Source organism: Eumetopias jubatus, unplaced genomic scaffold, assembly GCF_037043125.1.
Source record: "Eumetopias jubatus isolate StellerSeaLion01/CBP00866 unplaced genomic scaffold, mEumJub1_p1.0 scaffold_15, whole genome shotgun sequence".
In the NCBI taxonomy this organism is placed as follows: Eukaryota; Metazoa; Chordata; class Mammalia; order Carnivora; family Otariidae; genus Eumetopias; species Eumetopias jubatus.
Genome location: NW_028274821.1, coordinates 88242853 through 88381387, shown reverse-complemented (window position 1 = coordinate 88381387; position 138535 = coordinate 88242853). Strand labels below are relative to the sequence as shown.

Below are 138535 nucleotides of genomic sequence, written 5' to 3'. Positions count from 1 at the left end.
AAGTGACCTGACCGGGAGTGGGTGTTGGCGCCCCTAGGTGACGGGCACCCGTGTTCATTATACTCTTCTCTCTGTTTCTGGTAAGTGCTTGGAAAGTTCCATCATGAGAAGGTGCAAGTTCCCACCATTAAGGGGCACCTGGGTGGCTCAGTTTGTTAAGCCTCTGCCTTCGGCTCAGGTCATGATCTGAGTCCTGGGATCAAGCCCCGCATCGGGCTCCCTGCTCAGCGCGGAGTCTGCTTCTTCCTCTCCCTCTGCCCCTCCCCCTTCTTGTGCTCTGTCTCTCTCTTTCTCAAATAAATAAATAAAATCTTTTAAAAAATAAAAATAAATGTAGAAAGGTTTTTTTTTTTTTTCCCTGCCTTTTTTATGGTGGTAAAACACACATCACATAACATTGGCCACCCTGACCATTCGTGATCAATGGCACGAAGGACATTCACTCCGTCCGTCTCCAGAACTCTTTTCTGCTTGCAAAACTGCAATTCTGTCCCCGTTAACGCCCGGCGACTGCCCTTCTGCCTCCGACCTCTAAGAATAGGATTGGTTCTTTCGTGACGGGCTTACCTCGCTTAGCATCACGTCCTCAGGGCTCGTCTCAAGGAGGCAGCGAGAGTCAGAATCACCTCCCTTTTGAAGGCTGACTAATATTCCGTTGTACGGCTAGACCTACCACATTGCACTTGTCCGTTTGTCCACCGGGGGACTGTTTCCACATTTTGTGGACTGTTTCCACATTTTGTGGGCTGTTTCCACATTTTGTGGGCTGTTTCCACATTTTGTGGACTGTTTCCTCATCTTGACTCTTAAGAGACATGCTGCAGCGAACCTGGCAGACCAGGCATCAGTTTTGTCTATGTTTGTCTGAGATCACTGCGGCGGCTGTCCTTTCCAAATCAGAAGTGGGAGCTCAGGACCCACTGTTCCGGCCACATTCAAAATAAAATATATCGAGCCCTCAAGGTCAGGCGCCGTGCTGGACACACGGGTACCACACTGAGCCAGATGGACGTCCTTGGCCGTAGTGGCCTTCGGGGCTGGGGGACAGGGCCAGCGCAGCCTGCGCTTTCTGGGGCTCTGGCAGGAAGGGGAGCTGGTGGGGACAGGGCTCATCAAAGGGTATCAAGTTCGCCAGCCAAGCAGAGGGCAAGGGCAGAACCATCGGGGGTCACCTCTGCTTTAACAGAAGCTAAGCCCACAAGCAAACTTCTGGGGTGAGCTGGGGTGTCTCCCTCTCCTCGTTGTTCTACTCAGTGCCCAGGAAACGTGGTGGTTCTTGAAGTGGTGAGGGCTTCTCTTCAGAACCCAAGAAAGCTCGGGCAGCGCCTTCCCCACACTCACCATGAGCCCCCATGCACCAAGACCCGCGTTTCAGATTTCTGCTCTCAGGGGGCTCGCGGGGAAGAGCCAGACACAGAGGGCAGTGCAACAAAGAGAGCCACAGTGAGTGAGTGCGGGCCCAGAAAGGGCCCCAATCTCCACTGAAAGGGGGGACCTGGGCGTCCAGGGACTCAGAGGGGGGGTTGGCCCCGGTTCAGTGTGAGTCTGAGGCCCCAGAAGAGAGGCTGGGGCGGGGGGCAGGGCCAGAGAAGGAAGAGCCTGTCAGCAAAGGAGAAGAGTCTGGATTTCACCCAGGGGCAACAGTGAGCCATTGAAGACTGTTCAGCAAGAGACAGCTGCCTGAGCAGATAATTCCCTCAAAGGTTCCATCACTCTGGCTGCTAGGGTGAAGACGGAAGATGGGAGAGGGCAGGCTGGGGGAGGGCAGAGGGGTCGGAGGGTCCCACAGCCATCAGGCAGTGTCTCCATCCCCGTCCTGGGAACCGCCTGCAGGGCTAGCCCCCACCCCACACACACCCCGGAAACTCCAGAATTCTCCAGGGCCTTGTCTTTGGCCTCCACCCCCACCTCCTGCCAAGGTGGTCAGGAGGACACGGCTGAAAACGCAGAGCCCCAGAAGAACCCACATGGGCCTGAGTGGTTAAGAACCTGGGACAGAAGTCAGAGAGACCTGCTGGCCCCTTAGTGTTTGCAAAGTCTCGAGAAGGTTGTCACCACTCTGGGCCTCAGTTCGCTCACCTGTTAAATGGAAATATGCACACTTTTCCCCTACAGGGAGGTGAAGAGAACCAATGAGAAATAAGCACCAAGTGCTAGCACAGTGCTTGCTGGACAAATGTTGGTGACTGATGATCAGTGGTAGCACTGAGTATTACCATCCCATATGGCCCAACAGTCCCTAAAAGCCCAACCTCTCCCCTCCCCACCCCCAGCAGCAGGGTTCAAGCATTCCTGGTCTTCTCTACCCGCCTTTTTCTGATTACTTCTGCTCTTATTCTCTAACCAGTGAAATCCTGCCTGTGCCTCAAAGCCCTGCACAAAAGTCACCTCCTCTAGAAAGCCTGCCAGGGCTCCCCCTCCCCACAACGCAGGAAATTCTCACACCCACAGCCCCCAGCACTCACCTCTGTGGCAGCTCCTGGCTTCCCATGCCATGAAAAGCTTGTGTCACCTTGTCACCTGTTCCTTCCAACTGGGAGGGCTGGTATGGAACAAGAGTTGAGCAAACATGGGATGGAAGGATGGAAGATGGACAGACAAATGGGTGAAACACGTTTTCTGCATCAGTTAGAGCTAGTTTCGGGAATAGAAACCCAACTCAAACTGCCAAAGCAGATTGGCAGGTTCAGGCAAGGCTGGATCCAGGTGTTCAAATGGTATCATCTCTTTTTCTCTCTCTTGGCCCTGCTCTCTACTGTGCTGGCTTCATCTTTGCCCAGGCTGTCCATGTGGTTGACCCTGGCCATCTTGGCCTTATATCCTAGGAGCCTAGACTGCCAGCAGAAAGAGAGCTTCACTTTCCCAGGACTGCCTTGCCCTGGCAGGCCTTGGGTCACGTGATGGCACCCACCAAGCCCTCCGGCCAGGAGGGTGGCCAGGCCAGGATCACATGCTCATCCCCAACAGAGGATGGGGGAAGCACGTGACCTAGAGAACTGAGGGGAGGGCGGGGTACTGGGCAGGTAAAAACAACAGCTCACCACCCCCCCCCCACCAACACACACACACATAATGTTCCCAGTCTCACCCCCCCGGGGGGGTAGATCTGCAGGCTCCTTTTGGGGAATGCGAAAGGTAGACAGGGGGCCCTCTTCAGAGAACTCAGCCCCAAAGAGGAAAGCAACAAGTAAACACATCACCAGGAGCCACACCTCCGTCAGAGCCAGAGCAGATGGCCCACAGAAGGCGTCCGCGGGGCAGGCTGGCCCCTCGGCCTGGGGGGTAGTCAGGGAGGGCTGTCCGGAAGAGGAGATGCCATGGCCTTGCCTCCCAGCCCTCCTCCCCGAGGAATACCTGCCCGCCCCCCCGGGCAGCACCCCAGATCCAGAGAGACGAGGCCTGATTCTGGAGGAGGGTTTCGGTGGGCGCACGAGGGAAGGACGCCACAGCCCACAGTGCGCGCTAGGGGCAGTAATAACTGGAGTCAGAGGCCACACAAACATTCCAAAGCAGTTCTCCCTTCTTCCTCCCTCCCAAGAACAAGGGCAGGAGAGTGAAAACAAGAACTGCCCCAGATTGGGCACGATGCAGGCCCCATGCAATGCTGGGACACGGCTGGTGTCATCACTATCTTACAGACAAGGACCCGAGGATCAGAGAAGGGGTGTCACCTGCACAGTGTCAAACACTAAGACTGAGCTGGGACTGGACCCCAGGTCTGGGTGTTCGCAGAGCTGTGTCCCCAACACTTTGCTGCTTCCTTCCACTCTAGAGCAACGGTCCCCACACTCGGATGCCTGGCACCTCTGCCTCGGGAGCTGCTGAAAATACCATATTCCTGGGCCCCTCCTCAGACCCTCTGCAGCAGGGTCTCAGGCCCGGGAATCTGCAGTAACCACGATCCCGGAGATTCCGACACAGCCAGACCTGCAGGCATCTGGGAACACCAGTTGGTTTCCAGAAGATCAGCCCAGAAATCCCACCAAAGGGGTGAGGATTCAGGTGCAGATAATTCCCATTCCTCGGAAGCCCAAGAGTCCCACTGGGGAAGGGACCCCTGAGGGACAAGTGCCACCCTGTCCTTCCCCACCCCTCCTCATGGCCCCACATACCCTAAGTTTTTAACTGAGATATACTGGGCCTTCCCCCTGTTCAAGCACAAATGTACAGTCCCCACCAGGACTGGGGCAGGGGGTGGGGGGGTCCTCCTGCCAACACTTCCTGTGTGTTCCAATCTCTTCATGAAGAAGAGGTCCCCAAGCCTCAAGAGAGATTTTTCCATGCCTTCTGAATTGCACTTGTGAAGGGGTAATTGATTTGCTTCCCCATTCTTTTTTAATCAAAGGCTAACCACAGCCAGCCAGGCCTCTGATCTAAGGAGTGGGGCCACACCGAGAGGGTGCCATCCTTACCCAGAGCATAGACACCCGCCACTTCTGATGGGGCATGGAGCCTTCATTCCTGCTCAGCTTCCTCAAGTGTCCAGAACGCTCCCCAAAGTCGAAGGGCCCAGCACACCAGGTAGGAAGCTGGGGTTCCTGGCAGGGAGGACAGATGAGTTGGCCAAGAACAATTTGCCAAGATTACCGTGGAAGCAAAGCCCAGGTGCTGTCAGCCTTAAGACCTGGGCTTCCTGCTTTTCCCTTAGATGTGACCACAGCCTGAGAGCATGTCCCCTGGAGTCTCCTGGCCACGGTACCAGAGCAGGGAAAACAAGGCCAGCAACCCAGTTAGAGCTCGATTTCATTAACAGAGCTGCCAACATGGCCGCCCCTACCCCCAGGCAACTCACGGGGCCTGAGGACCCCCAACATCTGGCCTGAATCCTTCCTACTTCTGCCACATCTGGGATTGGGGGTGGGGGTGGAAATGACCCAACCTGATTTCCCACGGCTGGCTCCTGAGAGTCGAAGAGACTGAGGAAGAAAAGGCTTTTCTTGGATCTCACACAGAGGCTCATTCAGCAGAAATTCGCCAAGAGCCTCTGTTTCCCTTCTAGGTAACAAGGATGCCAAACCTTCCCTCATTCCCCATCTCCCTGCCTGGCTCCCGGGACAGCCCAGGACAGCATGGGGCCTACTCCTGCTGCAACCCCGCCCTAGGATGCCCGCTGCCCCTAGGGACAAGCCAGTATCCAGAAATGGGAGGGGGTGGGGGGCTGAGTCCAGGCCCTGCCACTGAGCCCCAGTCAAGCTTGGGGAGCCATCCTGCCCAAGAAAGTCACACATTCATTGGAGATCAGACACTCCTCTCCACAGTTTCAGCTCCTTTAGATACCCACATGTGCCTCACCACCTCTTCCACTGGCCTCTTCCCCATTGTTCTCTGCCTTCCAGACCCCCCTCTCCTGCTTCTCCAAAAGCCCCAAGTCCCCTCCGAACCCAGGGCCTTCCCCCATGCTGTTCCCTCTGCCTGGAACACTCCTTCCTGCTCCTGACCTGCCCAACTCCTGTGATAGCCTTGCCCAGGTACGGACCCCTGTGCTGCCACCCGCCCCAACTCTGTTAGACTCAGCTGATGTGTTATTGATGGTTGAATGTCTCTGATTCTCCTCTCGCACCCACCCTGACCGTTAGCACTGTGTACCCAGAGGGCCAGACACACAATTGACAGTAAGTGCTTGGCCAACGGAGAATGGAAAGGTTTCCGCAAGATCACGGGTTTTAAAGCGGGGCCGGGGGGGGGGGGAGGGGGGAGGGGAGGTGGAAGGGGGAAGGTGGTGGGGCGGGGGGTCCGACGCCGCCGGGGGCTGACGGTACCAAGTGGAGAATGGGTGAGTCAAGGCTGGGGCAGGCGCCCGGCCCCGCCCCTTAAAGGGCCCTGGAGAACGCGACGGAGCCGTCCCGGGGTCCCTGGGGTCGTGAGGCTTAATCCAAAGGGCCCTCCACGGACCAGGACCCCGCACAGGAGGGGAACCTGCGCTCCTCGCCAACAGCGCGCCCGCTGCTACGCGCACGTCCGCGCCCGCGGTGGCGCGCCCCTGGCCGAGGGGCTGAACTACAACTCCCATGATGCTGCGCTCCGCGGCAGGCCCGGGCGGAGCGAGCCCCGAAGGCACCGCCCCTCGCGGCCTTCTGGGAGCTGTAGTTCTCCCTGGAGGGGCGCGGCCGGGGGACCGGGGCTACTAGGCTTTCTTTCCCGGGGCGGGGGCGGGGTGGGGAGCGGACTGCGGAGGCTACGCGTCCCGCGAGTAGGGAGAGGCTGAGGGCACTGGCTGCCTGCTGGCCCGGCTGGGGCTCCCTTCACCCCAGGAGCTGTCTCTCCCAGCATTGTTTCATAACAATAACAGCGACTCAATTTCGTGAGCGCCTACTATGTGCTGGGCCCAGTGCTAATCTCTTGGAGGACAGAGGAAGACAGACATGGTCCCCGTCTTTGCTGGCGCACAATCCAGGCAGGGAGACAGACGAGGGACATCTAATTGCACAAATACTTAATTACTTGTGCTGGGTCTAGAGTACAGCATGAGGCTGTAATAGCAGGAGCGACAGGGAGGGTGGTGGTAACTATTTTCCCAGCCAAAGACAGATGCAAAGAGTAGACAATGGACTGGAATCTTTGAAATTCAAAAGGTGAATTTGATGGGTAGGGTGAGAAAATCCAGACCCATCCCTGCCAACTTCTTCATTATCCCCAAGAAGAAATTGTCCCAAAGAGATGAGGGGACTTGCCTTCACACACATGCCTCTCACCCAGCAGTGGGTGTGAGGAAGAGTTCCAGGCGCAAAGACATCCAATGCCCAGAGTCCTCCCTCAATGTGGCAGAGCCCAGCCCTTACCCTGGCGAAGGTCTTTACCTCCCTGAGCCTGTTTCCCCATCAGTGAACCTCACTGGGTAATTCTAGCAGAAAAACCAAAGATGATGGATACGCAACCAGCATTTTACAAGCAGGAGAGGTGCCAGTGTGAGTCACTTTCCATTCTGTGCCCCAATGTGATGCCGTGGGACAGCCAGGAGCCATCTGTGGACCGCCGCCGGGTGCCAGCCAGGGGACAGGCTGCCAGGGCTGGAGGTTCGCAAAGGAGAGAGACCCTAGGGGCTGGAAGCCCTTCTCTGAGGAGTTGGGAGTTTAATCTGAGCCCTGAGGATGAGGATAAACCCGTCAAGTCTCCAAGGCAAGCATGGAATATATCTCCCCCGGTGACACGTTGCAGGTGCTTAGGTTAAACCGCAGAGCTTCAGTGCAAATCTGACCATGTCACCCCTCCTGTGAAGTCGTCCATGGCTCCCGGCAGCCATCCAGATGACATCCACAGCCCTTAGCCTGACCCTTGCCCACTCCTTGGCCTTCTGTTTCGGAATTCACCAATCCCTTCCCTCCAAGGGGCCTTGGCAGGCCTTTGGCCAAAGCTAAGGATTGGCAACCCAAAAGGCATTTTAATGCCTTCTCCCTTTCTTCCCTCTACTATAGAGACAAGAAAAATTTAAAAACTCCATTTTCTCAGCCTCTCTTGAAGTTCAAGGTAGCCATGTATCCTGGTTCCAGCCAATGAGATAGAACAGAAGCCCCTAGGGAGTGATCCCCTTTTTGAATAAAGAGATGGAGTCTGGCAGGCAAAGGCCCTTTGCTCTTTGGTGTCTTGCTCTTTCCCTTCTTTCTGCCTGGAACACAGACACAAGGCCGGGAGGTTTAGCAGCCATGTTATGGTTATGAGGTAACAATGTGAGACTTCCACACTGAGGTTAGTGAAAAGGAAGACAGAAAGAGCCAGGGTGGGTGCCTGGGTGGCTCAGTTGGTTAAGCGACTGCCTTCGGCTCAGGTCATGATCCTGGAGTCCCAGGATCGAGTCCCGCATCGGGCTCCCTGCTGAGCAGGGAGTCTGCTTCTCCTTCTGACCCTCCCCCCCTCATGCTCTATCTCATTCTCTCTCTCAAATAAATAAATAAAATATTTAAAAAAAAAAAAGAGCAAGGGTGCCTGGTGGCATCTGTAAGCCACTACATGCATCCCTTATGGCTCACCTCGGGCTAACTGCTGTCTAAGTCAAAATCCCTTGTCTGTTTAGGCTGCTGTAGTAGAATTTATCTGCAATGAACATGATGCTGATGATACACAGCATTGCCTGAGTGACCCCTGCTTTGCATCTATCTTATTAGCCTCCTTGAAGCTTATTGCACTCCAGTCTGTATGCTGACCTCTTTTGGTTCTTTGACCAGGCTGAACTCATTCCTGCCTCAGGATCTTTGCACTGCCCCCATCTACTTGAGGCTGGCTCCTTCCATCACTGAGGGCTAACTGGAGTGCCACCTTCAAAAGGCCCTCCCTGCCCACTGCACAATCTGAGGGAGTCTCCCCAGACACCTCTATCGCGGGACCCTGCCTATTTTTACCACCATTCCTCATTGCTAGCTGATACTCTCTGGTCATATTCATTTCTTCATTTGCTTATTATACAGAATGTGAGCTTCATGGGAGGGGGTCGGGATTTCTGCCTGTATTGCTTGCCCCTGTATCTCAGGGGCCTGGTGCCTAGTAGGCATTCACTAAAGTTTTGTTGGATTCATTAATTTGTCAATGCTGAGGTCTCTGCCTGATGCGCTGTCTGTCCCTCTTTGCTTGGGAGCTCCACTCCTTCCTTAGAGCCGCCTCCTCCCAGGAAAGCCTTGCTGGTACTCCCGGACGTGGACCGGGTCAGGGCTGGTTCCCGTGCCCGTGACTTTCACTGTCTCTCCTCCTCTGCCGTTTCACTCATGATTGCAGGGTAGTGACAACTTCATCTGTTAGATGTCATCTCCTGCTCCAGGATGTGAGGTCCAAGAGGGCACAAACTGTCTTCTTCCCTGTTCTGTGGCCAATGCCTGGCACAGGTGGATGTGTTTGTCGAATGAATGAATGACAGGAGTTGCTTGCTGACTGTGTGCCAAGCACAGGGGAAGGGGCTACTTCGGGGACTTGGTTCGCCATCCCAGCCTCCAAGATCTTGGTCTTGAGAGCGGGGATCACTTAAGTCCCATCCACCCCCACCCCGCACCCCCCGCTACAGGTAAAACTAAATCAAAGCAGCGTTGCCTGGTTCAGATCTGCCTTGTTCTGAACAAAGGGGCAGCTGGTACTTCTGCCCAGACAGGCGCCTGCATCAGCAACGCTAAGCAGAGCCAGGCTGGCTGCACAGCCCAAGGGGCTTCGGGACTGTTCCTCAACAAGATTTTTGCCCCTTCCCTCCACCCCGTCCTCCTTCCTCACCCTCGCCCCCAAATAGCAGCACAAACCCTCAGCCCTCGCGTGGAATTTTTCGTCTTCAAAGCACTTTTATAAACATGAGCTCATTAGTGTCTTCTGAGTCATAGCGCGAGAGTTTACCGACAAAAACAAGTTTTTCCCATAGAGCGAATGCGGCGCCACAGCCAAGATCACTGTGTCTCAGAAGAAAAAGGAAGAAGTAAGGAGAGACGCGCTGCCTCCGGCTAGAACCAGCCCAGCCGAGCGCTGGGCCCCAGTGTCAGCGTCAAGAACCAGCAGAGTTCAGGGCGCATGCCCCCCACCCCCCCAACCCCCCCACCCCCGCCTAAAGCCCGAGCCCCCACCCGGGCCCCGCCCCAGGAGGAGTAGATGAGGGTGCGTGCCCCCAACATCCCGACACTTCTTCCCGCATCTCCCTCCTGCCGGACATCTGCCTTCCCGCCTCCCACCCCATGCCCTCCCCACGCACACAGCCCCAGGCCAGCGAGCAGGTGACCACTGCCTCCCAATAAAGGAGCGGTGGCATCAGCCATCTGGTCCGCGGGCGGCTGCTTTGGGAGTGACGGACCAGGGTTCGAATCCCAGATCTTCCACTCACACACTCAGGGACCCTGGGTGAGCCACTGAGGCTTCGTTTCCCCCTGGGAAGAACGGGGCCGTGTTGGCCTCCCCTCTCTCAGGGTGGGTTGTGAGAGGTCTGCAAGATGGTGTGGAACACGCACCTGTTCTCAGTAGCGGGTGCAGTTTCCAACCTGTCTGGCTCTAGGGCTCACAGAGGGGCTTCCGAGGCAAAGCCTGCCACGTCGAAGCCTACCACAGAAGTGGGGGCTGTCGCCTGCTCCCTGAGAGAGGGCCTGGTCTTGGCCCCCGCTGCCTCCACACTCCATACCAGCTCATTTATGGGGGAGGCATTTGGATGAAGGCCCCGAAAACAACACATAAACCACCACCAAAGCTAGACTGGCTCATGGGGAAAGTCCTGGGAATACAACAGTCTAGACACTCCTCCTCTTTGTCCTAGCATATGCTGGTGAGTCCTACTGTGCGCCAGGGCACCGCCTCCAAGGCTGGTAAGAGCGCTGAGGGCCTCTGCAGAACACACACCAGCTGCTTCCTGCTTCGTACTACAGCGGAAGGTCGGGATGGATGTGGCCCTCAAATGTGGGCTCCTTGAGAACAGAGACCCTATTTTCCGACCGGGTGTCCGGTTCACCCTCTTCTGCCCTCCTAACAGAAACTTGCTTCTCAAGTAGGCAAATACACTCAGATAAAATATTCACCTCCCAGCGTCCTTTGTAGGAATGAGGAGTCTCCTGCTGGGAACGTGCTGGGAATGTCCAGGAAATCAGTTGTTTTTCTGCTAAAAAAGAGAAAATCGTCTGGCAGGGGCCTTTTGTTCTTTGCCCTTCACTTTTCTCGATCTTCATCCTAGTTTTCCTGCCTGGAATGCTGTCATGATTCCTGGAGGTGAAGCAGCCATTTTGTGCCATAAGGATGAAAGCCCCATGCTAGGGATGGTGGAGCAGGAAGCCGGAAGAACATCTCGAGAGGCTGCCCCAGGTCTAAGTGCATCCCGCAAGACTATCTGGGTTCTGTGCTTAAGCCATCACAGTCGGGTTTCTGTGCCATGCAGCTAACAGCAAATCCTGACTCATCACCAGGCCACCCAGGAGACTCATGGTGCTCCACAGACGGGCCAGCGCAGGGTAGCTGCTTAATAAACATGGGTGAGTGCCAGAGCGATGGATGGATGGGGCCGACCAGACCTCGAGGTGCCCTGCGCCTGACACAGCAGCACCTAACTGCAAAGACAAAAGGCGGGGACTGTTGGACAATCCCATTGGATCGAGGAGGCCTGGGTTCCCGGCCAGCCTCCCTTGGCGCCACACTGTGTGATCCCAGGCAAGTTCCTACCCTTCTCTGGGCCTCAGTTTTTCTATCTGAAAAATTAATGTGTGGGACTTTGGATGGGTCTGCAAAGACAATGGTCCCCATGGTTCTTTCCTTTCGTTGTGGAGAGGGAGGAAGGGGGCTCCTCTTACCTTCGAATCCAAATTCCACAGAGGGGACAATAAAGAAGCTGCCAGGTTGGTTACTATCTGGGAAGGGCTGGCCTTGACAGAGCTTGCCCCTTGTGCCAGATGCCATGCATCGTCCTACCGAATCTTCACACCACCCTGTGAACCAGATGCTCTTAGTACCCCGATTTAGCAAATGAGGACACTGAGACTCGGGGGTTAACTAGCTTGACCTACTCTGCCAGGTGAGCCTGTGGCAGGGCCAGGACCGGCAAGCTGGAGGGATGAGGCGGGACAGAACCCTCATCCCCAGTTACGGGAGCAGAAGGAAGGAGACCCACAAGACATGAAGTCATTTTTCCCAAGGTCCCGGGGTAGGGTGCGGGGAGTCAGCAGGCAGTCCGGGAACTGGACCTCAGTCTTTCTGCCTCCAGAGCAGGTGTTCCTGATCACCGAATCACCCTCCCTGGAAGGGCTGGTCATGGAGGGCGGAAGGACACAAGATTACACGGACACCAGCGTGACACCAGCGTGACACCAGCGTGAACCAGACGCGCAGTGTTTGCGCCGCAGAGATGCTCAGAGCCGTGAGGAAGAAGAGAAGTGAAGGGTACTGATGGGGACAGTTTGAAGGGGTGGAGCCGGGACAGGCTTGTCCTCCTGGCAGGAGCGCTGGGCACTAGCTCCGCTGTGTTCTCTGCAGGTGGGGGGTCCTGTTTCCCCCATCAGACCATGAGCTCCTCTAGAGTCTTCCTCAGACTTAGTGCAGGCCAGGGCCCAGGGGAGGGACAAAGGCTGAATGAGAGCCAGCAGGGTCCCCAAGCACCTCAGGGTGAGTGGGTGGGGGGGGGAATGATGGCAGGCGTTCTCACAGGGTCCTAGTGTGCCTTCCTCCCTGGTTGACTCTCACCTTTTCCCACCTCTCCCACGACTGCCACCCAGGCATTTTCTGCCTTTCCTCCCCTATCCCGCAGCCCGCCTGCTCCCCCAGAGGCGGGAAGTGCTGGCTGGCAGGGGAGGCCAGAGAGGGGTCTGGGCAGGGTTAGACTTTCCTTAGAGTCCGTGTGACCTTACCCTCCCTCCCAAGATTCTGCATAATTAACAAGCCCTTGGGTGGTTCCAAGGCGCATCCAGGTTTGAAAACCTCTGACTTAACCTGCGCAGGTCTCAGTTTCCTTATCAGAAAAACGGGCGAATGAAAGGCCCCCCCACCCCACCTCCTCCACCCTTCCACCCCCATAGCATTGCTGTGCAAACGGTGAGATGGCGCATGGGAGCGCTTAGCATAGGAGAAGAGCCCTACCCAAAAAATGATGGTGATTGCTATTCCCCACATTTGACCAGTAAGCAGCCACAACAATGAGGCCGTGGCCCTGACCTCTATGGGGCCCAGGAAACAGCCCAGAGACTGTGCAAGAAGCAGAGGATCATTTTATTTGTGACAAGCTCACTGTGACCAAATAGTCGTTCAGTGTCTCCCAGATCATTTTTAAAATGCAAATTTGAACAACAAAGAGGAGAACCTAATGCAGGAATTAGCAGAGGGGAAAAGCTGGAAAATGGATAAACCAGAAAACCAAAAATCAGCCTCCTCCACCCACTCCCAAACATGCCCAGAGGAGTCAAATCTTAATTAACTGCTTCTTCCACCCGGACCCCCTGTTTGCAGGATCTGTTCGTGTTTGTTATAACAAACACTGCAGGAGCCAGTCAACAAAACCGTCTCTCCAGAGGAGCCCAAAGTTGCCAACAGAATGGACACCTGACTGGGCTGGTCCTTGGGGAGTTTTCTCTTAAAACAAATGCACCCAATTTTCAGTTATTTGTATGATTCTGAGGAGTGGAAAGGTGGTTACGTTTACCAGGATTGTACGTATTTGCAGGTATTCAGAGCTGTCCAAAATTTGCCCTCTTGAAAATAATAATCCCACAGAGCATTTAAATAATGATCGTGGTATTGGGGCACAAAAACATATTCAACAAATTCCAAAGTAAAACACATTCTCAACACAGTGAAATAAGTTTTTTAATTAATAGCTAGAGGGTACTTTTTTAAAAATCTAACTTGGTGGGAATTTGGAAACTGTATTCCAAAAAACTCTTGAGATAAAGAAGGAATTCAAAAAGACATTATATACTACTTAGATGTTTCATACTACTTGGACATAGATAAAATGAGAGCACTGAATGCTAAAAGAGGATGCAGCCAAAGCCATACTCAAAGGAAAATTCATATCTATAAATATACCTAAAAAGTTCCTAAGAAAGAGGTCGCTTTAAAAAAAAAAGTTGACTTATTCATCAAGCTGCCCTCAATAAGGGGAGAAACTTCTGCCTAGATTGTCTTGCCATGTTTCCTTAAAGCTCATAAAACAGAATGTTAATATGTAGTTTTCTCTCCAAAAATTCTCCATCTCCAGACTTGAGAATGGTGATGAAGTTCTAGGAGTAGCAGAGATGTGCACATATGTTCTGGGTTTACTATCTGTAGTAGACAGATAAAGAAAGCAAGCCATGGGCGCCTGGGTGGCTCAGTTGGTTAAGCGACTGCCTTCAGCTCAGGTCATGATCCTGGAGTCCCGGGATCGAGTCCCACATCGGGCTCCCTGCTCAGCGGGGAGTCTGCTTCTCCCTCTGACCCTCCCCCCTCTCATGTGCTCTCTTTCTCTCTCAAATAAATAAATAAAATCTTAAAAAAAAAGAAAAGAAAAGAAAGCAAGCCAGAGAAAGTCCGTGATGTCTACAGAGAACCCTCACCCACTTCTGTTCTCATTCATGGCTGCCTTTGCCTGAAGCTTCCAGATATGCACTGGATAAGGAGTATAAGGCCAAGATTCTAGGCCCTGGTGTTTCCATTCATTAGCTATGTGACTTTAATCAAGTCACTTAACATTTATGTAGTAGTCAGCTTTTGCCATAATGATGCCATATAACAAACAACCACAAGCTCTCCAAGGCTTCTTATGCACGCACTTATTCTCACACGCATTGGTCTGTAGGTTGACTGCAATTTGGCTGCTCTAGGCTGGGCTCTACCAGGTAGTTTTTTTTTTTTTTTTTTTAAGATTTTATTTGTTTATCTGACAGAGAAAGCCCACGCACAAGCAGGGAGAGCAGCAGAGGGAGAGGGAGAAGCCGGCTCTCTGCTGAGGGCTCGATCCCTGGCTCGATCCCAGGACCCTAGGATCACGACCTGAGCCAAAGGCAGATGCTTAACCAACTGAGCCACCCAGGTGTCCCTCCACCAGGTAGTTCTGTTTCATGCTATGGGTCAGTTGAACTTGGTCCCAGGCTGTGGGTTGGGTTCAAGTCTGTTTCATCTGTCCATTGTTCTTTTTGGATGAGAAGCTAAATGGGACATATTTTGTCATAAGGTATCACAAAGATGCAAGATGGATGGCAAAGACAAGCAGTATCTCCCGAGGTCTCTGCTTAAGCATGCAGTCTCTGCTCCCCACAGCCCATCGGCCAAAGCAGGTCATATGGCCAAGGTCAAAGTCAGTGGAGCAGGGAAATCTATTCTGCCTCAAAGAGAAAGGGACTGAATAATTGCTGAACAATAACTCAATCTATCCTACTTTCTTAGCCTCAGTTTTCTTATCTATAAAATGAGGTTGATGAAAATTCCTACCTCATAGGGACAAAAGTCCTGAGCTCTGTTCTAAGCTAACCGTACCTGAATCCTGCACTGGTTGGCACTTGACTTGGGTTATGTCCCACTGCTGCCCAGTGGGGGGTTGGGGCTGTGAATCCTGAAGCTGGGACTGGAGCCAAGGCCACCCAAACCACGGGGTTGTTCCTTGATGGAGCAGAGCTGGAACCTGAATAGGGAGGTTCACCACAGAGCCCACTACCAGTGCCACACATGTTCTTGTTAACCATCAAATCCCGTTACTGCATTTCCCAAATTGCTTGAGTCTCACTAACATGCTCACTACAGGGACCCCCTCCCATTATCAGGCCCCTTCTGGTGCTCCATGCAAGACTGGCAGTACTAATTCTCCCAGCTGCCTTTTTGGCTTCAACGGTGTCTGAGTCCCTCTGGCCTGAGACTAGCCTGGTGGGCGTCCTCATCCAGAACCCTGGAGAGGGAGAGACTCATACAGACTCTCTTCACGATTGGGTCTCAGGATGATTTCCCCAGTCAGTCCAGCCTCATCCTCAAAATCATGAGGAAGCCAAAGGCAGGAGAATAGAGTCGTGAAACATTTGGATTCTGGGAAGAAAAAACTCGGGTACAAACCCTACTTTGCCACTATCTGACTAAATTTAAGCAAAGCAGGTAAGCTCTGTGCAGCTCAGCTCCCTCATCTGGGAAATAGGGCTCATGACTACATCACATGGGTGTCTGCACAGGATGATGGAAGGATGATTCAGAACATGGGCTCTGGAATGGGACGGCATGGGGTTGGAACTCCAGTTCTTCTGATGAGGAATTCTAGAAAAGCTTTAGTCTTTTTGTCTGTAAAAGGGGGACGATACAACAAGACGCCTGATGGGGTGCATGAGATCCCATGTTGTTGTCAACCACTGAGGGCAGTGCCTAGTCCATATTCAGTTCTCAACAAAAATGGTTCCCCTCCCTCCTCGTGACCCCCAAAATATCAAACTATCTGCCTTAATCAACATGGGACAGAACTAGTCCCATTTCACTAAATGTGAAATGATGGGATATATCATATGATGTGCTTTATGTTAACTAGTCCAGTGAGTAAAATATCCAGATTTCAGAAGTGTAAGGTACAGGGTAGAGCGTGTCTTAGAAAAGATTAATTCAGTGTTTGATATTACAGGTGAGAAATCAACTTGTGGTTTCATGGAATAATGTTGTCTGATTTCATGACCTTGGGGTAGCCTTGTCTCCCTGAGAATATGCATACCATTGGAGAACACACTGTCCTTTCCCCTTCTCTTATGTCCTGTAAAGGGTTTGGCACATAGTAGATACTCAACAAATATCTGTTGAGGGCGCCTGGGTGGCTCAGTTGGTTAAGCGACTGCCTTCGGCTCAGGTCATGATCCCGGAGTTCCGGGATCGAGTCCCGCATCAGGCTCCCAGCTCAGCAAGGAGCCTGCTTCTCCCTCTGACCCAACCCCCTCTCAGATACTCTCTCTCTTTCTCGCTCTCTCAAATAAATAAATAAATCTTTAAAAAAAAACAAATATCTGTTGAAAGAGTGAATCAATCTATCCCTCCATTCATCACAGAACCAATGAATGAATCAGTTCTTGATTTAAGAACTCTGTTCACCACTAGGGGAAGGATAAGACGGGTTAAAACCTTTTTCTTTTCAAGAGGGACTTCCCTGCTACACTGATATTTAAATGTTCTTTTGTACACAGCTGATACATGTGAAGCTAAAACTCCTGTTCATCAGGATCGTTTCACACAGGCGATGTTTGTTCATTGAACAAACACTAACTGGACATGTTATTTGCTGGATACTAAGCTGCTAAGCACAGAAACTTATGTCCCTGCCCTCAGTTTAGTCTAGAGGAGGAGACAGACACACATGTAAAAATAAATAAATAAATAAATAAATAAATAAATAAATAAATAAATAAATAAATAAATATTTGCTTGGTAGCTGTGGGATGCGTGATCCATGAATTGGTCAAAGCTCCCCTTTCTCTTTCATCAAGGACTTCGTGTCAGTGACAAAGCTGTTCATTCCCTGAACCTAATTGCCGGCTGAGCGCAACTGAGGACTACATTTCCCAGCCTCCCTTGCAGCTAGGTGGTGTCACGTGACTCCATTCTGACCAATGGGAGTGAGGAATGACGATTCAGGCTTTGCTATAAAACATCGTGCGGCGTCCTCCTACACAGCCAGCAAAAAAAAAAAAAAAAACTCTTGCCTGGTGGAACCACGTAATGGGAGGAGCCTGGAGGCTGGAGGAAAGCTGTGTGGCCCACACTGGATTGCAACGTGAGTAAGAAAGAAACTTGTATTGGGTCTAGCCTCTTAAGATTTCGGGAATGACTTCTTCCTGTAGCGGAGCATAGCCCAACCCCGAACACTGAAAACCAGTAAAATCAAGCTGAAAATATGAACCAAAACAGCATGGAAGTTTCACGGGTCCACACGGATGATCACAAGCCACAGCTCTCAAAGTCCTGGCGGCCACCTTCTTCTTCCTGCCAGGTGCCTCCCCAGGTGTTGGGTTAAAAGAGCCGACCCTGGAGGCAAACGAGGCTAGATTCCAGTCGCTTAACCTCTCTGTGCCCCAGCCTCCTCATCTCTAAAATGGGCATGGTACTAAAAGTACCTCAGTCATAGATTCTATCATGAGGATTCAACAAGAAGATGCGTGTAAAGAACTTAGTGGCTAGTACACAGTAAGTGCTCAATAAATAGGCTAAGAAGAGCCCCTGGGAGCCACCACCAAGGACACAAAGCAGAGACCCACTTTGCTGCACCCGCTGGGGTCAGTCTCGGAGAAAGGCTCTGCCCCCAGCACAGACCACAGGGCTCCACTCTCCTACCTGGGAGCCTCTCCCCTTCCTGTCCCTCTCAGCCAAATTAATCCAGCTCCTTTGAGGTTACAAGCAGGACTCCTGCTCACATTTCCACCCCACCTGAAGCCAGAGCTGTGTGTGTGTGTGTGTGTGTGTGTGTGTGTGTGTGTGTGTGTGTGTGTGTCTCGGAGGGGGCGGGGGAAGGCAGGTGGAGGGGAGGAAAGAGCTGGGTTTTAGAAGACCAAATGTGCATCCTGCCCTCTACTCCTCCTCTCATTAGGAGGACCCTGCTCAGAAACTTCTTGTCCCTGTGCCTTGGTGTCCTCAATTGTATGACAAAGGTGATGATAGCACCTGGGTCCCCAAGGAGCTGGATGGGTTCACTGACAACGTGGATGTCGGGGGTCCTGAGGGGTGCCCTTTCACCAGCACAGGTCCAAAACTGAAATTCTATTTACCCCCTTGTTTTAAAAAATTAAAAAAATAAAAAGGAGCTCGGGAGATGAATTAAGGACAGATGATCGGTGCTCACTGGGCTGTCTCTCCCTCCCACACTCTTCACACTCACACACACACTTGAGAAATGATTTTTTTTTTTTTGAGAAATGCTCTCAAAACAAAAACAAAAACTCTGCTTTGTTCCGTGTAAGCAGCATTAAAAATTCACCAGTTGTGGCGAGCAAGAGGGACGGGAGTGCAGCCTGAGCTCGGCACAGATTGCTGGAGAGTTTGGACCAGTGATGCAGGGACTTGGGCTCTGGGGAGACCGCCAGAGAGAGGGTTGGGGTCTTGGGGACCCTCCGCCCAGGGGACCTGTGAGGCTGGCCACTTTGCCCTCCCTCTAGTCCCTATCACAAAGCCCTGTTTACTTCCTTTATCATCCTCATTGCAATCTTGTTTATTTATCTGCTTGTTTATTTCTTGTTTGCTTCCCATCTGGTCTGGAATGTAAGTGAGGTCCATGACAGCGGGGACTGCCGGGGTTCTAGGAGCTGATGCAGAGCCTGGCACACGGTAGGCACCTAATATTTGTGAAAGAACAGAAGGGTAAGTCCATAAATGAGCAAATGGAGGAATGGACAAGAGAGCAAGGGTGAGGCACAGTAGGTCAAGATGGATGAAGACAGCCTTTCCCGAGCTTGGACCAGGGCCGGTACCCACGCAGCACCCTGGGAATGTGTGGCCCCGGAACAATTCTCTGGGCCTCAGTTTCCTCAGCTGTAAAATGGGGATGATAGTAATCCCTACCTCATTTGATTGTTCAGAGGATTAATGAAAAAAAAAAATCCATGTTAAACATAATTCTGTGTCTGGCACCAAGTGGTGAGGTGGAGGAGGCAGGGAGCACACACACTGGCTCCCACCACTCAAATGAAAAAGAGTTCGAAGATTCAGTTCCTGAGATCCAAGGAGCTTCTCACTCCTTAGAAACTCCCAGCTGAGCCCAGTGAGGGGACAAAGGTCTGTACTAAGTGAGTTATAAAAACAACTCCTAGCCAGGAACCGCTGAGCTGCCCCCCCACCCACACACCCACACACCCGCCCAGGGCCGGTCCAGGATTAACTCTGGCCTGCCCAGCATGCTCAGCTTCTGGCAGGATTTTGAGAAAAGGAAAAGAGGGAAGGGGGAAGTCTCCCGTTTCAATTCAATACTAATCCCTTCCACTCTTCAAAGCACTTTGGAGTCACTTGCTGCTCACAGGACCTCCTGAAGGAAGGTGACAAGTGAGGAGACTGAGCCCCAAGAGAAGTGATACAGGCCAGTCTGGAGCTAGCACCCATATCTCCTGAGCCCCCAGCCCCCACTCTGCCAGCGAGTCCACCCCAGATGTCCAAAGCCCTGAACGCACACACTCCAACCTCATCCCAAGAGCAGCTACCCAGCAGGTCTGCCATAAAGGCTCCCAGCTGAGCCCTTGGCAGACATCACTAATCAATTGGGGCACATGCCAAATCCCTTCCGACCCAGAGCTCCAGGCAGACACTACCAATCAATTGGAATTGGCCTGGGAGATTAAGAGGATCCTCAGCTCCGCTCTAGGCTATGCGAGCTGCCTGGTGTTTTCCCCAGGGCTTAGCACAGTGCCTGCACGTTGGCCAGCATTTAGTCCATGGTTATTGAGTGAGTGAGTGAGTGAGTGAATGAATGAATGAATGAATGAACAAATAGACATCCAGCCCATCCCAGGTGCTTGGGCAGAGACCCTAGCTGAGAGATCACATCTGCCCTCTCTACGCATTCCATCAATAAGTATAGCATTTGTTCGAAAGGCCAGTAAATCCAAAAGGAATAGGAAAGGATTTCCTTTCCAAAAGGAAATCCAAAAGGGGGTCTCCACTCCTCTCCTGCTACTCTGCTCATGGTACTCCCACTTCCCCAGAGCCCCGGGATTGGAGTCCCTTCTTTCTGGTATGTGACCCCAGGCAAGTCATCAAGTTCTCTGTGCCTCAGTGGCTCCATCCATAAAATGGGGATTATACCCAAACCTGCCTCAGAGGCTGGTGTGGGGACTCAAGGATATCACCATGAAAAGCACTGGGCCCAGTGCCTGGCACAAAGCAAGAGCTCTGAAAAGCCAAGTTTTCATCCGTCTTTCTCATCACACTTAAGGACCTCGAACCCGGGGACTACCATGTCTTTCTGCGCACCGAGCCTGATGCCCAGGACCATGCCGGGCAAACACTGACATTGGTGGGTTATTAGCATCCACCAGGAATGGTGACAGGGTACAGGTTCTGCAGGGCAGGAGGTGGGGGCTGTCTGGGCTCCAGGACCCTAGCCGAGCTCCCCAGTACCCACCAACCACAGAACAGCTTTCTTGAGATGAGTACAGGGCTCCCACCTCCAAGTGCCACTAGTCCCTGGGCCTTGGAGAGGACTCAACGGTGATCCCTGAGGTCGGCAGCACCCCACCGCCTTCTCTGCCACTGCCTGCAGTCCCCAGTCTCAATCCCCATGGAGCAACGCTCCAAGTCTCAGAGACAGTGAACTGTGGCAGCCAGGCACTGGACCAGGAGGTGGGACAGCTGGGTTCGAGTCCCAGCTCCAGGCCAACACTCAGTGCATCCCTCCTCCCCTTGGGTAATTTCCACACGGGTAAACTGGGTCCAGTTTACCCGTGTGGAAATTAGAAGTAGGGGTAGCCTGGTCTCTAGGGCCCTTCTAACCCTGATGGTATCTTCTACATACTTACGTTCATTGACTGATTTAGTCCACAAGCATTTATTGAGAGCCTACTGTGTACCAGGCCCTGAGCTGTTCTCTGCTGTAAGGCCCCTCCCCATCCTTGGCCTCCAAGGCTCAGCTTCCCACAGGAAGCCCTCCCAGACCAGCTTTGGGGGCCCTCCCTTGCCCTCCTGCAGCCCCGTCCCTCTTCCTATCATGCTGTTCATCTTGTGTGCTTCCCTCTGAATCATGGCCTCCTGAGGACAGAATCACGTCTTATCCCCTGACCCATTTGCAGGGATTCCGGAGGACAGTCCTGGAAATAACTCTTGGGCAAATGAACAATGAATGCATGAATTCTAAATCTCACCCCAACACAACACCTTTAATTAAGCTTTTTGCCTTTGCATCCCTTTTCCCTAAGCCAATCGCTAGGAACCCACCAGGCAGATCCCACTGCTGACTGGGAACCTTCCTTAGCCGTGCCTCCCTCCTGCCATCTGGGGTAACCAGAAAGAGCTCACAAGGCACACGTAGCACTTTCAAGGTGTTAACTGCTCCGACATGGGGCTGATGCCGCTGGGGGTTCGACAGGAGCCCGGGTCCCCCATGGGCTCTGTTCCCTGTTCCATGCTGTCCCAGCAGACCCTCGGTAAATATTTAGGCATTAATTAACTTCCTCCGGGGAGCGGTGACTCAGTGCCAGATGTAATCTCCCAGCTCCGAGTGGGGGAGGGGCGAGGGGGGGGGAAGGTGAGTGCCCGAACCTTTCTCAGGTGCCCAGACAAATAAGGCCAGCTCTCTACCCTAAGAAGCCTTGTCTAACTTGGACTTGCCCTCCTGCACAAGGTGCAGGTCTGAGGGCCCTTCCTCCACACATAGATGGGCACGGATGTTCACACACACAGCTCCACACTCACCGCCCTAAGCAGTCTCCGGTACTCTGCTTTGAGCCATTGTGCATCCGGACAGAAGCCTTGTGTGTGACCCACCCATTCTACAAACATTTGTGAATCCCTACTGTGTGCCCCCCAGCTTTACTGCTCCCCCAGGGGCGCCAAATAGCTCAGCTGTTCCATTGCCTCCTTCAGCAACTGTTTTGTTACAACAGCTGTGGCAACTCCCCCGTCCCAGGCCACCCCAAAAAAGATGAAGGGTTTTTATGAAGCTGGACAACTGCTTTGCTTTCCCCACTGGCCCATCTTGATTCTTGAGAAGGAGAGGAAACCAAGTAAGTGTGGGCCCCGGACAAGAGGGCCCAAGGAACGGGGTCACACAAATGGACTGACCACCTCTTAGCTGATCCCCAGGAGTGAAAGAGTCTTAGCAGAGCTCAAACTTGCCTTGGGGCAGGGGTGAGTGGGGGACTGGGAAGCAGTCCCCTCCTGAGGTTAGAGAACCCACCTCCATTCCTATACTGATTCCCCATCTGGGCCCCCAGAGGCGTATTTTGGGGTGCTGCTCAGAGACTGGCTGTGCATGATGAGCTGAGGCTGGGACAGATACTTGCTTCTTTGTGATTCCTGCAGATGCTGGTCCCAGAGCACTCTGCAGAAAAGTGGCAGGCATTGATTACATCAAGGTCACGTTCGCAGTGCGTGCACTGAGGCCTGGGAACTGGACTCAGATCTACCGAGGGCAGAAGTAAGCAGCTTAACTCAAAGAAGCTAGAGTAAGTCCAGGCCTACAAACAGTCCTGGGTTCAAATCCTGCCTCTGCCCCTTCTTGGCTGTGTGATGGGACCTTGAAGAAGAACCATACACTCTCTTAGTTTCCTCCAGTAAATTCTGGGCAAGGACAGAAGGAAGGCCTGAAGTCAGCATTAATAATCCATTCTTGGACTCTTGCAACAGGACAGACACCGTGGATCCCAGACTTGACTATTGCATATGGAGTCCTCACGGCCAGAAAACCACATAGGACCTCCCGCCTGTCCCTCCACATGCTAGTGATGTCTCAAAGGTGAACTCCAAAAGTAAATAAATGAAACTTTTGTGTGTCTTGAAGACAGGCCCTAAGGAAGTAAGGGGCAATGGATTTTTTTATTCCTACACACGTTGTCTCCTGGATAAATTCCACTCTTGTGTGTCCCTATCACCAGACCACCTCTTCCATAGAATGGAAGAAAGATGCCCCTTCTCTGAAGTCACCCTAAAATGTCCATCCTGGTGTCTCTGGGTGGTGGTAGAGAGAGATGCTACCAGGTTGAAGGGCTTGGAGCAGCCTGAGACAGAATGGAGAGGACAGTGTGCCCGGCCTGGAGCTGTGCCACCTCGGGCAAGTCCTGTCCAATGTCAGTGCCTAGTTCCCGCACCTGAAAAATGGGGTAAATGCTCCCTAACTTTGTTTTCACCCTTGATGCCTGGCCCTGAGTAGAGCTGAAAAGTGTTTGTGGAAATGAATCTCGAGAATTCTTGAGACCGAAGAGAGACCCAGAAACTGGAGGCTGGACCGGCTGGGTCTCTTCGCTCCCACCCAGGAACAAAATAGGTGCTGAGGACAATAGACCCAAGGAAAAGAGGGCACTCAGAAGAAGTTTGCTCCTGGGACCCCCACCCCCACCCCAGCCCCCACAAAGCCTGCCTAGCTCCAGCAGTCTCTGTGAAGCCCGGTCCTCCTTCACGGGGCCAGTGCAAGGACCTCTTCGTCAGGCAAACCTCCTGGAGCCCCCACTCAGCAGCAGTCACCCCCTTCACACCTCCCCATCCAGATGGAGAGCCCCCAGAGATGGCAATCCTATGCCTCTGTTCTCCGATCTCTCAGTCCCCAGCTGGGAGGAGGTGGCCCATGGATGGTTCAGGGCAAAAGGGAAACGGTGTTCACAAAATTTAAGTTGGAGAGTTCCTGGGCCCTCGTTATTCCAGCTTCCCGTCTGGAGCTCACAGCCCTGGCACAAATCCTAGCTCTGCACCCTGGGAGTGTACGATCCCACACGTCACCCCCTCCTCGGAGACTCGGGTCCCTGCTCTGCAGGCAGTCACAGTGAGGGATGCAGGGTGTTTCTGGCAGGGGTCTGCCCCATACTAGGCACATAATAATAGTCCTCATTGTCATTATTATTAGTTAGGAAGGAAAGGAAAGGAAAGGTTACAGAACCGGTGATAAGGACACTCGGTGTGGCTCAGAACGCCTTCGGACCTCAGCTGGTTTCGAGGCCATAGGCTCTCTAGGGCATGCCCTCTTGAGACCAAAATTCACCTTGTTTTGGGTTTTCTCGTCAGACAAATGGGGGAGGACGGCGTTTCCCCGATTATTTCCTAAGACCCCTGGCCAAAAATTCAAGTCAGGCCCAGTATTCTCTGCGGTTGAGGTACCTCCAAACCTTTCTCCCTTGAGGGTCCCCAAGGTCAGGCCGACGGCCCCATTAGTGTCCTGCAGAGGCCGGGGTCCCGCGGGTCACCCGGGGTCGGCAGGTGAAAAAGGAGGTGCCGCGTGGCCGGGAGTGGGGAGTTGCGTGCACCTGCCGCAGGTGAGGCCCAGCCGTGCGGAAGGGGGAGGAGCCGTCGCCGGCGCACTCAGGTGAGCCGACCCCCGGCTCCCAGGAGCTAGGCCGAGGGCGGCTGCGGGCTCCAACGTGGCGGCTCCGAGGCGACCCAGGGTGCACGCAGCGGCCCCAGCGGCTCCGAGTCCCGCGCCGCACGGCAGCCCCAGGAGAACATTCGAGGCAGCCGCGGCGTTGGAGGCCCGGGGTCCGTTCGGTATTTGAATAGCACAAAGGAACCGCCTTGGTCTGATTGGCTGGCCGAGTGGCCCCGGGGCGGGCAGCGCCTGTCACTCGGGAGGCTCCGAGTACTCCTATTGGCGCATGAGGTGTGGGGCGGGGCCCGGACGCCCGGCTAAATAGCTGGGGCCGGGGCCGGCCGAGGCTCATTGCTTTGGCGCCGACTGGGGAGCACGAGCCCGCGGGTGGCGCGCAGCGCATGGTGGCGGCTCCTCTCGGAGCGCAGCCGACCCGCTGACCCGGGCTCCGCTTCCCCTGCCCAGCGCGCCCCGGCGACCGGCTGGAGGCCGAAACAACAGCAGCCTCAACAGCAGCAGCGGCCGCGGCTGCTCCGCCGCCACCGTCTCCGCGGGAGCATGGAGTGCGCCCTGGACGCCCAGAGCCTGATCAGCATCTCCCTGCGCAAGATCCACAGCTCCCGGACCCAGCGCGGCGGCATCAAGCTGCACAAGAACCTCCTGGTGTCCTACGTGCTCCGCAACGCGCGCCAGCTCTACCTGAGCGAGCGCTACGCCGAGCTCTACCGGCGTCAGCAGCAGCAGCAGCAGCAGCAGCAGCAGCAGCAGCAGCAGCAGCAGCAGCCGCCCCACCACCAGCACCAGCACCTCGCGTACGCGGCGCCCGGCATGCCGGCCAGCGCTGCCGACTTCGGCCCGCTCCAACTTGGCGGCGGCGGGGACGCGGAGGCGCGCGAGCCGACCGCCCGGCACCAGCTGCACCAGCTCCACCAGCTCCACCAGCTGCACCTCCAGCAGCAGCTGCACCAGCACCAGCACCCGGCGCCCAGGGGCTGCGCGGCGGCGGCCGGGGCGCCCGCGGGCGGCGCGGGGGCGCTCTCGGAGCTGCCCGGGTGCGCCGCGCTCCAGCCGCCGCACGGCGCGCCCCACCGCGGGCAGCCCTTGGAGCCGCTGCAGCCGGGTCCTGCGCCGCTGCCGCCGCCCGCGCCCGCCGCGCTCTGCCCGCGGGACCCTCGCGCCTCCGCCGCCTGCTCCGCGCCCTCCGCGCCCCCAGCGGCCGCCCCTCAGGCCGCTGCTGGCGCCTCCCCGCCCGCCTCCCCGGCCCCCGCCTCCTCCCCAGGCTTCTACCGGGGCGCGTACCCGGCCCCCTCGGACTTCGGCGTGCACTGCAGCAGCCAGACCACCGTCCTGGACCTGGACACTCACGTGGTGACCACGGTGGAGAACGGCTACTTGCACCAGGACTGCTGCGCCTCCGCCCACTGCCCCTGCTGTGGCCAGGGCGCCCCAGGACCCGGCCTGGCGTCCGCCGCCGGCTGCAAGCGCAAGTATTACCCTGGCCAGGAGGAGGACGAAGACGAAGAGGAGGACGCGGGCGACCTGGGAGCCGAACCCCCCGGGGGCGCCCCGTTCGCCCCCTGCAAGCGCGCCCGCTTCGAGGACTTCTGCCCGGACTCGTCCCCGGACGCGTCCAACATCTCAAACTTGATCTCCATCTTTGGCTCGGGCTTCTCCGGGCTGGTGAGCCGACAGCCGGACTCCTCCGAGCAGCCGCCGCCGCTCAACGGGCAGCTGTGCGCCAAGCAGGCGCTCGCCAGCCTCGGCGCCTGGACTCGAGCCATTGTCGCCTTCTAGGGACCCCCGAGGGCACGGGGACCCGGGGCCCCGCGGGGCTGGGGCCAGACAAAGACTCGGCCAAGGGGCGAGAGGAGGGAGCGAACGGGCGCCTGGCCACCCGGGGCTGAGCTGGGAGCGAGCAAGGGGAGGCGGCTGATGTTTTATAAATTGTAAAATAAAAAAAAAAAAATCTAAGATCTTGGACTTTATTTTTGCAGAGAGAAAAAGCGCCTATTTAAGTATGCTTTGTGTTTCTCCTACTCTTTTTTTTTTTTTTTCTTTTTATTGTAGTGATTGCAGTGGTGTTTAGCGAGGAGACAGCCACGTGAGGGAGGGCTGCTGCCCGGAGGAGGTGCCGGGCAGCCGGGGGCGAGGCAGGACGCCCGGGCTGCCGGGGCGCGCCGGGGGCGCAGCGCAGGAGGGCGCGGGGCCCGGGACGCCGATTCCAATCATTTGTCAGACCCGGGAAGCCCGGCGCTCGGTTCTCCCGAGTCCCTCCGTGGGGTAAGGAATGGGTCTTGTGAAATCCTGAGCAAAAACAAAGGCAAACTCTCTATCTCCGAAAGGGACGTTTGGGTCACATTTCCTCTCTGGGGGCGGCCTCCAAAGTTCTCAAAATGAGAAGGCAGAAATGAAAACACTTCAACTTTTTTTTTTCTTTCTTTCCCGGGGCGGGTGTCTTGAACCCCTCCTCTCCCCGCCCTTCTGGCTTCGCTCTCTTCCCCTCCTCCACCAGTCTCCCGGACTCGGGGGTGGCGCCCGACACCCCGACACTCCCGGACACCGTTTGGGGAAGGGGTGGGGGGCGGGCACGGCGGACTACATTTCCCATCATGCCCAGCACTGCGGTCCTCACTAAACAAAAAAGGAAGTCGATTCCTTCACCTGGATCCCGGGCGGCCCCGAGGGAGGGAGGGGCCGGGACCGCCGACTGCGTTGGAGACTTTTCACTAAGTTCCCGGTCAGATGCGGTGTTTGTGTGTGTGCTTCTAAGTTGCACTGTCCTGGTTGAGGCTTCGGTTGCATTTCATGAAACCAGCATTGTTCGAGGCTGTGAGAACCCTGTCCTGTGTCTTCAGCTCGATAGATTTTGTTTAATTTAAAGCCTTTTGTTGTAAAAAGGTGGGGTTCATCTGCAGCCCCTCTGGGTCTCTGCCATCAGCACCATGTGGACTCCAAAACAAGTTGCCAACCCTTCCTTTCTTGGCCCTTCTCCCTCATTCTTCTGTATTTTTGTGCATACTGAATTGTATATCACCGGGTAAAACTGTTCAGATGATTTGTTTAAATTTATAATCTTAATAAAAAGTCGATTATAGCGGATGGTGGTGTCTTGTTTTCGGATAGGCCTGGAGGTGGTGGGGAGAACAGGGGGAGGTAGGGAAAGACCCCTACCCCCATGCAAATCTCAGCTCTCCGGGGCCTGGGCGGGCTGGATCTGCCCACATCCGCAGGGCCGGGGGTGGGAGCGGGATTGGGAGTGGGGGAATGTTGGTTGCTGGGGATGAAGCTAGTGCTGTACGCCTCCCGGGCCGCCCTCCCCAGAGGGGCCTGCCCGCCACGGGAACGGCCACCCCCGGGGTCTCCAGCAGAAAGCCAAGCCTGCCTTCAGCACATTTCCTGCCCAGCCAGGGGCTCAGGGCCTGGTGGGCCTCAAGTCTGAGCTCTCTGCGGCCGGGAAAAGCAGCGAGGGACGCCGGGGGGCTTCTGGGCCACCCACGCTCCCCGCCCCGCGCCTCCGCCCGCTCGTCCGCACGTCTCGGGCTGCAACTTGGGGAAGTTTTTTCCTTTTCCTTTTTTTTTTTTTTTTAAGTTGAGTTTGTTATCACTGCTCGGTGCCACTTGGTGGTGTGCTGGCGGCGTCTCCCTCCCTCCTCGCGCCCCTCCCCTCTCCCTCCCTCCTCCCTCCCGCCTGCCTCTCTTCCCTCCCCAGTGGATGGAGGCAGGAAGGCTCCAGGCGCGCTCTCCCCTCTGACCACCTACGGAATGACCTCAGAATGGGAGAATGTGCCAAGGCCCCGAGGAAGCTCGCGTTCTCCCCACTGGAACCAAATTCACATCTGGAGCCGTGGCTCAAGCCCGGGGGCGCGCGGGGTGGTTCCAGCTTTGCAAATAGGGGATAAGGAAGAAAGCCTGAAGAGAGGAAAAAAAAAAAAAAGGCAAGAAAGGAAAGGGGAAAAAAAGGCAAAGTGGCAGCTTGCTCTGTTGTTTGACAGTGTCTCTCGGTGGCCCTCTGTCTCTGACCGTCTCCCCAGTGTTCCCGCGCTCGCTTTCTCACCCCTGCGCTCCCCTTTCCGGCGCAAGCCACCCCGCAGGACGACTCGCGCCCCCCGCTCAGCCTTCACGCCTCCAGCGGTGACTGGAGGGGCCGCCGCCGAGAGGCCCCACCCCAGACTGAGAGGAGGACGCCTGCCAGTCCCAGGGGCCCGCTCGGCTCCGGGTCCCCGTGTCGCGCGAGGCTTAGTACTCGGGGACACTCCAGAGCGCTGGGGGCCGCGAAGGTCCGGGATGGGGGTGGGGAAGAGAAAGACTACGGAGGCGTAAGTTACGGGGAGGAACGGCACCTTCACCCGCCGTCCCCCCCCACCAAGGGCTGTTTTCTCGGCCTCCCACGGGAAGAGTCTGGAGCTGCTAGGGAGGGGGAACAGTGTGTCTCCCCGCTCCCCATTTTTTCCCTGCAAGTACGAGGAATAGATGTTTAATGCACGGTTTTGCTTCAATCCACCAAGCCAGTTGCCAGAGCTCCCCCTAGCGCCACTTCCCGGGCGCTGCAGCGGCTGCGACTGGGAGTGGGCGAGGCACAGCCCGGGGCGGCGGGGCTGCGGCGGGGAGGGGGCCCGCTCTGCGCCCACCTGGGGCGCAGCGTCGCGTCCGATCCAGCCCCGGCTGGAGCGGGAGCCCGGGGCCACGTGCGTCCCCATTCCAGGCCTGCGTCGAGGAGGGGGCACGTGGTCTGTCGCCTTTGTTGGGAGCGCCGAACCGGGCACAGGAAGGGACCGGCCAAAGGGCTTGGGATCCCCCCATACGTCGCCCGGATGCCTACGGCAGAGGAGTGTGGGTGGTAAGCTGCTAAATAAGAGCTCTGAACCCAGCAGGACCCCGGAACCTGCGTTCCCCACCCTTTTGCCAGGCTAATGAGCTTCAGCAATGCCAGGAGGCTCAGGCACATTGGGATCTAATTGGCGGAGGGATGGGAATGGAGGGCTCTGAGCATCCAAAAGGGAGATACCCTTCCCCCTTCCCCCGTTATCTTTTCAGGGCCCAGACGTCCACGCAAAGGGTTAATGCCCTGACCATAATAATACGCAGTGACCCAAAACACAACCCACTGGCCATCTACATCTCACGCTAAGACATTCCGTACAAAACAGTAACACAGGTACTTGCTACTATGCTGCATATCACACGGGGGCCACACCCGACCACACTGTCCCCAACACAAGACACTCTAAGCAGCATCTTCGTTCCACTCAAACCCCTAGGGTATCGCACAGCCAGCAGCATGCCCGCCCAGAACATCCTGAGAGACTAATATTCCTGTTCATAGCACAAGCGAAAGGCTGGGGGGTGGGGGGGTGGATTCCTGGCCATGACAGTCCTCAGAAAGATGGAAGGGGGCAGGCACTCAGTCCATCCAGAAGTCCATAGACCAGGATCCACAGACAAACCCCTCTTTCTCCAGTAAAAAGACCAAGCCAGACCCCACAAGAGCCCCCAGGCAGGAGTTGGGATGCTGGAGGTAGGGAGAAGAGAAGAGATTGGGGGACCCAGGGAGTGGTGGGGGGAGCTTCCAGAGGACAGCAGCTCTGGAAGCCAGAACTCACTCATCCCATCCCCCCAGGTTAACCAGCACTATCACCACTACCACCACCCCTCACACACACACACACACAAACACACACACACACACACACACACACACATTTCCCCCAGCTCCTAGAACACCGCAGGTCCTGCTGCCCTTGATACATGGTGTAGGGTTCAGCCAGGCTCCACGCTGTGCTCCCAGCAATGTGGGGCTGCTGGGATGACAGCCCGGATCCTCAGGGAGCTGCAGGCTGCCCTCCAGAGAAGCCAGGGGCTGGGGATGCCCTGGGTTCCCATGAGAGCCACTGTGCAGGGCGCTAAGATCTGAGTGCTTTTATCTGGTGATTGTGTGTGTGCACGTCTGTGTATGTCCATGGTGTTCCTCTGGTGCAGGGCATGCACACCAAGAGCTGTGTGTTTCTGCATCCCCACTCACTGGCCACATATATTTACAGAGCATCCACTTGGTGCCCAGCCTGTGCAGAGCACTGAGCTGACCATTGCAAAAGATACAGCAAATAAAAGAAGAGCAAATCCCTCTTTATGGACTCACTCGTTTGATTTTCTCTGAGATAGATACTATTAGCATCCTTGTTTTAGAAATGAGAAGACTTGCCCAAAGTCACACAGTTAAGAAGTGGCCAGTCTTCCTATTGGAGTGCAGAGTCTAGTGGGAAGGAATTTACAACATATTACACTGTGAGCCGGCAAAGGGCCCTGATGTGGTCTAAACAGTAATATAGATAAATTCCAGCTGAGCCTCAACTAGCAGGTTCGGTGCACCCCCGCCTCCTACCGCTTCATTGCTTTATGCTCTGGGACCCTGGGCAATGCATCAACGGACACACAGGACCCACCTGTGTGTCTGTGTCCCACCCCACCCAGGGCAGGGACTAACCTAGTCCTGGTATTTTTCAGGACCCTTATCGTAGGGGACAGCAACCTTACTGGAACCAGCTTGGGCAAAAGGTGGTTAGAGATGACCACTCCCCTACTGCAGACCCACTTCTCCACACAGCTGTAGACGGCAGCTCCTGGCTTCGCATCTCGTAGCTTTGCCATCCAACAGGGTCTGTCCTCTTCTCTTATTCTTAACTGAGAAAATCTCAAGGAAGGATGCTGTCACATCCCAAGGCTGTGTCCCGTGCCAAACCTCTGGCTAGGGTTGGAGGGCGGTTGGAGACCCAGGGCAGAGGCATGGCAGCTTTGGGGCGTGGTGAGTAAGTGCAACCAACACAGCTCTGAGGGAAGAAGGTTCTCCTTGATCCTAGCCAGGATAACAAGGCTCCAGGGCCATCTGGTACCTCCCAGGTTTGCCACTTAGGCAAGGGGAGCGGAGGCTGCGGCCCCCAGGACAGGGGCAGGGTTCTTCCAGCAGGCTCCATGGCAGGGATAGTGACAAGGGCCACTGGGCTGGAGCTCTTTTGTGGCCCCAGAAGGCACTCCCAGATACAACAGCAAAGGCTTTGGGAGGGGGAAGCCGGGGTGATGAAGGGGTGCTGGCCAGCGGGATGGAGAGGGTGGGGCCATGCCCTGGTTATCGTGCCCACCTTTGTACCCCCAGCTGGTGCGGTCTGGGGACATCTGGGGTATGGGTAACATTATCCCTTCTCATGTGCAGGTCGAAAAGGTTGACTAGGAGCTCTAAAATACTAGCGATTATTACTAGGTGGCGACTTTCCAGACGACCTTTGCTTGATCATTCATACATTTCCATATTTTCCAAATTTTCTGCAATGAGCATGCATCACTCTTCTATTTAGAAGAAAAAATGAACACTACATTTTTCTGTGACGTGACAGGTGCTGTAATCGAGGTACAGCCTGTTTACAGAGCGGGGGCGGGGGGCGTGGCTATATTCAACCTGTCTGGGGCAGGCTCACCCCCTAAGAAACAGAATACACACCAAAAAGCCTCGATTCACCAGAATTCACCCTCCTGCACTCTGTCTTTGTTAAAAGAAGCGTGAGAGAAAACGACAGCTCATCTCGAGGATGTTGTTGAGGAGGCATTCTAGAGGGAGTCTTGTTCATTCTCACCTCTGACCCTTGGCCCAGCTCCACCCAGTCCTACCCATCCATCATCACCGAATGATTTGCTCCGAGTTGCTAGATTACCTGGCCAGGAGGGGAGTAAGAGGCAAATGTGCTTGGGAGAGGCTTTCAGCAACTTAGGCTGAAACCAAAGAGCAAGTTGCAAAGCTCAGCCCAAAGAGCACTGGATGAGGAGTCTGGACAGAGAGTGGCAGGTTCCGGCTCAGCCAGAGGCCTACCTTGACACCTGGGCTGAGTCATGTTCCTCGCAGGCCCACATTCCCTCACCTGTTGAGACAGAGCAAGATGAGAGAAGTCCCCAAAGTGGAACAAGTAGCCATTGCTTCCAGCCTTCTGATGATTCGAGGCTTTATGTCCAATCACAGTAGGAAAAATGCAGGAGGTAATTATCAGATTCCACAGCTACCTGTGAGCATGGTCACCTGCCTATCTCACTCACTCATTCAAGAAATCCATGTACTCAGGGCTGCCTGTGGGGCGCAGTCGGTTAAGCATCCGACTCTTGGTTTCAGCTCAGGTTCTGATCTCCGGGTGGTGAGAGCCCCACATTGGGCTCTACATGGAGCCCCGCATTGGGCTCCATGCCAGGTGTGAGTCTGCTTAAAATTCTCTCTCCCTCTCCTTGTTGAGGAGGCATTCTGCCCCTCCTGCTCATTCTCTCTCTCTCTCTCTAAAATAAATAAGTAAATCTTAAAAAGAAAAGAAAGAAATCCATGCATTCCAGACATTCAAATGTTTATTGAGTACCTCTAGGTGCCAGGCACTGTGCTAGGCACCAAAGATGCAGCCATGAAGGAGACAGACAAGGGCCCTGCCCTCATGGAGCTCACATTCTAGCGGGGGAGACAGGCAATAAGCAAAGGAACAAAGAAATAAACATTGTTAAATGTCACAGGAACTGGGACTAGGGAGAAGGGGGTGGTCGGATTTGGTGGTCACACAAGGCGACAATGTTTCAGCTGAGACCTGGACAGCTCAGCTCTATTCGGACAGCTCAGCTCTATTCGTCAGGATAAGATAGGCTCTGCTGTCATAACAAATTAATCCCCAAATTTCAGAGATTTAACACAATGGAGATCAAGTTCTTGACCACGCAACGTCCAGCTAAACTGACAACTCTCAGGGGCTACTGTCCTCTGAGACGTGACTGGGCGATTCAGGAGTAGAGTCCCGCCGTCGGGAAGTGACTCCCCTCACCTCTACTTGCAGCCCATAGGCTGGGAAGGAGAGGTGAAACACAGGTGGGGGGTGCTAGAATTCTCTACCACCAGCAGCTGGACAAACAACAGTGGAAGGAGGAGAGCTCCAGACTGAAGCGGCAGCAAGGGCAAAGATTAGACACGGGCGCTCCTTTGGCGTGTTCGAGGCCCGGGCACATGGCTGGCGTGGCTGAGGCAGAGGGCAAGGGGGAGAGTGGCGAGAGATGGGACCAGAAGGGAAGGCAGGGAGGGGAGGATGCCATTATGACCCATGGAGGAGCCTCGAGCCGTGTCTGGCACACAGCAGAGCACTCAAGAAATGGTGGCGATTACTGGTGTTCTAGGAACTTCCTTCCTTTCCCCAGGTCAGTGGGGGGAGGGTGTCTGGCGGGCAGAGGGAGGAGATGAACCAGTACAACCACGGTCTAGGCCAGCTGCCCCAACCAGTTTCCCTGGTCATGCTGCGCAGCCTGGGGCTCCAGGCCAATTAGAGCTCTGTCCCTCTCTGCCTGATGGCTTGAGCCTCGTAGACACACCCATCCAAGGGACCCTCAGCAAAGACGGATGGTGGGAGGGTCGTCCCAGGGCTACACGAGGGGATATGTGGCATCCCCTCCCTATAAGTTGTAATATCAGATGAGCAAAGGTAGACCTGCGCACATAAGGGCAAGCAACAGAGGGCTCCCCGGGACCACCCCCACTGGGGGGCCCCTGTCCAAAACCCAGCCCCGTGGTCCCAAGCTCAGCCTCCATTGTCACCCAGAACTGAGTGCGAAGTGGACTCTGCCACTTTCTAGGTAACAACAGGCTCTTCACTTCCCTCTCCAGCCCTCCAGTCCCTTGTCTACAAAATGAGGATGTGCATGAGTACTCACCTGAGCAGCGAGCCTTCTGCAGCACCACACCTGGCATATAGTAGGTGCCCAATAAATGAGAGTTCTGATATAGTCACCAGTCACCTCTGCCCAGATAATAAATCTTCACTGCAAACTACAGGACCATTTTTCTACTGACTCTCTCCTATTGAACAAAATTGATGACCAAAAAAGTAAGAAGATGCACCTTCTTCCAGAGAGATCCAATCAAGATCTGTTTTACTCTGGGGCTGGGGAAGGAGGGCAGAGGAAGTGCCCTGTGAACGTTGTTGGATTTTTTTTTTTCTTTTTTGGTCTTTCCATAATTGGCACTCGTGTTTTCAAAAAAGTTAATCTCCAGGAAGGTGTCTGGGTATCTTTAGGGCTTGGTTATGCCTGACAGTCAAAATTTACTCAGTGTGTGTTTAACAATTTCATTCAGGACATATGCTTGGAGATTGAATGGATGGATGGACAGATGGATGGATGGCTGAGTGAATGGGCTGTTTGTCCATTCCAAGGAGTGGTTTAAAGGCGAAAGAGTGCGGTGTCTGGGTAGCTCAGTTGGTTAAGCGTCTGCCTTCGGCTCAGGTCAGGATTCCAGGGTCCTGGGATCAAGCCCCATGTCAGGGTCCCTGCTCAACGGGAAGCCTGCTTCTCCCTCTGCCTCTGTTTGCCCGCCCCCTGCTTGTTCTCTCTCTCTCTCTGTCAAATAAATAAATAAACTCTTAAAAAAAAAATAAAGGCAAAATTGTTGATGAGAGATTACTTGCCTGCCTTCCCCAAGTCAGGCCCTTCCCACCTCCTTCCCCTTTAGTCTCTAACTCCTCCCTTTCTTTCCTGAAGTTTCTCGAACATTCCCCTGCACCCTTCCCACATTTATTCTGCCCCTCCCCGGCCCCCAGTTGCCCTCCAGGGCACTACACACACACACACACACACACACACACACACACCCCAGGGGGAACTTGAGGTTCTCCTTCAACACCCACATCACCCAGCCTGGGGAATGCTGGGAAGGCCAAGGAATAAAGCTTTCCTTTCTCCCGGGAAAGAACTGGGGTCTGAGACACATAAACGACCTGGCTGAGAACAGAAGAGGTCCACGTGGGGAGGGCAGTTAGATCTCTGACCTGCAGACATCCCAACTGGATGGACAGTTATAAAACGGTTTTAAGTCAGGAAGGGAATCCAGGTAGCCAGGTTGCCAGGCCTGGATCCTCCCCTCTGTGGGTCCTGCCGCATTCAGGCCTCTGAAACTCAACCACAGTGGGCTTGAGCAGAGAAGACATTAGCCAGCTCGGGACCTGGGAAGTCCATGGGGGTTTAGCCGTGGGCACAGCTGGACCCAGAGGCTCACATGATGTCACCCGGGCTTGCTCACTGTCTCTTGGTGCTTCCTGTCTCTCCTTGGCCTCTCCCGAGGTTTGCTCTGAGGCGTGAGCGAGATGGCCACCGGCCAGGCCCAGCTTCACAGGCCTGTGACCAAGTACAGTCACCCAGGGCCTCACGTTCAAAGGACCCCGTGCTTGGGGTTGAACGCTCTGCAGCTGCTGTCTTGAAATCCATAACCGCTTGTCTTTGAATCTGTGTTTTGTGAGTGAAATCTGATGGGACAATGGAGCATGCGCCGAGGACTTGGAGCTCCAAGCCATGTACTATCCTGCCTCCTGTCACCTCTCTGCCTCCCTGGGATGGGGTCTCAGCTCTCCCCCTACCCCTGGCACTCTGGCCTGCCTAGCCTCCCCCTCCTTGTGACCGCTACCACCTTCCACCCTGGGCACAGGCACAGGGAGGGTTGGGGACAGGGTATCACAGGGTAAGCCAGCAGCCATCAGCCCTGGATTGGCAACACCACTGCCTGTCTGGCAGGCAGCCGGAGACCCTGTCTAGGCAGGGGCGAGCCTGTCACCTACCCCCGTCCAGGGCCTGAGACCCCCGGATCGCCTCTGCTGTAGGTTGGGGTGGGAGCCTGCAGGAAGGGAAGGTGCCTGATCATCTTTTCCAGGCCCCACCCCTAGGCCAGGGCTAGAGACTGGCGGTTGGTGGGAGGGGTAATTCAGCAACTGTCAGGCCCAAGGGAGCAAGGGAGCATGCACTCGGGGCACCCATGGAAGGGGTGGAGGCTGCAGTATCCCCAAGCCCAAAAGCACTCCCTCGGCCAGCTCTGGGTGGCGGAGGACCCACTCCCCCTCCTGCTCCTCTAACCTTCCTGAGTGCTCCGTGTTTGTCTTTTCTGGCCCGCTCCAGGCACCCTCAGGGACAAGCCACACAATAAAAACTGTATAATTTGGGGGATTCTGCACAGGGATGAAAGGCTCTGACATTTGCATTTAAAACTGGTATTGCACAATATAGGGAGGCATGGTAAAATTCATGCTAATGATTTAAACATTTTTATTTTTCCTTACTTAGAATGACATTCAACAGCAAATAAAAAACACCATGACAAGTGGAGTGCGAGCCTGTAGAAGGAAGTACCAGCGTTCTATGTACTCTTAATGGCACTTTTTCCTGCTTTTCGAGCAAGGGGCCCTGCATTTTCTTTTGGCACTGGGCCCCACAATGATGCAGCTGGCCCGGCCACTAGCATCCCCAGGACAACACTGTCCCAGCTTAGCAACCCTGGCAGAAGGGGCATCTATCCAATAGCTCCCAAAAGGAAGTACCAGGGATCGTACTCAAGGCCACAGCCCGGGTCACATGCTCATTCCTGAGCCAACCGCAGCGGATGAGGAGGCAGGGGCGTGTCCCGATTGGCCAGGTCTGGGCGTGTGTCCATCCCTAAGAGTAGGGGTTGGCCAGCCGGCCTCAGTCCTTACCAGTGGGTTCTCCGTGGGGAAGACGGATTCTATTCCCAGAGGAATGGGGGCTGCCTAGTCACCAACCGCCAATGTCCTTCCTCTACACACTCCTCATGCTTAGTTTAGAAAATAAAAAACAGGGGCACCTGGTTGGCTCAGTCACTGGTAGAGCATGCGGCTCTTGATCTTGGGGCTGTGAGTTAGAGCCCCACGTTGGGTGTAGACATTACTTAAAAAATAAATAAATAAATAAAATCTTAAAAAAAAAAATAAAGAAAACAGCTGGGCAGAGAGCAATTTGGTTCCACTGTCCTGGCTCTTATCTCTCCAGTGTCCTTTGCTGGGTCCTGCTCCCCTTCCTTGAAATGCCGGGGAGGTCCTGGGCTCTGGTCTTTATTCCCTTCTCCTTCCCCGCCACCTTCTCCTGGACAAGCTCACGTAGTCCCATCAAGCCCTGGACAACTCTGTCCCCAGCTGGGACCTCGATGCTGAATGTGGCTCAGGGGTCCCACCCCACTTGACCTCTCCTCCTGGGGTCCCGGGCATCTCGCAGCTTCTCTGTCTCAACCCCGACCCCTGAGACCCACCTGCCCCCACGCCTGCTTCTCCCTCAGTCTTTCCCACCCAGTCAATGGGGCCACCCACCGGCAAGTTGCTCCGGCCCCAAACCCTAGAACATCGGGGCTCCTTTTCCCATAAACTCATGTCCAGTCCTGCCCTCAACCCCTGGCAGCCTTCCTTCAGAAGGGATTCCCATTTGCCCTCTCCCTCTCCTCCCCGGCCCCCGGTGCCTAGATGACTGGGCCTGCGCTAAGCCGCTCGCTGCTCCCTTCCTCCTCCCTCTCACCCTCCGACTGTCCTGCTTCCATTTGAAAACCTTTAAGTCAGATCACGGCACCGCCCAGCTCAAAACTTGCCAGGAGTGAAATCATTGAACACCGGTTGGGGAGGGGGCGGAGGTCATTGGGCACCGCCGCCCCAGCCCGGCAGCCCTTGCGCTCAGCCTCCCACTTTCCGCGAGTCGGGGTGCTCCCCCATCCTGCAGCCAGGCTGGGCCCTTGCTGTGCCCTGGGCCGGGATGTCCTTCTCTCTGCCCTCTCCTGGCTAACTCTCTCTCCCTTGGGTCTCTGCCCCAGTGTCGCCCTGACTACCCGTCTACATTTGTCCCCCTCTACCACCCTCTTCTTCTCGGAGCCCTTGCGGCTGGCTGACGGCTCACTGTCCGTTCCTTTGCACACTCATCTCTCTCCTCCCTGGAATGTAAACTCCACCGGCCAGGGAGTTCACCGGCTCACTGCATCTGGAAAGAATGGTGCCTGGCACACAGTAGGTGCTCAATAAACTGCTGTTGGCGGAATGACCTCCCCTCCCGGAGGGGTCAGGCAGGCATGGGGAAGGTGGCTATGAATGAGCTCTGGCCCCCATCAGTGCAACAGAGGAGGCCCCCAGGGGAGGCCTGGAGGCAGAGAGGAGGCCAGCAAGGGAGGGGCCCGACTGTTTCCAGGGGGACGGGGAGCTTCAGTGCAGGATGGACACTTGCCCTGCTATGTCGGGGCGGGGGGTGGGGGGGGCGTCTCTGCATCATCAAAAGCAGGGCAGCTCCTGCTCGGTGTCTCTCCTTCCTGCTCCGCCTCTCTGCCCTTGGGGGCGGGGGGTCTCCATTAAACCCAGCCTACCCAAGGCCAAGGCCACATGGTCTGCCTCGACGGTGCTGCCTGAGCTTGGCAGTGAACCACAGAACCACAAAACCTGAGAGCCTGGGACACTGGGAAGTCATCCTGCCAGGCTGGCTCTCCGTGGGGCCCCGGAGCTCCCGCCCTTGGAGCTGGGGGAGGGACGACCTGCACCCGGGGCTCCATCCAGCACCCGTTGTCCAGGGCCCTAGGATGACTCCAGGGATGGGGAGTCTTATTCATTCATTCATTTGTTCATTCATTCATTCACTCAGGTATTGGGCACTTGCCCACTGTGGGGCAGTCACTGTTCCAGGCACTGGAGATTCAGTGGTGACCACGATAAACCTGCTTCCTGCCCTCCAGCTGAGCTTATATCCTATTGAGAGAAGGGATGATAACCAAGTAAGCAAATGAATAGATAATAAGTTCCGATCATGCTGAGTGTCATACAGGCAACTAGAACAGAGGGCAGGATGGAGAACAGCTGGCCTGGTGGAGGCTCCCTCAGCAGCAACTCAGAGAAAGCAGGGAGGGCCCCTTGGAGGTGGTGGCATCTGAGCTGAGCCCTGGACAACCAGACAGAACCCCTGCTCACCGTGAGACCCAAGGGATCCAAGCGGAGGAAACAGCAGGCACAAAGGCCCTGGGGCAGGAATGAGCTTGGCATCTGAGAGGGCCAGGGAGAGAGCAGGGTGACTGGAGGGCAGGAAGCAGGGGGAGGGTACAAGGGATCAGAGGAGTCAGATCCCATGGAGGACTGTTGTGCCAGCAGTGAGAATACGATGGGACTTAACTTCGAGCCGCTCAGTGCGGACCCGAGGTTTGGAGGGCAGAGTGGAGTCAGGAGACCAGAGAGGAGGCTGCCACACTGGTCCAGTAAGAGCTGACAGTGGCTGAGATTGAGGCGGCCACAGTGTAACAGGTGGACAGATTAGGGTTACACTTTGGAGAGGGACCCAGTAGGACCTGTCTGCGGGTTGAATCTGGAGAATGAAGGAGAGGCTAATGCGTGGATTTGGGGCCTGACGGAGGCTGTCCACTCAGACGGGCTGCCCGGACGTGGAGGACAACCAGGAGCCCACTGGCCAATAAGCAATTTCCACTAGAGCAGAGAAGCCCTCCTCTTGCCCAGCTGGAAGTGCCTTGTCATGCTGATGAGGTAGGAGGCACGTCAGACAAACTCAGTTTCCCTCCTGACTCATGGGGTGAGCTGGAGACCTTGCGCCATCCCCCACCCCGGCCCCCCATTTCCTCTTCCGTACAACGGGAAAGTGATGCCACCTTCTCAGCTCACCACGGGGACTCCATGAGGGCCCAGGGACAGCATGTCTTGGCAAGCTGACACGTGGCTACCACCCAGAACTGTCACGACGGTCCTTGCGACCCTGCCTCTTCCTTGTCTTTGTGGGACTGGCCCTGCCTCCTGGAGAGAAATGGGGCTCTGGAAGTAGGTGCCTCTCAGACAGGGTCAGGGTCTGGGGCCCGTCCTGGAGAAACGGGCTCTGCCGCGGGAGGGGTAGGAGGGCTCTCAGGACACCTGAGTGGAGACCACGCGAGGCAGCCAGGGCCACCCTGAGGTTTCAGGTAAGGCCCCAGGGAGAGGCCCCGGAAGTGTGCGCTGCCGCGGGACAGAGACCAGCACCTCCCTGTGCAGCCAGTGACTTCACCCACCGGGGCCTCAGTTTCCTCCTCTGTGATGTGGGGACACACTTGGCCCATAGTGAGGATGAAGGGAGACATGGCTTTTAAGCACTTCACCCGGGGCCAGACACACAGGCTGGGCTCAGGAACCACCAGCTCCAAGGTCTCCTGGGGACTCCCCAAGGTCAGTCTACAGGCAGCTTCTGGGGCCTAGAGCAGCGGTGGCAGATGAGGACATGGGGGGCCAGGAAGGTGCATGGAGGACTCACCAGGCCGGTGTGGTCCAGGCTGGAGGCCGGGCCCTGGGGTCACCAGGCGGCAATGGGACGAGCCCCTCTGGCTACACCTCAGAGCCTTCCCTGGCTTGGGGCCCTTGTCCCACCCACAAGGAAGCCTCCCCAGCGCCCTGTCCTCTTCAGGCCCCTTGTTCCCTGAAGGCTCTCATGTGTCGTCCTAAAACCTCCACGAGGGACCGCAGGCCATCACTGAGTTCAGCGGTGAGGATGTCTGTGTTGGGGCCTGACAGCCTGGGTGGGCGTCCCTCTTATCAAGGCTGTCCTTACCCCTTTGTGCCTCAGTCCCTGCACACTCACCCATGGTGGCTGGTGATTTCATAAGATAATGCAAGAGAGAGAGAGAGAGAGAGAGAGAGAGAGAGAGAGAAATGCAGGCAAAGCCCTGATGAGTGTTTCCCCTTCAAAGCATCGTGCGGTCACCCCTGTAAGACCGTGTTTATTTGTCCCCAATTAATACCTAGGGAAACTGAGGCTCAGAGAGGCTAAGTAACTGGCTCAAGGTCACACAGTGGGAAGGAGAGGCCACGCACACTTCGACCACTCCACTCCCCATCCCTTGCAGAGGTCTGCCCAGAGAGCAGACCAACCCCAAAGTCCCCATGTGGAGGTATGAGCAGTCTGGTCCAACTGAAGCTGGACTTTGTTTATCTGGGGATGGGGCATCTGCACTATGCCCGCCTTTTCAATGCCCCTTTGGAACAGCCCCCACCTAGTCCCAAGCACATCAGGAGGGAAACGGGCTTTGTCCACACCCGTATCTAGAGGTCAGCAAAGGTCCAGCTGGAGAGGGTGCTGAGTGTCCCGGAGCGGTGGCAGTGGACAGGGGGAGGGTGCTGGGACCCGAACCCGGGGCACGGCTGGCTGCCCGGGGAGAGGGACGCCCCTCCTGCTTCTCTCCACTCATGGAGCACCGACTCGGGCCGGGCGCTGTGGACACTCTCTCCGTGCCGTGGTTCTGGGCTGCCTGGGCCTCAGAGCCCCCTGCTCAGAGGAGGGTGGTGGGTGAAGCTGGGACTCCCGGCTCTGCCCCTTTGCTGAGGAGGGAAACCACCTGCCGCAGTATCGCAAGCATGGGGAAAATGGAGCCATCCCTCCCTTGGTTTATCACCACGGCCACCCCCATTCCAGGCTGTGGGCAGGAGAAAGTGTACCTCAATTCTGGGGTTGAGTTCTGGACCCAGTCCACATCGGCTGGGATCCTGAGAACAGCGGCTGGCTCCCAGGGGTCACCACCAGCCCAGGGAGGCTGCGGATGCCCAGATGCCCACCAGGGAACACGGCAGCCTTCCCTTGCCGAGTCCAGCCTGCTAGAGTCCTCGTCACTGGTCCTGTCCGATGGTGCTCCTCCTCCGGGAAGCCTGCCCACATATCTGAGTAGGGCTTCTCCTCCCTTCCGTCCCTCCCACCTCCCTGCCAGAGGTACACCAGACTCAGGGCTCTTTAGGGGAAAACCTTTTTTATCAGCTTTTTTTTTTCTTATTACAAAATAACATGTGGATATTGTAGACAGATTTTAAAAAATCAACTATGAAAACCATCAGGCAAAGTTAAAACTTACCCACCATTACTTTCTTTTGTGGTTCACTCATGTTTACCATTTTCATACTGTTTTCGGGGAACAGGGAAAGCAGTAAGGATCCCACCACCCAGAGAGAAGCACACTGCTACCTGAGAAACAGCCTCCCGGCCCTTTGCCCATGTAGACGGACAGAGGGACAGATGGATCAAAATCGTAGATTGTTGCTGTTTTACGAAAAGGAGTTCTCCTTTGCCCACAGTCCTTGGAGCAGTTTTACCTGCTCAGCAACAAACAAGTCCTAAGCGTCTTCCCGGAAGAGTAAACGGATGAGAGCATCCTCTGATGGCTCACTGTACAACTGTTCCGTCCTGCTTCTAATAAATCCCCGAGTGTTGGACACGCAGGGCATCTGGAATGTTTCGTTAGGATAAGTCGTACTAGAATATGCTCCCGGAGGAAGGGCCCCCGTCTGTCCCGTCACCGTAGCCTCCCGGCCCCCGGCGCAGGGCTTGGAGCAGAAAAGGCTCCGGCGATGTTGGCCGAGGGAGTGAGCCAGCGCCAGCCACAGGGAGCAGCCTGGCAGCTCAGCCCCGACCTGGGCCTTCCCGGCCCCCCGAGGACTCGGGGGCCTCAGCTGCTGTTGCCTTCAGGCCGCCCCAGGCTTTCCTCTCTCCCTTTTCTCTCGGCCACTCTAACCACACCCCCCCTTCTCCCCAGCCCACCACACCTCTGCCTCGGCCCTGGTGTCCTCCACACTGCTCCGAGGCCCCCACACATCCCAGCCTCAGTGCTGGCTGTCTGGCCTCCCTGCCAGACTCTCCCGGGAGACGTGGCCCGCTTCTGCACCCCCGCCATGCCTCCACGGGGAAGGCCCTGCGTCCTCACAGCCATTCAGAGCTGCCCCAAGTCCTGCAGCGTGCGGCACCCTCCTAGGGGGTGGCAGGAGAGAGAACAGACAGCCAAGGAGCAGCAATGGTGGGTGCTGAGTGTAGGGGGTGGGCCTCAGCCCCAACCAAGGAACCCCAAGTAAAGAGAAGCTGTGTCTGCAAACAGTCCCTTAACCACGCCCCACCTCCCAGTTTGGTGGCCGCACCTCCAATATCCCCCACTAACCATCCTGGGGCCGCCGCTGCCATACATGTCGCCCCCATAGCCAGGGTGTGCTGAGTGCTCGGAGCGGGGGATAGGCGGGGGGGCCACGGGAGGACTCTCAGAGGAAGGGACACCTCAGCTGAGCTCTGAAGGACGACCAGGGGTGCCCTGTGGGCAGAGTGCCAGACCCTACGGTTGGGTGGGCCAGGGAGTCTGAGGAATGCAGTGGAGGCCAGTGCAGCTGGGACCCCGAGCACAGGGAAGGAGGGGAGCTGGAGCCCCGGCAGAGCCCGGGAATGAGGATTCCCGGAGGCCCCTGCAGCCCAGGCTCCCCCAACTCCACCAGGACTTGGGTCTCAGCAGCCCTGCTGCCTCGCCATCAGCCAGGTCCAAACGTCCACCCAACGGAGCTCCTCAAACCCAGCAGCCACCACTGAGCCCAGCCACCCCCAGCCCAGGCACAGAGGGGCCGTCCCCAGGGTCACTGAGAACTCATCCCCTGCCCTCAGCACCAAACCCTACATAAATCTCCCCCTGCCCAGCCCAGGGCTCTCGTTCTGCCCTGCATGGAGCCTTCAACATGTCTCACCTGGGCCAAGTCCCAGCCCCGTCACTGGCACCCGGCTTCTGACCCAGCACCCAGACAGCTGTCAGAGTGTCCCAGTCTGGGTCTCTCTCTCTCTCTCTCTCTCTCACACACACACACACACACACACACAGAGGCACCAATTAAACCCCTTTCCTGGTCCCTGATAACGATGTTTACTGGGGCGTGCTGGGTGCCAGTTTGGCTGGTACTGGGATATAGCACCAAGGGGGCCCCTGTCGTCCTGTGGCCCACCGACTAGCGGGGCAGACAGACACGAACGAAGCACACTTGTTTTGCAGATATTCAGTGCAGTTGCGTTGTGTCGAGAGGATGTGTAGTGTTATGGGAGTCTTGGCTCCGAGCCCTCTGCAGACCAGCCAGCCCCCCAACAGCTTTTCCAGCTCTGCCTCCACACCTCTGCTCACAACAGGCCCCCACCAGAATGCCCCCAGTCTCTGCCCATCGTCCCAGGCCGCACTCAAATGCCACCTCCTCCCCAGAGCCTTCCCCGAGCTCCCCCCGGAGTCGATCATCCCACGGCGCCCACAGCTGGTCCAAGATCCCTCTGTTTCCCCCATTAGGTTAGAAGTTTCTTTTTTTTTTTTTTTTGGATTTTTTTAAGTCATCTCTACACGCAACATGGGGCTCAAACTCATGACCCTGAGATCAAGAGTCGCGTGCTCCACTGACTGAGCCCGCCGGGCGCCTCAGGTTGGAAGTCGCTTAAAGGCAGGATTCTCCGCTTTCTCATCTCCACACACGTGCAAATGCTGTGTACGTACGGGGCATGGGCGCCCTGCTTGTCGGCCTCAAGAACATGGCGCCCGACTTGGCTGCAAGTCTTGGCCGCACTCAGCCCTCCCTTTGCTCGCCTTCCAACCCCAGTCCTGCCGGGGGTTCTGCTAGGAAAGGTCTCTTTGCGCCCACCCCCACACACCCCTGTGAGCACGGCCTCGGCCCCCCCGAGCCAGGAACACAGGTGCAGAGCTCCACTTGTTCTCTGGGGCCTGTCTGGCCCAGGACAGTGGGCAGCCGCCGCTCCCCCCGCCAGCGCTGGGAGCCAGCCCCACGCCCAGCTTGCCTCAGAGCCCAGGGAGCCCCAGCCGGTGGACAGCACGGCAGCCATCCTCCGCCCAGCGCCCACCCCGTCACCCGGGGCGCGAGCCGGCTTGCCAGCCTGCACCGAAGCCCTTGCCCGTGGGTTCGGTGTCCAACTGTCCCCCGCACAACCCCAGCTCCTGCCCGCCCCACCCCACAGGCAGCCTGGGGCAGAAGGAAATCCAGAACAAGGCAGGAGGCACCAGTCGGTGCGAGGGTGCGCCCTGCCTCCGCGAAGAAGGGACAAGCAGCCTGGCACCTTTTCAAGGCCTCGCTGCCGTCAGCTTCCCCTTCTCGGCACACAGTGGGCAGAGCCTGCACTCCAGCCCGATCATCACCCCGGGGAGCCTTCCCTGACCTCAAGCCCCCCGCCCACTCTACCCATCTCTGCTCCCTTTACAGCAGAGCTCTGGAAGAGGGGAGTGAGGGGTTGCGCTAGAGTGTGCCTGGCAACCAGACCGTCGGGCTCTGCGTTCCTCCTCCCAGACTGGTGGGCTTGGACCGGGGACCTCACCTCTGTGCTTCTGTGAGCCCCTCGTGGGGCCTCACGAGCACGCGGGAAGCATGTGCACCTCCACGTCTGATTCCCATTCCCTCCCCAGCCCTCTGCCACCCTGCCACCCTGCCACCCATCCCACGGAAGCAGCCCTGAGCAAGGCACAGAGACCCAGGGCCCGTTCCATCCCCTTAGCCACGTGCCCAGGGCTCTGACCTTAGAATCTCCCGCTCCCCACCCTCCCCCGCTGGTCTGCCCAGAACCAGCCAGCCCTCCTCTGGCCTTCATCCCCACTCCTGCCTTGGTGACCCTGGGGACCAGTCGCTTGCTGACCACTCCCTAGGCTAGCAGCCCAGCCCCGCCCCTGGCTCGAGATCAGCAGACCCAGGTGCCTACTCCACACCTCCTCTTAAAAGCTAACAGGCAGCCCCCGAGGCCCCCCGTAGCAAATCCTCCTTCCCACATCTGCCCCACCTCAGGAAATGGCAAGAATTGGGGCTGCTCTGGGCTTCTCTTTTCCCTCTCACACCTTCCTTCCTGTTGGTGATTGCTCTAAACACAGCCAGAACGGGACCACCTCTCACTACCTCCACACTGAACCCTAATCCAGGCCACCAGCCTCACGCCTCCCAAACAGCGTCCACCTCCCCTCTTGCCCCACATGCCCCAGGCCCTTCTCACTGGCCAAACCCTCCACCCGCTACCCAGAGGATCCTCAGAGACTAAATCCCAAAACTGTCAGTGAGGATCTGTGAGGACCCTGCCCTCCCAGCCCCCCTGTGGCGCTGGGCCCCCAGCTGTTCCCCCTGCCCCGTAGCCTGCAGCTCCGCCCCTGACTCACGGACCTCCAAGGAGTCTTCCCCAACCGTGTCGCTCAAGCAAACCCCACCTGCCGCGCTCTCAATTAATTGCTGGTATTTCCTCCATGACACCCACCACCACCTAACATTCTGGTATTATGGGGCTGAATACACAGCCACTAACCATCTGTGAAATGACTGGGTCCTCACAATCCACGGCCGGAGGAGCATTATGCCCACTTTCCTGATCAGGAAGCCAGGCTGAGGTGAAGTCAACCCTGAGGGTCTCCCAGCTGGTAAGCAGCGCAGCAGGCCTTAGGTTGGCCCGGGTGGGCCTGACTCGAGGCAGGGCTCTCGGCCACCAGGCTGGCTCCTTGGCAAGGCCTCCGAGGCTGGGAGAAGGGCCGAGGGCTCATCCTCTGAGAAGACTCATCTGCAGACACAAGCCCACGAACAGGCGTGTCCAAGGAGGTGACCAAGAGGCCTCGGGTACGGCAGCCCCCCAACTCCGAACTCCAGCACGAAAGGGACAGAAGAGGTGGGGAAGGACAACATAGAAGGGGCACCCCTAAAAGCCACAGGCGCATGGCTAGCAGCAAAGTCCAGTCCCAAGGCTCCCCGCTTCAGGCCTGGAGTCCAGATGGGCTGCCTGCATCTAGAAGAGCCGTGGGGACCAGAGGCACTTGCTCTGTGCCAGGCCCTGGGCTGAGGAATCTCACATCCTTCACTCACTCCATTCTGCAGATGAGGAAGCCGAGGCTCAGGGAGATTCAGTAACTTACCCAAGACCTTTCAGCTGGGGGTGGGGGCAGCCAGGACCCGCCAGAGCCTGCTTGGGCGCCCACTGCATGTTCACTGGCTGCCTGGCACAGGCTCAGCCCAGACGCCCGCTGAGCCAGCCCCAGCCCCAGACACCATGGCCCGAGGGAAGGGGACCTGATGGGGAGACAAACAGGCATGTGGAGAAGGAGAAAACACGTGGCATGAAAAGACACGCCTCACACAGGTGACAGGTGCAAAACAGAGGCTTTAATCCAACCAGCAATGAAGGCGCATGGGGCTGGGGGTGGGGCACAAGGGGGGCAAGGGCAAGAGGAGCCAGGAAGGTGGTGGTCTGGACCCTGGGAGGGAGGCCAGCATGAGGCCTCTCCTGGGAAAACGATTTCTGTGACTCTAGCGGTTCCTGTCCCGGCCTCCGCCCAGGCCATCGGCCCAGATGTGAGGGTCAAGCCCCTGAATTGTGCTTCTTGGGAGCTCCCCCTTCCCAAAGGAGATGTGGATCCAGATAGAGGATGGGGGTAGTGGAGAAGGGCAGGCCTGGGCTTGGGCCAGGGAGAGCCTGCAAGAGGCTGGCCCAAGAGCAGTCCTAGAAGAAAACTCAGGACCTGGCATGCCAGCAGGCCCTCACCCAGCCCAGCCCCTGCCAATCTGCAGAGCCAAAGCCTGGGCTTGGAAGGGCCATGGCTGCCTCATCCTGGAGAGCCAGTGGGTGAGTTCAGGGAGAGGGGAGGATGTGGGGGGGGGGAGCTTCTGAGTGCTCCAGTGGCCCCTGACCCACTGCCCTGAAGGGCAGGGAAACAGGGCCAAAGGGCCCTGGAGAAGCAAGCAGCAGGGAGGAGGGAGCAGAACCTAAGATTCCGGAGGAATCCAGGTTCCCCACAACCACAGCGGGCCCCAGCCCCTCCCTGTGTCTCTGCCACGCCCTCCCAGCCTGAGAAACTTTAGAAAGGCAGGCCTCACCCATCAGCCAGTGAGCAACACCCAGTGCCTACCCAAAGGGCAGCTTCCAGAGACCACCCTTGTAGAGGGCGACAGGAGTGGCTATGGCCAGAAAACCCAGCAGAGCCAAAGGTCAAAGAACAGAGAAGCCAGGATGAGGCGCTGGACACAGGTGCCGCAGGCCCAGGGGGCAGCCATGAAAAGAAGCTGGGAGGGTCACGGGCCAGAACACCCAATGCTTCTTGGTCCCCGACTCCCCCCCGAGGCTGGCCACCAGCCTCATCCTCCAGTCTTCAGAACCCCAGACACCCACCCAAACATGGCTTAGGAAACTGACCCACCCCACGGGGAGCAACTGCCCCAACCCCTAAAAAGGCAACAGGACCTAGGAAAGGAAAGCAATGGAAACCGCAAACCCCTCCCCTCCCAGTGGTGCAGACCAGCCCAGGTCGCGCGCTGGACGGGACAGGAGAGAAAGGAGAGGAAGGCCAAGCGTGGGGCTGGGGCCCGAGCACACCCTCCCGCCATGGGAAAACGGGCCCCCCTGTGGTCACTTCTCCCCTCACTTTGGGTCCTTCAGCCTTAGGCCCTGGGCCTCCCTCCACCCCATGCTCACCACCCACCCCAGCAGACAGCCTTCTCAGCAAACAGAAAGAACAGAGGGAGGGGTCAGGGAGTGACCGGAGCTGGGGCAGGGGAGGGCAGGCACAGAACTGCGGCCTGGGTGGCCCTGGCTGCTCAGCCCCTAGCACGAGGTGACCGGATGGATGGGCAGCAAGCTCCCGAACTTGAAGTGCTGGATCACAGGAAACTTCTCCAAGCACTGTGAAGGGGAGAGGGGAGAACAGAGGTGAGGACGGCGCTGCACCCCTGTCAGAGGCCCACTCGGGCTCCCAGGCCTCCAAGCGACCCCTGGACAACTCTGGAGCCTCGGACAGGCACGGATCCCGGAAAGTGCCTACCCAGGGCCCAGGAAGGGGGCCATCTCAGGGGGAGCTCCCGGGGCCTCCAGGGAAAGGGAAGACTTCCTACCTGTTTCTGACCACCTCCTCCCATCTAAAGACCTCCCCCCACCCAACTCCATGACAATCAGACCCACCAAATAATGAGTGAGGGAGAGGGAGAAAGGAAGGGAAAGAGAAGGCAGCCCAACCTCACGGCGGGGGTGGGGGGGCGGGGAGATGGGGGAAGGCAGGGAGTTGGGGACCAGAGATGAAAAGAACCCTCCAGACCAGAGGGGAGCGCCCAAGCCCAGGCCCCGGTCCTGGAGAAGAAGTATGAGGACATTTGGATACAAGCTTGGGAAAAGGGTCCAAGACCCATTTTTCTGCAATTTTCAGTTCCCTGAACTGAAAAGGGCGTGCTGGCGAGCACTTCACGGTGAGACAGTAAGAACCAGGTAATGTCCCTCGACCCCCAGGGCAATTCCCAGCAGCCCTGTGCATGGGGCAGACACAAGAACACTGAACAGGGGTATGGCCCTACTCCCTGAACCCAGCCCAGCCGGGACCTCAGCCCAGAGCTCTGGTGGAGATGGGGAGATTGGCAGGGCCTACCACAGAAGCTGGCCTGGCCCACAGGCTGCCGGGCCCCAGGCCACACACCTCGACCCTCTGACCCAGGCACTGCTTAGCACCATACAGGACCAGGAAAGGGAGGGGGGCCCCAGCTCCCAGCCTCCCCACCCCAATCCTGCTGTGCCTAACACAGGCCCTGGTCACTGGCTAGCTCTCTCGGGCAGCAGCTCCGAGCGAGGGAGGCTCCGCCTTCTCTCATACCTTTGACCACAGAAAACCACCAGGATGGCTGGGTCGGAACATGACTTACAGCTTCAGATAGGGCGATTCCTGCTCTGTGACTGTGGTCTCAACCTCCTCCTAAGCTTCGGGGCACAAAGGTGTGCCCCGACTGGCCCAGGTCCCCTCATCTCAACAACCAGGTGCAGAAATGAGGAGGTCTTGACCAGCTGTAGGTCAAGTGGGGGACAGCCAAGGCCTGAAGGGGGCTCAGGAGGTGAGCAGGAAAAGAAAAATCTTTCTGTGTGATGGAAGAAGGATGAAGAGCTAAGCTCCGAGAGGGAGCAGAGCTCCAGGCCACAGCCAGGCTGCTGGGCCTACAGCAGAGAAAGTGGGGAGCAGGCCGGGGTGGGGTTCCTCACGGGGAGGAGGCGCAGAAGCAGCTCCAGCAGAGGCAAAGGCAGCTGCCGTTGTGCTTATGTCATCAAGGAAGTGGTGGGAGTTTGTAAAAGGGCCCCCCCCAACCCAGGGCCCTGGAATTCCAGAAAGGGTCAAAGGTCAACCTGCTTCTAGCTCTCATTCAAAGGAAGCTGCAAAGGCCAGAGGCTTAGCAGGAGGGGGCAGGGGTGGTTCTCCGCACTCTGCCTTCAGGGACCCAGAACAAGTTTCCCCAGGGCCACGGGACAGGAGAGGGGCTGGGCCAAAGGCAAGAGGCTACTTGGGGCAAAGGAAGGCTGAGGCTTCAGGACAACAGCGGGAGGGAGCCCCTGGTCAGGCCTTCTCCCAGCTAGCAGTGCCCGGGGGTGGACTGGGCAGAGCAGCATCTTCAGCTCCGCCGGCCCCGCACAGACACTTCAGCGGGAGGCCCGGATCTGCAGGCCCTTCCAGGTGCTGGTGTTTCAAGGGGCAGAAGGGATTCTCCAGGCCCTGACAAGGCCCTTGGGAAATGAGCACCAGCAGTGACAGCCCTAGGGAAAGACAGGCCCCACCACCCACAAGGGCACCGAACACGTTTGCTTCCTCACTTCAGAAAGGCAGGGGCAGAGATGCACACGGTGGGTCCCAAATCCCGAGGCCACCTGATGCCAGGCCTCGTCAGGCCTCTGTGGCAGCTCAGGGGACCAACTCCCCTCCCAGAGCCCACTCTGCCTGGTGGCCCTGGCCTTGCTCGGACTTCAAGACTGGTGGGCCTCGCGGGTCTTCCCCATGGACTGAGAACTGACCTGAAAACACAAGTCCTTTTCCTGGGACCTCTGGGAAGGGAGCAGGCGATCCCACGGGCTCTCGGGGACCAAAAAACCAAGGGGTACCTGCTAGCAACGTCACCGAGATGCGGTGTTCCTAAATCCCCAGTCAGGGGGCTCCAGCGCTATCCTACAAAGAAGTCTGGCCGCCACCCAGCACCTGGCAAGGCTGCCGGCTCGTGCTGCACCTGCGAGCATCCAGAGCTGGAGTCTCCCCCGTTTGGGGGAAGGGTACTTTGTGATCCCCTGGTGTTCCCTCGGTCTGGGCCTGAGCTGCGGTGGCTGTCCTCCCGCACCCGCAGAAATCCCACAACGGTTACAACTGTTCTATTCTGTTTCTGCGGCTGCACCACCATTTGGAATCTTAGCTTGCTCCTCCCTCATCCTGTCGGGCTGGAGCTCCTCCTCTGCAAGGGGCAGGTAGGGGAAGGGAGCAGGGGCTCCTGCTCTGCCCGAAGGGCCACTCCCCCACCCCCCAAGATAAGTTTAGAGTCATGCAGGAAGGACAGCACTTCAGACCCCAAAGCAGGAAAGGCACCAGAGTCCTGCCTGTGGCGCCCGGGAGCAGGGGTGGGAGGCTGGAGGGGCCAGGCACTCCTCACACACTGCACACAGCCCCCAGCAGTGGGGACGGGTTCCCCACCGGCACCCACTGTGGGACTGGCAGGGGGTGGGTGTCAGGAACAACAGGACACCCCGCGGGCAGTGACCCGGGTGCTCTCCAGGCAGGGGACAGCTGGACTGGAGGGCCCAGTGGGCTAGCCCGGAAGGAGTCTGCGCAGCCCCAGCAAACGCTCCTCTCAGATTAGAGAGGTATGTGGGTTGGAACCTAAACACAGGATGTGAAGTCCAGAGGAAGGGGACCAGAGGGGGAGGGGGCGGAAGGGAGAGACGGGGCCAGGCCCAGTCAGTTCCAGCGCCATTAACCCCTTCAGGGCCATGCAGAGAAACAGGGCCAACTGGACCACCAAACCACATCCAAGCCTCTAATACCCTCTCCTCCCTGCACCCCTGCCTCCATCGACAGGATCTGAGTACACTTTGAGGGTAATGAAGCAGACCCAGGGAACCGACCTCCCTCCCTCCGTGGGAGAGGGCTGGCCAAGGGTCAGGAGATGGGCACGCACGGGACAACATCAAAGTCCACCAGCCTGAGGGCAGAAAGAGGGGACTTTGGGGACTCGTTACTCTCGGTGAGGGACTTCACATCTAGGCCCTTCCGTGGCCAAGGTCACGCAGCTCTCGCACTGGCGTGCACAGATGTGAAAGGAGCTAGCGGAAGGGACAGGATGGAAAGAAAATGTCTCCTCCCTACTTGCAAGAAAAAAAAGCCACCTCCTTGGCGGGAAAAGGGTGCCAAAGAGGAAAGAGGGCAGAGGACACCCTCAGGAGCTGGGCAGCCAACTCCCAGCAGGGGGAGCTCAGGGAAACCACCTCCTCGCCGTGCCTCTCCCATCTGAGAGCAGGAAGACCACCTGAAGTGGTTGCCAGAAATATCTGCTCCCAGAGACCTCCCACCTGCCCAGGGACCGGACCCACCGAAGACTGAGAAGAACCAATCTGGATGGTGCCTGCAAAGCACATCCACTTCTGTGTCCCCATGGGAGACACAGCTGTGAGGGGCCTCTGGCCATGTGACAGAGCCCTGAGCTGCAGGGCCTTGACTCATCAGTCACAGGGCAGAGCCGGGCCTCCGCCTAGTGATTCTTTGACTGCCTATCCCACAGACAGAGACTCCGAGGCCTGCAGGGTCAGAGGGGCTGGCCCAAGATTCGGAGCCAAGCAGCAGAGGGGGTGGGTCAGCAGCCCCAGGACCAGCCCTTCTCACCTCGGCCTTGTACATACGGATCAGACCCTGGTTCACTTTGGACCAGGAGGGCACAGCGCTGATGTTCCACAGCTGGTTGGAGTGCTCTGCAAAGGGGCCTGTCTTCATCTGGAAAAGAGAATCCACAGCTGGAGAGGCAGGCTACCTGGGAGCTCATCCCCCGGATCCCCATAGCAAGGTCACGCATATGTGCGTACACACAAGCATGCACGCACACACGCACATACAAACATGCGCACGCGCACACAAACATGCACACGCACGTACAAACATGCACACGCGCTAAAGCACATACGTGCACGCGTATATATGCACGGACAGACACGCACACACATGCATGTATGCTTCAGGACTTGGCTGCATCATCTGGGGGGGGAGGGTACACACACGCACACACACGCACACACACACACACACACACGCACACACATAAGTACCACAGACGGTCTCTCTTGGTCTGCAAGACCCACTGGGAAAATATAACCTCCAGAGTCACCCTCTTTCTTCCCCAGCCAGAAAAAGGGGGCCCGATTCCCACCACCACCACATTCAGCAGCCTCAGAAAAATAAAATCTCAACCCAAGCACCGGCTGGGACTCCCAGCAATTCCTACCCCTCAGCCACCGAGCGCCACACCAGCGCCAGGGACCTGCTCCCATTCAGATAAACAGCAGCAGCAGGGCCCCCAGCCCTCCCCGGCCCCACACACAGGGTGGGCTCTACTGCCAGGTGCTCGGGCTGTACCTGCCACAGGCAGAGCCAGAGCCAGAAGAGCGGGTTTGGGGGAAGGGCAAGGTGGGGAAGACCAAATCCAGGCATCCAAATGCCCTCTGTGTGGCAGGCAAAAGGGAGGGAGGAAAAGAGGGGGCAGATGTGAACCGTGAGCCGGGGGCACCTGCAGCAGATTCGGGAGGAAGGTCTGTTTAGAAAGCCCACCCCACTAGGCCGGGAGGTAAGGAAGGGACGGCACTGACAGCAGCAAAGGACAGGCTGGAGCAAGGACAGCTCCATTCCTGTCCCTCCTCTTGCCAAGAGTTTGACACTCCAGGAAGGAAAGAGACTCTGCAGCAAGCCCAGTGACGTTCCCATGACATGAGAAACCACAGCACTGAGACAGGGAGGCTTGTGTGCCTGCGTGCACCCCTCCGCACAAGGCCAGCACATCTGTGGCTAGCAGGCACTTCAACCCCCCTCAACACTGCCCCCCAAGCTTATAAACAGTACTGGTGCTGGCTGGGAGAATGGGGTTCAGCACCCTGAGCCCCAGGCTTCAGAAGAAAGAGTCTGAAAAGCAAAGAGGCTAAGCTGGCAAGGAAACAGAGACTTGGACCCTGAGTGGGTGGAAGGTTCCAGAAGAGGCTGTGAGAGGAGGCGCGGAGGGGGAGAGCTGTTCCAGGGACAAAGGATGGGCCTAAAGCTCCCTCTCCATATTGGGCATAAGGATAGGGGCCCAGGAACTCATAATATCCCATCGTTTGGCTGTGGACTCCCCGGGTGACCCACTCCCACACGCCTCTCATTTCTCCAATAAGGGCCTTGTACCACACTGCAAGATTTAAGTCCAAAAAGCTGCCATTTACTACTGTCACCTCCCTCCCCTGGCTAAAGTTCCCCAAAAGCCTGTCTCAACCCCCACGTTCAGTAGCAAGGACAACAGATTCCTTCCTCTAGCAGCGAGGCCACAGCCTGAGGTGGCAGATGGAGACAGGACCCACCCTGGTGGCCGCAGGGCTTTTCCTGGGTTAGTGCCTACACCCACAGTCTTTCCCCACCTCTCTATTTCTAAGGCTCCCTCCTCCAGGATGGCTGCAGGTACCCAAAGCCTATGGGGCCTGGCCTTCAAGGAGCTTTGTTCCATCCATCCTACTCAAGCAGGCTCCACCCCCAACTACCAGCCCTCCCTCTCGCCCCACCCCTTCCCCCAAAGCTCTCTGGCCCTTGGGGACCAGCGCCAGGCTCCAGTCCTCTCCTGCACACTTCCAGGCCCGGAGAAGTTCAGGGATCACTGGAGATGTGTAATCAGTTTCACTCTGGACAAGGCCCAGTGAACAAACCACCCCAGAGGCACCCTGCTGGCTTGGTCCCACAGCATAGCTCCAGAAGCCTGCTCAGCAAGGGCCCCGAGGCCTGAGCCAGATGACGCTGGGAAACCAGAGGCTCTGCCTCGTGGGCCAGCCTCACCCATTAGGGGCACGGGAGGGGACCCCAACAGGCCTCTCTGGCCTGCTGGCAGAGCCCCAGTGGCCCTGCCCCTCCCCACGGAAAGGCCAAAGATGCTCTTTTCTCTGGAGGAGCTGCCCCCCCCAACTCCACCCCGCCCCCAGGCCTTCAGTGTCCCCAGGTCTCCCTAAGTCCTTCAGAAGGAGACTTTGCAACTCTGGGAAAGGAAAACAGACGAGGGGGGAAAAAAGGAATCGGGAGCGAGAAGACAAAAAAAAAAAAAAAACTAGCTCATTCTAGCCACAAAGGGAGAAGAGAAAGAGCGAGAACGAGCAAGCAAGCTGCAGTCCCGCAGTGACCCCAGGGGAATCGTGTGAGTCAGAGCAGCCATATTGAGCAGGAAATTACTCACAGACGCTGCGTTCCTGCCTCTCCACTCCCAGGAGAATCGGCCTTTTGTAAATGGTTCCTCTGTCAGTAACTGAGGGGGGATGGGGGGAGGCTCTGCACAGCGCCTTCCTGTCAGCTCCTTCCCTTCCAGCTGAAATCTGATCCCTCCCTTCCCAAAACTCCAAATTTAGAAGCCAGATTGAAACTGAAATTCTTTTCCTGCCTGCCCTGGGCTCTTAAAGGCGCCAGGGCTGCATTTCCTGAGACAGCAGAAGCCCTGCAAGGTGGGGTCCCTCATCCAGGATGCCCAGGGCTACGAGGGCAGGTCCTGGGAGACGGGGAGGAGACGCCCAGTTCCACTTCCAACTTCTTGTTGTTTTGTTTTTTCCTCCTAGTCGCACCAGCCGTCCTGAAGCCCCGGTCTCCAGAGGCAACACCGCCCCCCTTCCAGCCCGAAGCCCACGGAACTCTGCACAGACCCCCAGGTCCCCTGTGTCCCAGTGGCAGGCCTTCAGTCTCCCTTGGTCAGGGTGAGCCAGGCCAGGTCACTCATGACGAACTAGGGGCGGTGAAACACTGGTGCCGGGTGGAAGGGGGCCGGGGTGGGCGTAGCCAGCACCCGCAGTGCCAGTCAGGTCTCAGCTTGGCCAGGTGGGTGAAAGGGAGCCCTCAGCCCTGCTAGCATTCAGTGTTCACCACCATGCCCAAGCACCTAGACCCAAAGTGGAAACCAGGCCTCGCAGAGAGGGTGCAGAACAAGCAAAAACTCTAGGCTCTGCCTCTCTGCCTCTCCCCCGATTAAGTTACTAAAACCTTCTCGAAGTTCAATGTGCCCTTAGCGCCATCTAGTGTCCACTGCAGGATTTCCTCCAGCAGAGGAACTGGGTCCCAAACTTTAGAAAGCTTTTGGGTTTTTAGACCAGCATAACCAACCAACCAAATAAAAATACAACACTTTAACCTGGAATCAATTCCCATCTTCCCCGAGGCCCGGCCTGGCCTTCTTCCTTGTTAGTCACTGACGGGGACACAGGGGCTTGGCCAGCCACCAGAGGGGGCCACAACGGCTGAGCCTTTTAACCCCCACGTGAGCAAAGCAATGGCTCAGCCTAGAATGTGTACCCCTTCTCCCCACCCTGCTCCTCCCGCTCCTCCCAGGGTCTCCCAGGGCTCCCCAGACCCTCGCATTCCCCTCTGGAAAGGGAAGCACATGACTGGCTCTTGAGGCAGTGAGCCAGGCTGCCCCAAGTCCTTCTGACCTTGGGCCTGCTACACTGCTGAAGGCAGCAAATCTGAGACTGAAGCAGTGGCCGCCCAGCCATCAGTCCCGGCTCCGTTTGCTGACTTGGAAAAACGTGTCATTCCCCTCTGGCCTCTGGAGTTTGGCAGAGGTCTGAGCCGAATGCTGACCATGAGCAGCCTGGGGCAATGGCTGCTTAACCAGGCTTCTCTGTTCAGGGGCCTCAGAACTGGGGCCAAGAGAGCAGCCCCGGTGGGGAGGGGACCACGGCCATGGCAGGAGCATCACTGGGCCCAGACGTGCATATGGGCATTGGAAAGAGAATGGTGGCAAGACCCTCTCCAGACAGCAGAACAGGGTACCCTTTGAAAGTCTGGGGGAAGGGGGAGAGGTATGCAGCAGGGAGGATGAAAGGTCCTGACAGCTCCTGAGAGACAGGCCCTTGAGCAGTGAGTCCCCAGTTCCGTGCGAAGTCACCTGGCAAGTGTATTTAACATAGGTTCCTGGCTCTTGTCCCCCAGGATTCTTGATTCAGAAAGCTGGCATTGGGCACAGGAACGTGGATTTTAACAAGCTCCCTGGGTGACCTTGAGGAAGTGGGAGACCCGGCCTTAGTGGGCAACAGCACCCAGTTAATAAACATCCCCTGCCAGGTGGGCTGGGGGCCCAGGCCTGTTTGGTTCACCTCCAGCACTTCAGCTGGCCCATGTCCTCAGGCACTGACAGAGATGTGTCCCCTCAGCAGAAACCTATCCCTGCTGTCCGCATGAGTCTCTCGGCCTCCTGCAATGGTTTCATCCCACACAGCCACATGCATGTGCTGGACAGGCCTCATGGGCCCCACACACCCGTCTCAGACCTGCTGCATCGGTCACCAAGTGCACTAGTGACGGAGTCTCAGTCCCTCAGCTCGAGGCCCACGGAGTTCAGGAGTCACCCCAGACCAGTGATTTGGGGGAAATCCTGGACAGTCAGAAGGTGGCTTAACCTTTCATAGGCCTGGTGGGCCTTCCTTGTCAATAACCCACCTCTGAGGGCCAGCCCTGCCGTCCTCAGGCAAGAGCGCTGGCTCTTCTGTCCCACTCCAAAGCCACCAGCCCCAGTTCATCTCGGCCTGGAGGCCGCCATGGGCTTCTCCCTCACCCCCTTCCCCTCACCTCAGTGATAAACAGGATACATTCCAGGAACATGTAGTCTTTGTGGTTCTCATTCACAGCCTTCTCATCGACAAAGTGCCTGGGCTCCAAATAAGGGTGGTCTGGGAACAGCAAAGAGCCCCAGGGTTCAGAACCAGACATTCACACCCACCAAGCACCTCAGTCCAGGGCAGTCTACACCCACCCTGGGGCCACAGTCCCGCCCACGTGCCCTCAACACTTGACCTTGCGGGAGCAATAAATGATGAGTATGTGTATGTGCGCACGCACACTTGTGCATGTATGTGTTCTAGTGCAATGAGCAGTGGCTTTGCCTTTTTCTAGCCGTGTGACCTTGAACCAGTGACTTCAGCCCTCTGAGGCTCAGTTTCCTCATCTGTACAGTGGGGCTATGAGGAGCACCTCCCTTATACTGCCTGGGACCACAGGAAAACCCCAGGCACGGCACCCACACAGGTTAAGCATTCGTCAATGGTGGCTAGTCTCATGCAGGCAAAGACCCTTCCCAGGGTCACTGAGAAGGTTCTGGGAACCTTAATCTACCTAAAATGCTTAGAGCAGTGCCTGGCACAGAGCAAATACGCAAATGCTTATGAGTATTATTTTGCAGGCGGTTAATCCTACCCTGAAGCAAAAGTCACCACCCGATCCTCACCCAGCGGAGACCGCAGGGAGCTGCCCCAGCCTGGAAAGCAGTGGCCAAGTCGGGGGAGCCAGCACAGAGGGCCCACAGGAAGCGGCTCACCGCCCCACGCTGGGTGGCTGCTCCCTGATGGGCCCCCTTGCACACAGCTCGATGATAACGGAGGATGATGCCGGTCACCAAGTCAAAAGGGCCCCTCATTTTCAACATAAAACCCGCAGCTGCTGCCAGGAGCTGGGGCGCATTTCACACCAGTCCATTATGCGCCAGGCGAGCGCCCCTGCTCCAGTCCGTGTCACTTTCTATTATCTCGGCACACTCTGCCTCCGCCTCCCCCGGCCTGCCGCGCTGGCTGGCAGCACAAGGTCGACAGCAAACAGCCTCCGTCAATAGCCGGTCTAATGCCTGCTTTATAAGCTGTCACTGTCTGCCCTGAGCAGCAGAAGTGAGGCGGGAAAGGAGGAGGGCGGACAGAGCACACACCCCTGGGGGGGGGGGGGCAGAGGGGTAGGCACCCCTTCAGTACCTATCAGCTGCGAGCTACCCCAGATGAAGGGCAGAAACTGAAAGTCGTCCAGGCCCCACACTCCCTGGCTGCCGGCTGGCTCCATCCTGTATGTCTTCTGGAGTTTCCGCATAACCTCCAGGTACCTGCGCAGGAGGTGGGGGAAGAGAGAGGCAGCAGAAAGCAGAGAGACAGTCTCAACCCTTCTGCCACTGGGAGCTCACGGAGGCCAGAAATAACTACCTAAGAGTGTAACTGGTCTCTATTTTCAATGAAAACCTACATGCGTAAGTTATGCATCAGCTGGTACTCTCAAAATAATGTCGCTTTATTTTTTTCTCCCACGCTCAGCCTTCTTTTGGCCCAGGAAAGGGGGGTTTAGCGCCAGCAACTCCTGACAATGTGAGACCCTGGGCAGGAGCCCCAGGCTCTCTAACTCTGGGCTGCCCATCAGAAAGCTGGTGGGGGACAGAGCAGGTCATCTCCTGGGGCCTTCCGGCTCCCACCTTCCCTGTTCTCAGGGGCTGCGTCAGCATCACCACAGTGGGGCCCGGAAAGAGAACGGGAGCTGTCAGAAGCCTCTGGTGCCTGCACCACACCTGTACAGCTGGGCAGGTGGTTCGGGGGGGGTGGGGTGAGGTGGGGAGCGGGTCAGAGCCCGACTGCAGGGGTTCAGCTGGCTGTGTGAATTCAGGGATCAGAAGACAGCTGATTTCTCTGGGCCTCCGTTTCTTCATCTATAAAATGGAAATGACTGGGGCGCCTGGGTGGCTCAGTTGTTAGGCGTCTGCCTTCGGCTCAGCCCATGATCCCATGGTCCTGGGATCGAGCCCCGCATCGGGCTCCCTGCTCGGCGGGGAGCCTGCTTCTCCCTCTCCCTCTCCCCCTGCTTGTGTTCCCTCTCTCGCTGTGTCTCTCTCTGTCAAATGAATAAATGAAATCTTAAAAAAAAAAAAAATGGAAATGATGGTCAGTGCTGCCTAGAGCTGCTGGGGGAATCTAGGGAGGGAGCTGCGCGTGGAGAGCTCAGGGCGCGGCTCGACACGGCAAACACACGGAAGCATTAGCAGTCGGCACGTGACTTTCCTTCGCTTGTCCTTACTTGGATCTGAACCTGTCAGAAGGCTTCTGGGATGCCCCGTCCACAGCCAGAGCTCGATCAGGACAGGCCAGAAGAAGCAACAGCCAGTCAGGAGCGCCTGCCAGCATCCCGCCCCAGTCTGACAGGGAGAGGAGACCCCTGCTGCTCTTCTTCTCACTCACCGATCAAACACCTTGAAGACGATGGCTATTTGGTCGTCTACCCGAAGCACCCCGATCTTGCAGAGGCAGCAGAGGAAAGCAGCAAAGGCTGCTTCATGTCCTAGGGGAGAAGAAAACAGCCGAGGTCGACGGTCTTCCAGAAAAAGTAGTGGTACTGTTCTTGGTCTCACCAGAGTCCAAATCACTGAGAACTGCCCCTCTACAGAGGGGGGTCAACATGGAGATAATGGGGCCTCTGCCCCTTCCAGAAAGACCCAGGACCTTTTGAGAACTACCACTACTATAATTCTAAAAGGTGGACTTCTTAAACAGACATTTGCATTGTGTTTTGTAGGTTTAACTCACTCGTCAGTTCCACGCTATCCATTGAGCACCTACTACAATGGCAGCCACTTTCCGTGTCAGGCACTAGGGAGACCACATCCATGCCTTTGCGTGATAGTTTATGATCTACCAGGATGACAGACATTAAACGGACAATCACTTCTATAATTCCAGCTCTGAAGGAGAAGGACAGGGTGATAACTGGAGGATGTATCACAGGGGGCTCAAGAAGATTTCCCTAAGGAAGTAATATTTAATCTGAAAGATGAGTAAGAGTTGGTAAGGCACTGGGCGTGAGGGAAGCAAGAAGAGCAATCTAGCCAGAAGAAACAGCACGTGCAAAGGTCCTGAGGTGAGAAAAACTGGGGTATGTTTGAAGAACACTAGGAAGGCCAGTATGGCTAAAGCAGGGAGAGCAAGGGAGAAAGAGTAACGAGATGAGGCTGGCGATCAGACAGGCCTTACCTGCTACGTAAGAAGCTCAGACTCAGGACCCTAAGAGCAACGGGAGCCACTGAAGGCTTCCAAGCAGGGAACAACACATGGTCACATTACAGGGTCAAAAGGCAGCCCTTTCCATGGGGTCCCCGGCTGGCTCAGTCAGTGGAGCATGTGACTCCTGATCTCGGGGTTGTGAGTTCAAGCCCCACAGTGGGTGCCAAGATTGCTTAAAAATAAAATCTAAAAAAAAAAAAAAAAAAAAAAGGCACTCCCTTCCTTTCCCAGTCATGTCAAACAGGAATGGTCAGCACTACCGACACCACTGATCAGACTCCAACTGAATACCATGGTTCACAGTATTGTAAAAAAATGTATTTGGACCGAGGCAGGGAAAGAATATTTCAGCGACTTCCTGCCCCATCTCTGTAGAATGAAGGTGCCTCCAGGGCCTGGGAAGCTTGTGAGCTGTTCCTCTCACCTGCACTGTTTCTGATCTCCACCAGCCAGAGTCCCAGCCACCATCACTCGGGGGCTCTTGCGCACTTCACAGCAGAAGAAAAACCCACCCCTGGCTGACCTGGCCAGTCTCCCCTTCAGGGTCCCTCCCGGTCAGTCTCAGTCAAAACCCCACCCCGGGAAGTCTCAAAACACTTGATAAACCTGCTCCCCAGCAACAGGGGGAACAGAAGACAACGCCTCCCCAGGACCCAGGTTCAAGGGGGCCCTTCTCCAGGCCTGCCAACGTGGCCTGTGCTTGTCTCGAGGAACCTGAGCCCCAGGCGAGGGGAAGGCCTAAGAGAGCAGCCGCTCTTGCACTTGCCGCTTCAGGACAGGTCAGAAAGGTGAGCCTACTACAGCAGGGTCCTCCCTCGCCCCCCCCCACCCCCCCACAGAGATAACACTTCCCCTCTGAGGTGCCTGCATGTGCCCTCTCCCAGGGAACTCAGCAGCACACAGACACTCGGCTAGAAGAGGGCGTGCCACAATGCTGCCGGGCGCTACCGAGCTCTTTCATTTCTCAAGGCTCTGGTGAAGGGTCGCCTTGAGATATAGTAAGTGCTCAATAAATTATTTGCTGATGGTGCTAAGCTCACAGACCCCGTCTTTACAAAGAACAGACAGAAATCGGTGCTGCACAGAGACACCATGCACATGGCATCAGCTCCCCCTGGTGGACCAAGGCAGAGCCGCGGGAGCAGCACCAGGCCTCCCCGCACCCGGGGGAGGGGGGCGGGCACTGCACCCCAGCTGGCCCCAAAAGGCTGCTTGCTCAGATGGCCCCGAGACAATCTGGAGCAAAGAGGAAGCAGCCCAAGAAGAGACTGCAGTGAAGCCAAGTAAACACCGGGAGTGGCAGGTACCTGTGCCATAGTCGATGCGTGTGGAGTTCCCCACTGACTCCTTTAGGTAAACAGCCACCTCAGGCACGGCAGCTGCCAGATGGGTGGGGACCACTGTGGCCACCAAGTTTTCTGCTTCCTGATAACACAAGAGACACAAAGTGGTGGCAGCAGATTAGGCAGCATCCTGGTGGCAGGCACCCAGGAGCAGCATTTGGCTGGGGTCCGGTTGGCCATGCCAGGCCGGCCTGGCTCCCTGCTCTGACTGAAAGCTGAGGAGGGAGACACTGACCCTTACGCCACAGAGTCACTACCCCGGGGTGGCTTTTCGTCTGCTGGCCCTTCCTCCAGGGGACAAGGGTCTGGGACAAGATGGGAGGGAACTGCAAAGAAGCCATTCAACTCCCCCATCTGGTAACTCGCTGACGTCCCTACAGACACCATCTTTCTTCACATTCCCGGGATAACAAGAATGTGTGCCGTATATCCACCCAAACACGCATACAAGAACGTTCATAGCAGCATTATTCGTAGTAGCCAAAATGTGGGAACGAGCCGCCACCGAAATGTCCACCGACCACAGACCGTGGTGCAGTCAGGTGCTGGAACACGACACCGCAAGGCAAACGCTCTGCTGCTCCGCACAACATGGGGGACTCTCAGAGACAGAACACTGAGCAAAAGAAGTCAGACGTTTATAAGCAGTTCAAAAACAGGTAACACTGATCTATGGGATGGAAATCAGAAGAGTTTGGGGGGTGGGGATATCAACTCGAAAGGGGCACCAGGGCCCTGCTGGAGTGCTGGAAAGTTCTAGAGCTTGATACAGGTGGGGGTGCAAGGGCCAAACATGCTGAGATCCAGCCATCCACACAGCTGCGAGTTATTCACTTTCCTTTAAGTTTTAACTCGATAAAAATCTTTAGAAAAAGACTCTGTGCCCTCTTAGAGTCCAGAGGCAGCCCCAGGCTGCTCTGAGGCAGGGACAGCATTCTGCTGGGTCCCTGGGGCTCCCCTCTGCTCCAGGAGGAGACACTGGGCCAGAGAAATGAGGACCTAAGTCTCTCTAGGTTCAGTCTATAGACACCTGGCAGGGAAATCTCCTGGAGACCTGAGGAAAATCTGGATTCCTGGGCCCCACCCTAGGCCTACGGACTGCTCTTCTACGGACAGGGCCCATGAGCCTGCATTTTTATTTGTTGCTTGCTTTGAACAGCTGCCACCGCTATAGGACTCAAAACTAAAGACGTTACAAAAATAAAAACACACTGAATTCTACTCCAGAAACCAATATTGCACTGAACATTAACTACCTAAAATTTAACTAAAAATTAATAATTTAAAAAATCAAGAAAAAGAAGCACAACACTAAATTCTTTGGGATTTGCCAAGAAAATAGAAAAGTAAAAAAGTAAATAAATACACACATTACAAACGGGGCGCACTGAGAAGTTTCTGCCCCCTTCCCCACTCTCCCCTGCCCTCAGAGAAGTCACAGCTTTATTAGCCTCTTGTACATCCTTCCCGTGACGCTTCCTTACGCAAACTGAGCAGCACAAACATATCTTTTCATTTTTCCCCTCTTTCCTACCAAAAAGTAGCTCGCCATGTGTCAGACCCCAGGTTCCTCTTTAACGGAACAATAAACCCCAGACCACCTTCCCCCAAGCTCCTAGTGGGCTCCTAGTCTTTCTCACAGCTGCGCAGCGCTCCAGGTTAGACCTACTAGTCTATCTGACTGGTCCCCTGCACGTGGACACTTGCGACATTTGAATCTGTTGCTAATGCAAACAATGACCTAATTAACAGCCCCATGCAGGGGACTGGGCATCCATAGTGGCGATTCCGAAAAGATGGTGGGGGCAGAGGGTAAATGCATTTGTACTTTTGGTAAATGGAATCGCCACTTTAACAAACTCCCCAGTGATTCTGAGATGCCTGAAAGCTCCTGCACCCCCTGGCCCAGCCCCCAAGCACGCCGTGTGGCAGCCTCACCTCGTCAAGTTTGGCATACCAGGTCCTGTAGGCCTTGTTCCCAAATCGAGAGGGCTGGTCCACCGGAGGGGTCTCATCAATCCACCTGTCCAGCGTGTTGAGAAGGGTGACCAGTTTCTCAATGGCCTGTAGTAAGCAAAATAGAGGGGCCAAGCACAATGACTAGTGGCCCCCATCTAGAGCCACAGAGAGAAGTCCCAACTGCTGCTGGACAATGACCCGTAGGCATGGCATTAGTGGTTAAGTGCTGGGGAGATCATACACTCCTACAGGATCAAGTTTTTAAATCCAACTGTCTGGGGGCACCTGGGTGGCTCAGTGGGCTAAGCGTCTGCCTTCAACTCGGGTCATGATCTCAGGGTCCTAGGATGGAGCCCCGTTTCGGGCTCCCTGCTCAGCGGGGAGTCTGCTGGTCCCTCTCCCTCTGCCCCTCCCCACATTCACGCTCCCTCGCTCTCTCACAAATAAGTAAATAAAATCTTTAAAACACGGGCCCCAGGGCACACATTATTTTGTCGCCTGCTCAATTTCCTCATGAGCCTCATTCCACATCAACATGTAAACATAACTTTACGACAGCCTTTACTAAGTTAATAGCATCTCATTGTGCCAACATACTATAATATTTTACCGAATCCCTCCCTGTTAAACGTCTGGGTTATTCCCAATTGTTCCTTCCCACAAACAATCTGGGCAGCCCCCGTCTGCAGAACTGCTGGGTCAGAGGTCCAAACCTGTGTAATGCTTTGCAGGGCCACGGCGTCAGGGAGCCTATCTCCCTACACCTTTCCCACAGCAGGCAGGAACCAAGGAGTGGGATCGGTGCCACAGGCTGGGGCAGCGTTAGCACACAGCATGTTACGCAATGATGAAATAGGTGAGGCTGATGATCCAAAACACAGGTCTGGAAGGGCAGCTAGAAAAGGACTCCTGGGTGTAGCTTGTAAAAAAAAAAAAAAACAGGCCAGGGGCGCATGGGTGGCTCAGTCGTTAAGGGTCTGCCTTCGGCTCAGGTCACGATCCCAGGGTCCTGGGATCGAGCCCCCCGCCCCCAACCCGCATCGGGCCAGGGAGCCCGCTTCTCCCTCTCCCACTTCCCCTGCTGGTGTTCCCTCTCTCTCTGTCAAATAAATAAATAAAATCTTAAAAAGAAAAAAAAATAGGCCAAAACGAAAGGCCAGCGGAAGGCACAAGGCAGAGAGAGGGTGTTCAGAGGCAGGCAGCCCTGGGAGAGAAGACCTTGCCATGAAGCAGGTTTTGCCTGTGTCTACTGGGCACAAACAGCACAAAGAGAGACCTCCAAGAGCCCCTGACACTGGGTCGGACCTAGCAGGGTGGTGCCCACATGAAAAGTTGTGAGGAGGAAGGCAAGGCTCAGTCAAATCCACTGCTGCATTGCGCAGGCTCCGCACAGCAGCGGTCCAAGAGCTGTGCGGGGAAGGAAGTGACCTTGAGCTAATGGAATACCTGTCAGCCAGTGCCCACCCCCACATAGCTCCAGGAGGCACAAATCACACTGCAGGCCATGTAAACTGCGCCTCGTGCAACGTGACAATGGCCTCAATGTTGCCATCCCTCACCTCCCCTTTCTCTATGCTTGGGGTGCAAGAGCGAGCAAAAGTTACCTGTAAGAGGGGAAATCTCCCTGTACACCTGGCTGAGGCAGAGGGCCCGGGTGACATAAAGCTGCCCAGCTGAAATGTGAGACAAAGTGCTGCCAGAGGCCAGCTTTGTGAAGAAAGAGGTTACCAGGAACTGATAAGGACAGAGCAAACCTGATCCCATGCAGCAACTGGGACTCAGGAGCGATGAGGCAATAATCCCAGGCCCAGGAAGCACCAGCCAGGCCCAATTCCCTGACGATCTCAGTCTTGGGCAAGGCACTGAAGGGGATAAAGAAGGTGTGGGGAGGCCACAGTAAGCCAGGCCCCAGCTGCCAGCTCAGCTGGAGTAATGAATAATTAAAAGGCTCCTCGCTCCTCTTTCTGGAGAGGGTTTTTAGAATGCAGGGGCTGCCTCTATTGTCTGACTGGCTGGGGCAGAAGGGTTTGAGGGGGGGCTCCCCCCGCTGTGGGCTGAACCCTCAGGAAGCACAAATTATAATTTGAACTACCCTCCAGCTCCCTAAACCAGTGCTTCCTTTTGGATTTCATGGACCAGTAAAATTTTCTCCAAACCACTACTTGCCAGCGTTTTCTTTGTCTCTGCGCCCAACTTAAATAGCAAACAGAACAACAGCAAAAAAATAAGCCTCTTATCTACCCACATTTTGCAAAACCCCAAAATCTGAATCCCCAAACATTAAGACAGATATAATCACAAACTGCAGGAGGGCGCCTGGGTGGCTCAGCTGGTTAAGCGACTGCCTTCGGCTCAGGTCACGATCCTGGAGTCCCAGGATCGAGTCCCGCATCGGGCTCCCTGCTCGGCAGGGAGTCTGCTTCTCCCTTCTGACCCTCTTCCCTCTTGTGCTCTCTATCTCTCATTCTCTCTCTCTCAAATAAATAAAATATTAAAAACAAAAACAACAAAAACTGCAGGAGAGCCTTCTAAACATGGGTCTAGACAGTCTCACCACATTGCCCTTGCTTGTTCCCTTCGCGGCTGGTCTGGAAGCTTCCCCCTAGGGCGGCTCTGTCTGCCCTCTGCCCAGCTGCCATCCCTGTAGGAGGAGGCAGGAGTGAGAGGAAGCAGGAGCCCCAAGCAGCTGTGCTGGGGCCTCCCCCCATCTGTGGGCTGAGATCACACGCTGTGAGCCCTGCCTTCTGCTGCCCTGCCAGCCACTGGCAGAAGCTGGGAGACCTCTGGAGTCCAAACTAGTCACCTCTGCCCACCAAGTGATCACCCTGGCACTGGAATGAAACCCAGCTCAGGAAGCGCCCCCAACTGAAGCAATCACACCACTACTGGAGGTCAGAACTGAAAAACAGCTCATGATAACAGCTAATAACGATAAAGACATCCAGTATGCACCAGGCACTGTCCTAACAAGCCTACATGTAGGATCCCACTGACTTCTCCCCAGGGGCCATGAGTCAGTCTGCCGGCTCTGTTACTCCACAGATGAGGAGATAGAGGGTCAGAGGGGACGAAACCACTCAGCTTGGAAGGGAGAGGTTATCCAAACCCAGTCAGCCTGACTCCAGAACCCAAGCACTTAACCACGCTGCAATCCTGCCAAGAGAACAGCTCCTGAGCTAGGACAACACCCGGCCAGCGTGGAGTCTACCATCAAAGCGTGAGCGGAAGTTACGGGACCTCAGGATCTGCTGGGGTGATTAGAACACCCCCCAGTAATTAGCCTTCCCCCGCCACACTCCCTGCCCACTGAGGACAGCCGAGCCTCCCTCACCACAGGCTCAAGGACAAGCCCTCTCTCTCCCAACCCACAAACTCAATGGTGGGCCAGGCCCCAAGAGTAGGAGGTCTATCCCCAGCACAGGTCCGGCTCCCCTCCGGTGACAGAACAAGACCTCTGCCACTCCACAGCCAGTTGGGGCCCAGGAAGAGGCAGCTCTCCTGAGGCAGGGTGTGGACAGACCAGGCCACGACTGGGCCAGGCCTTCTCCAACAGGGTGGGACAAGGCACGGAGAGGCAGCTCAGGCCCTGGTGTCTGAGATAAGAGTCTCAGGGTGACTGTGAGCCAACTGGGAGAGGAACCCAAGAGGCCACTGGAGGCCTGGGACCCAGCCCTTGGAGATGGCATCCAGCCACAGCAAATAGCCTGCAAGGCCACACCTCCCCACAGCTCTTGTCCTTTCTCCACCAACGACCTATCTCCAGAAGAGCAGCCAAAGAGCGTCCATCCTGCAGTGCATGCCCTCAACTCAGCATCCCCACTTCCAGGAATGATTCCTCAGGAAAGAGCGCCCACAGATCTATATGTAACGATGTTCAGAGCAGCAACATTTAGGGACACAACCTCAAAGTCCACAGTTAGGGCTGTTTAAATAAATGAGGGCCGGCTCAATGAGGCTACCATTTACATCGTGGAGGGGCAGCAGGAGAGGAGGAGCTCAGAGGGCAGGTCTGGGTGACATTCCCCAAACCGTTCCCGGGGCCGCCCCAGGGAGCTGGGTAGGAGGGGAAAGACAGGGAGAGGTCAGCTTTTTGTTAATACACTTCTATTAGTGAACCCTTCAGTGAAGCACACTTACTTCATTTATAATCTTTTTTCGTTTAAAAAGGTACATAAAAACACCAGTTAGCAAAAATGCAGGCTATAAAACAGCATAGTTACCTTGATCCCAATTTTATAAATATACATCTACTGACAAATTGGGAAAAAAAAAAAAAAAAAAGATTAGAAATACAAACACCAAGAAGGGCCCGGGTGGCTCAGTCGGTTGAGTGTCTGACTCTTGGTTTCAGCTCAGGCCATGATCTCAGGGTCCTGAGATGGAGCCCCACCAGGATCCAGCTGCCGGGTCAGCTCTGTGCTCAGCGTGGATTCTGCTTGCCGCTCTCCCTCCCCCCACTCATGCGCGTGCTCCTTCCCTCTCTCTCTCAAATAATAAATACTTTTTAAAAAGGAAAAGAAATACAAACACCAAAATGTCAACTGCACATGTGCTCAGGCGATCTTATTTCCTGCACTGGCCTGTTGTGGGCCGTGAGCACAGGTGACTCTCTGGAGCTATTCTGGGAGCAGCCCTGCTGCAGCAGTCTCCCCTGCCTGTGCCTACCTCAGAGACTTTGTACTCGAAGGTCAGCTTCTTCCCCTTCACACCTTCGTTGAGCGTGAGGATGAATCCGATGTAGTCAGCGTACGCCTACCAAACGAAGTGGGGAGTGGAGACGGAGAGAGGGGTGTCAGACCCCTGACCCTCCACACCCCAGCCAGCCCCCAGCTCCACCCAGTTCCCAAAGAGCTCCTAGCTGTCCCTGGACCCCGGCCTGCCAGCAGTAGAACAATAACACCAAATACTCCACCCTACTCTCTACCCTAAACAGCTGGTGAGCCAATGACCACAATGACACCTGGACCTTCAGGCAGAGTTTATTGTGTGCTCACTACTCCTGACAATAGCTTCTTTACACAACCCCACAAGGTAAACACTGTCACTATCCCCATCGTATAGATGAGGAAACCAAGGCCTCAGGAGAGATGACTTGCCCAAGGTCTCCTAAGACCAAGATCTCATTAGATGTGGAGCTAGGACCCCACAAGTCCTCCAACTCCACTATACCACCAGGAGTTCAAGGAATACCAGCAAGGGTTCCTCCACTGTCAGTCTTCCAGATGTTTCCCCCACCAGACAGGCCAGGCTGTGAGCCTGCAGTGCAGACCCCCTGCTCCCAGGAGAAGAAACTGTTTTCTGCCCATGGCCAGGTCTCCCAGCACACCCATCCCTGGCTTCCAACTGGGCACTCTCTTCCCTGTTGAGTTGCAGGTTACAACCAGCACAGGGATAAGAAAGCACTAAGGTGTAGGCCCCGGGAGCAAGTGACTTCTGTCTGGTGTCGTTTCTTCTTCGTCTCTGTTGCCTCTCATTCTCTTCCTTCCTCCTTCTCCAAAATGCCAGCAGCAGCCACAGCAAGCCCTGAGAACTGACCATTCCGTATCTAGAAGGGAGCATTCCTGTACCAGGCCCTTCCTACAGCCCGTGGGACGGCCACAGATGGAAACGAGGGGTCATGGGGCAGGTCCGAGCCCTCATCCTGCCTGCAAAGCCACAGTCGTTCCTGCAAACTATACCGCGATGCAAAGACAGGAAGCAGCAAGAGGCAGTGTCACCCCCCACGGTCCCGGCTCCCACTTGGGCCTGAGTCTCTTGCTGACTAAAGCTCAGGTCATTCTTACAAACAAGACTGTGAGCAAAGTCTCCACCAACGCCACCATCCTCATCCCTGTAACAGTAACGACCATGCCCGCAGCTCAGTACAGCTCACAAATGCCTAGCACTGGGCCAGGTGCTTTTTGGACTTTGAGTCATCTAAGCCTCCCAACAACAACACTTTACGGTAGAAGAAATAGGCTTGGCCAGCTTAGGCGCGCTGCCTAAGTCACAAGGATAGGAAATGGCAAGCCTGGGCTTCAAGCTTTGACCACTCTGATCCTAAGTCTACGCTCCTGGTTGCTGCACTCGGCAGCCTAGTGAAACTGTGTGGACCATGCCACAGAGTCACTTGTCGAGCCACGAACTTGAGTGGTGAGCTTCAGAGCAAGTGAAAGCCTTCTATCCAGTATCATTCAACACATACTCCATTAGAAAAAGTAACCAAAACTTCCCAAAAAGTGTTGGTGCCTACAGCAGGATCAACAAACTGCCTACAAAGGGCCAGATAGTAACCATTTTAGGCTCTGCAGGCCATAAAGTCTGGTTCACAGATTCTCAACTCTGCCCAACTCTGCCAGTTAGTGCGAAAGCAGCCATGGACAATACATAAATGAGCCTTGCTGTGTTCCAATAAAACTTTATTTACAAAAACAGGCAGAGGTCCAGATTAGGTGAGCAGGCAGTAATTTGCCGACCTGTGGCCTAGAGCATAATGGCTCAACCCATGGCTATCTAGAGACAGAGGACCTGGGCATGAATCTTGAGTCTCATCCCAACCACTTGCTAACTGTGCCATCCGGCTAAATGTCTTTATCTCCTGGCCTCACGTTTCTCACCTTCAAAAATGGAGATGACCCCTGAGCCCACCTCCCAGGGTTTTTGTGAGGATTAAATGAGCTAAAAAATACCTAGCACATCATAATCACCCCATCCTCCTTGGAAAACACGCAGGGGGAAAGCAAGGAACTAAAGCCACGTTTGGATTCAGCCAATCTGCAGGTTCAGGGCAGACTTGTGGTTCTCAACCCAGGCGATCTGGCTCCCAGACAACCTCTCACAAGGTCTGGAGACATTTTCGGTCGTAATACCTGGGGGAGGGGTGCTGCTGGCATCCAGCAGGTAGAGGCCAGGGAAGGTCCTAAACATCGTACAATGCACAGGACAGCCCCCTACAATAAAGAATTATCCATCCCAAAACGTCACCAGTGCTGAGGTTTAGAAACGCTGAGGTAGAACAACCAAGATGACAAAGGGACTCAAACGTGTCCTTTGAGCAGCTGAAGGGACTAAGGTGTTTATCCTGGTGAAGATTCAGGGGGAGAACATAACTCAGAAAAGACATGATAACCATCTGCAAATATTTCGAAGGCAGGCTTATTTATGAAAGAGGAGCCAGAGAGGCTTGCATGGCCCAAGAAGAGCCATGGCCATTATAGGATGTGGGCTTAGTGTCAGCACAGCGGACTCCCTAAGGAGAACCTGCCTTTCTGCACAAGTGACCCCCCCCCCAACCTCAGCTGAGCAGACCAGGTGTGGACACCTGGCTGGAGCTGGGACCAAGGCTTTCCCTGGGGATTTGGCTTTCCTTTTCTTAGTCCCAATCTTTCCACAGCCTCTGCCAGAAGCCCAGGAGGTAGAAGCTGTTATTTCCTGCCCACCATTGGACTGAGCAGCACAGAAAGCTGGTCTGCACTTCCCCTTGCTCTAGGTCCCAGTTCCTAGGTATTTTTAGGCCCAGCCACCTCCCTGGCCTAGGTTTCCATGAGATAGATAACCTCCTCTCTCTTAGATACACTGGCTCCAAGACCAGCTATAACTTCTCCCCCAGAGAGAGGGGGACAGCCGGCTCCCCTGTCAGCTCTCTCCCTAGCTTCTAACAGCTCTAGTTCCAAGAACAAGGAAGGTCAGGAGCGCACTGTCTTTGAAAAAGCCGAAGTTCTTCACCCCAGCTCTGGCCCTACAGTGCAGACACCACTGGTACCTGAGAACGCTTCCATTTGCCCATGTCTGGAACTGTGTGGATCTCCTTTTTTGGAATGATGAAGTTCTGAGTGGCTGGAGGGATATCCTCCGAAGAATCTTGACAAAGAAAGTGAAGAAGCAAATACATAAATAGAATCTTCCCCTCAACCCAACTTTCTCCCTCTCTCTCGCTCTCGCTCTCTCTCTCTCTCTCTCTCTCTCTCTCTCTCACACACACACACACACACAAGTTTAAACCAAGACTCCAACCCCCAGTCCCTAGGGTAAACCAGACACGTACTCCCAGGACAATCAAGCCAAATCCACTGACCGCCTGCCCTTCCACCCTCAGCCCAGAGCCCCGCCGTACTGGGAATGCCCTCAACAACTGACGCGTTCAGCTGCTCCGCGGTGCCCTCACCTCCCGCTCCCTCACCAGAGAATGGTTAAAAAATAAAACGAAGTTGACCTTTTAGACAAAAGCAGGCAATTCAAAGAAGGAGGAGAAAAATTACAAACGACCACCCGTAAACATTTGAAAAAAACTGCCAACCTCTGAATAAGCACAGAAATGTAAATTAGAGGAGATGGCTTTTCCAGATCAGGGTGGCAGATTAAAACCATCCGGCATCGACTGGGAATGGGGAAGCAGGAGCTCTCCTGCACTGCCGGTGGGAGTCTTGGCAGAATCCGCTGAGGAGGCAACTCAGCACTGACTTTTGAAGTAAAAACGACACAGACCCATGGAGCCAACATTCCTACTTGTAGGCACCAACCCTTCAGGGGCTCACAGAAATACACCAAGGTGTATATAAAGGCACTTACTGCACAGAAAAAAGGTAGAAACAGCGCATATATCAATTGACAAGGCAATGGGTAAATAATAATATGCCCATATAATGGAAATCTTCATAGTTTTTTTTTAAAGATTTTGTTTGTTTAGTTGAGAGAGAGAGAATGAGAGATAGAGAGCACAAGAGGGAAGAGGGTCAGAGGGAGAAGCAGACTCCCCGCCGAGCAGGGAGCCCGATGCGGGACTCGATCCCGGGACTCCGGGACCATGACCGGAGCCGAAGGCAGTCGCTTAACCAACTGAGCCACCCAGGCGCCCATCTTCATAGTTCTTTAAAAGAATAAAACCTAAATTACTGACATAGGAAAACAGCCTAGATATTAATAAGTGAAAAAAGAAGGGGCGCCTGGGTGGCTCAGATGGTTAAGCGTCTGCCTTCGGCTCAGGTCATGATCCCAGAGTCCTGGGATCGAGTCCCGCATCGGGCTCCCTGCTCCTTGGGAGCCTGCTTCTCCCTCTGCCTCTCTCTCTCTCTCTCTCTCTCTGTCTCTCATGGATAAATAAATAAAATCTTAAATAAAAAAGTAAGTGAAAAAAGAAAATTAAGCTATATTATATATAACATAATCTCATTATTGCAAAAATAGCTATACATACTCACATAAATGTGTATCAGCATATGCATTGGAAAAATCTGAAGGATTAAACCCCAAAGTTAATTAATAGTCATCTCTAGGAGGTAAGATTTATAAGGGACTTCCATTTCTAAGTTACATATTGCTATTAAAAACTAGCATACGCTATGGGGCGCCTGGGTGGCTCATTCAGTTGAGCACCCAACTCTTGATTTCAGCTCAGGTCATGATCTCCTGATCTCAGGGTCATGAGATGGACCCCCGCATCGGGCTCCATGCTGGACATGGAGCCTGCCTAAGATTCTCTCTCTCTCTCCTTCTCTCCTCCCCCCCTCCACATTCGCGAGCCTAAGCACGCACTCTCTCTTTCGTAAAAAAAAAAAAAGAACTAGCATACAATAATTTTATAATCAGGAAAAAAAAACTTTTAATGGAGTTTCTATATTTGCAGAACTTGGGGAAAGGAAAACACAGGGCAGTTCCACATGCTGACCTAGAAGCAAACTTCACACCAAAGTGGACCGCTGAGTATGAGTGGCCTCTCTAGCCAAAAATACCTGGCCCACACTGCAGGATTCCCTTTACTTTATGACACTGGAAAATACGAGCCCTCAGTCTCTTCTCCGTAATTCCAAAATCCAAAAAGTTCTAAAAACCCAAAGTTTTTAAAATAAGTTTGGCACAAATTCTTTTCGTACAAAACTTAAACCTAAACCAACATGAGAACATTTATAGGCTTTGCAGATCCCTCTTAGGGAATTTAAGTTTTGCTGCAGAAGTATTTTTGTTTGATTGTGGGGTGCTCCTTTCTGAAATCTGGGAAACCCTGAATTCCAAAATACACCTGGCCCCAAGGGTCTTGGACAAGGGCCGTGCCTGAATCCACTATTGAAGATCTGTTGTATTAGTTAACACCTTCCTTTAAAAACCCAAACTCTCCAGAAAGAGTCATTCACGACATACGATAATTTCTACCCCTGCTGTCCTCCTAAAATCTAGCTGACCATTGCCTGCATGGAGAAAGGGGACAGGGGCCTAAGATGGTTCTGGAACATGTGACATTTGGGAGAATGGAGCATGCCTGGAGAGGCCCCGAGGAGAGGGAAAGCTCTAGAATACCTGGAGACCTGACGAGGAGGACAGAGAATCCGAGATGAGAGCAAGGCAAACCTCTGCCTAATTTAAAATTGAAACCAGAGCCCAAAAAACAAATCAGAAACTCTCTTCCTCCTCCCACCTGTTCTACAAGCCCTGTTCCCAGAACCCAAAACTGAGGCCCCTACTATTAGTAAATTACTACCTTAATATGCTATTAAATAGGGGCGCCTGGGTGGCTCAGTCAGTGAAGCGTCGGCCTTCAGCTCAGGTCATGATCTCAGGGTCCTGGGATCCAGCCCCACTTCGGGCTCCCTGCTCAGCGGGGGTCTGCTTCTTCCTCTCCCTCTGCCTCCTCCTTCCTGTTCATGCTGTCTGTCTCTCTCTCTCTCTCAAATAAATAAATAAAATCTTTTTTTTTTAAAGATTTTATTTATTTATTTGACACAGAGAGATACAGCGAGAGAGGGAACACAAGCAGGGGGGAGTGGGAGAGGGAGAAGCAAGCTTCCCACGGAGCTGGGAGCCTGCTGTGGGGCTCGATCCCAGGACCCTGGGATCATGACCTGAGCCAAAGGCAGACGCTTAACGACTGAGCCACCCAGGCGCCCCAATAAATAAAATCTTAGAAAAAAAAAAAGATGCTATTAAATTAAAAGCTTTGTAGGTCAGGCTGGTAACCTAACATCATTGTTTTTATGGGAAAATGTGTTCCACATTCCAAATAATCAACTTGCAAATGATCATTAGGAACAGAGAGTGCTTCTGTAAGTTCCCTGCCAGGGGACAGCCTTTCTGAGTTATTTCACAGGTGGGAAACCAAGCCAAGCCTGGTACCAGAGGAATGGCTTTCCTGTAGGAAGCACTGCAACAACCACTAATGAAACATACACACATGTTGTTACCAGAACATGCAATATCAAATAAAAGAAACAAGCCTTCAAACCAGGGTCTTGATGACTGAGTCCCTCCAGCCTCAGACTCTATCTCTGACAAAGGTGTCACGGTACACCTACAAGCTCACAGTAAAAGATGGAAGTATCTAGAGTTTTAGAGATGTTCCCTAAGCCCCGCCCAAAAGTATAATGTAATATCATCTGTCATTTGAGAACTAGCCTACATGTTCAACCTGTACCACCTTTTAAAAGGACAACAGCAATCAACATTTCCTGACTACTCCCCATGCCCCGTGTTTTGCCCACATCACCTACGGAACACACACTACAACTCTGTTGAAGGTATTAACAGCCCCATTTTCAGAGATAAGCAAGGCTCAGAGAATGTGATCTGCCAGGCAGAGCCAGGTCTGTACAACTCTAAAATCCAAGGTTTTCATCACTACACTGTCTGAGTGAAGTAGTTCTTTCTACTTGTTCCAAAACGTCCTGTTTCAAACTTCAAAGGAGGACCACCTCCCGGCACCTGGCTCTTTCCAGCCACAGATATCCTCACTGCGCCTTCATCTCTTTCAGCGCATGGGCTATCTCCCCAGCCACCCAACTTCGGAGACACATTCATCTCACTGAGAATTCTGGTTGGCTTCTATCTCTCACAGGCATTACCGGAACTTCTAAGGGCACAGGCACAGAAGTTTTGTACCAAATGAAGTAAACGTCTGGTTTCAAATGCCCTAAGAGACCATACCCAGCTCTTGGTTCATCTATTTGGTGCAGGGAAGGGGATGCCTTTTTTGATCTTCATAATTTCTCCTTCCTGAGACCTTTCCAGGGATCCCAAAATGCAAGACAGTTAGAAGGCATAACCAATGCGTTCAAAACATGAGCTGTGTTTGGCCCGTCTATTCGCCCTGTCAGAACTTTAAATCATCTACGGTCAGTCCTTCCTAGCTCGGGTGCGGGAGGTGGGTGTCAGCAAACAGCCTTCCCCCTTCTTCAGGAAACGGGTCTCTATCAGACCCTTTCCCTAGTACTTCCATCCTAGTTATTTGAGATGAACTAAAGCCAAGCCACAGCGTAAATAAAAGTTACAGATCGTGATGCCAGGGAGGGACTCATCTTGCACAACCAGCTTTTTTTAAATTAGTGGTTTACACAACCAAGGGCAGCTTCTCTCAATAAATTTTCAGCCCCTGAAACCCGCCTCCAAGAGGGAGAGAGGGTAGGTGGAGGAGGGGTGGGCAGGGTGCGGAGGAGTCTGGAAACGGGGTGGAGGCAGGCCCAGGCCCACAGAGCACCACCCCTCACCCCCCGAGCAGGCTCTAATAAAGAAGGCAGCCACCAGAATCACTGTCGACCCCGTCCCTGGCAGCTTCCCCACCAGCTCAAGAGCCGACTTCAGCACCAGCAGCCCAGATGTGGAAAAGGCCTCCCCACTGGCCACGGCGCTGCCCGGGCTCCCCAAGTCCAGGTGTTGCGCCCCACCCGCCACCCCTTCGCAGCCCCGGGTTCTCGCCGCTCCCCAGATGCTCCCAGCACGTCTTCCTCAGGGCCCAGCAGCTTCTACCACCCGAGTTCCTCCACCTCCCGACCCGCCCCCTCCCCCGCGGCCGAGCCCCCCCCCCCGCCCACACACACACCACACCCCTTCCCCGCCCCCGCGCCGGGTGCCGCCCCCGCGCCCCTACCCGACCCCGGCCGGGCCCGGCCCCGTCCTACCTGGCGGCGACTGCCGCTCGCCCTCAGCCATCTTCCTCCCGCCAGGAGCCGGCCCGAATGCCTGCAGTCCCCTCTCACCTTTCACCCCCGCACCCCCTCCCTTTCCCCGGCTCCACCAGGCGCTCAGAGCTTTCTGAAGAGAAAGGAGGACCAGCCGGCTATAACAGAAAACCGAGAATTGAAATCACCCCCGTGAAGACGACCGCCATGCTGGTGCGGGGCACTCAGGGAGCATGCCCAGTAACGGCTGGCTCGCGGCTGCGGCGCTCACGGGGAGGCGGCGGCCATGTTGGTGCGGGGCAGCTGGGAGCATGCGCGCCGACGGCCGGCTCGCCTCCCTACCAGCCCGCGGTCGGCCCGGCCATGGGAGCGCGGCAGCCATGCTTGTGCGGGGCGCTCCCCACCTGTCATCTTTGACCCTATCCCGAGGCATATTAGAGGACGTTCCCCTATTGACATGGTTGTGTTCTTCTGCCGCTCTGAGAGTAGCGCTCAAGGACACCAAACGGACTGAGAGGGGTGCACGCTACTGCCTCCAACAGCTTAGACAGCCTGTGGAGGTGGGAGACGGCGAGCTGGACAGCAGCCTTTTTCTCCCCTCTTCCTGGGTTCCACCGCCTCGCGGGGTCTCGCGACCACTAACTGCGCCCTCGGCTCCGCCCCCGGCCAGCCCCGCCCGGCGCTCTGGGCTAACGGCCCGGGCCCGCAACCGGCTGGTGGCCCCGCCCCAAGAATCCTCCTCCCGGGGGCCCCCTGCCCGCCGCCCGCCGGGCCCGGTGGGTGGGCGCCGGGTCGCCTCTACCGGCCGGCGGCGGTGACTCGGCGACCTTGGCCCGGAGACTCTAGCGGGGACCCACCGGCGGCGGCGGCGGCGGCGGCGGCGGCGGCAGTGGCGGCGGCGGCAGCGGCGCAGACTTTGCCCAGTGCGGAGGACCGAGCGGACTGTGTGTCCGCGGGCGGGCCCCAGAGATGTTGGCTTTCGCGGCCAGGGCCGTGGTGAGTGCGGCGAGGACCCGGGGCGGGCGGGCCCTGGACGGGACGGGCGGGCCGCGAGCCGGGCCAGACACGCAGCTGCGCCGGAATGGAGAAACAGGCCATGGAGGCGACGCGGCCGGGTGGCCACTGTCCTGCCCGGCCAGCAGCTGCTGGGGTGGGATCGGCAGGTGGACTAACCCTGCTTGGCAGAGGAGGGGACGGAGGCTCAAGGTCAGAGATCCGATCGAACGCACGTCGTGTGGCTCTAAACTCCAGCCACCCGAAAAAGATAGTGGGGACCCTGGCTTCAGGCAGCACCTCCACCCTTAGACCCAGAGCCAAGGAGCTGAGGGACCGGGAGTCTCTCCCCCTGACTCACACACCTGTCGCATGCTCAGCCTGAGCCATCTATGCCCAGGCCAGAGCCACTTCTCCAACCTCATCCAGTTGGTCATTCTCCTTGGGCTTATCAAAATGGCCCTTGGGGAGCTTTGTGTGGCCAGAGAAATTCATGTGGAGGCCTCAAGCTGGGCGGCGGGGAAGATCCTCTGAACCGGCAGGAGGCAGCAGGTGGCAGCCCCATACCCTTTGTCTCCACCAGTCCCTCCCTGCCAGCTTGTCCATGTCTACCCCAGAATCCTCCCCACAGGACAGCAAGCAGTGCTGCCACTCTGATTTGAGTTCCTTTCCTCTCTCCTTCAAGCATATCTCTGCTTGCATCTCCTTCTGTCTGTGCCAAGAAGGATGTCCAAACAGACACTCCCTGGCCCAGAGGGCTGAGGTTACCCATCTGCTGGCCCAGAGGTTCTTCCAGATCTCCCAGAGACCTAAGGCTCCACATCACCCTTGCCACTGACACCTGAGCAGTGCCCCCATCTGACAGACAGCTTCTAGGTCATCCTCCAGGACCTGCTGGGTGGCCTGATCACTTTACTGCTGGGGAAACTGAGGCAAGGAGAGACTTGGCCAGAATCCCCCAGATCTGGTGACTCAAATCTAGCAGAATCCCAAAACCAGCTGCCTCCTCCTTCAGTTTATTTTTTTAGTGCCCGAAGTCCTCCACTCTTGCCCCCAGGTGACAGCTCAAGAGAAGCAGGCTTTGGTGGAAGGGAGGCCCGGAAGGGCTCCAAGAGTCCTGGAGGAAAACGAAATGAGCTCTTAGCAGCCCCTCGCCACTTAATGGCCCTTTCCCAGTGTCTGCTCTCTTGCACCAAGCCCAGTTTACAGGACTGATTTCAGGGTTGTGGTGCAATCTCAGTGGCCAGGCGGCTTCTGCCTCCAGCCAAGTTTTCCATCATTACACAAACCTACGCAGATTCCAACAGGTGGATTTTTAAAATTCTTCCTCGCCCTGGCACCAGACCCACCCAGAGAAGAGAGGAGAACATATTCCAGGTTTCCTTCTACTCTGGTGCCTACTACCGGCCCCTTCACCTGCTCCCCAATCCTCTACTTCTGGCAGCCAACAAGGATGCCTGCCAGCGCCACAACCCTAGATGCCACCCTAGCCACCGAAGCCGTTGCCACTGCCACCTCTGCGTCCCCCTGAATCTTGGTTCTTCTCTTTCCAGCCCAGGCAAGTGGCTGTCTCTTGCTAGGTTCTGCTCGCCCACTGGGTAGCACAGTTAGGCTTAGAGGCCCAGCCCAAGGCAGAAAGACAGGGCTCAGAACCTCAGTCCTGCCATGGAAGACGGGCAGCAGAAAGAGAAGGTATGGAACGATCCTCCGCCACTTGCCTACCCACTGCTGCCCACAGCCTCGGATCTCCTATTTCTCTCTCTGCCCACCTCCAGAATCTCCCCCATTTTCTCTCTCTGCCACCTCTCACCCACCTATCAGGCCATTCAGCTCTTGCTTACCACGGCACTGCCCCTATGCCGCTTCTGTGCCCATCCCGCAGACAGATGAAAACCAAGGCCTGGCCCTCGCCCAAAGGTTCTGTCGTCATCCGGCTCCTTCTGACTTTCTCTTTATGCCTCTTATTTCCCAGCTTGGCAAGGGTGGGAGAAAAGGAGGTGGGGGGCCCCTGGGCGGGAGCGGTCACCTCACTGCTTGCTGGCTGGCTCATTGTGCTAGGGTGAAGAAGGTGGGGCCTTGTTGCTTCCAGACAGGTGAGAGGTCGCTGTCAGCTCTGCCACCCCCAACAGGTGCCATTCACCCTGACTTGGTTCCCGGTTACCGGGATCAATGGCCACACCCCCGCCCATCCCCCTACCTGCATCCCCAGGCCCCAGAGAGGTGGAGACACCTACAGTTTGAGGGCTGGGAACCCAGGCAGGCACCACCCAAGAGGCTGTCTCTGACCCCGGGGATGGGCACATAAGTGCCCGGGACCAGAGCTTCAGGATTGCCAGGGTCTTCCAGAGCCGGTGAGAGAATGAGCAGGATGTTCTGCTGCCTGCAGGTGAAGCCCCTGGGCTTCCTCAGGCCCTCCTTCTTGATGAGTGTCTCCAGCCGCTTCAAGGCCCACCAGGATTCGCTGCCCCGGTTGCCCGTGCCCGCGCTCCACCAGTCCCTGGACCGCTACCTCAAGGCTCTGCAGCCCATCGTGAGCGAGGAGGAGTGGGCCCAGACCAAGCAGCTGGTGGAAGAGTTTCAGACTGCGGGGGGTGTGGGGGAGCGCCTGCAGAAGGGGCTGGAGCGCAGGGCCAGGAAGACGGAGAACTGGGTGAGTGGAGCTCCCTGTTCCCACACGGGTTGAGGGGCCCGGGGCCCTCTCAGAGGCTCAGGTCATGAGAGGATCCCTCGCTGTGGCCTGTTGCCGGCCTCACGCTGAATTTCCTAGCACCGGCTGCTCTGGCACATTCTTTCATGCCACGGGGTTTCTTGAGCGCTTCCTCTGTGCCTCGCACTAGGCCGGTCCCTGAGTGAGCAAGAAGGACACAGTCCATGGTCCCTTGGGGCTGACATTCAAGGAGGGTGGGAAGCAAGGTGATTAAACAGCATACAGGTGAGTGGATGAGTTTCTTTCCGGCAGTGAAGTTCACCAGGAGAAAAAAGGGAGAGAGGAGAATGGCAGTGTCTTTGTTTGGAGTGGGCTGAGAGGAGGAGGCCTTGGATCTAAGACAGAGAACAGCCGGGGCAAAGGTGGGAAGAGCCTAGCATGTCTAGCAGCCGAGGCTGGAATGTAGAGCAGTGGCCTGGGGCTGGGGGTGGGAGGCGCATCAGAGGAGGGAATCTGGGCTGGAGTTCAGTGGGAGGGGGCATTGGTGCTGTTCAGTGACAGATTCGATCGCCCTGGTTCCTTGTCCCCATCTGCCATGCAGGTGTGCACAGCTCATGAAAATGGGTCCACACTGATGCTCCGTGCACTTTTCTATATGCATCTTACACCTCAACACGGTGGAAAAGAACCACCCCGACTGCTGGGAGGGAAGCGGGCGTGGGGGTGGGAGGCATGGGATGAGGCTGGCACTGGCACCCCGAGGGGGATGCCAGCAGGGAGAGGGCAGACGAGTCAGTCCCCTCTGTCCCGTGTATGTTCTGGAGGAGGAACCAGTGGCCCTTGCTCATAGGGGTTGTAGGGGGAGCCGTCCTGACCTAAAGCAACTGCGTGGGGGGGGGGGGGGGTTGGGGCGGGTGGAGAGGGAGACTGGGCCAAGACGGGGAGGGCCGAGGAGGGAGCAGTCTTGTGGGAGAGAACCAGAGCTGGGTTCCAGCCATATGAGGTGGGAGATGCTCTGAGTGGGGCAGATGGAGGGCTGGGGGCTGCACACAGAAGGTAGGAGTCATCAACTGGCAGGCGGCATGTACTGAGCCTCGGCAGGCACTTAGAGAGTCTGTGGTCTGGCGGTTTCCCAACAGTTTTATCCCGGAACTCCTTCCCACAGAAGCTTCTAGCTAAAGAGGTAGGGGTATCCCCTTCTCCACTCACAGGGCCCTCGTGCCCAGCAGGTTCTCAGCGGGGGAATGCCCACATCTGCAGGATCTCCCCTTATTTCCCAGCTCTGGCCAGAGGCCCGGAGATCCTGATGGAGTGGGGGCCCCTGGCTGAAGGGCAGCCCGGCTGCCCCCAAGGGGAGGGAATTCCTGTCTGCTCCTCCCTGACCCACAGTGAGGAAGCTGAGGCCCAGAGAGGTAGATTGAAAGCCCAGAGCCACACAGCTGCTCTCAGGGAGGCCCTGAGCTACACAGGAGTGTCTGGCCGACCAGGAGCCCTGTCCTCGGGTCACAAGTCAGCAGACAGATGCTGCCCCCTGGCCTGCTGTATAACCTGGGCACATTGTCTCCCCTCACCCCTTGCCAGGGGCCCACAGCTGGTGGCCTGGTGCTGCAGGCCAGCAGTTCCCCAAGCAGAAACTGTTTGGTGAAGAGGCAGGTCCCACCGCCATTTGAGAGGGGAGAGGAAACACAATGGGGGCGTGGGGTGCCTAGGATGGAGAGACTGGCCAGAGAGGTGTTTCAGGCATGCGCTTGCAGGGGCGGAGCGAGGGGGGTAGTACGACCAGCACGTGGGGCTCAAGGATGATAGTCAGTGGTAGGCTGCACAGCCCGGGGATAGTAGCCTTCAACAGCCTGTCCGTGGCTGGTCCGCAGAGACACTGCTCCCCCAGTGGAAATAGCGCCCCTTGGGCAGAGGACAGACCACCAGGTGGAGACACAGGATGTGGTACCCACATCTTGTCCCTAGGGCAGTGATTTACCCTCACAGGGAGCTTTCCCCAGATGGCCCTGACCTGGAGACCCAAGGGAGTGTCTGCACCCCAGTCTGACACCAACAAAACCCAGGCCACGGAGGACCAGGGTCCCAGGAGCTACACTGCACTGAGCCCGTGCATTCCTGGCTCCCTGGAGAATATCTACCTGGGACGGTCAAAAACACATTCATCAGACCTTATAGATTTTTCCCTTTTCCCCTTTTTTGTTTATCCGGCATATATTTTTTTCTTTCTAAAAGTAGTAAAATCATTGACCAAAAGTGTGTAAGAGGGGCACCTGGGTGGCTCAGTCAGTGAAGCGTCTGCCTTCGGCTCAGGTCGTGGTCCCAGGGTCCTGGGATCGAGCCCCGCATCGGGCTCCCTGCTCAGCGGGGAGTCTGCTTCTCCCTCTGCCTCTGCCACTCCCCCTGCTTGTGCTCTCGCTCTCTCTCAGACAAATAAATAAAATCTTAAAGAAAAAAAAAAAGCCTTGTAAAAGAAAGGAAAACGATTCCCATTTCTGCCTCCTCCCCTCACCCCACCCCACCCCCACCCGCAGGTTTCCTGCCCAGTCACTCTCTCTGGAATCTTTGGCTTGGCAGTTTTGTCTGATTTATCTTGCTAAGGTGGATTGCCTCAGGCAAAGGGGAAATGATGGGGTGCTGCTGGTGGGTTGAAGGGGGTGGGGGGCTCTGGATCTGAGCATTCACTCTGAGGATCTGCGCCCTATAGAGGGGGCAGAAGGGGCCCAGCCAGGTCCCCGCCCACGCCTCACAGGCTCTGGTCCTTTTCCCAGCTGTCTGAATGGTGGCTCAAAACAGCCTACCTCCAGTACCGCCAGCCCCTGGTCATCTACTCCAACCCTGGTGTGGCCCTGCCCAAACAGGACTTTGTGGACCTGCAGGGACAGCTCCGGTGAGTGGCCGCGACTGGGACGGGGCTCCGGGCATGTCCAGGGCCCTGACGTCCAGTGCCTCGGGACACTGCAGGGGCCCCAGTCCTGGTCATTGTCTTTCATCCCCACATGCAGCCTTATGAAGTCGGGAGTATCATCCCTACTTTACAGCTGGGAAACTGAGGCTCAGAGCAATGGTAGGGCTTGCCCAAGAGTACCTTTCAGGATTGGCTGATCCAGGCCAGAAAGCAGGGTCTTTCTGGCTCTGCAGCTTCATAACTGGTTGCCACACTGTGGACCACGTCTCCTCCCTCCCTCTAAACCTGAGGCTGTCCCTCACATCAGTTCTGACACTTCACCACTCTCCTCTCTCTCTTCAGCTGGCCACAGGGGTGACCTTTATACACAGTCCCTTTTCCACATTAGGCCCTGTCACTTGCCCTGGCCCCTGTTCCGGTACAACCAGGGATAAAAATACCAGTGACAGGCATCTCCTGCCCAAGGACCAGCCACCCAGGGCTACCACCTGCTTCTCTTAAAGGGACCAGGGTACCCCAAGAATTCTGACTCAGACTCCAGCCCGTGGTCCCCATGGTCCAGGGGCAGCCCAGGTGTCAGGCGTGATTGGCGTGGCCCAGACCATCCAAGGAGGAAGGTCAGGTTGAGAGAGGTGGCCTGGGAGACACAGAGGCCCCCAAACAGGAAGGTACCTATCAGAGGGGACACCCTGAGCCACTGCCCTCCCATTCATACTCCCTGTCCCCCAAGGTCCCCGGTCCCTCTATAACTGAGGTTTCAGAGAAGGGTGACCTCCTTCCAGGCTCCAGGCTGTGGTTCAGGGCTTTAGGCCCTGTGTGGGTTGAATCCACCAGCACTGACCAGTGAACCAGCTATAATCGTAACTCCATTCATTACACCTACATCCTGCCAGGGCTTGGCTGAAGCATCTCCCAGGGCCCTCTAAGAGTCATCCCTCTAGAGATAAGAGAAAGCTGGCTCAGAAAGGCAAGCTGGGACTCAAACACAGGTCCTGCCCTTGAACACCTTCATGCTTACCGCAAGCAGTGAATCAGAAGTGAAGCAATCTGTCTCCTTTGACTCGGCCCCTCCCGTCAGCCCACGGGTGTCCCTGATCAGGGACCTTCCACTAGGAGTCCACACAGCTTCTGATCTCTAATTGGTCCCCCCAGGTTCGCTGCCAAATTCATCGAGGGCGTGTTGGATTTCAAGGCCATGGTTGACAAGTGAGCAGCCCGCCCCCACCCCCCCACCCCTCCCAATTCCCACAGCCGCTCCAGCCTGGGCTGGGGCGAGGCCAATCAGCGGACCGATGCTGGGCTGGCCCAGAGCTCCTCGCTTCCAGTTCCTGTTGGCCCAGCCGCTGTTGGGGTTGGGGAGACAGAGTGCGGGGATTGGGACACCGAGGTCCTCTGCTCCCGCTGCTGAGACCGCTGCCTGGCGACACGGTCCCGACAGACCCCTGGAATTGGTGTCCCAGCCAAACAAAGAGGACCCCAGAGGTTGACTCACTGCTTCATCTCTCCTGTGGGCAAACTGAAGCACAGAGGGGGAAGGGGGTTTCCAGGGTGACCCCAGCAGGGCCCAGCCAGGGTGGAAGACAGGCCTCCTGACCGCAGGCCAGGCCCTGACCCAGCCCCGGCTCCTGCTGAGTGGGGGTCGGGACACCGCTCATGTGAGCCCCCTTCTCAGCCATGCCCAGCAACAGCTTCCTGCCGGTCTTGCCCTCTTCCCCACTTACCTGCCTGGTGGCCCCCCTCACTGTCCCTCTGCCCCCCCCCCCCCGCAGCGAGACCCTGCCCGTGGAGTACCTGGGGGGGAAGCCGCTGTGCATGAACCAGTACTATCAGATCCTGTCCTCCTGCCGCGTGCCAGGCCCCAAGCAGGACACGGTCATCAGCTTCAGCAAGACCAAGAAGCCGCCCATGCACATCACTGTGGTGCACAACTACCAAGTGGGTGGGCTCCCAGCCTGCTGCAGGGGAGGAGGGGGGCAGGGCCAAAAGTCAGCCGCCCCACCGCACAGGCCCATGCGTCCCCAGGAATAGGCATGCCCTAGGCGTCTCCACCGGGTGCCCCGCTAGGCCCCAGCCTGAGGGCAGCCAGGAGGGGCCCCGGGCCTGGCCAGCCTGGGGGAGAGCAATGCAAGGCCCTCCCCGCCTCACACCCGTGGCCTGACTTTGTCCCCTCGGCAGGGCCTGGGCCAGCCAGCACTGGCTGCAACTTCTGGGCTGCCAAGGCCAGGAGGAAGCAGGGGTGGGAGGTAACTGCGGCCAGTCTGAGACACACACACACACCCTCCTCCCTTCTCTCCACTTGCCTGTGCCCGGATAGTTTTTTGAGCTGGATGTGTACCACAGCGATGGGACACCCCTGACATCAGATCAGATCTTCGTGCAACTGGAGAAGATCTGGAACTCGTCACTACAAACCAACAAAGAGCCCGTGGGCATCCTCACCTCCAACCACCGCAACTCCTGGGCCAAGGCATACAACACCCTCATCAAAGGTGCCCCTGGGTGGGGGTGGAAGAAGGAAGAGAGGCCCCCACTAGGCCCCAGGCAGCCACATTTCTCACCGAATCCTCTCAAGTCAGAGTGGGTGTTGGCCCATTTCACAGATGAGGAAACTAAGGCTTGGTTGGGTTTAGTTTCCCTCTGTTAAGTAGCAAGTTATGGTAACAGTCGAAGTCCTCTGGCTGCGGACCCCACCTCTGCCTCCACGTTCCTTCCAAATCCTGTGTTGGTCAGGGCATTGTCCCCAGAGCCAGAACCCTGTGTTGGCCCCCTGAGCCACACTGGCTCTCCATGTGACCTGGGGCTTCTGTTTCCTCAGTTCTTTTTTTTTTTTAGATTTTATTTAGTTATGCACAAGAGTGGGGGGAGGGGCAGAGGGGGAAGGAGAGGGACAAGCCGACTCCCGGCTGAGCCCCGGGGCTCCAACTCAGACCTCACGACCCTGAGACCCTGGCCTGAGCCAAAATCAAGAGTCGGGTGCTTAAGTGACTGAGCCACGCAGGCACCCCTCTTTTTTTTTTTTTAAGATTTTATTTATTTATTTGACAGAGACACAGCGAGAGAGGGAACACAAGCCGGGGGAGTGGGAGAGGGAGAAGCAGGCCTCCCTCTCAGCAGGGAGCCCGACGCAGGGCCCGCCCAGTCCCAGGACCCTGGGATCATGACCTGAGCCGGAGGCAGACGCCTAACGACTGAGCCACCCAGGCGCCCCGCCTCTTTTTTTTTTTTTTCAGTTTAGTTTTATTTTGTTAGAAATTTTTACACCCAACGTGGGGCTCGAACTCACAACCCTGAGATCAGGTGCTGCAGGCTCCTCCGACGAGCCAGTCGGACGCCCCTCTGTTTCCTCATCTCTCTTTTTTTTTTAAGATTTTTATTTATTTATTTGACAGAGAGAGACAGTGAGAGAGGGAACACAAGCAGGGGGAGTGGGAGAGGGAGAAGCAGACTCCCCGCCGAGCAGGGAGCCCGATGCGGGGCCCGATCCCAGGACCCTGGGATCATGACCCGAGCCGAAGGCAGACGCTTAACCAACTGAGCCACCCAGGCGCCCCTGTTTCCTTATCTCTAATGTGGGTCCGGGATTGGGCCCTGCCTCACGGGGTGCCCGGGGGGCCGCAGGGTCCTGTTGAGGGTAAAGCATGAGATGAATGCTCTGGAAGCCCCTGAGGCCTCCCCGGGCCTGACATTCAGCCCCATCTCGCACCCCTCCCGCCTGCCTCCACAGACAAGGTGAACCGGGAATCAGTACGCTCCATCCAGAAGAGCATCTTCACCTTGTGCCTGGACGCCCCCATGCCCCGGGTCTCAGACGATGTGTACCGCAACCACGTGGCCGGCCAGATGCTGCACGGGGGTGGAGGCAAGCTTAACAGTGGCAATCGCTGGTTCGACAAGACGCTGCAGGTGAGGACTTGGCGGGGCCAGGACGCACACCCAAACTTGGCCCACTGCAGCCTCAGGACTTCCTGCCCCTCACCTGGGCGTCCCTGGCCTCCCAGCTAGTAAAGCAGGTGGGAAGCCAGCAGGTGGATGTGGCTGTAATTACCGGGCGGTTAGCCTGTCATTAGCGGGCCTGGCCCAGAAACCGCTGTCACCCCTGCAGCACATCAGAGAGAGCCTGGGCTGTGGGGCCAGGCAGAGCGACGCGGTCTTGGCTCTGACTTTCCCTCTCTGCGCCTGTAAAATGACCCCCAGGGAGGGTACTGCAGGGACTCAGTGAGGTGTATGAGTATGGGACGTGCTTGCTGTGGCCTGGAATGGGCCCAAGGCCCCTGCTGAGCGTTCACTGTTACTGATAACAGTAATAAGTCAGCCTAACCCCTGAGATGGCTCCAGAGAGGCGCTTCCCACGGACCCAGCCAGCAGAGAATGGCTCCAGGGCCCTGGGCCTGACAGGTCCCTGCTCCCCTCCATAGTTCATTGTGGCAGAAGACGGCTCCTGTGGGCTTGTGTATGAGCATGCGGCAGCAGAGGGCCCCCCCATCATTGCCCTTGTGGACCACGTCATTGAGTTCACGTGAGTGTGGTTGTCCCACCCTCTAGCCAGTTCCCTAGCTCCTGGTGATAGGTGACACACACGGGGGAACGCCCCTCTCCCTTGGGCCTGGGAATCTGTTTCTTCAAATGAAGCCAGAGGAAGGAAGGCCTGGGCTTAGAGTCTGTCAGACCTGGGTTTGCCTTCCGGCTCTGCCACTCCCCAGCTACAGGACCTCAGACAAGTCCCCTCCCCTCTGCAGGCCTCCTCCATGTGGCTCCTAGAAAGCTGGAGCGAAGGCATTTTTCTAAGGAGCAAACCCAGGGTCTCCCTAGGCTGGCTCCCTCCAGCCTCGGGGACCTGTGCCCCACCCCCACCCCAGGCCCAGGGATGGACCCAGGCTCCTGAGGCCTCCCCGTGTCCCTTGCAGGAAGAAGCCCGAGCTCGTGCGGTCCCCCATGGTGCCCCTGCCCATGCCCAAGAAGCTGCGGTTCAACATCACCCCCGAGATCAAGAGTGACATTGAAAAGGCCAAGCAGAATCTCAGCATGTAAGCACTGGGCACAGATGGTTAAGTTAGTTTAAAAGCCCGGGGCCCTGGAGCCTGCTGGGCTCCTGTTCCGGGTCTTCCGTCGTACCCGGCTGCTACTGAGCCTGCCCTTGGGCCTTCCCTGGGGCTGGCAGGGGCTGCCACGTGCCAGCCCCTCACCCACCTCCCCTCTCCCCACCCCCCCAGCATGATCCAGGACCTGGACATCATGGTGATGGTGTTCCACCACTTTGGAAAAGACTTCCCCAAGGCGGAGAAGCTGAGCCCCGATGCCTTTGTCCAGATGGCCTTACAGCTGGCCTACTACCGGTGCGCCCCGCCCCCACCCCGCCAGTGGAGGAGGCATGAGGCCTGGGGGTGGAGGCGGGGCAACCTGCCAGGGGGGTGCTCAACCCCCTCTCCCACCCAGGATCTACAAACAGGCGTGCGCCACGTACGAGAGTGCCTCCCTGCGCATGTTTCACCTGGGCCGCACCGACACCATCCGCTCCGCCTCCGTGGATTCGCTGGCCTTCGTCAAAGCCATGGATGACCCCAGCGTGTCGGTGAGTGGTCCGGGGTAAGGGTGGGCAAGCTGGCCTCCCTTCCTTCCTATACGTTCTGTCATCACACCACTGATTGAGCACCTACTGTCCTTCCAACCCTTCAACCCCTGGGCGCTGGGAATCTCCCAGAAGGTGGAGTCATGATTTGGCCCTGAGCTTCCTGGCAGCCAAAGACTAAAAGAAACTGTTCGTTCGTTCACTCGTCTGCAGCAAGCATCTGCCCTGTGGGTCAGGCCTCGGGGAAGGACTGACGAGAGAGAGGGCAGTTCCGGTTTCTGCTCTCAGAGGGCGCGGACACTAGTGCTGGCTGGGAAGTGGGCTGCTGGGGTGTGGGCAGCAGGAACAGGGAAGGGACATATACTTCAACTCCCTCACCCCCTAGGAGCACCAGAAGGTGGAGCTGCTGCGGAAGGCCGTGCAAGCCCACCGAGCCTACGCCGACCAGGTGACCGAATGACCTCATTTCCCGGCTGTCCATCTGCCTGTCCCTCCCTGCGGCAAATGCTGCTCACCCTTAACACAAACCCCTCCTCCCCAAACCTTGGGGCACTTGGGGCACCTGGAGCCAGGCTGAATATTGCCCTTTTAAAGTTGGAGAAACCGAGGCTCAGCCCAGCGACTTTGTTGGTCCCGGGTTAGCCTCTGGATCTTGCGTCATGCTCTCTCCTCAGTGTCCCGGGAGCCCAGGACGCTGACGGTTTGCAGAGTCTGGCCAACAGCAGCGCTCCTGCCCTCTGACAGCTTGGGCGGTGGTCAAGGGGGCTGGAGGCCTGGCACCTGCGTGTGCCAGGCCCTGCCCGCGTTCCATGCAGATGTCCGTTTTGATCTCACTGCCACCCTGTAAAAGGAAATTCAGTGACCATCCCCATTTTATAGATGAAGACACTGAGGCTCCAGGATGTAAGTGACCTGCCAAGGCCCCGTAGCCAGGATGGGGCCAGGCCACCCATCCTGTGGGCCTGTGTTCTTAAATCCTGCCCTGTCCCCTCCCTGGACAGGTCCCTGGGCCTCAGTTTCCCCATCTGTAAAGGGAGGGCTGTCCTGCCTGGACCCTCTGGTCTTGTGAGTCCAAGGGACCACTGCATGGAAGAGGAGCTGCTGCTATAGGCCTTTGAGGAAGGTCAGGGGCACCCTCTGGGCCTGCAGCCGCTGCACCTGATAGCTTCCCCTCTCACAGGCCATCCGCGGGGAGGCCTTCGACCGGCACCTGCTGGGACTGAAGCTGCAGGCCATTGAGGACCTGGTGAGCATGCCCGACATCTTCATGGACACCTCCTACGCTATCGCTATGCACTTCAACCTCTCCACCAGCCAGGTGGGCCACTGCCCCGGAGCCATCTGGGTTTTCCTGCCCTCCGGGCCCCTGCCACTGCCCTAGGCGCCCTGGGGTGGGATGGCACAGACCCCGCTGGAGCTAGACAAAGGCTCCACTGAATAGAGCCGAAGTCCAGAACATGGTCAGACCTTGGTGGTGGCGTGACCCATAGAGGCTACCCCATGTCCACTGCTGAAGCAGCTGAGTTCTGGTGGAAGAGCTGGGGTCAAGGGGCTGTGCTGCAGCTCAGGGAGACTGAGGAGGAGTCAGAGCCCCCCCCACACACACCCCCCACCGTGGGAGAATCACCTTCATTCATTCATTAGTCAGACACGAAGGAACATCTAAGTCATGCCATCCAGTGCTGGGCACTGGGACACAGCAGGGACAGACCACCATCCTGTGTCCCTGGGGGCTCACAGTGTAGGCTGGAAGCACAGGGACCAAGGCAGTGACGCCCCCCCCCCACCGCCCCAGGAAGTGCTGGGGGTCAGGGGAGGCTCAAGGAGGGAGCACTTAAAGCTCCCTCGGGAATGGCAAGGACAGCTCTGTAGACGGTTGACTCCAGAACTGCGCCCCAAAGGAGGAGGAGAAGGAAGGCATCCGCTGGAGAAGAGGGCAGAGCACAGTGCGAGCAGAGATACAGAAAGGCCAGCTGGTGCCACCGCGGGGCTGGAGGGGAGCCCGTGGGGTAGGGTGGAAGCCTCAGTCCTGTGCTGTCTCCAGGTCCCTGCCAAGACAGACTGCGTCATGTTCTTTGGGCCCGTGGTCCCAGATGGCTATGGCGTTTGCTATAACCCCATGGAGGCTCACATCAACTTCTCCGTGTCGGCCTACAACAGCTGTGCCGAGACCAACGCAGCCCGCCTGGCGCACTACCTGGAGAAGGCACTCCTGGACATGCGCGCGCTGCTGCAGAGCCACCCTCGGGCCAAGCTGTGAGCCCCCTGTGCTCAGGCCTGCCGGTGTCACAGCCGTGCCCACCCCGGGTGGGCCGCCCACCAGCGTTCCGCTCCTTTGCTCCCTGCCCGCCGGACCTTGCAGATCTGACTAATGCAGGGCCGGCATCCCCCAGCAGGGCCTGCAGGCCTGAGCCAGGGCCTTCCATGGGGTCATCCCCAGCATTTGCTGGGGCCCGGGTCCTGGGCTGAGTTCAGAGGCTGAGCAGGACGGAAGGCCCTGGCGCCCGGTGCGTCACCCATGAGCCCACCTCCAGGGAAAGGAAGCCGAAGAGCCCGTCCCTTGCCAGGGCAGCAGACTGGGAAGTCCTTTTCCTGCTAGCTCAGCTCTAGCCAGCCCCCTGCCCTCTACACTGCTGGCTCCCAAGGATCTAGAGATGGGACTCTCTAGAGCCAGGGGCTCCAGGCCTCCCCGAGACTGAGGCCAGGGTGCAGGGTGTGCCGGGAAGGGAAACCCAAGGCCTCGACGCGGCCCACCCTGCATGGCAGAACCGTGTTCCCCGGGGCGGGGGGGTGGGGTGGGGGAGCGGTTCTGTGCTCTTTTGGATCATGTGGCCCCTGAGCCCCGACTCGCTCGCTTCCACTCAGCTTGATTCCTGAACCATGTTGATGGTTGTATAACAGTAACGTGCAAGGTGATTAATAAAGCAGAAATTAGTCGGTGGAGAGGTGTTTCAGCCGAGGGGGCAGGCAAGGTGGGGCAGACGCCTTGCCTTCTCTCAACTTGGCCTGCATCTGGGAGTCAGTGTCCAAGCAGCCAGCAGGCCCAGAGGCTCCCAGAGCAGCCAAGAGGAGGGTTCTCGGGCTTCGGCTGGGGAGCCGCAGGCCAAGGCCGACCTCAGGGCACTTAGCCGGCAATGGCACCAGACCCAGGGCTGCCGTCTCCACTGACTTGGGCCTCCCTGTCCATGGGCTGTGGGTGGGAACGACTACTCCTGGGGGCTGGGGGGCCTCCCAGGCGCGGCTGTGGCGGGCTGGGCAGTGTGGAGCTGACTCGGGGCCTTCTCCTGCCGCCCCGACACACACACTGAGCCGGCAGCGGCCGCGGCCGAGCAGCCTTGCTCAGCCCGGCTCAGCCCCAGGTGCTGCCAGGGCCTAGTAGACACCAGGTCATGCAGCTAGCTGATCAGAACCCTATACATGCCCCCAACCGCCCACAGCTTGCAGGGCCAGGGTGTCCTGCCAAAATCAAGTACGCTGTTTACGGACAGAAGAGTCTCCTACTCAGAAGGGTACTGGCCCTAGGGAAGGCACCCGTGAAACACCCCAGAACAGGGCCGAGGAGGTGGAGTTGGGAGAGGTCGCAGAGGCGACCTGGCTGACTCGGGACAATCACGTGAGGGTAGATCCTCTGGCTTTCTCCATCTTGCAGATGCGGAAACAAGCTCGGAGATGTTAAGGTCACCAGGCCACTAAATAGCAGAGAGACATTTCCAGAGGAGCCCCCATAGCCAAGCACCCAGCCCCAACACCACACCCACTCAGACAACCCGGGGCAGCGGGTGGAGGAGAAAGGAGCCCAGGGTGGAAACGGGCCCGGACTCGGGGCCCCGAGCTGGTTATGGAGGACAGAGGGCCCCAGCCCGGGAGGCACAGGAAGGTGCCAGCTGGACCAAGGCACTGACAGGTGAAGCTAACCTGTGCTAGGCCCTGGGGACCATCCAGCCTGATGGAGCCTCCTCACAGCCACACAGGTGGGGACTCAGTGTCCCCGTTCTCTGATGAGGCTAGGACAGGGTATGCCCCTTGCCCAAAGTCCCAGGGAGCAAGAGGTGGGGCCCAGAGAACGGGGGGAGTGGGTGTTGTCCGAGGCCTGGCCACTCCTCAGGACCCCAGCACGGCCAGTAGGGTGGGGTGATGCCAGGGGAAGGGGTAGGGGAGTGCCCTCGTCTCAGGGGCCGTGAGCAGGAAGGCCTGCCAGAGAACTCCACAGGACACGGCCTCCGCTCTGCCGCTGGAGAGCTTCGGCTGGCCCTTGGCTTCCCTGTGCCCAGGCATCCTCGTCTGTACCATGGAGGTGGTGCTGCTCCCCCAGGGGGCTACCGGGAGTCTCGGGAGCAGGTCCTCTGCAGGAGTTGAGTGAGTGCACAGGTGAGCCCTGGTGCTGCAGGGAGGCGCACACCCAACCCGGCCTGGGGCAGCTGGGGAGCAGCGAGAGGGGTCCAGGCCAAGGACACTGCCTGGACAGACAGCCAGGGCTCCGGAGGCTCGAGTTCTAAGTGCAGGGGTCTGAATATAAGGCAAAATGATCCTTCAGGAGTGAGGAACTGCCACAGAGCCTCACTCAGTTCTCTAGGGCCGAAAGTACCGTTTGGAGAAGACACATTTAGCACAGATGACCCCAAGCAGTGTTAAGACAGAAGGCTGGGGGTGGGGTGGGGGTGAGTGGAAGGCAAAGGAACACCGATTTAATCATTCCTGAGGGCATGACATGTGACCTCACACTCTGCAAGCGTTGCATGGGGGACAAGCGTTCTAAAGGTCTCTGGACACTCTGGGAGGTGTTGGGGAGATGACACACTCCTACAGTATCGAGTTTTGGGGATTTTTTTTTTTAATTATTTATTAGAGAGAGAGAGACAGTGAGAGAGGGAACACAAGCAGGGGGAGTTGGAGGGAGAAGCAGGCTTTTGCTGAACAGGGAGCCCGATGCGGGGCTCGATCCCAGGACCCTGGGATCACGACCTGAGCCGAAGGCAGACGCTTAATGACTGAGCCACCCAGGCGCCCCAGGATTGAGTTTTTAAATCCAATTGTCTGGATTTTATTTATTTATAAAAATAAATAAAACCAACTGAATGTTATGCCAATGGACACTTGCATCTTGGGATAAAATTTCTAGGGATAGTGTCATGCGCTTAGCCAGTGGACCCAGAGGACTGTTGGCCCCGGGAGCCGGCAGACCCTGATGCCAATGATGCAGATGAAGAACTTGGTTTTGGGGGTGGGGGTGGTTTTCTGTGGGTTTTTTGCAAAGTGTGAGTGAAAAAGAATGGCTCTAAGTATATTTTGTACAGGGACGCCTGGGTGGCTCAGTCAGTTGAGCAGCTGCCTTCGACTCGGGTCATGATCCCAGGGTCCTGGGATCGAGTCCCACATCGGGCTCCCTGCTCAGCGGGAAGCCTGCTTCTCCCTCTGCCTGCCGCTCCCCCTGCTTGTGCGCTCTCTGACAAATAAATAAACTCTTAAAAAAAAAATTAAAAAGCTAATCTGAAGGTTAAAAGATAAAAGTTGTAAATAAATAAATTGTGTGCGATACATTATTAAATTCAAAACTGTGACACAATGAATGAATGAAAGATTACTTGTTTTTTACCTAGATCCCCTAAAAGTTTGTCCAGGTTGGCATGAACTTGCCTTGGGCTCTTTTCACTGGGAAAGTGCAGGGGCTGGAGCCTGCCAGGTGAGGTGAAGGCCAGACCACCTAGGGCCCCACACAGGGGGAATCTCCCAAGACAGCGAGAATGGTGTTTTAGGAAGATGCTGAGGAATGGGTTGAAGGGGGCCTGGCTGGGCTGCGGGATGAGGGAGCCATGGGCGGAGGCTTCGCGGTCTCCAGGGAGGGACCTGGACCCAGAGCAGCCTGGCAGGTGGAACGAGACAGGTATTTGAAAGATGTTTATCAGGTATGAAGTAGAGTCAGCTGGGCTTGGGGCCCAGACTGAACGGGACAAGTTGGGCTGCCTAAAGGTGGGGATGGTGGGCAGGGGCAGGGAGCTGTCAATGGGGTAAAGGCCGCGAGTCTACCTGGGACTCAGGGACCCCCCGAGCTCACCGGGCAGCCCCTTTCCTTTCTCCTCGTGCCTGCTGGGTTTTGTCCCGCCTGTCCTGCAGCTTGCTTGTTCAACTGTGTCCACTCTGCCTTGCACCTACCTGTTGGGTGGTTTCTTAGCTATTCTATATTTCACATTTGATTCATTTTAACATCTGCCAGATCTCGCTTTCGTTTCCTGTCCCCTACAGATATTTTTAAGTTTGTCTTTTATTTCCTTAAAACAGTAGAACAATTTAGTCTGTGCCCAATCATTCCAGTATCATCCTGGTATCTACGGGTCTGCCTCCGTGGCCTGCTTTCTGCTAGTTCTCAGGCACGGCCCCACTTCCTTTTGTACCTGGCCATCTCGGTCTGTGTTTTGTGCACCGTGAAAACTTTTCACACAGGGGCACCTGGTGGCTCAGTTGGTTAAGCGTCTGCTTTTGGCTCAGGTCATAATTCAGGGTCCTGGGATCGAGCCCCGTGTCAGGCTCTGTGCTCAGAGGGGAGTCAGCTTCTCCCTCTCCCTCTGCCCCCGCTTATGCTAATAAATAAAATCTTCAAAAACTACGTACACAAATAACTCAAGTCTTGGATAGAGTTTCCTCCAGAGATTTGTTTGCTTCTGCCACATACCTGGGGTGAGGTCGACATAACTGAATGTCAAGGTTCTGTGGACCCAGCAGGGATCCAAACCCAACCTCCAGGCTCATGAGAGGACAGATAGTTCTGGTTCACACTGACCCTCACTGAGGGTGGTCGTTCTGCACCTCTGCTGTGTGAATCAAGAAAGGAGTAGACTCCCTACCACGGGCCAGCCCTTGGGGATGACCTGATGCCCACGTCACTTCCACAAGGCCTCCAAACACCCGGCTCAGCCTGCAGCTGTATCTTCCAAAGCAAGACACTCACTGAGTTAAACAGGGAGTGGAGGCAGCAGAGGCTTAGGAAGGGCACGCTTGCCCAGTCCTCAAGGGCTGTCCCACGGAGGGGGCAGTGAGGCCGAGGGCAGAGCCAGAGCCAGCCAGGACCACACACTAGGGTGGAGCAGGACTGCCGGAAGGGGCAACTTGTGGCTGAAGAGCAGGCAGCGAGGTCTCCTCAGACACTGTACGAAATGTCACAGGGACTGTTCAAACCCCAGGTTTGGGGGCTGGGAGGGACTAGATGTCTTGGAGATGCTTATGATTTTATGGTGTTAACCATATCCCTGCCCCTCAGGGTCGCATGTCCCCACGGCCACCCCCCAGTCTCCTCTCATGAGCTCAGGCAACATATGCTCGAGCCGCCAGAGTTCAAGGTTTTATTTTAAAACAATAGTAAACAATTTCATTGATTTTTCTTAAATCAAACCACCTCACACTTGGCTTGTCTCAGGCAAAAAGTAAAAAATAAAAATAAGAAAGGAAGGGGAGGAAAACGTGGGGACTAACCAACCTTCCCCAGAAATAGGCCCCTGGTCCTGGCATCTGGAATGGCTTTTGGACACTGTCTTTAACAAATGAGAAAAGAAAGCACCGAAATATTGTGCTTCAGCAGCAGATTAGGAACCTCCACAAAGAAAAAGGGTCAGGGGCGGGGTATGGAACACAGGTCCCGAGCAGCCTGGTTCAGTTTTAGAAACTTCCAGAGTCTGGAAGCATCTCTTCTCCACAACTCCATTTGAGAGCGACTTCACAGATAGGGTCCCTTCGGGAGCAGCCGCCCTCCACACTGGACAGTGGGGACCTGTGCAACCACACCCCAGACACAGGCTTAAGGATGCCCGAGCAAGTGCCCAGGCTCTCGGAGGGTGTCAAGAAGAACAAGGGAGTGTTCCGAGCACACAGAGGGGAAGAGAGGGGAGGGGGAGGGGAGGGGGAGGGGAGGGGAGGGGAGGACAGAGACATCAGGTGCCCCCAGCTCCGCTCCCCTCACCAGGCTCCTGGTTCCTCTGCACTCTGTCTGGGTAGTTTGACAACTAACTGCTACTGGATGGCAGGACAAAAAAAGAGCTGTAAACAGCCTGGGTTCGCTCACCCACATGTGCAGGCTCTTTTGTCAGAAGGGGACCGTTGTCTTGGGGACAGGGGACCGGAGAAAGCCCTTGTGGTGCAGGGTTGGTATGGGTAGAGCACAATGACAGCAGCCGCCAGATGCGCGCTCTCTCGGGGCCCCGCCCCCCAGACAAGGAAACACTGAACAAGGTTCTGGAATGGCATTGGTGGCAGGGAGGGCATGGGGGTGGCTCCCCTCCGCCGGGGCCCCCACGCCACCTCTCTGGCCCAGGGAGAGGCGGTGTGTCCCCTGGGCCCTGGGCAAAGGGCCCAGGAGGGCTGACCTCGGCCCCTCCTCTGTACGCAGGGCAACCACGGCAAAGCAGGCAGGCTCTTCTGGCCTCGTCTCCAAAAGCCCATCTGCCTTTGACAAAACCCCAAAATAAATAGTGTGTATTTTTCACGCCACCTGGATTTCCTGGCCCTGCGACCAGAGGTGCAAGCCCTCCTCTTCTACACCACACCCCAGTGCCCAGGGCACTTTCCGCCCGACCAGGGGCTGGCAGCAGCACAGCAAGGGTCTCTGGCCGTGTGGCCCCCTGGCAGCAGGCCCCCCAGGGTCCTGGGTTGAGGGGCTGGCTTGGCCCTTTGGTCCACCTTGTTCGTTAAAATTAAAATAAGAAAAAAAAGGCTCCACTTGGTGACTTGGGTCTGTAGAGGTCTCTGCTTCAGCCCTCTGTCATTCTGTCCATCCTGCAAGGCATCGTGCAGGCCAGATCTGGAGGCTGGACCCAGCCACACTCACCGGTCACTGCAGTTTTGTCCCCAGCTTACGCTGTCTGTTCCTACAAAGTGGGGGTGGGGGTTAAATGTCAGGATGCTTAGGGGTCAAATGAGGCGACCCCTGGCATTCAGTGACCCATGCCCTCAGGCGTCCCCTCCCTATCCACAGTCCCATCAAAATGGGTGACTGCCCACCCCGGGAGCCCCCGTGATTGACTCACACCGGGCCACTCAGAGCTCCCTGCCCTGGCACCTGGGATTTGGAACCCCAGAGAGGATCAATGTCTCAGGCTGGGTCTGTAACCCAGAGGTCTCAGTTCTGGAGTTCAGGAACCCAGCCAAGACACGGGGGCAGAGGTGGGCCGGGGATGAGGCCTGAGGCCAGAGGGACCTGGCTGGAATACAACTAATGCTGAGGACTACAGATAAGCCAGCACAAGCAGGGTTCTGTTATCATTAACCTAAACAGGCAAAAGACAGTTCTCCCCCTGGAGCTACGTAGGCACATGCGGAAGTACTGATGGGTGCTCTACAGGGCATCTGAGCATCTGGTTGGGGGAATGGCTATATCCACGATGGGCCCAGGAACTTGAGGGAAGCAAGGACAATCTCCCCCATTTTCTAGAGGGGCTGGCTGAGGCTCAGAAAGGAGAATGGACTTGTCTAGAGTCCCATTTAAAATTCAGAAAACTCGGGGCGCCCGGGTGGCTCAGTCGTGAAGCGTCTGCCTTCGGCTCGGGTCGTGGTCCCGGGGTCCTGGGCTCGAGCCCCGCATGGGGCTCCCTGCTCCGCGGGAAGCCTGCTTCCCCCTCTCCCGCTCCCCCTGCTTGTGTTCCCTCTCTCGCTGTGTCTCTCTCTATCAAATAAATAAATAAAATCTTTAAAATAAACAAATAAATAAAATTCAGAAAACTAACTGCGCCCACATGTCCTGCATGACGTGGCCCCAACCTCATCCCCTGCTCCGTCTGGGCTCCGACCACACCTGCCTCTGTTTGGCGGACTCACCAAGCTTTGTCCCGCCTTAGAAGCTTTGAGGGTGCTGTTTCCTCTGCGGAGAGCACCCTCTCCGCCACCCCCACTTCAACAGGCCCACTCTTGCTCCACACTCAGGTCTGCCTCCTTCCCCGGGCACCTCCCCGCCAATCAGGATCCTGTCATGAGCTCTCAGGCCCAGCACACAGATTGCACAGACAGGCGCTTCATTCCTCACGTCTCCCCTGCCTACCGTGACTGTCTCCCTCTGTATTACCCCCCAGCACATGGCCTGGCCCAGAGCAGGTACACATGGAAATTTTGGTTGCTGAAAGCAGGTGGCGGCCAGCCAGGTGGGGCCAGGTGGGGCGCCTGGGCCAGCTGGGGCCCTTCCATCAGTAATGGGATTGCCTGTCCTAACCCCCTCAAATCCCCTTTCCTCATGGATCCCGGGCTTTACCCTTAAGCTCATTAGGATAATTTGGACCATGATGCACCAGACACATTTCCCGGATGCAGCGACACTGGGCCCCCAGCCTGCCCCAGGGTTCTTCTCACCAGCATGTCAGGAAATCTCCCAGGCTTACTCCGGAGTCTCACCTCACCTCAGCTCCCCCTCTGAACCTGGGAAGAAACCAGGCCTTCCCCAGCCCAGCTGGAACCCCACCCAGGATCTGGGGTGAGGGGAGAGGGAGAGCTGAGTCAGGAGGCTCCAAAACCCAGCTTTGTTCTGACTTGCTATGCATCCACGGGCAGCCCCAACTCCCCGTGCCTCAGTTTACCCATCTGTAGGAAAGCATCTGGACTAAACAAATCCAAGGAGTATCCACAGTCAGCCACCCTGAGAATCTCAGCTGCCCAGCTCTCTCATTCTGGGCCACAGAGGCTAAAAGCACAGCTCTGGACCAGACAGCCAGGTTCCCTGCCTAGCTCCCACATGCACCATCTGCAAGTCCCCAGTCAAGCAACTCTTCCTCTCTTCTCTGAGCCTCAGCTTCTCAGCTGTAAAATGGGACCCAGAGGAAGGTTCAGTGAGGTAGTGCAAGAGAAGTGCTGAGGCAGTGGCTGGCTGTTGGGGAGCCCTCCAAAAAGGGGGGCGGTGGGAGCTGGGGGGCTCTGTCCCCCTGAGCCAGGACCCAGTGACTGCTGGCCCCTAACTCACCTGGCTTCTGCCCGGGTTACCGTGTACTCAAACCAGAGTACGTTGGGAATGAGGCTCGTGTCTCGGATTAGGAAGAACTCAGAGATAGGCCTGGAGAAAGAGACATCCGGAAAGCCAGGACCACGCCAGGGCATGAGCCTATCACCAAGCCACGCTCCCCCACACTCCCACCAGTGCCCAGGGACGGCAGTGCACCCTCCCCCACCGCTCAGGCTTTGCCTGGCCCGTGACCCAGGAGCCACAAAGAGACGCAGATGTGTCACCTGTGTGATACCCAGGCAGGGGCACTGCCCCACGGTACACACAGCCCAGGCCCAGCAGGCCTCGGGCTGCTTCCTAAATCCCTGAGAGCCTAGGTGCAGAGGGTGGCCCCTTGGCTTAAGGCCTGAAGAAAGCCCTGGGGGAGGAGGACGCCAGGCAAGCAGGGCCCGCGGCCCATGCCCACCGGAGATGCGGACACTAGGGCTGCCCTCCCAGGAAGCTAGAGGCTGAGTGCAGAGGCGGGTGGGGCAGCCACAGGGCCAGGAGGCGGTTACCAGGCTGCTATCCTAGGGAACAGCGGGGTGAGGACCTCCTGGGTGAAGGCGAACCAGGCGACGGCCATGAGGCTCCCAGCAATGCCCCCATAGAGCACCTGGCTCCAGGTGTGGTACAGCAGGTAGACCCTGGGCCAAGGACAGAGGGAAGTTCATGAGACCCAGCTGGGCACAGGCCTGCACGATCCCCCCATGCCCAAGTGCTGGCTTCCCGGGGACCTGTGCGTGCACACGGGGAGACACACGCAGATAGGAGAGACTCCTATGAACACACAGCCTCCTATCTACTTTCAGAAGGAGCTGCTCCTTCCAACAGCTGCTCCCCCAACCACAGAAGTGAAGGGATGGTTCGGCTGGGATTTGCCTGAAGGCTTCTGTCCAGCCTTCAGCTCCGAGTTTGTCTGCAATAAGCTCCTCCGAGACACAGGGAACAGACGGCGGATGTGTGCAGGTGTCCCCAGAACTGTGGGCTCGGCCCGGAGGAGAGAGGAAGGACCGGGCTGGAAGGGGGAGCGGAGTCCTAGCCCTTTAAAATGAGAGGCCTGGGACCCCTCCCACAGCCCTGCTCTACAGCCTTTGGGACTCGGGTCCATACGCAGGTCCAACAGGGACCACGAATCCAGCAGGACCCCAGTGGGCAGGGCAGGGGGCAGGGGCTCTCCCTCCCTCCGTACCTGCTGTAGGAGACTAGAAAGGCCGCGGTGAGGAGACCCAGGGAGAGCACGTGCCTCCACAGCAAGTCCAGGAACCTGGCGTTGTTTGTTTGGTGCATTCTGGGAAAACAGGCCTGTCAGACGGCCTCAGCCCCCAGCCTGGAGCCCAGGCCCCCCCGCCAGCCCCTGGTCCCATCCAAATGCTGCCTGGGCACCTTCTCCTTGGCTGCAGCTCCTCCCACCCTGACAGACGCCAAGCCCCAGGGGTGTCCAAAGAGCTGACAGAGAGTCCCTGGCAGAGGCCAGCCTGGGCCAGTTCGGGGCCACCCCGGCCAGGGCAGAATCTCACCTTAAATACAGGAAAAGGAAGGAGTAGACGGAGAAGAACCACATAAACTGGGAATGGCTGGAGGGCATCCCGTACTTGGTGCCCACTGCCATGTGGGGGCCTGGCAGAGAGAGAACAGAGCGGGATGGGAGGCTTGCAGGCCTCCCAGTCATGTCCCGTCCGGGGGACCCCCCGCCCGCCAGACCCCACGACCCGGGTCCTACCTCCACAGGGCCGTGGCTCCTGAATGACGTGTTTGATCAGCCAGTTGACCCCCTCGTTCAGTGCCAGGCCCCCTAGGAACGAAATCTGCCAGGAAGATGTGTGGGCAGCTGGGCCTCTGTGTGCCTGCTGGCCACCACCCAGACCCAGAGACTGTGGCATCTGCCTGAACCTCCCAGCCCAACTAGTGAACAACCCCGACCCGGCCAGGGAGCCCCGCACACCTCAAGAAAGGTGGAGGCAGGAAAGAGAAAGCAAAGCACCCAGGATGAAGCAGTGCAGCCGCCCCCTCCCTGGTGTGGGGTCAGTGGAGGGCCGGGCAGGGCCAGGCAGGGACAGACTTACCGTGTGCAGCTCCCGCTTGAATATGATGAGGGTCACAAAACCAACTATGACGAAGACAGGGCTGAGGCTCAGGTAGGCAAGGAGGTGGCCGGAGAGATCACCTGGGATGGGTACGGGGAGAAGAGGCTGAGGGCAGAGCACAGCAATCAGAAGAGGGGCCAGCGCCCAGCAAGTCAAACGGGGCCTGAGCCAGAAAGGAGGCCTCAGAAGGGCCCAAAGGGCAGGACCAGGCAGCTGTGGATGCCTCAGTCTACCAGTTGACCTCACCAACTCAGTCATGGGCATGATGTGCCAGTGTCTGTTCACTGGGCCCTCATGTTCATAGATCATAAGTTTAGAGCTGGTGCCCTCACTGGCCCCACTCTGTAAATGGAGAAACTGAGTTCCACAGGGGTTGCATGACTTGCCCGAGGTCACACAGCCAGAAAGAGGTGAGGTCTGGCCTAAAATCCAAGTCTCTGACCTGGTTCAAGTAGTAAACCCATCACCCTGCCAAAGCAAGAATTTGAACCCGGCTCGGTCTGACCTCAGAGGCCAGGTCCTGTACCAGGAGGCAGGCCGGCAGGCACATGGGTGCCTCTGGAACACAGGGCTGTGCTGAAGCTGCCCCAGCCAAGCCCGGGGCCTCTGGAGGAACCTGGTAGTCTCTGGACACTGCAGAGTCTGACGGACCAAGTGAGGGGAGGGGACAGGCTGCATTGCCCAGTATGGCAGCCTCTACCTGTTTTTACCCTCCTCAAGGTCCAGAAAGGAGGCCATGCGGGGATCAGGAGCCCCTATGAGAGCTGAGGACACTGAAGCCAAGAGACAAGAGCCACGTTCCCTCTTGGTTAAGGGCAGGGCTGACACAGAATCCAAAGACTGCCCTCACCATCAGAGACAGGGCATCTACGTGGCCTAGGTCTAGGGTCAGAGGGCACGCATGGTGCATGGTTCAATTCCTGTGCCAGTGAAAAGGGGATATTAGCACCCACGTCCTACAGCTATGGGAGCTTTGATGTGGCAAGACCCATGAGAACAGCTCAGGCCCTGGGACCCAGGGATGCTTCCATGTTGGCAGAACCCAGAATGGGAACGGCCCACACCACCAGCCTGGTCTCACACAGGGAGCAGGAAGGTGCCCACACAGGGCTGAGCCCAGATTCCAGGCTGAAGAGATGGTCACACACCTGGCCTCACTCACATCTACCCACGGTAGGACTGGCTGGGAAATGGCACGGGGGAAGGGGCCGGCAAACTAGGTATAAGGACCACTGCTGCCCCAGGCCCACCGGATGACACTGGGTGAGGCCCTCGCCTGTCATAGGCCTGTCTCCTCAGCCACATGACGGCCTGGTCCCCTTCCAGCTCCGAGATTCTGGGTTTCTCAGCTGCCCAGCTGATGCCTCGAGCACTGGGTTGTAATGACAAGGAATAACTGATGCCCCAAAACCTTTGACCATCTCCACGGCCTGGCCCACAGCCAACATTACCTTGGGCCTTCCTGCAGATTCTATAGAGACTCTGGCGTCACCACTCTCTGATCTAAGCCCCTGTGTGGCTCCCTCTGCCCTTGGGATGAGTCCCACCTCAGCCCAGCTCGTCAGGCCCCGCACAGTCCTGGCCCTGCTTCCCTCCCACCTCTGCTCCAGTCCCCAGGAACAGAACTCTAGTTCCCTGAATGCTCCCTGCCCTGTCCCACTTCTGGACCTTTGCACACACAGGCTCCCCCAACTGAGATGCTGTCTGGGTTAATGCAACATAAATTAAGCAGTCACCACAGTGGCAAAGAAAAAAAAAAAAAAGACACATTCCCGACACTGCAGAGCTCTCAGTCTGTGGGGGAATCTGTAACCAGGGCATGGCTCATGATGCACTCGCTAGTGTAGCTATGAGGCTGGTATCTGTCTCTCCCTCTACACAGTAGACTCCAGGAGAGCAGGGACGGGGTCACTACACCCTGCTCAATCCCCCAGCCCCAGCACAGCACCTGGCACTTAACTAGGCTCAAAAACGATGCCACAAGAGTAGAGAAGGGACGAAGGAAGCAAGGATCAGTGTGGTGAGGGCACAAAAGGGGCCACAGAAGAGTTAACAAGGGACTAGACCTCTCAAACGAGGCCCCAGGTTCACCCAGGTCCCACCTCCAGGCACTCACAGACCCTGCAAAGGGTCCCTTGTCACAGCCTGTGTCATGCTGCTCACGAACACCAGGTTCCTTCTTCTGGTCTGTGAGCGCTCAGAGAAGCTACTCTGAGGCCAGGGAGGGGAAATGTGAAAGTGCTGAGGCCTTCAAGTCCCTTCCCCTCTCCAGGCCTCGGTTTCCCTCCTATAAAGTGGGTTTTTTTTTTTTTTTCACAGTCCATACGGCAGAAAGCGTATGGGTCTCTTCACCATTCTAAACCCAGACGTAGCTCAGGGCCTAGCACTCAGGAGGTGCTCAGTGAATACTGGCTGAATGAATGATGCATCAATGGTGGGCAGGCAGGCAGGGCACGGGCCTGGCAGGGCCACCCCGCCCTCACTATAACCCAGAACACCTAGGGTCAAAGTTCCCAGGCATCCAGCCCTGGGGCCCTCAGCGGGGCCAGGTAGGTACTCATATCTCTGCGACCAAGAACAGCATGAGCAGGCCCTTCTCGGAGCAACCAGGGCTCAATGAGGGGCCCCCAGCCTCACCCAACATCCACTCATCCTACTCAGGGAGGGTGGGGTGGGCTTGAGGGGATCCTGGAAAGGTGAGGTGATATTCACTGCAGTTACATATCGAATGCTTACTGTGTGCCAGGCATCGCACTCAGCATTTCTCACAACACCACCATAAAGAAGGCACTGTGATCAGTCCCGCTTTAGAGATGAACTAAATGAGGCACAGAGAGGTGAAGTCATTTGCACCAGGCCTCAGCCTGAACCGGAGCCCACATACTTCTGACCCAAAGGCCCAAGCTCTGCACCACTCTACTAGCCTCCAGAATGGTTGCTAAAAGACCTCTCAGGTGGAAAAACCTGCACTTCTAGAGATGCACCTGATTGGGAAACTTCAAAAGTCAGATCCCACGGGCTGCCAGTCCCCTAACACGGCCCCCTCTGTTGTGGGGCAGTGCCCTGCTCAGGGCGTGGCACAAGTACTCAAACAACGAATAGCTTCCCGGCCTCGGTTTACACACTCCGAGCAGTAGGGAGCTCTTTGCAGTGCAGCCTAAAAGCGCTGTCTGAAGGAAAGAAGCACTCCCTGCACGCCGAGGAGGGAGTCTGGCCTCTCGACCTCCAGGGAGGGCAGGGAAGAAGGGCCCAGGTCCAGGCCAGTCATCCATTCCCGCCTCACGCAGACCCCAGCCCCATTACAGCCCACCCGCGTCCCGGGACCCGGGGGAGCGGCCCGGCCGCGCAGCCGCAGAGTGCGCGAAAGAGCCGCTCACAATTTCGCCCAGCTCATCGCCGCACCACTGCGCCTGCGCGGCGCGCGCGCCGGCCGAACCCCTCCAAGGCTCACTATTTGACAGTTCCCACCCCGGTCCCCCGGCGCCCCCTCCGCGGGCTCTCGCGGGCCGGAGCGCCCAGGGCTGACGGGCCGGCCCCAGGAACGCGTCCTCCGGGGCGGGGCCGCCTTTTACCTGTAGGATATTCGACGTGGGTGAGGGTCACCGGCCGCCATGAAGCGGGGAGCGAGCACTGTCCGTCCGCTGCCATCTTACCCGGAGACCGGGCTTCGCCGAGCAGCCAATGGGGAGCCAGGGGGGCGGTGGTCCTGACCTATCACGCCGGGGAGGCGCCGCGTGCCCAATCGGAGGCCGATACAGGTAGCGGCGCAGCCATTTAGCGTGCCGGCCCTGAGGCTGACCCGAGCGGCGAATCAGATAGCGGGGCCCCGGAGCATGCGAGCCGACCGAGCCAGCGCCCAATCCAGGGCGAGCACAGGTAGGAGCCTGGCCAATCAGAAAAGAGGGGTGTTCGCGCACACAACAGAGAGCAGAGCAGCCAATCACAAGGCGAAGCGGGCTCACAGTGTGAGCAGGGCGGGCCAATCGGGCGCCAGCTTGGGGGGCGTGTTGAAGTTTGGTGGGAGCTTTGGTTTGGCTGGGACCCGCGCGGAGTGGAGGCTTCCCCGGTCCCCCAAACCCTGCCGGGGTTGGCGGGAGCTGGGCTCCCGTCAGACCGCACGCTCGAAGCGGGGAGGCAGCCTCGGCACGTTGGGGTCCTAGCCGACCGACTTTTAGTTATGAGTACACTGAAGCCAAAGATCCGTTTACTCACCGACGACAGGTCAAGTCCCACAAAGCCGACAACACTTGTGTTAAAAGTGTGTGGGGTGGAGGAGGGAACCTAAGTCGAACCACAATCGGTGCCCCTAAATGTTTTACAGAATGGAAGCTCAACGGAAGTTGAGAAAGATGCCTTCCTTCTTCCATTGAATTCACAAAGATGTTTTGATTCAGTCACATTTATTCTGCTTTAGGCATCTTGGGAGCATTTTAAACAAGAAGCCGGTTTTCCACCTACACCTGTTTCCCCGAAACATTCCTCTCAGTGGCCACAAGGCCCTGCGTACACAGCCACACCTTCCCACCCACCTCTCCGTCTCCTGCCCCCACTGTCTCTCCGGCTAGATTGAATTTCTCGGCGCAGCCAAGATGCCCCGCCCCTCTCGTCTCCTAGCCTTGGCACAGGCTGTTCTGCTGCGTGGAAAGCATCTCCCCTCCTGCCCCTTTGCCTGGCCCAGGTGTCTGCCCCAAGTCTGGCTCAACTGTCTGTTCTCAGTTAGAGGTTTCCGTGGCGGGGTGAGAGGCCTCAAATGGGTTCCCGTTGCATCTCCTTTTCTACCTCAGCGCTGATCACGCTGGACCATTACTGGTTCCTTGTCTGTCTCCCAGTAAGCAGTGGTTCTCGGACTTCATGCAGCACCAAGATCAGCTTGTAGAAATGCAGCTTCCTGGGTCCCACTGGGGCCTGGGTTGATCCAGTAGATGATCTGAGTCGGAGCTGTGGAGTCTGCATTTCTATGTGCTCTGGGGGTTCTGATAGAAGAGGGTCCAGCCACACGTGGAGAAGCCTGAGCAACATGAAGACAGGGCCTGGGGGTGCCTGGGTGGTTCAGTCGGTTAACCATCTGCCTTCTGCTCAGGTCATGATCCCAGAGTCCCAGGATCAAGTCCTGCATTTGGCTCCCTGCTCAGTGGGGAGTCGGCTTCTCCCTCTGCCCCTCACCCCGCTCTCGTGTGCGCTCTCTCTCTCTCTCAAATAAATAAAATCTTTAAAAAAAGGGGGGGGGGGCCTGTTACGCGTTTGAGCCTGGCCCAGACTAGTGCTAGAACAAGTGCTCAATAAGTAGTCTAAGTCCTTGTGAGAAGTGAGAATAAAGCAGAAGTTTTTACTGCCCAGAGTGGCTCACTCCGCCACATCCATGGGAGCCACAACCGTGGGCTGGGCTGAGAAGTCGGGGGTAGGGGGGGTTGGTGGTGGCTCAACCCACCAGCAAGCCAGGAGGGCCCCCGGGGCCCTCTCAACTGTACTCAGCTCCCACCTGGCCCAGCCTGGGCTTGTCTGGGTCAGCTAGCTCCATCTCCCTGTCACCTGCACTTTGCTCCCTCAGACACTGTCATTATTAGCCCATGAGAAGCAGGAGGTGTGAGGAGGGCGCTGTGAGTTTCCCAGAATAATTCCCTGACACAGGGCAGCCGTCCTGAGCCTGGCTGCTTTGCCCCTCCGTGGTTGGCAGCCATTTCACCGATGAGCAAATAGGCCTAGAGACACAGAGCCCCTGAAACCCAAGCCTCTCCGATTCCAGAGCCCTCTCACCTCAGGGAGAGTGTTCTGGAGGAAGTGACAAGGGCAAGGAACTATAAAATGAGAGGGTGCTATCCAGAGTGGGATTTTCCTGGCAGAGAGAGCAGCATAAGCAAGTGTCCTGCCCCTGGAGTGTGGCTGGGTGGAAAGGGCAAGAGATAGGGAGAGGGACAGATGCTGGGTGAGGGGGGCCGGCGGGGGCCTGGCCGCCCCAGACTTTGAGGACCACAACCAGTGGTGAGGACAAAGCAGAGCTCTGAAGGGTGGGTGGGTGGGTGGGCTGGGCTTTGCTTCTTTAAAAACAACAACAAAAAAATTAAAATATAACATTCGTATAGGAAATTCCAGAAATCAGATGTGTACAGTTTGACAAAGTTTCACAAATGAAGCACATCTATGTAAGCAGCCCTCAGACCAAAAACCAGGACCTGAGGCACCCCAGACACCCTGTCTAGTCACCCTAGGGTGACTGCCATCCTGATTTCTAACACCATACATTAGGTGGGTCTGAATTTTGTACTTGCTATAAGCAGAATCCTACAGGAGTCACCCTTTGCATGGGGCTTCTTTCACTAGCATTGTGTTTTTGAGATTTATCCATGCTGTGGCCTCTAGTTCTAATGTGTACACTCTGGCTGTATAGCATTCCATGGTGTAAACACACCACACACCACACTTTATTTTCCATTCGACTCTCGGTGGACATTTGGGGTGTTTCTGGGTTTGGGGAATGTGAACAGTGCTGCTCAGAACATTGTTCATATCTTTGGCGGCCAATTAGGACATTTTCGATGGAGATGTGCATGGGAGCACGTGGAAGGGTCCCAGAGATGGCAGAGGTGACAGGTCCGACCTGCCAAGTGGACAGGGGGCCGGGCAGCACAGATGTGCATGCTGCAAGGAGACGCACGGGAGACTGCAGGAACCACCTGCCTCCTCCCTGAGCTGAGGAGTGGACCAGCAGGGCCCCTGGTATCGCTCTGAGCAAACTGGAAGGTGCCCCATTCTTAGTCACTTGTACTGTTGTCACAACACTGTGCAAGGCAGTGCTGAATGCCCCCAGTTTATAGCTGAGGACAAGTGAGGCTCTTGACTGTCCCCCCATTTGCCAGGGCACTGGTTTGTGCTCAAAGTCCTGTAGGAAAATCTGCACTGGTTTGTGCTCAAAGTCCTGTAGGAAAATCCCCATCTCTGGGCCTGTTTCCCCAAAATGTATCTGCTGCTGCCCCGCTGGATGAGAGTTTCATTCGTTCACTTTAGAAATGAAGTTCCCAGCCAGTGCCAGACTAGGAATGGGCATCAGGGATGAAGGGCAAACCTGACCAGTGGTGCACCATCCTCAGGGAACTCATTCCAGTGGAGGCTGGACTCCTGGAGCCCAAAGATGCCAGTTGCAAAGACAGATGGTCTCAGGGTGCCCGGCTGGCTCAGTCAGTAGAGCCCGTGACTCTTGATCTCGGAGTCGTGAGTTTGAGCCCCATGTGTGGTGTAGAGTTTACTCAAAATTAAAAAAAAAAAAAAAGACCAATGGCTTCAAACTAGAAGTGACATTTTGGTTGAGAGGAACCATTCTAGAAGTCACGTTTTGGCTCCAAAACCTCTGGGAGGAGCCATTTATTGCCTGTCTCCTAGAACAGAACATTCCAGAAGCCAGGGTCTGGAGTTACAAGCACCATGGTGCCAAGTCCTCGAGACCAGTTATCTGGCTCATCCCTCGTGCGGTGGCATTTTCTGATTTCTGTGGTGTAAATACTCTCTCCTGTGGCCACTTCCAAGCTACCACTGTGATGTTCCTGAACAGAGAGTAGAAAAGAGATACACAGGCAGCTCTCGCATCTGCCACTGCCTGTGCGGTGCCTAGAGCAGTGCTTGGCACACAGCAGGTGCACAATAAATACTTGGTGAACAAATGAATGTCCTGTCACATTTGTGTATACATCCTGGGGGCCTTTATATTGTAATTCAAACTGTTTTTTGAGCACTTGGTGGTGAGATCTCTCCATCTCGCCATCCGCACCTCTTCTCATGCTGTGCGAGAATCAGTCTCGTGTAACAGAAGCCTGGAGACTGATCATGACCTGATGTAAATACAGACAACTCCAAGGTGAAGGACAGAGGGCGTGGGTTCGGGAGACCTGGGCATCCATCCCGGGACTGCCACGGACTCACTATCCGCACTGGGGTGGTCACCCCTCCCCTTGCGGTCTCCCCTTTGATCAACAAGGGGTTTGGAGTCAGTCATCTACCACTGTGTAACCAGCCAGCCCCAAACATAATGCCTTAAAACCGTCACCATTTTATTGCTCAAGATCGGCCAATTTGGCTGGGCTCAGCTGGGCGGTTCTGCTGGGGCTCTACTGGGCCTGTGTGGTCCAAGCAGCCTCCTCCAAGTCTGGGCCAGGGTGCCGACGCTCTTCTCCACATGGCCACCCGAGCAAAGGAGCCCCGGTCTCCTTCATGGCAGCAGCTACTTTCCAAGAGGGCAAGTCCCAAAGCTCCAGTGCTCAAACCTCTGCCGGCATCACGTTGCTCTTGTCCCACTGGCCAAGGTAGGTCACGCAGCCAAGCCCAGGGCTGATATGGGCGAGGCCCATACAAGGACATGGATTCTAAGAGGCATGGTTTGTGGGGGCCATGATTGTAACAGTCCACCGTCTGCCACAGAAATGGGCCAGGGTTCCCCTCAGCCTTCCCAGCCCTGGTCTCTGGGATTCTGAGCTTCCTGGGACATCTTACGCTGGGAAGGGAGTGCTTGAAGACTGACTGGGGCAGGGGGTATCAAAAAGACCCAGGAGTCAGCTCCAAGGGACTCCTGGTGGTCAATTTTGTGACCATTTGAGCATCAGAAGAATGAGTGCAAGTGACTATAAATTATCAAATAAATCGAAACTCGTGAATCCATACTGGTGTGCAAAAAAGAAGGGGAAAAACTCACTGCAGAATGCTGTTCAGCAACTGAAAAATAAAATACTGAAATATGCCGTGAAATGGATGTATCTCAAAAATATGATTCTATATAAAGAAGCCAAGCACAAAAGACCACATGATTGTGATCCCATTTACAGGAGATGTCCAGAAAAGGCAAGTTGAGAGAGAAAATAAATGAGTGGGGCCCTGGGGGCTGGGGAATTTACTGCAAATGGGCACAAGGGGTCTTTTTGGGGTGATGGGACTCTTCTAAAATTATATTGTGGTTACAGTTGCCCACCTCTATAAATTTACTTTAAAAAAAATCATTAAAGTTGGGGCACCTGGGTGGCTCAGTCGGTTTAGTGTCCAACTCTTGATCTCAGCTCAGGTCTCGATCTCAGAGTCATGAGTTCAAGTCCCACTTTGGACTCCACGCGGGGGTGGAGCAAACTTAAAAAAAAATTTTTTAAATATATATAAAAATTTAAAGAAGTAAAAAATCATTAAAGCAAGTGCACTTTATAGCATACAAATTGTACCTTAATAAAACTGTTGAATGCAAACTTATCTGCCAGCATTGGAGGTAAGGATCAGGTCAGCAAAGGGAACAATAAAAGAAAGCATCTGTCCTCTTTTTCAGGTGGAAGTGGCCACCTCCATTTGATCAGGAGAAGCTTTTTTTCAGAATCCTCCAGATAATAGTTACCAATAATATTTTCCTAGGCATGATTATGGCGTTGTGGTTATGCCGGAAAGCTACCTTATTTAAGATCTGCCCGTTCAAGTGTTTAGGGGTGAAGTATGTGTCTGACACTCTGAAATATTTTAGAGAAGAAATATTTACATTAAGTAAATACGGCAAAATGTAAATTAATGATTCAAGGTGTTGGTTTGATAAGCGATCTTTTTAGGGTTTTCCTTTTAACTTCACTGTACATTTAAAATGTTCAAAGTGAAGGTTTTTTCGAGTACTTTTCCAATAAACCTCCCGAGGCCTGTGAAAACATCCGATCTGGACAGCTTGGATCTGATCCATTCCCACCCGTTTCAGTCTTTCACCCCGGCTCAACGGGGACTGAACCTGAGCCTGCCTGCCGCCCCCATAGCTGGTCCAACCCCTGTATCCTACAGATGTAGACACTGAGACCCAGAGAGAAGCGACCTTACCTAGATGCTGCCTGAGCTGGATCCACACCCAGGCTGCCCCCCATCTATGCCCTTAAGCACTGTGCTGAACACTCCCCCACTTGACCCCCCCATCCTGAGGGCCCTCCCTGCCTCAGGACCCATTGAACCTGCCAGGCTGCCAAGTGGCCCCAAGGGGACTCCCAAGCCCCAGCAGGCTTCCCTCCACCTTTGCCCTCTTGGAAACTCCACCCACTGCACCCCAAAGAGCGAGTCCCCAGCGGCCGCCCAGGAAGCAAATGGCCACACATGTACCCATCAGCATGGCCACATGGAAGGACATTGTTTTTAAACTTTTTTTTAAAGATCCCATCTATTTATTTGAGAGAGAGAGAAGCAGACTCCCCACCAAGCAGAGAGCCCGATGCGGGACTCGATCCCAGCCCAAAGGCAGACGCTTACGCTTAACTGACTGAGCCACCCAGGCACCCCGGAAGGACATTGTTTAAATCATTTATTTGGAAGTCGATGCACACACACTCTACCATACAAAAGTTGGAAGCTGCAACAAATCAAGTGCCCAAGGCAGTGCATGGACGTGTAAACAAAGACAAGATGAAAATGCCACTCTGAGTGATTTGTGAGCAAATCAGAGTGGCCGGGGCCCAGGCTCAAGATGACATTCATAGCGCGGGGTAAGTGCAAATGAACTGAATGTGGGGCTGGAAGGGAGGAGGGCCACCCCAGGCCTTCCCACCCAGGAGGCTGCTCCTTCCTGGGCACCAACCTCAGAGGGTGGGGGTTGGAGCCGGAGCCCTGGCTCAACACTGGGCCCCCCAGTCTGGGGAACAGGAGGGAGCGTGCAGGTAGGGGGAATGAGCTCCGAGCTGATGGGCCGGGCCCACACCATCCCTCTGTGTTTCTCCTCTCTCTCCCTCCCGGGACCCCTCTGCCTTTCAGGGGAGAGGGGCCCTGGTCTGAGGAGCCAGTCCTCCGGAGTAGGGAGACCAAAGAGGCCTCAGTGTCTCTGGGTGGCTTCTCGGCCTGAAAGGGGCAGAACCTCAAAATAAAGTGTTAAGGCAATAAATAAAACATCCCACCTCCAGTGAAAACACTGTGAGAGAAGTAAGTCTGCAGGGCTGACAGCACCCCGCAGACATGGGGACAATGTGGGGACAATGTGGGGACAGCTGTAGGACCAGCCACTGCACAGCTAGAGCATTTGTGCGTCGAGCCAAAGGCAAAGTGCCTGGCAAAGTTTCCTGTCCTAATGAGGGCAGGGGATTCGGTCCAGCCCTGTGTGTCCTCTGACCTCCCTGATGTGGTCCCTGGGCCCCCACCAATGGCAGCACAGGCAACGGGCCTGAGATGAGCCCTGGTCAGAGCCTCCAGCTCAGCCCTAGCACCACCCAGGGGGGTACAGGCTCACAGAGGCAGGTGGGTGGGCGGGAGGACCAGCCCCACCTCCTCCGTCTTTGGTGGTGGCAAAAGGGGAAGAGAAATGACAGTCTTTGGCAGGAGGAGGGCATGTCAGAAGACAGCATTCTGGTTTCGTGCTTGGGTTCGCCAAGGGCCCAGTCCCTGCCCAGACTTGAGCACAAGGAAAGCAGACCCGGCCTGTCCCACCCTTGGATGGTCCAGGCCTGCCAGCTCCCAAGGTGTTCCCCAGGCACTCTGTGACCCCACCCTCACTTTCTGGAGCTGCAAACTCTCTAGGGTGGTGGCAGGGGTGGGGGCCAGTGTGACTGGGCAGCCAGAGGCTGTCTAGCCCAGGTTCCTTCTAGCTCAGGACATCGTGGCCTTCACCCCAGAGCCCTGCCACCCCCATCTTCCACCTCTTCCTTCCCAGCCCCCCTCATCAGCAGCCCTGGGGTGGGGGGAGGTTTTGGGGTCCCACACCAAGGGCATCCCGGGTCTGCCTGTCCCACCTCTCCTCACAATGCCACCCCCTCTCCCCCACCTCCTTCCTCTCCCTCGGGCCCTGCAGGTCACTGGTCCAGCCGCCGCTTCCCCCAGGGATAGCTGAGGGCAGTCAGGCGGGCTCCCAGGGGCTCCAACCCTCTCCAAGGCAGTTGGCAGGGATTCCCAAATGATGAGGAGGGACAAGGTCAGGGGCAATCACCCTTGGCCACCCAGGCCCAGACTCTGCCCCTGCTGATGGCCATGGATCCCCAGGCCCTTCAATGCCAACCCAAAGGAGGGGAGGAGAAGACCTTCTCATGGCCATCGCCCAGGCGGACGAGGCCCAGGCAGCCCCCTTCCCCAAGCCTGTACCCGCCGCTACTGCATCTCCTCCAGGGGCCCATTCTCTCGGGGCAGTGCCCCGTTCAGGCCCACACTGCTGGCCACTGGCGCCCCCAAGTAGCCAAGCAGGATTTCGCTGCGGCGCCGGGACAGCTGCAGGATGTCGTCTGCCAGGGCCGGCACGGAGGTGTAGCGCACGTTGTCCAGGTCGAACATGTCCCTCAGGTACTGCACGATCTGGTGCTGGGGGGCAAGGCTGGCGTGGGCCCGGATTCGGGCCCCGTCCCCCCAGCACAGATGCCCTCGAGACCACCCAGAGCCCCGCCCTGGCTACCGGAGCCCCACCCCATCCGCAGGCTCTGCCCTCCCAGTGCTTCCTGCAGACCCCTGTGGGCTGGCCTCCCTCCAGGCACCCCCCAACCCGCGTGCGCCCGACAGCCCAGGCAGGCCACGCCCTCCGTTTACCTTGAAGAAAGCACAGACTTCCGAGAGCTGGGGCTTGGGTCCGAGGAAGCCGAAGGCTAGGACGGGGCTAACGTGCTCCGATACGGAGTAGAAATGGGAGATGAAGCCATCGGGCACCTGCAAGGGTAGCGAAGCTGAGGGCTGGGACGCCAGCCGGGGGAGGCGGCCGGGCCCTGGGGGCCTAGAGAAGAGTTGGGCTTTGGAGGGAGGCCTGGCTCAGTCGTATGCTTGCTGGGTAACCCCAGGCAAGTAACAGGGGCCTCCACCTCTGCAGAAGGGGGTAACCTCGAGGTTGCTATGAGGACTGCACGAGGAGGGGGTGGGCTGGGCTCAGCACAGGAGGTGCCCAGTGTACTTGGCAGTGGCAGCTGGTATCAGCCGGGCAGCAAAGCCTGGCTGGCAGAGGGGAGAATGGATCGCACCCAGATAGAGCTGCCAGTCCCTGCTTGGGAGAGCAGATTAACAGCGGCCTGGGGGCGGGAGGGAGGCTGCTCTGCCTGCTCCCGGGGCACCCTGCCCCCACCAGATGCCTCTACCAAGCCAGCTGCCACCACTTTGCGCAGGCCTTTCCTCCCTCAAGGATGCCCTTTCCCCTCTGAGTCCTTCCACATTTCCCCATGGCCCCGTGCTGTGCGGGGTCCTGGGGAGGAGACGAAGCAGACCCATGTGTGTCTTTGAGGTCCTCCTGGTCAAGGGAGAGCTAACGGCAGGAGCTGTGGCAGAGGCCAAGAGGTACGACAGGGCCTGGGGGCTTAGCAAGACCTCCCTGCACCAGCCCCATTCTTCTGCCCACGCCCCCCACCCGCCCCTGCCCCCAGACTAAGAGCCAGGGCATGCCGGTGGGTCAGCTGAGGTGGGTACCATGCCCGGGGCCCGAGGGGGTCACTCACCATCAGCAGTCTCCTCTTGGCTTTCAAGACTGACCAGCAAGCAGTGGCTAGAGCCTAAACCAAAGATGGGACCCCACCCAGGTTTCAGCAGGACAGGCCGGGCCTGCAGGCTCTATCTGTGTCCCCCAGCTCCCACCACCCCAAGCAGAAAGATGCGGCTTGGTGCCTGAGCTCTGCTGATTCCCTCCCCTCAGTTAGGAACCGGCCACACCTAAACCTGAACTTGATTCTAACACTGCTGTGGGGCCCCTGGACCAGCCACTGAACTTCTCCAGGCCTCAGTTTCCTTCTCTGTAAAATGGCCATGACCCCACACCCCACCACATTCAGAGGTTGTGGGGGTCCACGGTCACCGCCTGCAAACTGCGTGAAGACCAGCCCCAGGTCACGCCTGCCCCACAGGGCCCCATACTCAGCTTCCTCTGCTGTTCCTTTCTTTTTCCTGTTTTAACTCAGTAAGATGCATTAAAACTGAGTAGAATTAACAGAGACCACAATGCAGAAGGACAACGCCCACCATGCAGGTCCTACGCGGGTGCAGAGAACAACGGGGTCCCCCTGGGAAGCTGCTGCAGAGCAGATGCCTGGTCTACCCAGACTCGGGAGCTGCACATTACGCAGGGGAGAGGAACCCGCCCAGTGGCGTGCCTGCTGCCTGCCGGGTGGGGGGCCCAGGCTCGGTGCCCAAAGGAAAGCAGAGGCTGGGCCAAGGCATGGGGTGACATGAGTATGTGTGTTGGATGCGGAGGGCAGCCACCCACCGTCTCCTTGAAGCTGTCTGACAGCCAGCGGTTCCTCAGGACGGCGAGCACTGAGGATGGAGGGTTCTCCAGGTCCTCGAAGGCATCCATAAGTATGAAGTCCAGCACAATATCGAAGAAGCTCATGCACACCACCTGTGAGAGGGCAGGGATGCTCTGAAGGCTGCAGGCCCACTGTCCAGATGGGAAGACCAAGTCCAGAGAGGTACAGGTGCGTGGGGGCCTGGGTGGGAACGCATGGGTGAGTGGGCACATCTCTGGGTCACAATGGGGTGCAGCTGGGGCTGTGTCCCCCACAGCCGGGGCCCACGGCAGGGCAGGAACCAAGGGCTAGCAGCAGCGATGGGCCCATCTCAGGCCTCGGAATCAAGGCAGAGCTCCGCACCGGCACCGCCCCCCCCCCACCGCTTGAGGATCTTGGGTATAAGGGACCCCACGGCACTGGGGCTCAGCATAAACCAACTCACCCCACGGCCCTCCAGCTCCAGCCGTGTGGTGGCCCAGGTCTCGGGCCGCAGGGCATAGACCATCATCTCCTCGTAACTCTCCAGGAAGCCTTTGGGGCTCTGTGGGGAGAAGCACAGCCTATTCTGGTCATGAGAGGCTATAAGACTCACTTGGACAAGATCCACAGGAACAGGCCTGTGGATGGACAAGCCAAGGCAGGGCTGAGGTCGATCCTTGAGTGGCGGCCATGGAGAAAACGGGCAAGAAGTGTCCTCTGCCCACAGCAACATGCCTCTTGGAGACCGGGGCACGTCCAGGAGAGATCCGACAACAGCACAGGCCACAACGTCTCAGATAAACTCACAGCTGAGTACCAAATGCCTCCCAAGAGATGCACACACACGACAGCATGAGCTCACTTTGCAAAGATGCGTGCGGACAGGAGGTTGAGTCAAGCAACCAAAGATTAAAATCTCCATGCCCCTGGGTGTCACTGGTGAAATGGGAGAAGCTACGGCCCACACTCCTGGCCCTATTCTGGGGGAGTCAGTGAGCTCGTGCACGTAACACGATCAGCCCAGTGCCTGGATGAATAGTGTCTAAGACCTGCTGCTACTCTCGGCACACAGAAGAGATCTTGCGCTCTCTGGGACCGGGAGGTTCAGCTGGGGCTTGTGATACGCTGTGCACATGTGGATGTGCACACGCAGATGTGCACTCACGGACGAGGGAAGCTAAGGGGGGACCAGGGTCTGTTCTCATATGGATCAATGCATCTAACTCAGGCGGTACTAAGAGGGATGGTCCACTAGCACACCCACTTTATAGAAAGGCATACTGAGGCTTTGGGAGATCAATGATGTGCCCAAGAGCCAGGAGCTGACACAGAACCCTGGGTGGAGGGGCCACCAGACAGGTGTTCACCAAAATGGGAACATGGTGGAGTGGGGGACAAGTTTTCTTCTTGTTTTTATGTGTCTTTTGGGTTTTGCTAAAATAAGCATGAATATTTTTGTAATCATTAAAAAAAACAAACCACCTATTTTCATTAAGTTTTAAAGAGAATTTGCTAGGATGAGCCCAGACCACGCCTTAATCCGCCGAGCCTCAGTTTCCTCACATGTAAAGGAGAACGATGAAGATGAGGGCTGGTGGCCAAGCACGTCTGACACCATCTCACAAGGTCCCCAGAGACGTGCCCACGAACGCAGGAGGAGAGGAGGCTTAGAGAGGGCGCAGGTCCGGCGCGTGGACACACAGCGACAACGGGGCCTGACCTCGCAAGTTCAGAGCCTAGGTGCTGCCCACAGAACAAGCACCCTCCCCGGGGGCCCGCCCCGGCTCCGCCTGCCTGCAACAGTCTGACAGGGCATTCATCCCTGCGCCAGTCCCAGGGCTGAGTGCAGGCTCCGCTCTCCAGAGCTGCTACCCAGCCATTCATGAAACCTACGTCCCACACTGGGGTGGGGGCAGAGCGAGGGCAGCTGCACCTCCCAGGCCCCTTGGGGAGCGGCCACAGAGAACAGACCTCTGCTAAGCGCCTGACACCCACTTTAGCCTCACCGGCCCTTCCTTCACTTGTTTGTTCCTTCACTGTCTTGGGAGGCCACAGAGAACCAGAGAACAGGCCAAGGGCACAGCTGAGGTCAGGCCAACCTGGGTTCAAATGCCAACTCTGCCCTTCCCTCACTTAGGGATCCGGGCAAGCCCCTGGCCCTCCCCAGGCTTGGTTTCCTTATCTACCGAGTGGAGACTGCAGTCAGGACCAAAAGAGCTACTAGAAGAAACGCGAATAAAGCGCCGGGTTCGTTGCTGGGTAAACAGCAGCTGCTGGAAGAATAATTATGAACACTTAACGGAGCACCCGCCCCATGCCAGGCCCTGGGCCAGGCACACACCTATGCTGGTGCGGCTGCGGTCCTGGCCCTTAGGGAGCTCAGCAAGCAGTGAGAGAGAGCATCCTGTCAACAGGATGCCGGGTCATGGGGCCACGCTGGCAGGGTGAACCCAAGGGCTCTTGGCGAAGCCCTCCTGGGGACAGAGGTGGCTAGCAGGGACTTAAAAGACGGGGAACCAAGGAGAAGGGGAAGGAAGGGGGACCGGGGAGCTTCTAGGCACTGGTATAAGTCCCACCTCCTAGCCTTGGTGCTGGGTACACAGGGATTCACTTTTTCATTCATTAAATCCTATAGATATATACTTTATGCTCCTGCGTGTGTGTTTACAATAAAGTAGTTTAAGGACAACAGCATCGAGCAACAGTGTTACAGGTGTGGAGAGACCAAGCAAAGGCCCAGATCAGGGAGAAAGTCTGGTATGGGTATACACTAAAAGCCTGAGCCCTTCGGGGCGCCTGGGTGGCTCAGTCAGGTAAGCATCTGACTTCGGCTCAGGGTCCTGGGATCAAGCCCTGCAGCGGGCTCCCCGCTCAGTGGGGAGTCTGCCTGTCTCTCTGCCCCTCCTCCCCTGCTCGCTCATTCTCTCTCAAATAAATAATCTTTAAAAAAAAATAAACAAAGCCTGAGCCCTTCAGTCTGGACAGGGCAAAGTGTGCATGGCAGCCGGCCACGAAACAAAGTTTGGTCTTTACCTCAAGGACAGTGGGAGCAAGGGAACATTTCAGGCAGCTGGGTGACGAGGTCAGAGGTGCGTTTTATTTTTTATTTATTTTTTAAAGATTTTATTTATTTATTTGAGAGAGAGAGAATGAGAGACAGAGAGCACGAGAGGGAAGAGGGTCAGCGGGAGAAGCAGACCCCCCGCTGAGCAGGGAGCCCGATGTGGGACTCGATCCCGGGACTCCAGGATCATGACCTGAGCCGAAGGCAGCCGCTTAACCAACTGAGCCACCCAGGCGCCCTATTTATTTATTTTTAAAAGTTTACTTACTTAAGTAATCTCTACCTCCAACGTGGGGCTCGAACTCATGACCTCGAGATCAAGAGTCTCATGCTCCTCCGACTGAGCCAGCTGGGCACCCCAGAGGTGCGTTTTAGAACCACTAGTTGGATGGGTGAGGTGAAAAGGACTCAGGGGAGAGGTGTTTTCAAGGGCTTTGCGCCAACAAGTGGCCAATAACATGAAAATTCATGCAGCCTTATTAACAATCAAAGAAACATGAAAGAATGGATAACATAGATTAAAAGGGTTACTAACGTCCAGTCACCGATGCCTTGCGTTTGGCGACATGTAAGGACACACACACGATTATACCGCGGGCAGGCACTGTGGCTGTTAAGCCATTTCCGAGACTAGACTGGCAACACTCAGATATGCCCGAGACATGGGACTGCCACCTCTGGGCTTTGCCCCACAGAAAACCACAGGTCCCTAAGAGGTCTGTAACAGATGGATTATAACAGCAGTGTGACAGTGGCAAATCCAACACAACCCAAATGGCCCTCCACTGCAGGACCAGATGAACCACAGTGAGCCTGCCCGAGGAATTACCACGCCATCGATAAAAGTGACTGCATCGGGGCGCCTGGGTGGCTCAGTCGTTTGGCATCTGCCTTTGGCTCAGCTCATGATCCCAGGGTCCTGGGATCGAGGCCCGCATCGGGCTCCCTGCTCGGCGGGAAGCCTGCTTCTCCCTCTCCCGCTCCCCCTGCTTGTGTTCCTGCTTTCGCTCTGTCAAATAAAATCTTTAAAAAAAAAAAAAAAAAGGGACTGCATCCACTGATGTGGACCGATGGACAAGATCCACTCTTACACAACAAAACAGAGCTGCAGAACAGTCTGGAGGGAACCTTGGAAATTGTATAACCATGTTCAAGGGTTAGTCCATGAAACCGGGCAGGAGAAACACAGCAGACTGGGGCAGTGGCTCCCTCTGGCAGGTTCAGGGAGACCTTCTAAGGTTTGCATTTTGGAGCCGCTGAATTGTATAAAACCTGGTGACAGTAGCCTCAGACATAAAAAGCAATACAGACCCGTATTTTTCAGAATCAGCACAGGAAATGCCCCCTAAGCCTTTCCCAGCTCCTCTAGAGCCTTCAGGATGAAGTCAAAGCTCCTCAGCTTGATTGCAAATTGTTTTTTGTTTTTCTTTTTTAAGATTTATTTATTCATCTGAGACAGAGAGAGGGCACAAGTGCGAGCGGGGTGGTGAGGGGGCAGAAGGAGAGGAAGCCCGGTCGAGGGTTCAATCCCATGACCCGGAGATCATGACCTGAGCCAAAATCAACAGACATACGCTTAACTGATTGAGCCACCCACGCATTCCGGGCTTGCTTGCCTTTTTTTTTTTTTTTTTAAACAGAACCAAATAAAAGTTACAAAAATTAAAATTAAAAAAGGCAAGGTGGCGGGGCGCCTGGATGGCTCAGTTGTTAAGCCTCTGCCTTCGGCTCAGGTTGTGATCCCAGGCTCTTGGGATTGAGCCCCACATCGGGCTCCCTGCTCAGCGGGAAGCCTGCTTCTCCCTCTCCCACTCCCCCTGCTTGTGTTCCCTCTCTCACTGTGTTTCTGTCAAATAAATAAATAAAATCTTAAAAAAAAAAAAAGGCAAGGTGGGAAGAAAACTTGAAAAAAGCTACCTTCTCAGCTTTGGTCATCAGGCCCGTCACCATCTGCCGGCCAACCTCTCCAAAGAAAAGCTGGTTGCTCTTGTCTTCTAGAAGACCCTAAGGAACGAGGAAGGGAGGGGAGCAAGCTGGCCGAGATGTCACTGGAATGGGGCAGGCAGGTGATCCATCTGAGCAGAGGAACCGGGTGTGGTAGCAGGGCCTGGCAGACCTGCCCGACTACCCCAGCCCCGGCTCTGTCCTCTCCAGGCGCCCCTGACACGCACCTCAAAGGCTTGCCGCACACAATGCAGCTTGGCCAGAAAGTCCTGGTCACTGTAGCAGCCCAGCAGCTCAGTCCTGAGGAGAAACACAGTCAGTCACTCCCCCTGGGACCTACCCAGCAATGCCCTCCAGGTCAGGGTGGAGCCCCGAGTGGTCCTATCTTGGCCGGGCAGTATGACCTTGGGCAAGTGCCTGCCTTCCTCTAGGCCTCGGTGCCCCCCAAACCCAAGGGAAGAGGCTGACTGGACGCTCCGTGAGGGTGTGTTGTCCTCAGTGGCACTGAGCGCAGCTGGTGGGTCTGGGCCCTGGGAGTCGGGCTGACCTTGGCCTCCTTCAGGCCCCAGCCAGCAAAGGACCCTCACTGGCAGAGGACTGGAACGACCTACCTGCTCCCAGCTGTCAGCCATTCTGGGGCACCTGCAGGCCTCCCCCGCCCCGGTCTGGCTCCCCTCATTCACATTGGTAACCAGGACTCTCAACCATTTTCAGTCAGTGAACTTTAAACACACGTACTTAAATATAGAGTCATGGCCAAAAGCCAAGTTCTGAGTTTCATCTCAAACAGCAAAATTAACTTAAGATAGATCAGAAACCTAAATATGCCACAGATGAGGAAGCTGAGGCTGAGGAGGGTTAAGCAACTTGTCCAGGGCCACACGCTCGGAAGTGGCAGAACCTGGAAGAAATCAGGTTTGTGTGTCCCCCAGGGCCCGGCTTCAGGGCTGCCGCTAAGATGGATTACTTCAGGACACAGGGCTTTGGAAGAGAGCCCACTGTGTTTCTGTGGTTAGATCCCTGTGATAATTTAGAATAAGTAGAGGGTGCCTGGGTGGCTCAGTTGGTTAAGCGACTGCCTTCGGCTCAGGTCATGATCCTGGAGTCCCGGGATCGAGTCCCACATCGGGCTCCCTGCTCAGCAGGAGTCTGCTTCTCCCTCTGACCCTCTTTCCTCTCGTGCTCTCTCTCTCTCATTCTCTCTTTCTCAAATAAATAAATAAAACCTTTAAAAAAAAATTTAGAATAAGTAGAAACAATTATTATTTAACTAATTAATTATATTAATTTGCGGTTGTTAGTTGTAGGCCTGCCTGTCTTTGAACTCCAGGCCTTTCTAGACCCTCCACGGCTCGGGCAGGAGCTGCTGCCAGAGCACCACGGTCCTCACCGAGCACTCCAAGGGGCACAGGGCCCGCCCCACCTGCCTCTGCTCCCCGCCTCCTTCCCTACACGCTCGCCTGAGGGTCCGGCAGGGCACTTTCCCCTCCTTCACCAGCTGTAGGGCCTCCTCATAAGCGGCAGCCGGCCTGGAGAGTGGGATCAGGTCATCTCCTGCCTGCAGGGACTCAAAGAGCTGCGGGAGGGCGCACAGGAAGAGGAAGGTGGTGTCACCGCCTGTGTCAGCAGCATCCCAAGGGGTGAGGGTGCCTGTCCAGGGGACGCCCTAGAGGACAACCTCTCAGAGGGGATGCCAGAGGGAACACTGACCCAACAGGCAAGAGGCCTCAATCTGAGTCCGGCTCTGGCCCTCAGCAGCCCCATCTCCGCCAGGGGCCCAACCCAAAGGGACCATCTACTGGACAGGTGCCCACATCTTCTCACGCCAGGCAGGCAGCTGGGCCTGGCACACATGGCCGTGGCAGGAGACTAATGCCAAGCAATGAGCATGCAGTCTAAGAAGGGAGAGGTCAGTGTGCGCTGGAGCCACGGGGGTGGAGACCCCGACCCTCACCCACAGGACCCAGGACCCCTGGCTTCTCACGCCTCCCTGTCCCTGGCAAGTGCATGGGGTCCCCGGGGAGCGGCAATTGGGGACTGCCAAATTCTGCTCCTCTCAGAGGAAATGCCTTCGCTTTCCCATGACCGAGTGCTCATGGTGAGAGTCCCACAGGGGCCCGGGCTTCACTCCACCCCACCCTCCCTCTCTGCCCCTCGACCCCGCCCCCCACCACCTCGGTAGCAGAGAAGAAGGAATCCTCGGAGGTCAGGCTGTCCTCATCGTCCGCCCGTAGATGCAGGGAGCCCTCGGTCAGGGGCAACATGAGGGTCCTCTCTGGGAAGAGCAGGAAGAGAAGGGCTGAGCCGAGACTCCAAAATCACCGGCTTTTTGGAATGCACGCATGCAAAGCGCCCGACCGGATTCTGGGCCAGCTGCTGCCACTGATCCCACGGCTCCTGTGTACTGAACACGTATGCGTGAAGATTCTAGGCTCATCGCCCCAAATGAATGGCTTCTCTCGATGCTACAGCATCGTTGGAGGTGGGCACAGTTAGGTATGGAAGGAGGCTCCTGAGGGGGATTGCCCACGGCCACAGAGCTGCACCCCGAGGCCCGATGGCCCATGAACTCTGCACAGGCAGGCTCTGCTGTACTGTGTGACCCTGGGCAAGCTGATTCCCCTCTCTGACAAACGGAAACTTAGCCACTGATGACAGAGAGCTCAAGGGAACGCACCGGCCACTGACTCAGTGTTTCTAGACTCACCCGCTCAAGGGCTGTGGGAGTCTGGACCTTCAGAGGGCACTCAGGAAAGGTCTGTCGAACAGATAAGCAGAGACCATGGCCTTCAAGGCCCCACCAGCCTTCTCTGCCACACGGGGAGGCCAGAGTAGGCCAGGGTTCCTCTTCAGGTAAAGCCACTCGGGGACAGGCCGTGGGAGGGTGTGTCGCTGTAGCCGGCCCTTGCCAGGCCTGTGTCACCACCGGCAGAGCTGGGGAGCTGGACACAGGAGTCGGCTGACAGCACCCAAAGAAGGGTCCCAGGGTCCACTCACTGCAGGGGGTCTGGCACACCGTGGGCACCAGGAGAACACTGGCCATCCAGCTAACAGCTTCATTCTCTCTCCCTGATGTCACGTACCTTGACCTCAGTCGGGGGCCGGGCGGGGGGGGGAAGGAGCAACAGCAAGAGCTGTTTTCGACTAACCTCCATGAGCCATCCCTTCTGCCTACCTGGTGCCACAGAAAAGGGCTCAAACCAAAGGCCTGGAACCCAACAGAGGAGATGCTGACACACACACCTGAAGGCCTTCTCCCCAGCGGATGGGCCGAGGCACAGCGTCCGGGGACTCCCGGGGCCTCGTCAAGCCCTGCTCCTGCCTTCTACATATAAAAGAACACCTCTGGGGCGCCTGGCTGGCTCAGTCGGTACAGCATGTGACTCCTGATCTCTGGGTTATGGGTGTAGAGAGGACTTAAAAATAAAATTTTAGGGGTGCCTGGGTGGCTCAGTCAGTTAAGCGTCTGCCTTCAGCTCAGGTCATGGTCCGAGGATCCAGGAATTGGGCCCCACGTTGGGCTCCCTGCTCAGCAGGGAGTCCGTTTCTCCCTCACTCTCCCTCTGTGCTCTCTCTCCTCACAAATAAATAAAATCTTAAAAAACAAAACGCCTAACCCTTAAGGCCTCAGTTTCCCCACCTACAAATAAGGCACTGATCGAATGAGGTCCAAAGGCTCTGAGGATTCTGAGGGAGCCACACCCCAGTTCTCTCGCCACCTCCCACCTCCACCCTGCCCCCACCCCGCCCCACTCCAGCCTGCAACCAGGCCAGCTCACCAAGGTCCAGCAGCACGCTGTCGGCTGGGAAGGTGGACCCAAACTCCTCCTGCAGGTGGTAAGCCCGGTGCAGCAGGGACTCCAGCTTCTCTGCAAACTCCCTTCGCTGTGACTCTGGCTGCCAGGAAAACAATGAACATCAACCCAGGCCCTCCACACTCCCCAGGCCTATGGTCCCCCCTCACCACTGATGGGGGGGAAAAAGGGAGCAGGCTCTGGGGCCCAGCAGCAAGAGTACATGTCTAGACCTGAGCTGCCCAATACAGGAGTCACCAGCCACATAAAGCGAACAAGCAGTTGAAATGTGGTCTGTCCCAGCAGAGATGTGCCCTAAGTATAAACACAGGCCGGATTTCAAATACTTAGTACCCAGAAACCACAAACAAACAAGAACACTCTAAAATTTCTCAGGGGCGCCTGGGTGGCTCAGTCAGTTAAGTGTCTGACTCTTGGTTTCGGTTCAGGTCTTGATCTCAGGGTCGTGGGATCAAGCCTCACGTCAGGCTCCGTTCTCAGTAGGGAGTGAGTCTGCTTGAGTTTCTCTCCCTCTGCCCCTTTCCATTCTGAGCGTGTGCGTTCTCTGTCAAATAAACAAATATTTAAAAATAAAACAAGGGGCACCTAGGTGGCTCAGTCGGTGAAGCGTCTGCCTTCAGCTCAGGTCAGGATCCCAGGGTCCTGGGATCAAGCACCATAACGGGCTCCCTGCTCAGCGGGGAGCCTGCTTCTCCCTCTCCTCCCTGCTCATGCTCTCTCTCGCTGTCTCTGCCGCTATCTCTGTCTCTCTCTCTCCAATAAGTAAATCTTTAAATAAATAAATAAAATAGCTCAGTGATGCTCCATGTTGATACGATAATAGACTCCATATACTAGATTATATAAAACGTTATTATTAAGGGAAGCCTGGGTGTCTCAGTCGGTTAAGCATCCGACTCTTTTTTTTTTTTTAAGATTGTATCTATTTATTTGAGAGAGAGAGAATGAGAGACAGAGAGCATGAGAGGGAAGAGGGTCAGAGGGAGAAGCAGACTCCCTGCTGAGCAGGGAGCCCGATGTGGGACTCGATCCCGGGACTCCAGGAGCATGACCTGAGCCGAAGGCAGTCGCTTAACCAACTGAGCCACCCAGGCGCCCAAGCATCCGACTCTTGATCTGAACTCAGGTCTTGATCTTGGGGTCGTGAGTTCAAGGCCCGCCTACTTGAAATAAACAAATAATAAAATGTGTTCTTAAAATTGATTTTACCCGTTTCTTTTTTGCTTTTTAGCATGGTCTCTAAGAAATTTTAAATGAGCTATGTGGCTTCCTACTGAACAATGCTGACCTGGGCCCTGAGCCCAGCACCACCAGTTCCAAACGGTATGGCCTCAAGTAAATTACTTCCTCATTCTAAGCCTCTGTTTCCTTACCTATCAATTGACATGAGAGTACCTACTTCCTAGGATTTTAGGGAAAACATGCCGGAGAGAAGGTATGCAAAGTCCTTCCCACAAGGTTGGCCTGTGGTGATGACCAGTAAGTGTTATCATATAGTATAAAATAATCATTATGATACAGTATATAATAATCACTATGATATAGTATATAACGTATATATACCAAAGTATACTGTAATACACATAATATGTAACACGTAACATATACATATTTAACATAATGTGTACGATGATAATAATGTCATTATAATAAGAAGGCAGACAGGATCCCAGAAAGAGCTGGGTTCCAATTCCACTGTTACTATGAACCGTGTGTGCTTGGGAAAGTACTGTACCAAAGACACAACAGCCTGTGGTTCAGTGACTTCCCCCTGCCCTTGGCTTCCAGGCTGGTACGTGGGAAGAAGGAGGCACTGCACCTTTGATCCCAGGAGCTTCTAGGCCAAGGGGCCAGGCACAGGTAGGCCCAACTCTGTTTTCTACCAAGGCTGCCAGATCCTGCACCTGTATGTAACCAGACCCCAGGGGAGGGGCCGGGGGCCAGCTTAGGCCTGAGGCCACTGGGGACAGAGCCAGAAGAGCTCAGAGGAGGACAGGAGATGTGGTCTGTCCCAACCATTTCCCCAATGCTGGAAATGGTTCTTGCACCAAGTGCTCGCCCTGGACCAGGCACCTTGCTGTTCAGCCTTGCAGCATCCTTGAAGGCTGGCATGGCTGTGACCCCGATTCACAGAGAAAACTTAAGGATGCTAAGTGGCTCAGCTCACTCAGCTAGAGCCCCAGCAGAGCCCATGGAACCCCGGGACCCACTATCCGCTTTGCTCAATTCTCTGATAGGACCTGACCCTGCACAGTGAGGCCGGCACAGCCCCGTAGCTTTGGCAGAGGTCTGTGCGCTCTTTCTCGGAGAAGTGGTCTTGGGTTAGGGACCGGTTTCTTGGATGTCACACCCAAAGCGCAAAGGACAAAAGAGAAAAGATACACTGAACTCATTGAAATTAAAAACTTTTGTGCTTCAGGGGTGCCTGGCTGGCTCAGTCGGAGGAGTGTGCAACTCTTGATCTCAGGATTGTGAGTCTGTACTCCACGCTGGCTGTGGAGCCTACTTAAAATTAAAAAATTAAAAAAAAAATACAAAAGATTAAAAAAAAAAAACTTTTGTGCTTCAAAGGATGCCATCAGGAAAGTGAAAAGACAATCCACAGAATGGGAGAAAGTATCTGCAGATCCTATCTCTGATAAGGGACTTATATCTCGAATATATAAAAAAAACCCTTACAATTCAATACTAAAAAGACATAACCACTTGTCTGTGGATAGACACTTGGGTTGCTTCCATATCTTGGCTACTGTAAATGCAAGTATCCATCCACAGATGAATGGATAAAGAAGAAGTGGTATATATATACAACGGAATATTATTCAGCCATAAAAAAGAATGAAACCTTGCCATTTGCAACCACATGGACGGATCTACAAAGTATAATGCTAAGTGAAATAAGTCAGAGAGAGAAATCCCATATGATTTCACTCATATGTGGAATTTAAGAAACAAAACAAACGAACAAACAGAAAAAGAGACAAACAAAAAAACAGACTCTTAAATATAGAGACCAAACTGGTGGATGCCAGATGAGGGAGTTGGGTGGGGGAACGGGTGGAACAGATAAAGGGATGAAGCGGGCACTTACGGTGATGAGCCCTGAGTAATATATCAAATTGCTGAATCATTTAAAAAAAAAAGATAAATAGCCAAATTGAAAATACAGTAAAGGATCTGAACAGACGTTTCTTCCAAGAAGACATACAAATGGCCAACAAGCACATGCAAAGAAGCTCCACGCTGTTAACCCAGAAAAATGCAAATCAAAACTACAATGACATAACCATTTTGCACCCACCAGGATAGCTAGAACCAAAAAGACAGATGAAAACAAGTGCTGGCGAGGTTGTGGAGAAACCAGAACCCTCCTACACTGCTGGTGGGCCTGTAAAATGGTGGAGCTGCTGTGGAAAATGGTCTGGTGGCTCCTCCAAATGTCAAACGTAGCATTATCCTAGGACCCAGCAATTCCACTCCTAACCGTAGTACACCCAAGGCAGCTAAAAACAATGTGTCCACACAAAAACTTGCACACAAAATGGTCATAGCAGCATTACTCATAAGAGCCACAAAGTAAAAACAACCGAAATGCCCATCGATGGATGGATAAATAAAATGCGGTCCAGCCATACAATAGAATATTACTCAGCGATAAACAGAAATGAGGTAGTGATCCAAGTTACAAGAATGAACCTTGAAAACATTATGCTATAGGAAAGGGGCCAGTCATAAACGGCCACTAATTATGAGTCCGTTTATAGAAATGTCCAGAACAGGCCAACCCATAGAAATGAAAAGTAGATGAGGGGAGGGCTAGGGCTGTGTCTGATGGAAAGTGTCTGATGAAGCATATGGGACTCCATGGGAACATGATGAAAGTGTTCTAAAATTAATTGTGGTGATGAACACCCAACTCCGAATATACTAAAAGCCAATGAATTGTACAATTCAGAATTGAACTGAAATGAATTTGATGGTATATGAGTAATATTCCAATAAACCTGTTAAAAAAATTTCTTTTTAGGATAGAAAAATGCCCGGAAGGACACCAAGCAGTTGTGTCTGGATGAAGGGTTATAGAGATCGTTTACTGAGCACCTACTTTGCACCAGGATCCTAGGGCTGGCCGTGGCATCCCGCCAAGGGCCCCAGTGCTCAGGGAGGCCGAGGGCCTCATCATACAACATGAGCCACCGATCAAAGATCAAAGACTGGACACTTTCCTCCCCCACTCCTTTCTATATCTGTAGTTCTCACTATTCTGTGAGGAATGCTTCATTGCTTTCACGATAAGATCAATGAAAGTTCTAGAATTTCAAGATGTAGTATTAGCAATCGATACCGTTTTGGAAATAGAGCTGTCTCCCTTCCTTTCCATGACCTAAAACCCTCCTGCAGGCCTCTGCTGTCTGCCCACAGATAGCGGATCCCTGATGCAGCTGTGCCCTTGGGCACCGGAGGCTTTGTCACCCTCTGGGGGCATGTCTCCGATGTCCTCCGTCCTGTAGCTACCATGCTCCTGCTTGTGTCGCAGGCTCTGAGCTGATGTTCCCAGCTGGGGTACAGGACACCATACCTTCAAGTTGTTACCAGCTGTGCCAGGCAAGTCCTCATCCAGGTGCTGCAAAGTGTTTCCCAGGCTCCCCTGCCAACTGGCTCATGACCCACAGAGGCATTGGTGGAGGAAGCATGGGATGGGGCAATGGGCAGACAAACGCCCCTCCCAGTCCTGCCTCACACATATCACTGCCCCGCCCCACCCAAGCTGGGGCGACGCTTGCTGGTTATCCCCCACCATGGTTCTAGGTTCTGTGAATCCTAAGCTCTGGACACACTCCTCACCTGTGCAACCAATTCCCTAGGTTAACCTCCCCTTTTAACACCTAAAGTTGATCCTGACGGACTCTCCAGATACTATCAGAGTGCACCCCAAAGAGCCCCAACTTCGTCCTCGCTCCAGCAGAGGCCAGGAGCTCATAGGGCTTTTTCTTTTTAATACATAAAAGCATAAAGACTAAAACAGAAACAGTCCACAATCCTACCACCCGTATAAACCCTGCCCATAAGCATAGCTAGAAACTAGAGAGGCCAAACAATAAAGTACAATAAAAGCCTTTTTCCACCTTTCCCTGTCGAACCAATCCTCACAGATCACTGTTAACAGTTTCCTGAGTTATCTGTCCAGAGGAAAGTAAAAACGCACATACACACCAGCAGTTACACATTCGCACACGTATGCACGGATAGATGTCTTTCTGAACACGTATACACAACGGGTCACACTATACGCATTCCACATCTTGCTTTTTTCACTTGATGACACACTGTGGAGACAGCAGCCTATCAGCCTACGCAGATTTCCCTAGTATCATACTCCAGACCCCTACGGATAGGCACGCAGATCGTTTCCAGTTTTTTCTGGTTTTTCACCGTTACAAGATAATGCTTCAGTAAACGTCCATCCAGGACACAAATATTTTTTAATGTTAGCTTTTTTTCACTTTATTTCTCTTTTCTGATACTGAAATAAATACTGACAGTGCAAAAACAAACAAACAAAAAAAGTCTAAAGAAAGGACAAGACAAAGGCTGTGAGATCCACTTAGCTGCACACAGGCTACTTCCCGCCAGTCCTTCATAAAATGCACCTTCCCCTCACATAGTTGGGACTGGGGTGTGATCATCCCCTGGATTACTGAGTGATTACCACATGCGTCAGGCATGTGCTAAGCACCTTACGTGTGTATTTTCCTTGGGTGGATTGATATCCTGGTGGAATGTCACCTGGTGGAACTGCCACCATCCAGGAGCACAAGGGACCACCCAGCAGAAGGCGGGGCTGCTACACTCCCTCCCGAAGATTGGCTGCCTCTCTGCACCCCCCCTCCAACCTTCTCCATGGCTGGGAGCTAAGAAGGACGCATGGGAGGACAACCTACCTCAGACAGTACCTCCGAAGCAGCCTCGGGGTTCCGCAGGCTGTCCCCTGGCGTGGGGGTACTGCTGTCCCCTCGCTGCCCCACGCTCAGCGCCTGCTCCCACTTCTGTAGAGCCTCCTCGAACAGCTCCATGCCTGAGCACGGGCGGGAAGACAAGGGAGAGTCTGACCTCGGCAGAGGAGAGCAGCCGGGCCCCACACTCAAGATGGGGTCAGAGAGGCAAGGAGGCAGGAGGACACGAAAGGGCAGAAACGGGCAGGACTGTGTGAGCCGGCTCCTAGCCACTTTTCCAAGGCGGCTCAGTTTACAGGCCGCCATTCAGACTGGATTTGTTCCCAGAGACTGTCCCCTATCCACAAATGGCTAGAAACCCCCGAATGAGGGCTTTGGGGTCGGGAGTGGGGTTGCAAACCAGCACCTGGGAAGGTGTCCTGAGTCCAGCCTGGGCTCCCGGGAGGAGGCCATTCTTCCCCCAACTCTGCCCCGGAAGAGGCCCCATGGCTGGCCTCCTGGCCAGTACCTTGCATGTAGAGACTCTCCGCATTGCCATCACTGGTAGTCACAGACTCTTCCATCCCTCCGGTGTCCCATGGTCCCGAGCATGCAGCCATGGGGCTGGATGAGTTCACTGCTACCATCTGGGCACCAAGCAGCACAAGGACCCAAGGGCAAGGGGGTAAGGCCCTCCCAGACCCTTTGTAGGACCTGAGCCCCTCCCACTGCCTGGTCCTATGTCACACACCCTCTCCTAAGACCATCCCTGAAGCCAGCCCCCGGCACGCGGCCAAGCCCTCAGCAGGGCCTGGTCCCACCAACTTTAAGCACCCGGTGGCACTTTTACAGAAACTGCAGAAGTGGGAGGAAAGAGACCAGTGGCCATCCCAGGAACCAGCAGCTTCCTACAGAAGCCGTCCGGGGCCCACTCCCTGCTCTGGCACTCTGTGACTGGGGAGACTAGGAAGACTGAGGGAGCTCCCACCACCACAGGACAGGGCAGGGCCCATGCTCGCCACGCTTCTCGCCCTGCCGGGATGTGGGCTCCTCCAGGGCAAGAGCCCTCTCTTGCTCACCCCTGGGTTCCCAGGGCAGAGCCGGGCTCAGAGCTCACTGCACGAAGGGGTCACTAGATGAACGAAGGAGCCCAAAGCCACTCCCCAGGAGAAAATATACTTCTCTTTGTCTCATTTATCTCTTTATCTTCAAAAGAGTCCCTGGCACAAAGCAGACGCCTGCTCCGTGTCTGACGAACAAATGAATGAACTTTCATAGACAAGTCTCTTCCCCACAAGAGACCACCCACCTCTCTTCTGCCCCTATCCACCTCTCTCTCACCGAAGCCTGGCCCTCGGTTAGTGATCAGTGACAATCACGGAAAGCCTGTGTGGACAGATGAGAGACCGAAGGAAATCTCTCCTGTCTTCCTTCCAGTCTGTCAGCTCCCCGAGGGCAGAGATTAGAGCCTCCTCGGTACCAGGGCCTGAGCTCAAAGTCCCTGGTGCCCTGCCCTGGCTATTTACCGAAGCCAAGCTGTGGGAGGAGCCTGAGTGCTTGCTGGGCTCGATGGAGGAGATGCCACTCAGAGTGTCGTTGCTCTTGCTACTGGGGCTCTGCATCCTCCGGCTGGAGTAGCCTGCGAGCAACAGGAGGGCAAGGGTCACGCAGCCTTCGAGTGCGGCCTTTGCACAGGCTGTTCCCACCTCCAGACAACCCTCCCCCTCCTCACCTGGGAGCTTGCCCTACATACCCTTCTAAGTCAGGGGGACGGCAGAGCGCCCTCGTGCGTGCGCTTAGCAGAGTGCTACTCCTCTGCCTGTCATCCTGCTCACTACCGTATCCCTGTCGCCCAGCACAGGGCCTGGCCCAGAAGGCCCCGGACCTGCCAGATAAGCCGGAGAATAAGGTCTGGCGACTTCTCCGCCTACTTCTCACTCAGTCTCCCCTGCGTTGCTGATTGACTGATTTGGAATTCTCCTCCTTCCAAAAAGAATTTGAGACAATGGCTTCTTTAAATATAAAACTGTTTTTTTTTTTTTAAGTGAGAAAAGTAGGGAAGGGAAAAGAAGGTAACACCAGAGGTGGTGGTGGTGGGACGGGGTAGGCAAGCGAGAGGTCGCCACAGGAGCAGATCCAGGTGGTCCCAGGGGCCCGTGCACACAGAAACCCAGCTACATCAGTGCTTCTCAGGGCCTGCTCTAGACTAGTCTTAAAACTTCTTTTTCCAGCTGTAAAGAGAAAACTTCCCTTTTGCAATGCTAATTCACAACTAAAATTCATTTTCATTTAAGGGGATTTTTCCTTCTTCTTCTTCTTTTTTTTTCTAATGTAGGCTCCATGCCCAAAGTGGGGCTTGAACTCATGACCCTGAGATCAAGAGTTGCACGTTCTACTGACTGAGCCAGCCAGGCGCCCCAAGGGGGATTTTTGCTTCTCAAACCAGGTTTCTCCCAAGATGTGAGCCTGTGAGGACTTCCTGCCCAGGGAAGAGATCCATGATATTCAGGCGTGGCAAACACTGGGTTGCTGGGTTACAAAATGAACAGGGTCTGTAAGGGTTTTGAAAGCCGCACCAGCAGACACAAAATGGCTCAGAGGCTACCAGGGGCTGGCGGGAGAGGAGAGAGGCGCTGACCACACAGGATGTGGGGATTGAGAGCACAGTGGTACAGTTCTCGACGTGGTGTAAATACAGGACTCCAGGTGCTACACAAAATTCCATAAAGAACTGTATGCTCAGGGCGCCTGGGTGGCTCAGTCGTTAAGCGTCTGCCTTCGGCTCGGGTCATGACCCCAGGGTCCTGGGATAGAGCCCCGCATCGGGCTCCCCGCTCCACGGGAAGCCTGCTTCTCCCTCTCCCACTCCCCCTGCCTGTGTTCCCTCTCTCGCTGTGTCTCTCTCTGTCCAATAAATGAATGAAATCTTTAAAAAAAACAAAAACAAAACTGTATGCTCAAAAGGCTGAACTTAACTTTTAAAAAAAAGCGGGAGGGAATGGAGAGAATACCATCTGGCTCAGGAACCACATGGCCCTTCTTGCTCCTGAGCCAGGGGGCTTCCCTCCCTGAGCAGAGGAGCTGCATCCTGCCAGGCCCCCTCTGGACGCGGGTGTTCCCAAGGGGTCCTCAGATACTGACAACTGCTGCCACTGACAGGACGTGCGCATCTGGCTGCATCACCCACCAAATCCCTCACTTGGTGATGACTCAGGGAAGGGTCTGCTGCATCCCCGCTTCCCGGAGGGGAACTCAGCTTGGAGAGAGGACGTCACTAGCCCAAGATCCGACAGGGACCAGGGGCCCAGCTGGGACTTGACTCCAGGTCAGGCCCTCCCCCAGTGCCTCACCACCTACCTTTCTTCACCGACGGGACCTTCCTGGCCATGAGGATGGGGAGGGGCACCGTGCCCAGATATGCCCCTCCCATCTCAGGGCCGACCTGCTTCTTCCTCCGCCGTCGCCTCTTCAGCTGATGGGCGGCCAGGGCCAGGGCCACCGTGCCCAGGGCTGTGGCAAAAAGGACCTTCCGCAGGCCCGGTGTCAGCCGCAGCTGGGAGAAGGCAGACTGCAGGAAAAGAGGGAGGCGGCTGGGCTACATCTCCCCGGAGGAGCTGAGGTGGGCAGAGCTGTGCTGGGGAGCACCTGAGGGACACAGGAGGCCTCAGGCACTCGGGGTCCATTTGCTGACCAGGAATGAGAGGCAGTCACCCCCCCGAGGAGGCACCGGGCCAGCACCTCTGAAATGTGGACCACGGGGACGTAAAGAGGTTGGGGACAGCAAAATGGCAATGCCAAAGAGATCACATCTAGGGCCCAGCAGGTGTCCCTCACTCCATCGGTTGTGATTCTAACAGCTACAGTGACTGAGCCCCTACTATGCCAGGCACAGAGCTAGGATTTTACCTGCACTCCCTGGCTGAATGCCTGTCCTTTTCCAGGTGAGACTCGGAGGCTCACATAGGTTAAGACACGTGCTCAAGGTGACGGGGAGTCAGAAATCGAACCTCGGTCTCCTGACCCCATTTCTTAATGACTCCTTGAAGTTGATAACATTCCCTCCACCTAACTGCCCCATCTGTACAATTCCCTGCTCCTCACTCTCTGCCTGTTGAACTGGGAGCCCCTCACGTGGGGCTGCACCCCACACAGCAGACTTGGTCAGCCACAAACACCTGAGGTTGGCAGGGCGGGCATTACTGACCCCTCTGAGAAACTGAAACACGGAGGCCAAGAGTTCACACAGCCCTAGGGTGAAGGCTGGGCTTGGGACTCCAGACTCCTCACCTAGTCATTCCCACTCTGCACAAAGAGAAGACCCCAGAAGCCTGGGGCAATAATGAGAGACAGGCTTTCCCAAAGGCTAGAGACCCTGGGATGAGTGGCTCAGTGTTTCAGAGGCCAGAGGGGTAAAGGCAGGACCACAACCCATCCCAGCGTTTACCTGCCCAAAGGTCGTGTACAGGAACACAGGGATCTCGGCCACCGTCATGGCCAGCGCCTGGATCATGGACATGCCCTCAGTCCTCCGGAACGCCATGGCAGGACCAGCACCCTCGGGTCTAAGAGCTCCCAAGGAAAATGTCTTCAACTGGCTGCTGGCTGGGTCCCAGGCACCATCCACGCCTCGGAAAGACAGGGACACACATACCAGAGGGTCCTTCCACAGAGCTGAGAGACAGATGACCAAGTCAGACAAGGATATGCTCATGTGAGCACAGCGAAACGCCCGTAAGAGTGCTCTGGGGGATGAGGTGGGAGCAAAGCCCACCTCTGGTACACCAGGCCTGAAATCAGGCCCCCGCCTTCTGCAACCACCAGCAGGAAGGCAGCCAAATGTCCCACATACCCTCTGCCCGCCCTGAGCCCTAGGAGCAGAAGACTGCGTCTCTGGCATGTTGGCCCAAGAACAGACCCAAGGCCTGGGAGATGGATAGGTCACTCTCCAACTTGGGGCTTTGTGCCACACTTGCACCATCTTTTTCAACCCATGGTCCACTGGCTACACAAAAACTTCAGGCCACAAAAGGGTCAGGCCCCTGACTGAGAATCATTACATGTTTTTCACCTCCCACAAAGCCAAGAATGTTTTTATTTCCTGTGGACTGTATTATGAAAGCTGCAGGGTGCTCCCTCAAATAGCGAAAGCTACTACACTCTATGTGTATATTCTGCACTGGGTTCTTTCCATATGTTATTTCACGGGATCATTACAGTTCTGTGAAGGAGATGCTATCTAGCCCCGCGCCCCATCTCTGCCAGTTTCCAAAGAGGAAAGTGAGACTCAGAGGGGTTTTAAGTCAGGGGGCGTCCACAGTTATACGGCTAGTATGAGGTAACACCAGGACTTGGACCAAGGTCTACTGGACTTCAGACTCTGTGCTCAATACAACCCTTTAGCTAAACCCGACATGCGGCAGGAAGTGGCAAGCCCCAGCAGAACCACAAACTACAAGAGCAACTTTCCCCATTCCAAGGTCAGTGAATAAATGGCTTGAGCACACATTGCCCAGTCCCCAAGATCCTGCAGAGCACTCCCCAACTGCCACCACAAAGACCAAGGATGCCTTCAAGGTCTCCTGGGACCTCAAGCGGAAAGAATGCACAGGCCAGAACAGGCCCTATCAACCTGGGGTGGCGGCCAAAGTCACGGGAGCAGCACAAGAAACAGCTTATTCCCAGTGAGCGGGAAGGATGGACGATCCTGCCTGTGTAGATCTAGCGCCGGGCTGTGTGCATGAGGGGGGAGAGTTGGGGAATACCCAGTCTAGGGCCAAGGAAACGGTCATGCTGTTAAGGTAGGAGACATCCTGCCAGGAGGCTGTGAATTGAGCTGTGACCTCCAGCGGTCAGGGCCTGGGTCAGGGCCTGGGTTCGTATCATAAGCCAGCCCTCTCATCCCCCCAACCCGGCCCAGGCCTCAGAACACCAGAGGATCAGCAACCACTATCTCCCCAGCACTTACACTACAGGCCAGGCTTCCCACAAGCTCTGGCTGGGAGTCAAGTCACTCAGAGACAACCACTGCTTATGATGGGGAAACTGAGGCCATGAGACGTAAGCAACCTGATTGACTTCGCTGACCGACCAAGCTGGGATGTGACCTCAGCTGCAAGGGATCCTGAAGCTATGCTGTTTCCCTGAGGCGCCTGCTACAGCTCCCTCATCTTCCTCCTTGCCACACCTGAAGGACTTCTGGGCGCAAGTGAGAAGCCCACAGGGAGCTACAACAGTGAACCCGAACACGTGCTCCAGGCGTGAGACGGGGCTGGGAGGCCTGGTTACTTGCCTGCAGGAGAGTCAAGAGCAGCTTCTGCTGCTCCAGAGGAGAGGAAGAGTGGCAAGTGCAAGGTGACAACACTGGCCCCCAAGCCTGCTTCACTCCAGGGTTGGATCCAGACTCAGCTCAACCGTGCCCTATTCTTCCCCACTGACACAACCTGGGGAGAAGCCTCCTCTTCTCCATGATGACAGCCTGTAGCAACGTTTCCCACCCTGTACACACTTCCAACGCCATTCCCAGCTGGGCAAGTCACCCTATGACCTTGGGCAGGAACCTCCTCGTTTGGCCCCCGCTGTGGCACTTACAACACCCTCAGCTTGGACACCCACACTTTCCACAGCGGCAACCTCCTCCCTTGCCCTGGGCAATCCTATTAATGAGTCTGGCCTGAGCAGCCCGTCCTCCCTCCCTGACCCCAGCAATGTCCCGAGCCCAGGCACTCCTCTGAACCACCCTCTGCCCAGTCTCTGTTCATGGCACCCTAGACACCTTGCAAGTCTGACCAAGCACTTGTAATGCATAACGGGCACTCCCGCACTGAACCTCAGCAATATTCCCTTCTTCAGCACCTGTTCATCTCATCTCGGACATCGCCCTGCGCAGCCCCAGTTCAGGCCCCCTTTTCTCTTGCCCGACCCCTGGAATATCCTTGAGGATCGTCTAGGTGCCCACTGGCGCCACCCACGGCCGGCACACCTGCTCCCTCCATCTCGGGTACTTTCCTAGCCCCGGTTCGGGTACCTGCGACCCTGCAACGTTCCAGGCCCGGGCATCTCCTCACCGACCTAACCTGGTACCCTTCCGTTCCACCCCTCGCGCCGCCCACGGCCCGGGTACCTGTTTATCCTAACCCCGGCCCTTCTAGTCAGTCTGAGCCCGGACACCTGCGCTCCCACCCAGTTCCTTGCTCAGACCCGGTTCCCACCCGCTGCAAGCCTCAGTCCCGAGCCCTGCCGCGTCGCCCACCGCACGAGCTCAACCCGGGGCGCCACTCACCCAGGATCCCATCGCTGCGGAAGGGCAGCGTCTCCTTCCCCGGCGCCCGCGCAACCAACCTCTCGGCCACCGCGGGGGGCGTGGCCTCACGCGGGGCCGACCCTCCTTTGCCCAATGAACGCCGCCGAATTCCGGCCACTGGTTCGGGTCACGTGACCAGCCTGGCCGCACCTCCCTCGGCTCCTGCTCCGCCCCCTAAGTGCGGTTGAGGCGCGGAAGTGATCTCCCCTCCCATTGGCGGTCGGGATTCGATTGACTCCGGTGGCTGAGTGGGGCGGGGCCACCCTTAAAGAGGCTGAGGCG

The 138535-nt window shown here is 56.1% G+C and overlaps 5 protein-coding genes across 10 annotated transcripts; 2 read left to right on the top strand and 3 right to left on the bottom strand.

Moving 5' to 3' along the window:
- Positions 1-24712: 24712 nt before the first annotated feature.
- Positions 24713-27440, top strand: IER5L (immediate early response 5 like). The gene has a single exon (XM_088019008.1). The coding sequence runs from the start codon at positions 24905-24907 to the stop codon at positions 26138-26140; it is 1236 nt and encodes a 411-aa protein (XP_087875134.1). The 5' UTR covers positions 24713-24904; the 3' UTR covers positions 26141-27440.
- Positions 27441-47054: 19614 nt separating this feature from the next.
- Positions 47055-77206, bottom strand: PTPA (protein phosphatase 2 phosphatase activator). 3 transcript variants are annotated; one of them, XM_028107958.2, is made up of 10 exons: positions 76914-77206; positions 71795-71892; positions 68719-68805; positions 64033-64158; positions 62059-62176; positions 59933-60032; positions 58691-58815; positions 57522-57622; positions 52575-52682; positions 47055-48589 (listed from the first exon to the last, which is right to left on the bottom strand). In XM_028107958.2, exons 1-10 carry the CDS (start codon positions 76942-76944, stop codon positions 48512-48514), a joined length of 972 nt encoding a protein of 323 aa, XP_027963759.1. In that variant the 5' UTR covers positions 76945-77206; the 3' UTR covers positions 47055-48511. The 3 variants fall into 3 exon arrangements, with proteins under 3 accessions (XP_027963759.1, XP_027963760.1, XP_027963761.1); XM_028107959.2 differs by lacking the exon at positions 76914-77206 and adding an exon at positions 76576-76662; XM_028107960.1 differs by lacking the exon at positions 76914-77206 and adding an exon at positions 76537-76555.
- Positions 77207-77615: 409 nt separating this feature from the next.
- On the top strand, positions 77616-91965 carry CRAT (carnitine O-acetyltransferase). Of its 2 annotated transcripts, XM_028107956.2 has the most exons (15): positions 77616-77909; positions 79460-79598; positions 80293-80556; positions 83322-83440; positions 84611-84664; positions 85228-85393; positions 85773-85947; positions 87183-87361; positions 87874-87974; positions 88363-88482; positions 88669-88791; positions 88892-89027; positions 89410-89472; positions 90205-90342; positions 91069-91965. In XM_028107956.2, exons 2-15 carry the CDS (start codon positions 79572-79574, stop codon positions 91282-91284), a joined length of 1881 nt encoding a protein of 626 aa, XP_027963757.1. In that variant the 5' UTR covers positions 77616-77909; positions 79460-79571; the 3' UTR covers positions 91285-91965. The 2 variants fall into 2 exon arrangements, with proteins under 2 accessions (XP_027963757.1, XP_027963758.1); XM_028107957.2 differs by lacking the exon at positions 79460-79598.
- Positions 91966-96911: 4946 nt separating this feature from the next.
- Positions 96912-105713, bottom strand: DOLPP1 (dolichyldiphosphatase 1). Its single transcript, XM_028107934.2, has 8 exons — positions 105629-105713; positions 102036-102136; positions 101693-101777; positions 101490-101589; positions 101162-101260; positions 100488-100616; positions 99952-100041; positions 96912-97876 (listed from the first exon to the last, which is right to left on the bottom strand). Exons 1-8 carry the CDS (start codon positions 105702-105704, stop codon positions 97840-97842), a joined length of 717 nt encoding a protein of 238 aa, XP_027963735.1. The 5' UTR covers positions 105705-105713; the 3' UTR covers positions 96912-97839.
- A 6617-nt stretch (positions 105714-112330) lies between these two features.
- On the bottom strand, positions 112331-138315 carry MIGA2 (mitoguardin 2). 3 transcript variants are annotated; one of them, XM_028107801.2, is made up of 16 exons: positions 138233-138315; positions 135398-135624; positions 134311-134521; positions 132480-132592; positions 131483-131600; positions 130963-131096; positions 124985-125102; positions 123380-123480; positions 122666-122781; positions 121433-121505; positions 121179-121265; positions 116661-116759; positions 116194-116328; positions 115433-115486; positions 114543-114659; positions 112331-114320 (listed from the first exon to the last, which is right to left on the bottom strand). In XM_028107801.2, exons 2-16 carry the CDS (start codon positions 135491-135493, stop codon positions 114114-114116), a joined length of 1779 nt encoding a protein of 592 aa, XP_027963602.1. In that variant the 5' UTR covers positions 135494-135624; positions 138233-138315; the 3' UTR covers positions 112331-114113. The 3 variants fall into 3 exon arrangements, with proteins under 3 accessions (XP_027963602.1, XP_027963603.1, XP_027963604.1); XM_028107802.2 differs by having other exon boundaries at positions 135398-135579; positions 138233-138288; XM_028107803.2 differs by lacking the exons at positions 134311-134521; positions 135398-135624; positions 138233-138315 and adding an exon at positions 132707-132790.
- Between the last annotated feature and the right edge of the window lie 220 nt (positions 138316-138535).

Bases quoted from the DNA above. Each gene is read 5' to 3' on its own strand.
- PTPA (XM_028107958.2), bottom strand. From the start codon at position 76,944: ATGGCTGAGGGCGAGCGGCAGTCGCCGCCAG. The intron at 68,806-71,794 runs GTACCAGTGGTG...TTCGTTTGGTAG, and splicing joins GCAAATGGAAGCGTTCTCAG to GCGTACGCTGACTACATCGG. The intron at 57,623-58,690 runs GTACTGAAGGGG...TGCTGTTCCCAG, and splicing joins GGGTAGCTCGCAGCTGATAG to ACCACCCTTATTTGGAGCCC.
- MIGA2 (XM_028107801.2), bottom strand. From the start codon at position 135,493: ATGGCGTTCCGGAGGACTGAGGGCATGTCCATGATCCAGGCGCTGGCC. The intron at 131,097-131,482 runs GTACTGGCCAGG...GCCCGTGCTCAG, and splicing joins GGAGAGTCTCTACATGCAAG to GCATGGAGCTGTTCGAGGAG. The intron at 115,487-116,193 runs GTGGGTGGCTGC...TCTTTGGTTTAG, and splicing joins CAGACAGCTTCAAGGAGACG to GCTCTAGCCACTGCTTGCTG.
- DOLPP1 (XM_028107934.2), bottom strand. From the start codon at position 105,704: ATGGCAGCGGACGGACAGTGCTCGCTCCCCGCTTCATGGCGGCCGGTG. The intron at 101,778-102,035 runs GTAAGTCTGTCC...TCTTCCTGGCAG, and splicing joins TCAAGCGGGAGCTGCACACG to ATTTCGTTCCTAGGGGGCCT. The intron at 97,877-99,951 runs GTGAGTTAGGGG...CCCACTTTGTAG, and splicing joins GTAACCCGGGCAGAAGCCAG to GAACAGACAGCGTAAGCTGG.
- IER5L (XM_088019008.1), top strand. From the start codon at position 24,905: ATGGAGTGCGCCCTGGACGCCCAGAGCCTGATCAGCATCTCCCTGCGC.
- CRAT (XM_028107957.2), top strand. From the start codon at position 77,883: ATGTTGGCTTTCGCGGCCAGGGCCGTG. The intron at 85,394-85,772 runs GTGGGTGGGCTC...GTGCCCGGATAG, and splicing joins CTGTGGTGCACAACTACCAA to TTTTTTGAGCTGGATGTGTA. The intron at 89,473-90,204 runs GTGACCGAATGA...CCCCTCTCACAG, and splicing joins ACCGAGCCTACGCCGACCAG to GCCATCCGCGGGGAGGCCTT.